General features: G+C 41.0%; 5 protein-coding genes and 1 long non-coding RNA gene across 10 annotated transcripts; 4 read left to right on the forward strand and 2 right to left on the reverse strand.

The window, feature by feature from the left end:
- Positions 1-312: 312 nt before the first annotated feature.
- LOC129372999 (chymotrypsin-like elastase family member 3B) lies at positions 313-14,683 on the forward strand. Of its 3 annotated transcripts, XM_055050680.1 has the most exons (9): positions 313-375; positions 481-569; positions 1,520-1,617; positions 1,733-1,861; positions 2,721-2,857; positions 3,470-3,612; positions 3,705-3,857; positions 8,815-8,893; positions 14,564-14,683. In XM_055050680.1, the coding sequence occupies exons 1-9, from the start codon at positions 333-335 to the stop codon at positions 14,587-14,589; spliced, it is 897 nt and encodes a 298-aa protein (XP_054906655.1). In that variant the 5' UTR covers positions 313-332; the 3' UTR covers positions 14,590-14,683. The 3 variants fall into 3 exon arrangements, with proteins under 3 accessions (XP_054906655.1, XP_054906646.1, XP_054906663.1); XM_055050671.1 differs by lacking the exon at positions 14,564-14,683 and having other exon boundaries at positions 8,815-9,078; XM_055050688.1 differs by lacking the exons at positions 8,815-8,893; positions 14,564-14,683 and adding an exon at positions 3,978-4,114.
- Positions 14,684-14,942: 259 nt separating this feature from the next.
- slc34a2b (solute carrier family 34 member 2b) lies at positions 14,943-20,836 on the forward strand. Of its 2 annotated transcripts, none has more exons than XM_055050659.1 (13): positions 14,943-15,003; positions 16,078-16,125; positions 16,215-16,346; positions 16,433-16,561; positions 16,694-16,837; positions 17,302-17,413; positions 17,495-17,690; positions 17,772-17,867; positions 18,120-18,231; positions 18,674-18,841; positions 19,107-19,223; positions 19,305-19,429; positions 19,863-20,836. In XM_055050659.1, the coding sequence occupies exons 2-13, from the start codon at positions 16,080-16,082 to the stop codon at positions 20,406-20,408; spliced, it is 1,923 nt and encodes a 640-aa protein (XP_054906634.1). In that variant the 5' UTR covers positions 14,943-15,003; positions 16,078-16,079; the 3' UTR covers positions 20,409-20,836. The 2 variants fall into 2 exon arrangements, with proteins under 2 accessions (XP_054906634.1, XP_054906624.1); XM_055050649.1 differs by having other exon boundaries at positions 14,962-15,074.
- A 3,788-nt stretch (positions 20,837-24,624) lies between these two features.
- LOC129376532 (uncharacterized) lies at positions 24,625-26,440 on the reverse strand. 2 transcript variants are annotated; one of them, XR_008607773.1, is made up of 4 exons: positions 26,095-26,440; positions 25,106-25,195; positions 24,866-24,993; positions 24,625-24,772 (listed from the first exon to the last, which is right to left on the reverse strand). It is a non-coding gene; the product is annotated as an uncharacterized LOC129376532 (long non-coding RNA). The 2 variants fall into 2 exon arrangements; XR_008607772.1 differs by lacking the exon at positions 26,095-26,440 and having other exon boundaries at positions 25,106-25,685.
- A 10,045-nt stretch (positions 26,441-36,485) lies between these two features.
- Positions 36,486-54,605, reverse strand: LOC129371841 (protein sel-1 homolog 3-like). Its single transcript, XM_055048673.1, is given in 25 exon segments — positions 36,486-36,773; positions 36,897-36,960; positions 39,350-39,464; positions 40,270-40,391; positions 40,578-40,699; positions 40,805-40,880; positions 41,109-41,190; positions 41,304-41,387; positions 42,869-42,996; positions 43,106-43,282; positions 43,373-43,435; positions 43,575-43,715; positions 43,904-44,026; positions 46,460-46,639; positions 47,465-47,670; positions 47,751-47,897; positions 48,042-48,180; positions 48,276-48,399; positions 48,726-48,775; positions 49,075-49,190; positions 49,374-49,495; positions 50,038-50,137; positions 50,140-50,163; positions 51,164-51,656; positions 54,092-54,605. Coding segments are annotated over 25 exon segments (3,267 nt in total). The 5' UTR covers positions 54,149-54,605; the 3' UTR covers positions 36,486-36,561.
- Positions 54,606-54,906: 301 nt separating this feature from the next.
- Positions 54,907-56,599, forward strand: LOC129371848 (proteasome subunit beta type-11-like). Its single transcript, XM_055048687.1, has one exon. The coding sequence runs from the start codon at positions 54,944-54,946 to the stop codon at positions 56,033-56,035; it is 1,092 nt and encodes a 363-aa protein (XP_054904662.1). The 5' UTR covers positions 54,907-54,943; the 3' UTR covers positions 56,036-56,599.
- A 3,485-nt stretch (positions 56,600-60,084) lies between these two features.
- Positions 60,085-102,008, forward strand: LOC129369563 (cadherin-24). Its single transcript, XM_055045069.1, is given in 15 exon segments — positions 60,085-60,219; positions 65,862-66,607; positions 76,981-77,275; positions 81,383-81,502; positions 81,832-81,906; positions 81,909-81,998; positions 88,570-88,751; positions 90,664-90,920; positions 91,014-91,149; positions 91,283-91,381; positions 93,240-93,454; positions 93,518-93,798; positions 94,000-94,192; positions 94,298-94,697; positions 99,755-102,008. Coding segments are annotated over 14 exon segments (3,747 nt in total). The 5' UTR covers positions 60,085-60,219; positions 65,862-65,986; the 3' UTR covers positions 100,538-102,008.
- Positions 102,009-144,179: the final 42,171 nt, after the last annotated feature.

Genomic DNA, 144,179 nt, shown 5'->3' on the forward strand with positions numbered 1-144,179 from the left:
TCATTGACATTTTCTGGCTTCTGGGAGATGAAATTGAGTGGAGTGGTGTCGTGCAGAAATGTCGGCCCTTTTCATAACTTGCACAGGAAACCAAACTGAAACAACAAACTCAATAGATGTCGGCCGTTCAAAATACCAAGACTCTCTCTGCACACTGACAATGCAGCCACGCTGCTGTCCAAGTTTCTGGCTGGAACGTTGGCGCATCTGTGGAAGTGGGACTTTTTCTCAGCGGGTCGAGATAAGGCCGCTCCACAGGGACAGGACAACAGCGATATAAAAGAAGCAGAGCAGGACAGAGCAGAATTTTTATCATCTCTTACATTGAAAGCATGCTGCGGACTCTAGTCGGCGTCCTGCTGCAGGCGGCGTTTGGTGAGTTTTTCTTTATTTATTCCCTCGCTTTAAAATATAGTTGTCAGGTATTTACCTGATATTAGACTTTATTTGCAGATTGATTTGCTCTGATGCTTTCTGCAGTTTTTGGGTGCGGTTCACCTGCAGTGAAGCCAGACACCAGCAGGGTGGTGAATGGAGTGGATGCTCGTCCCCATAGCTGGCCTTGGCAGGTAAATCATGCGGCAAAAGTATTCACACCCAGGGTCGATTTGCACACATTCAAAACCACGCAGACAAGAAAAAAAATGTATTTGTGATGGACTAAAACAAAGGGTGAAAGTGGGCCTACATGTCCACATGAAATTGAAGGATAATAATACATGGTTGCCATATTAAGTTAAAAAAAAAAAGTGCGGTGTAAAATAAACTCTTTATGCTTCAGCATGTTGGACATTGTGATGCTAATGACTTTTAGAGCAGTTCAGAAACGGTCGCTTCCTGTTTCAATATGGCTGTAGGCCAATGTGCCAAGCGAGACCCGTAAACACATGGATGAGTGAGTCGGTGCAGAAGGACCCCGACGCGACAGGACACCTTCAGAGTGAGTCAGAGCTGAGACTGGCCCCGACCTCCTCATCCAACATCAGTGTCTGACCTCACAAATTTGAAAGAATGACAAAGTTGTGTTTTTACTCACTATATTTGCCAATTTTTCATTGCAAAGTAAGATGAGTTCAGTCAGACTCAAATCTTTTGAAGACTCTAACAGGTTTTCGTCCAGGATTCTCCTGCATTTACATCCACCTGCCCATAAAGGTTGAGTGCCCCCTACAGAGACTTTGCCAAACTGCAAACAGGATTCTGTAGAAGCCAGATTTAGTTGTAAAGAGTTTTATTTATAAAGAATAAAGGGGTGAAATCCAAATATATTCCACACTTTTCTCAATTGAATTTGTAAAGCAATTTGAAAACTATGTGTACTTTCCTGAACACTTCACTGTTACATGCTAAATGATGATGATGCGACATGCGACTTTAAAATGACTACTTTGGCTGAAAGTAGTCACTTTAGCAGCCACTCTCTACTAACATGGAGTACTTTTGCCTGTTCTATTCATGCATCATGAGCATTGCTTTGTCTGCGCTTGCTGGAAGATAAAACAAGCCGTCACTTTCACAGATCTCCCTACAAGTGCAACACGGCTCCCGCTTCCATCACACGTGTGGAGGAACGCTGGTCGCTCCTCGCTGGGTGCTGACTGCTGGACACTGCATCTGGTGACCAACCACTCACAGCACCGTCAACACAACGTCACATAATAATGCCAGACGCTTACAGTGAAATGGTGCTGCCTCATATCGGTGAGCAATGAGCGTGTTCTCTCTTGTGAAGGCCCGGAGATGTGTACCGCGTGGCTTTAGGGGAGCACAACCTGAGCCTACAGGAGGGCACAGAGCAGATCAGAGACATCCTGCGCATCGTTGTCCATCCTGAGTGGGACATCGACCATGTGGCCAACGGGTGGGTGACGCAAAAAGTCTGACCGCTTGAAACAGATTAACGAATCCATCAACGAGATGACACAGATATTATCAAATGAAAATGAAGAGATTGATGCAGTTGATCGAAAAAGCTCAACACTTTGACAACATCAAATAATGCATATTAACTGCGTTACGTATTTTGACCAAGACGCCTCTCTCAGGCAGAGGGCTACCGAACTAAAAAAAGCACGTTTAATGGTCTTGTACCGCGGTCAACAGTGCTGAGTCTGTAGCAGACTCAACAAAGAGAGTAAGGAGAGTTTCACTTGAACAAACACTGCGTTTAGAGCGAACACCTCTAAATGCAGTTCCTCAGTTCCTCAGAGGAACTGCCACTTTCCTCTGCCACTTGTCTTCTTGCTGCCCCTTTCCTGACAGATTACTGTCAAATAAAGACCACTGGTGACGAAGCTATCCTTAAAAACAGGCGTAAAAATAGCAACAGCAAAAAAACACCACAGTCAAGGACATTTGGATAAATCCAGGGTTGTACCAACATAGTGCAGCACAAACAGGGTATAGTTAACATTTCTGAACTCTGTTTGAAACAAAATGACTTTTTTAAACCCTGCTGTGTATGAAACCCCAGAAAACTGAGAATCAATTCGGTTTGTGGCAATAAATGTTTTCTTGACATTTTTTTGAAAACGCGCATTTCGACACTTCAAGCCAACAGAGTTAAACGTGACGACTGATCGTGACTGATCACAACGCCTGAGTGTGATGAATCTGATCACCTTTTCTAATCGACTCACGGCACTAAAAGAAACAAACGCGTCAGAGTGCTTGCCTTCCTGTTGAGACAAATGCTTCATGTCACAATGCTTCTCTCTCAGCAACGACCTCGCCCTGCTGAAGCTGGATAAGAGCCCCATTATGAACGACAGTGTCGGCGTGGCTTGTCTTCCTCAGGCTGGAGAGATCCTGGCCCACGGGACCCAATGTTTCATCTCTGGCTGGGGCAACCTTTACAGTAAAGTCCCCGCTACTTCTCTCTCACAGTGTTTGTCCCCTGGACTGGACTACTTTGAACATACTGTTTGATTTGTATAACTCCAGTCAACAAGTCCCAATGATTAAACCCGATGACTTTGAGGAGGAAGCAGTTCCAGTTATGGTCAGCATTTTCAAACCAAAATTATTTGTGTCCTGGAGTTTGTGGGAGGAGCTAAAGATTTAAAGAGTTTCTTCCAACCTCAAATACTACGAGCTCAGCAACAAAGACAAATGTTCGAAATGTCAATAGAAATATGCAAGAAGCTGCTCTGCAATTATAAAAAAAAGGGGTTTGAGCTTCTTCCTCACAGAGCAGCCATCTTCCACCAGTCAATCACTCAGCTCCTTCAGAATAGCCAGCAGCAATTAGCAAACACCTGGTGGAACTGAGCATCTGCAGAGCTGCTTCTCAGTGAAATGCTCCTAAAAATGTTGGTCGAGGCTTAATGGAGAAACTTTGTTGTGATGATTTAGTGTCATCACAACAAAGGTTTTTCCTTTGTTAGGTTTTAATAACTCCACCTTTATCAGCTGAACGCTGAATGTGTTTACCTGTCAATGTCACTCGATCTTCCCTGTGAATCATCAGCCCACGGCCCCATGCCTGACATACTGCAGCAGGCCTTGCTGCCCGTGGTGGAGCACAGCATCTGCAGCCGCAGCGACTGGTGGGGCCACACGGTGAAGACCACCATGGTGTGTGCAGGAGGTGATGTAATTTCTGCGTGCAACGTGAGTAAACGCCTCTGCAGAATCCACCTGTTTGAGCTCCAGCAGCTACAGCCGGACTCCGCTTGAGGCTCCATGCCGTGTTTGTGTCACAGGGGGACTCTGGGGGCCCTCTGAACTGCCTGGGTCAGGACGGTAGGTGGTACATTCAGGGCGTGACCAGCTTTGTGTCTTCGGCCATGTGCAACGAAGTGCAGAAACCCACCGTCTTCACGCGCACCTCTGCCTTCACCGAGTGGCTCAACGAGGTAAAATCAGCATGCGGCCGCTTGGTCCATCTGTCTGTAGAGATTAAAAAAACAAGAATTAAAAAGTACTGCAGCCGGTATCAGTAATTAGCCAGACACGTTTACCTGTTGTTTCTGCAGGTGATCCAGAATTACTGAGGGTCTTCAGGAGGCCAACCAAAACAAATACGTTCAAGGAATTTGTAGGCGAGCCTGAAAGACTTAGCAAAAACTTCCGAAATACCCAATAAAAATAAAATAAAACTGATTCAACTCTACTGATGCTTTCAGTATGCTCACTCGTCAGCTGCAACGACCTTTCCCTGGCGTCACAAAGCTTAACGCCGTAGTTTTACACCAAACCCTCTCCTGAAATGTCCAGAGCAGGTGACCGCAGCGTCCCAGCCTGCTCTGCCTCTCCACACCCCATGATTCCTTGCTGTGTGATGAAACAAGAGACGAACGACCGAGTGACCGCCGGCGCGGTGGGTGGAGGACTCATGAGTCAGGAGTCTATCAGTCACTGCCAAGGTCAAGCAAATGTCTGGGCAGGTGAGCTCACTATCTGATGCCTTCAGGTAGAAAAAAAAAAAAAAAAGAAGCTGCAGAGCCTCTTCTCAGGCCAGATAAATATCTTCCTTGACCGAGATGAGCTGATTTTGCAACATGAGCTTGTAGATTGAGACAAAGAAAATGTATATTTTAAGGTATTACGAATAACAAACTCACAGGCTTGGTAAGATTGAGGGGACGCTCTTTTCTAACAATAATCAGACACAAGTACTGAAGTACTTTGAGGTCAGCGAAGGCTAAAATGACCGCGATGTCTTTCTGGCGCTGTATTCAAAATCTACAGAACTCAGTCACAGTTCGTCACACTCTTGCCTCTCGCTCCGGTGTATTCGATTCAGATTTCATTTGAGACAACAGGGCATCAGTGAACATGGAAATAAAAGTTTAAAAGAAAAAATTGTGGGGCCTCAATCAGAACCCTGCGGAACCACCCTGTGCTACAATTGCAGCCGCAGGTTTTCCGGCCTACGTTCCAAGCAGGTTTTCGTGTCAGGAGTCTGTACGTTTTGCACGTTCTTCTCTGCTGGAGAGCTTCTGAGATTGTCGAGTTTTGAAATCTCGCTGCAAATATTCAGTTGAGTTTAGGTCTGGACTTTGACTGGGCCGTTAAGTGTGCTTTGAGTGACGCTGTTCGATTGCATCTCTGGATGAAACTCCTGGAAATCAAATCAGACAGAGAAAGCTTTGTGTGCCGATTTCTGAATCCTCTTGCTGAAGGCCATGACCTCACTTCCTCCATTTTTTCTAGATACACGGGGGAGTCCTTTGACTACAGCCACTTCCTGTCTTCTTCTTTTCATTCAGGCTAAATGCCTCTTCACCATCACCCTAATCTGTAGCTGCCTGCACAGATTCTGTCGTAGAACAAAGACAGGACTCGAGATGGGACACTATTGAAGGTCTGTCACATTTTTGTTGTGTGTCTAGTGGTCAGAAGGCCTTAAAGCATTTTCCTGAGCTGTGGTCAGCTGTGGTCAGCCGTCATGTGCAGCCGCAGATCCTCACTGAACTGCCTTTGCTTCAGCCGTTACTCGTCACCACTGCGGGGCGCTTCCTGTTAATCACCTGCTAAGTCAATGGAAACAGCTGCTCCCAGTTAATCGGTGAGGATACAGGAAGGATGATTTGGAATGTTGTAGAACCTTGGATTTTCCCATGAACTCGAACCAGTCTGGAACGGGAAATTCCAGACTCTGATATGAAATATCAGTCAGGTTTTTTGGGGGGTTTTTGCATAGATCATCGGTTCATTGCAGTATCACATTTCCACATACTTTAAATATGCTTTGTAGTTAAGTTAAATTAAAAGATGTCTTTAAATCTGAATTTGCCAGAATCTGCCAGGGGTATGAATAATTCTGGACGTCGCAGTGTGTGTCAGGCTTGGCTTCAAATGAAGCTGCTGAACTGACTTTTTTTTTTTTCTTTTTTTTTTTGCATATACTTCTGTCTCCATCTGCTGGTAGGTGATGGGACTACACAGAAGAAGACGCTGAACAAACACACTGCAAAAAGTGTGTGTTTTTAGAAAATATCACCCACACAGGACGAGTTTTTTTCTGTGTGTATTCGCTTCTGCTGGTTGTGCGGAGGAGCCAGAATGCAAACGCAGGCCGTGAAGTTAAATGTTCCAGCATCTGTTTAAAACTAATGAATGTTTACACAGTTTTTTTTTCCCCTGCAGTGCAGTTGCACAATCTTTGTGCATCTTAATCAAAAAAATCTTTTATCCGAGCCACAAACAGGAGCCTTAAAGTAGCAGAAATACTGGACTCATTATGTTTTTCTCCATATATGTGCATCATATATGATGAATGAAACACTTGGTCGCGCTTATCGAAAATTCCCACCGTCAGCCAGGATCACAGGGCTGCGGCTGAGACTCGGCGCAGGAATGAAGCCTCGACAGGAAGGTTTCAGCAGCTTTCAGACGCCTTAATACGGCTTGGATCTTTTCACATCTGGTCATATTAGCCACAAACTTTAATTTACCATAGAAAGATTTTACTATTTTACTTTTTTTTTTGCCAACAGTAAATCTAAAAATATGGTGTGCATTTAGTCTGATATCCAAAATACAATCCAAAGAAACCGAACTATCTTCAGAGGTACAAATTCAGAGTAGAACACAGTTACTCTGGATAAACGGGCTCTATGACCTTTGTAAAATTATATTTTACAAAATGACAGACAAAGCTGTAAATACAACATATATGTGCATCACAATAGTGTATTAGATTCATTCACTTCTTAGTAATATGATCATTTATTCAGGTGTGTGAAGGTGTGTTTTGTAGGAACCATGTTTTTCTAGGAAGTTTTGGATCAAAACAATTTCAAGATGTTTCAGAAATTAGTTCTTTTATTGGATGCAAATGGAGCCCTGGATTTTCATAGTCAAGTTAGCTTTGCTGATAAAGGTTGAATGCGAGCATATCAGAAGGCCTCATCAGTGGGAGGCAGAAAATGCAATTCGCCATGACAATGGGAGGAAGAGGAAGCTTCAGAGTGCGCATGTTACTTTTTCCTCAAAGACAGCATAAGAAAAAAAAATATCAAAACATCCATCATCTGTTCACCCTTATCCCTAGTTGTTGGTGCCTATCTCCAGCTGTGTTCCAGGCGAGGGGCGGGGTTAATGTGAAGAGCAGCACAAATAATTTGTCCAACTTGTGTCACGTGAGCGGTGACACAAGGAGACGTGGGTGTGGAAAATGGACGTGACGGCCTCAGAGGTTCGAATGGGGAACGTTAGTTAGCCTTCAGCGTCTCACAGTGAAATATGTTGTGCCGACATTTCAAAAGTGTGGCACAGGCGGGAAAATCAACTTTCTGTCGATTTCTGAGGTTTAAACAAGAAAGTCATTGCTGAAACGAACCACAAGAGGTCCTGTTTGCAGTTTGAAAACCAGGCCTGACCGGGAGACAGCAAACATGTGGGATGAAGATATCAAAACTCAACATTAATTATTGCTCTAATAAATCAAATCAAAGCATGGTTACAATGGCCCAGTCAAAGTATAGGCAAAAAACCCCAAAAAGGATCATCTGGGATTGAGTCTGGTGTTTACGGACACTTTCCATTCGATCAGACGGAGTTTGAGCTGTTTTTTTGGAAAGAAGGTCCAAAGTATTAGCTCAGAAAAAAAACACACAGCTGTCGGAGCAGGGCCGGAAAATAAATCAATAACAATAAATATCGTGGTAGAAACACGATCAGTATCTGCAGATACATGTCTGATTGAGTATTCAATAATTCTGCTGAGTTCCGGTCTGGAACCGCACAGCATTCTGGGGGATGTAGGCAGAGTAAAGACCTTAGCCGCTCAAACTCTGAAGAAAAACTAAGCAAAGCTGAGTGGCATCAACTGACTCAGTTTGTCTTTGGTCACCTAGCAACAACCTGTTGGGTTAGCAGCAGCGATTTCATATTTTGCCACCATGACTCATAACTGCTTAAAAATAAACAATAATAACTGCACAACAAGAAAGATCAACTTTCTTTCTGCCACCAATGTGGCAGAGTTTTATACATTTAATTAAAAAAACCCTCAATCAATAATGATCGATTTTGACAGATATGAAACACTTATACCGCGATGCGTTTGAGTCATTTTGTCCGGCCTTACATCAGCACTTGGAAAACTGTGCATCGAAACTTCACAGCTATGCTCCCTTTTGTGAAACCCTAATTAAAAATACAAGGAAGTTTATCTTTCTTATGTGAAATGAATATGAAAAATCGACTTTTTTAAATGCGGGCTGCTTCTCGTCCATCTGAGGGCAGCACAACAGAACTCAGTTCTCTCCGATAAATGACTGTTGAACTTCTGAGTTGGTTCTTCTGGGCCACACGTGTCCAAATATCAGCCCTAAAAGAAGATAAAATGAGAGAATCCCACCGACCTCCTCCCCGCCGTCTGTGGCCATTTCTCTGTCAGTCTGATTGGAACCTCGATGGTTGTTGACTCTCCGCCACCCGCGGAGATTCAGCCGGTTTGGATGAGCTCCATCAGCCAGGGTTTTATGGTTTTACTGCGCGGCCCACGCATGTATAGAAAGCCGTTTGACCCTCGGTGGACTGCGCCAGCATGGCAACGCGGCAAAACAGCTCGGCCTCCCCTGCAGGCAATCATTGACTTATATTCGATAACTGCGGGAAAATAAAACAAGGAACAGAAAATGTCCAGAACTCGTTTGGTGCCGTGTGGGGGAATGGACGCGTGATTACGTGGGTGGGGAGGCGGTGAAGGCAGCATTCCAAAGGTCAAAGGTAAGACTCCACTGATCCTCTCCCATCATATGTGGGTCTTCCCGAAGTCACATGGAGAAAAGCGCTGCCTCCATCCTGATGGGTTAGTCAATAAATAACTGAGGTAATTGTAAAATGTTGCCTCTTTTTCAGATCTTCATGTTCAATTGGTTGGCGACTGACGGGGCTGTCGGTCATCCTCCCGCCACGCTGCTGCGAAGGCTGCGAAAAGGTCAGGGCTGGGTGGCGGAGGGGGAAAAAAAAAGAAAAGCTTTGAAGAGAATCAAAAGGCCCAGTACCAGACGGCTCTACTGTTCATTACTGCACAGAAGCTGCTGCTCTGGGAATCGGTACATACGGGCAGTTATCAGAAAGATAAATAAAGATATTTAATCTATGTTCAGCCAGAGATTGAGTGCTCCACCTTGCAGGTATCTCCTTTATCTGTGCAGCTAATAAAGTCACTTGGAATTGTGACCCATAAAAATCCAGCAATAGTGATAAAGTTTTAAACCACAACAGAACATTTGTTGATCTTTGTAAACAATTATACAATTAAAATTGTATAATTGTGACATAATTGTGAACATTTTTCACTTTTTGTGACATTACAGTCACAAAAAGAACTTCACACACACGCATACATATACATATATATATATATATATAGATATATATATATATATATATATATATATATATATATATATATATATATATATATATATAAAAATCTAATACTTGCATCTGTAGAAGTCACACGGAGTCGTGCTATAAATCTGAAAAGTGTGGCTTGTATTTATTTCTCCCCTTCCGAAAGAAAATCCAACGCACCCGATTTCCTGTTTAATTTAAAACGACGTAAAGTTTCATCACGAGATTTCGCGGTAATATTGCGATCAAGTGAGGATAAGAAGCATCAGTCACATCTTTTTTTTCGGTAACCGTGCGACCGTGACTGTGTGTCACAGTAATTGTAGTCCCACAAAACACAAATACTGCTCTTGAAAAGCTTTCCCATTTGTATTGGGCCTAATCACATTTCCACACTTGTTGCCACTTGTGTTGAACAGAGTACAAATAGTGAAAATACCAATCCGCGCATTACACACAGTTTTGCAGAGGGAATCTCTAAACATTTTATTGTTATTTACCGTGACAACAATAAATCAAAATTCTTATCATGACAAGAAATGCATCACTTTAAACGATCATCGATAAATTAAATGCCCTGCTCTAATTCAATATCAGTTTTACGACATCAGAGAACTTTGGCAAACTAACAGCGTCATGAACGCCAGGAGGCACAGCAGGCAGCTCAGACAGAAAGAGACGTGGACGAGTTTAATGCAGTTCAGTTGGACAACAACATCCCACATCCCAACATCTCACAGAAAACTGTCCAATCCATCATATGAACATAAAGATGCCCACATGTCTGAGTCGTGGTCCCACATATGTGAAGCACCAAGCTGGTGATTTAGATATTATGTCAGGATTATTACCAGATGGTTTACATTTGACACTTTCTGAAAAAACACAATGGAGTTTAATGCTCATGCTATTTAATTTGCCTTAGTGCATTGTCACATAGTCATTGGGTAATTATTAGCATAGAAACTATTGTTATTATTATTGTTGACATGGAATGTGATCACCTTTAGATATCACCTTGCTGAATCTTTTAATTCAAAAAGTGAAGTGTTTATAGTCAGCATCTGAAACCAGAAATATTCTACTAAATAATATTCAGTGAGCACTGCTATATTTAATTCTTACACTGCCTTTTTGAATGTTCAGTATCAACTTTCATGTTTGTTTTTGGTACCAGGAAGATCATTACTAGTGCACCTATATAACAATTCAGGTATTTTGAGCAAACCTCAATAACATTCACTAACATATGAACTGCTGCTAACCTGCTTCACAGGACTTGACTTGTAATTTCCAAGGAAGTCTGGAATTTAAAATTTAAATTGATCAATTTGATTTTATATATATATATATATATATATATATTATATATATATATATATATATATTATATATATATATATATTATATATATATATAATTATTTTTTATGCCTAACATTGTCTGTTGCAGTAAACATTTATCCTATTTGCTCCATCACAGACCAAGCAACAGTTTTCTTCTTCTTTTTTTTTTTTTTGTGCAAAACAGCCAAAGATGAGTGAGATTTTTATAAAACCGTCTCTCTGTCTGCATGCTGAATGTTCCTCTGCTAGAAACCTCGGCCCCAGTCTCCGGCCTTGTGCAGCGTCTCTAACAGGATTGCGTTCAGCTCGGCCCGTTATCCGCTGAACTCCGAGCAGCTCAGCCTCGCGCTCCGGGGTAAAAGGAAGCAAAATACACATATTAGAATTACACACTCATTTTGCTGCCAATGTGACACGAGGTCTAAATAAATAATCCCCAGTGAAGTTTGAGGCTGTGAGAGTGAGAAAAAGTTCAAGGAGTTTGGACAATGTTATTACCTACAGGAGCTAAACGCAGCGTTAGAAAACAAACAAGGAGACATATTTTTAGTCGATGTGTCATGTCTCTACTTCATCTGCTTCTCAGAACACAACTCATGACTTTTTTATTTTTTTCCTTGTCGATGTCTTGTAATCATCCTCATGCGTCGCTGCATAGTTTCTCTTCTTTGGTCTATTAACATCATGGGAGGGTGAACGGGGAGATTTTTATGATTATGTAATAGGTTTTATGAGATCATACAACCTGATTTCATTTATTTTTTATTTTTTTGTTGCAGTTTCATAACGTCTAACCCATACCATAATGTTTCTTCCAGACTCTGCCTCTAGTTGCAGAATGCACTCATCTGATTGGTAGTTCAGGGCAGCATGGTGTAATCATTGATTTCTGGTCGTGAGCTATTGTTTTGAAGCTAAGATTGGGAAGAAAAAAAAAAAAAGCAAAACAATCACATACTGTATTTAAGCCCCAAATCTAGCCAGATTAGTTTATTTTGGAGTTCCATTCAGGCACGTCTGGAGTCGTCTGACTCATGTTTGCAGCTCTCGCACCGTAGAGGAATAATTTTTTATTGAAAACTGATGCACATATGTGAAGCCTGGCGTTGTTGCAAAACAAACCAGTTGCAAGGAAGATCCAATTATGATGCAGTAGCAACGTTATTGCATCATAATAACCACAGCATTTATGTATCATTTGAGAACAATTTTCTGTCCATTTAATACATATATTTATGTATTCATTTTCATTTACCTTATGTCAGATGTTCAGAGGTTTCTTTTTTTTCCCCCCCCTTCAACTCTGTGAACTTGTTTTATTGACGCCACATTAAATTTATCACGATTATTTTACAGCATTTTGGGAGTAGCTGGAACACGACCAGGGTTTAATCATTCACTTTTATACACGGCGTTTATTTCAGATGTAAAACGATATGTTGTTGCAGTACCATCAGCGCAGTATTTCACTATGAGTATAAGACAAATTCAGGGAGCTATAAACATATGTGTGTGTGTGTGTGTGTGTGTGTGTGTGTGTGTGTGTGTGTGTGTGTGTGTGTGTGTGTGTTCTGAAGCAGTGCAGTGAAAAAAGTATTTTTAAACTCACTGAATTCTTCTGTATTTGATGTTTTGTTGCGCTTAATGTTTGAAATTACACAAAAAAAGTTTGATCTTGTCTCTCATTCAGATTTAATTCCAGACTTTGACTATGCCTCTCAACCGTTTCCCTTTTTTTTTTTTTTTTTTTTTTTTTTTTTTTTTTGCCTTTAGTCATTTAGCCTTTGTCTTCCTTTAAAACCCAAGTGGAAATAGACTTTAGGTCACAAACTGATGGACATCCTCCTTTCTGTGTGGTCCTATTCATTTTTCTAAGATATTCATTGAACAGTTACACAACATAAACAAAAAATAAATATCTTCTATATAGACTCAAATTCAGCTGGTGAAACATGTTGATGACAGACGTCATAAAGCTAAAAAAATTAAAACGATGGAAGAAGAAAAGGGGCATAGAAGTCAATTCAACTTCAAAAACACAAGGACTGAGTTGTAAAAAAAGAAACACTTTTCAGAGACTTATGAAATACAATCAAGCTTTTCTTTCAATGTTGTAAAAAAAAAGAAAAAAAAAGGAAAATTAAGTCGTATACTAAAATTGTTCCACCAATTATGGCAGGAGAATCACATTGTGATGTTAGTTTTATGCCAGATGTGACGGGAAGAATTCAGTTTTTATCTGCATAATATCACCCAGAAGCCTTCGGCATCAATATGTTATTTTTAAAACTTTTTTTATTTAGCTAATGTGAAACATTTTCTGCATTCTGCCGGGTCAGCACTGTTTTATTGCACTCAAACTCGCCCACGGATGCAAATTTTTGACTGGTTTCCAGAATGAGTTGTTGATAAGATGTTCCGTCAGCCTCAAATTTATTTATATGGCCCTTTTGAAAACAGGTTAAAAGAAGCTGCGCCAACGTGCTGCGCAAAAAAACGGACATCATAGAATAATTTGATGAAAATAAAAAATAAAAAAACACAAAACAACAGAATAGCTCAATTCATGCTAGCTTAATTTTCGTAGAAGGAAGGTTCGCCACCGTTCCACGTTTGTCATATTCACCATGCTGCGGCTCTTGCACTTTTATTGTGATTATTGCAGCAGCCTTTTTACGATCAGCTGGGGCACCAGCTGGTCATGAGGAGAGAAAAGCCAAACAGTTTCAACCTCAGAACGAACACCTGCCTGCTCACGGCGTGGCGTTAAAATACGATGTTAAAATACTGGACTCGAGTTCATCTCCGACGTTCGCTGAATCAGAGACAGCGTCTCTGCTTGAGGAACCCGTAACTTCAGGATTCCTTCTGCAGAATTTCAAATATGCCGGGGTCAAGGCCTGTTTCTCAGCCAGAATTCAGTCACTGAATACACCGAGGCGGTAGACGGATTGTTTACTTTGGATCCAGATTTAAATATCTCCCTTCGGCAAGCAACAAAGTTTCCTATGGAAAAAGGGACGGCTTCCTTTAGGGCAGAGTTTTTTATTAAAAACCACAATGTTACATATTTGTACAAAGTTCTCTTCCCGTTAGAATTGAAAGGTTATTGCAGTGCATTCTGGGATTAATATTCAAGTCAGGTTTATTTGTGTAGCACATTTCAGCAACCAACAGTTAGGCTTCATTTAAAGGAGCTCAGGGTTTCAGCAGTTTGGCAGTTTTCCGGAAGCTCGTACCAGATTTGCGGCCTTCGTGTTTAGTTCCGGTTCTGATGCAGGACCAGGAGCCCTGAGGGGTTCGAAAGGCCGATGCAACAGCAGAACTTTGATATATTGCGGCGTCAAGCCCTTCAGCGACTTATAAACCAACAGTATTTTAAAGTTTATTCTCTGAGCCACAGGAAGTGTGACAAGGTTTTCTCACGCTGACTTACTTATTTACGGTATTTCTCATCTGTTCTTTCATTTTCTCCAAATCGGGCAATGACATGTTGCTTTTGAGATCATTTAGCCAGCTCCAGGTTTTGTTTTGTTTTTTTAGAAAGCTTCAGCTCCACCGTGGTCTTCATTCTCAGCTATCCAAAACGTGTGGTTAATTATACATCTGATCTAACAGGGAGGCGGATTACACTTTCACACAGAGCAACACTGTTCTGGTCATCTTCAAAAAGAAAAAAGAAACAATCATATGTAATCAGTTTTTTCTTTATCTTCTTCTTCTTGTTGTTGTCACTGTTATTTGTTGATGACTTGTAAGTGTGACGGTGAAATAAACCGAAGAAGTCTTCAAGGCTGCATCCTGAACATGCTTGTTTAGAAATAACAAATGCACAACGAGGAGCAATTGTTCTATGCCACCTTTCTCTCAGCTTTAAGTGTTGAAAATAGTTCCTTTCCCAGCAACCAGAGGGCAGCTTGCTGTGTGACGCCACCTGAGGCTCCAGGCTGAGCATGTGGACGTGCTCCGTGTTGGTGTCTGCAGCCTTATGGAGAGGCAGTGAGGTCTTCCACCGAGGTCATTTTAACCCAAGATGATTCAAAGGAAGCTCCTCGCGTCGGTGAGTAACTATTATTAATCAGATTATTGGCTCCGTTTATCAGCCAGGCCGCGTTCAGTGTGTGCGTGTGTGTGCGTGTGTGTACCGCTGCTCCTCCTGCTGCTGCTGTTTGTACTCTGGCCCAAGGTGCGCAACCTTTGAACCGAGCGCGGAGGGAGGGAGGGAGGAAGAGCGCGCGCAGCAGCAGCTGTGCTCTATAAAAGCGGCGCGGCGCGTGGGAGCAGAGCGTCAGGTAACCCAGGTGAACACGGCGGCTCCAGACGCACGGGCGCTCATCTGCAGGTGAGGAAGACGCCGAGAGGAAACGGGCTGCAGACGGTTAGAGGGGGAAACGACCTTGTTCACGACTAGAGGTTATTTCTTTGACTCTGATGATGATTGTGGTTGTTTTTTGTTTTTTGGGTTTTTAATCAAACATTGAGAGCCTTTTTGTGTCTCATACTCCTGAAACTGTCACGCTTTTTGAACTGATCATAACTGAATCATTCAAAGTTCAGGTTACTGATTTAAAATAGGTCTCATTTTATATATGTGTGTGTGTGTGTGTGTGTGTGTGTGTGTGTGTGTGTGTGTGTGTGTGTGTGTGTGTGTGTGTGTGTGTGTAAATTTCTTTTATTATTTTAAAAAAAAATTGCCAATTAATTGTAGTTAAACGTAATAATTAACCATTAATTATGACGGACATTGCTTGTCACACAGTGTGACAAGCAATGTCCGTCATCCCTGTTAGTGATATATTTAAGTAGAAATTGTGATTTCTTTCCATGACTGATTGTTTTCTTGATTTTTTATGTGAACAGATTGTCCTTCTTTACTCCAGAAAAAAACAAAACTATTTGAAAGAGTTGAATTTATTCAGACAATGGGTTGAGATGAGCACCGGCCCGTTTCCTATGGCACCCAGACGCCATGGGAGACTTTAGTGCAAAGGTCATTTCGCAGATTTCGGGTTTATGCTCAAATTTTCACCGTCCGTAATGGAAACCTGAATCAGAAAGTCAAACATCAACGATCAACAGAACGATTGGAAAAGCAGCACTGGAACATTTTCACCCCACTTATAACTTTACATTTAGACTTTTCCAGATGAAAACTTTAATAACGGACACCTGCCCAACGGTGGTGGTTCACGTGACATCATTAAAAACAACAAAATGGCCTCGTCTGGATTTGTTTCTGTTTTTCACAAAACAGCCACTGCCAGCTCAGCAGGTTTTTCGTGTCTCTCTGTAGCGTCGCATTAACAATCGGTGTGATGACCAAAACCCCTAAAAGTCAGGACGGGCCCGCTTTGCATTTCTTTTGAATCCACCCATCCGACTTCATTCTTTCAACTTCTCGTCATTTCCCCAACAGTCATGGCACCGAGACCACAAGAGGGGAACGACTCGTCCTCCACCATGAGTAGGCGCTTTTTTGTTTTGTTTTGTTTTGGATACTTCTAAAGTCTTTCAAGCTGTCATTGACACCTGCGTTTTCCGATCTTTCATTAGGTGACAGGTCTAAGGGTAAAAATAAGGAAATGCCACCACCTTACGCCACCTTAGACCTGGAGAACGAGGCGTCTCCTGAGGACAATCCCTGGGATCTCCCAGAACTCAAAGACACCGGGATCAAGTGGTCAGGTGAGGCAGCTGGCCATTCTTATCCCAATCCCTTTTTTCTAAAAGCTGACTCTGACTCAGCATTTTTTTTTTATCCTGCCGCACAGAGCTGGATACACGAGGGAAGATAATGAGAGTGCTGACTGCCATTGTGAAGCAGATTCTGCTGCTCGGATTACTCTACCTGTTTATTTGCTCGCTGGATGTTCTCAGCTCTGCTTTCCAGCTAGTCGGAGGTGAAAACCAAATTAGTGCCGTGGGTCACTCTGACTCACTGTTCCGTCTTTGCACATTTATGCTCTGAATTAGACAATAGGGTGCTTTCGTGGTGTGTAACCTATTGAACCTTGAGGTCTGTGTATGTACAGGCAAAGCAGCTGGTGACATCTTCCAGGACAGCACCGTGTTATCCAACCCTGTGGCTGGGCTGGTGATCGGGGTGTTAGTCACAGTCCTGGTGCAAAGCTCCAGCACCTCCTCGTCTATTGTGGTCAGCATGGTGTCTTCTGGATGTAAGTAAGATTCTTTCTGGACACTATGAGGGTCTCACTGAATGATTGTTTTGAGCTAAAATACCTTTTCCAAAAAGTATTCCGAAGATTTTTATTTCCGTATTGAATGTGATATTAGTATTTTTGGAGCAGCCGAGCTCCAAAAGAGTCTGTATGAAAATCTATGGAGAGTTACGGATTAGGATACGAATACGACGTTCCGACCTGAAAGACCCGAAGCTCAACATCAACATGGAAGCATGCTAAAAGTCTATGCCAAAAATACAATAATCAATAATGTAATAACTTACGTGATTGTTAAAAAGTTCAAAAACAGAGGAATTAGTACATGACTGATTGCGAAGTGCCTTGAGACTTGAAAACTCAAGAGACGTTTTCTAATTCTTGATTTAGGCCAAGAGTAAATGCAATCATGACAGCAGGATTATTGAGACCCATCAATTGTCGCTTCTGCTTTTGTTCAGTGCTGGACGTCAAATCTGCAGTACCGATCATCATGGGGGCCAACATTGGCACATCGGTCACCAACACCATCGTGGCTGTGATGCAAGCTGGAGACCGAAATGAGTTCCGCAGGTAAACAGGAAGCAGGGAGGAATAAAATACAAAGGGTAACCTCCAGCAAAGTGTTTAACGCATTGTTTTCTTTGCTTTTAGGGCGTTCGCTGGCGCCACCGTCCACGACTTCTTCAATTGGCTGTCTGTGCTTGTCTTTCTGCCTTTGGAAGCAGCGACGGGCTTCCTCTTCAGACTCACCGACCTCCTGATCAAGTCCTTTAACATTGAGTCTGGAGAGAATGCGCCCGAGTTGCTGAAGGTCATCACGGACCCCCTCACCAGCTCCATCATCCAGGTGACAAAATGAGTCGAGATGGGAGGCTTGGGATTCACTGTTCAAGATTCGGGCAAATGAAACTCTTCCTTGTCCCCTCAGCTGGACAAATCGGTGATCAATGACATCGCAACTGGCTCTGCTGCAGCTAGGAACAAGAGTCTGGTTAAAAGATGGTGCAAGACAGAGAAAAACTTGGTAAGAAATCAGCAATTGCTGCAGCACATAAAGAAAAATCAGTGGCAAAAAATGAAGTCTTGGAATGATGAGAGAGTCTGTTATCCTTCCTCTAAATCACTGATATTGTCCTTCCCAATCTGTGACCACAGTGATTTCATTGTGTGAGGTAATGTTCTTTAAAAGGAATTAATGTTGTTTGCTAAAACAAAAAGATGGCTGTCTGCTGCTGGTTGCTTACTGTGTCCCCTCCCTGTTTTGGACATGTCTCAGACTTTCTGGAATACCACCGTAGAAAGCTGCCCTGCAGGTTACGTCTGCTGGATGGAGGGAAACGAGACCTGGACTGAGATGAACGAGACATTGATCAACAACCTTGAGAGATGTAATGCTTCCCTGAATGTTATTCTTCCCTTCTTTTTGGTGGGGGTGGTTAAGGGACTACAACAAAGCAGTCAGGACAACCTGATCCACTGAAGCTCAGTGAAACGTAAGCGGGCCATTTGGCCAAAAAAAGGCTCCTCTGACGTCTGGACAATGCCAACCTTTGAGACGCTGCAGTACCTCGGTTTATGGCCCGGCTTCAGTATCTATCTTAATGAATAAGTCTTTTCATGCAGCCTTTCTCCAGCTCAAGTCCATTACGTGGATCACTTACTCCAAGTATTCTGCTTGCGCTTAAAGCAAGTCACTTGTTAGGCTTTGTGTGCTTCATTCTTACCGCCTTCTTTTGCACAAGACACACTTCTAGCTGTCTCAAAAGCTTGAAATGTCTCAGAGAGTTACCAGTGAGGTCGCCCATTGTAAATGTTGACACTTATTTGCAGGCAAGCACATCTTCGTCTACGTTGACTTGCCGGACCTCGCCATAGGCCTGATTCTGCTGGCGCTCTCTCTGCTCGTCCTCTGCACCTGCCTCATCCTCATCGTCAAGCTGCTCAACTCTATGCTCAAAGGACAGGTGGCTGTGGTCATCAAGAAAGTGCTCAACACAGGTACAGACGTTAAGCACCACACGTTCCCCTGCTTCGTGAAAGGCCTGTTTGATAGTCAGCACACCTGCATCGTCGTAGTGATGCTTGATGAGCAGCACAGGTACAGTCCTCCTGTTGCTCCTGGCTGGACTCCCGGTCCAACAGTACTGGAGCGTCGCTCAGAGAGCTCAGGCACAAGTTCTGTTTTGCCAAAGTACTTGTGTGTTTTGTGGTAGTCATCGTACGCTACCAGCTCATTCGATCCAGACGTGTTGTTCCGTTCCAGACTTTCCCTTCCCCTTTGGTTGGGTTACTGGCTACATTGCAATTTTGGTGGGAGCCGGGATGACCTTCATCGTTCAGAGCAGCTCCGTCTTCACATCGGCTATAACGCCTCTCGTCGGTAAGTCGCCTCGGATCCACTTAAATTTTTGGGGTTTAATTTGACATCCAAACTTAAACCCTGCCTGTCTTCATTTCCCAGGTATCGGCGTCATTTCCCTTGAGAGAGCTTACCCGCTGACGCTGGGGTCAAACATCGGCACAACAACGACCGCCATTCTGGCCGCAATGGCTAGCACTGGAGACAAGCTAGCCAGCTCTATTCAGGTGTGTTGGTGCTCCAACAACCGAGATGTCATGCTGGTTTATGGTTGATTTTATTTAGACTGGCAAGGCAAATTACCAGAGTGGTCAGTGATCACATCTAAAAATAGGAGAGAATGAATTAATGTGGATAAAGTGTGTCTGAACGTAAGATATTTATTATTTTGAGAAATTACCACAAAATTGAGAGTGAAATGCCTGTGTGAAAACCATCAAAATATTGCAGCAAAAGTAAAGGCGTTTCTACCCATCTATTCTGGATAGCCTCTTTAAAACAACTGAGGGTAACATAGTTGCTTGATTGTGCTTCAAAATGGGACCATGTGCCTGGAAAACGCATAATACTGCCCCTCTAGTCAGCTTCCCATGCTTATTTTGTGCTTAATATTGTTTATTTGTTAATATGTGATTGTAATGTGTGTGTTCTCTTGCCTAGATTGCACTTTGCCACTTCTTCTTCAACGTTATGGGTATCCTCCTGTGGTATCCAATCCCCTTCATGCGGTTGCCCATCACATTAGCCAGAGTCCTGGGGAACAGAACTGCCAAGTACCGCTGGTTTGCAGCTCTCTACCTCGTCCTATGCTTCTTGGTGTTCCCCCTGATCGTGTTTGGACTGTCCATAGCTGGCTGGCAGGTCCTGGTCGGCGTCGGCGTGCCCATCGCGGCCCTCGCCATATTCGCGATTGTCATCAACGTGATGCAGTCACGGTGTCCCTGCTTCTTACCCAAGTTCCTCCGCAACTGGGACTTCCTGCCCCGGCCCCTGCACTCCATGGCGCCGTGGGACAAAGTGGTGACGAGCTCCATGTTCTTCTGCGGCAAACACTGCTGCTGCTGCTGCAAGTGCAGCAGCTGCTGCCGAAAGGACGACGAGGCGGAGAAGATCTCCAGGGCCAGCAGGAAGAGCCTGGCGACGTACGACAACCCCGCCATGTCCCGAGACGAAGACAAGACGTACGAGAGAGCGACTCAGTTCTGATTTCATCGGGGTGGGGGGAGCCGATACTTAATGCAACTGTTTTCTTGTGACACATTTCGTAATTGTTCATTCCTTCTCAGGTTGGGGTAAGGTGTTGATTATCTTGTGACAAACTGTAATAAATGCTGCCTGCCACCATGGAGACTACGGACAAAACTGACACACATGCTCTCATCGGGCCCGCCGTGTCGGGACGTCTGATGTCTAACGTTTCCAAAATCGATGTACATAGCGCCTGTCTTGTATAAGTTGATATATATGTGAATACAAGACTTTTTTTTATTATTATTTGAAATGAGTTTCACATCTGAGCATTTTGGATTCCAATGTAGCATTTTAAATTTCTTATTATTTGCCAATGCTAGCACTCAGTATTTAAAACTGTGTAATATTTGCACATTTAAAAACAAATGGCTATTTTTAAAGTACCACTTTGTCGTCTCTTGAATATGGTTTGTCTGTTATGTTCGTAAATTACAGCTGGCGATCATTTTTTGACATATTTAGCTAACTGGAGGCTCGGACTGAGCTGCTCCAGCAGGGTTCACACGACTGATGAGGATGTCGCACTGCAATAGAAGAGTCGTTTCTGTATTGTGCTCCAATTTCTGCTGCAAATATTTTTGTACACTTGAAATGAGACAAAACCAACTCACCAGTAACTTTTAAGCAAGATTTAGGAGTTTGCTTAGATGAAAAAGTGCCACTTCCAGCAATTATTCCACTTAATATAAGACGTTTCTCCCATGTTGTAAGTGAAAAAATCTGCTAATGAAACAAGTCCTTTTTCATCAATATTAAGGATTTTGTTGTTGTTGTTGTTTACTTAACACAAACTCCTGTATCTCTTGCTGAAGTTAATTGTTAGTTTTGCCTTATTTCATGTGCGCTAAGATATTTGCACTAGAAACTAAAGCAAAACTACTCGGAAAGACTTGGTGTTTTGTCACTGTAGCATTGCTGTGCTGAGCCAAGAACCCCAGTGATGAACGCATTCCTGTGTTTGCAACATTCCTGTGCTCACTGATGTAACAACAGGTTTGCAGAGAGATGAATGTTATTCTGAAACCACTTAATTGCAACGCAGGCAAAGCAACAAAAACAAGCAGCTGATTAGGTAGAATTTGCCCTTATACTACACTAGAGGCCATTTTCACACGTAGAGAAGTCATAAAAATATATATAGGCATGATTCGGGTTTAGATGAGACAAAGGTTATCAAGTTCTTAAAGTGGTAGGACAGATTGTTTTAAAGCTGGGCTTTGGTTGGGAGGCAATAGAAAATGCTCCTCTGTTGGCATATTATATTTTTATGCACACTTATTAGATATTTCAGAGGCTAAAATATTGATAAAGTTGGGGGGAATCTAAAAGTACGACTATGCTTTTCTGAAACAACCGTAACCTTTCACCCCACTTAGGGAAGTTTGGTCAAAGCGGCACAAGAGCAAATGAACCATTAGCCAAATTATAACAAATCCCCTGAAGGCTATGTCAGTCATTTCTATCCATACAAATGGTTGGAAATACTTTGTTCAAATTATTAATGCACAGAGAATATATTGAATGCTGTTTATTTTGGTTCCAAATGAAATATTTCAGTTTTACAACAGCAAACAAACAAACAAACAAAAAAGGTTGGAAATCAGCCTGATCTCTTTACATGTACGAAAATAAAATGCAGCAAAAGTCATGTCACACATTACATATTGACCGCTCATGGTATAGTGACGGAAGCCCACTTTTTTGACTTTTTGATAACACACACATTTCCTTTCCCTTTTTTAAAAAAAAAAAAATAATAACAAGAAAAGAAAAAGCGGAATTGTCCCTTTAAACACGGTTGGAGTGAGCACGGTGACCCGAGGCCCATAATAAACGCTCTACCACCCACACTGCCACACCTGCGCACCTTCTCCTCAGGTATTTCGAACTGAAAGAGATTTGCTGGACTTGTCATACATTGCATTCAGTCTGAAATCACACTCTGTTCTGTTCACGTGAACACAGCACAATCATAATTCATCTCTAGCCATCGGTTTCAGTGCAGTGGAAAACCACAGGTATAGGGGGAGAAGGAGCCGAGTGGCCCCAGTGTGTTGCTGTGCCACAGGAGCCATGTGTCAGATCGCAAACATGGCATCATTCATGCTCATGGCCCATAAACCCATCCTAAACAATTGTCGATTTGTCACTTTTATTGGTTAACAGGGGATCTTTTAATAAGTGTGTAAAATAAAAAGTATAAAAATAAAAATAAAAAAAGCAGCAGGTGAGTTATGAGCTCAGTCGGTCACGGCCTGTGTCCTCATCAGGGTTAAACTCAGCGGTTCTGTGAAGGACTTTTATCATCTGCAGAATTCAACCATAAAACCTACTGGATCATGCACAAAAAAAAAACAAAAAAACAAAAGCGGCTGCAACGACTCAGAGGGTAATATCAGCTGGCAGAATGAATGCAACACAGAAGAGTGGAAAAATGTCAAGTGTAAATATTCAGCAGGACTTTATCAGCTCTCAAAAGCCACTATCAGGTCCAGCGCCGGTGTATCGCCTGTTGAATTTCAGGTGCCCTCCAGTTTCACCTCAGAAATGACCAGAGTAGTTGGCTACAGGGGGCTTTTCTTATGAAGGGGGGAGAGGACCAACAGAACCAAATGGATCAACTGATGGGAATTTTTTTAAAAAAATAATTAATTATAGTTTGTTGGATGTGCAGCCCTTCAAATGTTTCACGGCCTTTTAAGTGAGCCGTATCGCGCAATAAACTGAATTAGGAACGCTCAAGGTCACTGGCGCTATCAGCTCATTAAAACTTGGCAGCATAACTGCTCAGCTGGGGATCATAAAGCGCTTTTAACTCCATAACCACTACAGATCACTGTTTTTGTTTTATTTTATTATTGTTATTATGTGTATTTTATTCTGGTTTTCTCCACTTCTGGTTGCATTTGTTTGGTAACTGCGTTCACTTTTGCACACAGTCTCGTCTTGATTTATGATGTTATCAAACATGCTGAAGCGATTCTCGTAATCTTTTTTACTTTAGAAATTAGTGCGCCTGATGGAAACAAGTACATTTCCATCATTTTACTTGTTAAATTTGTGCAATAAACTTTATGCAAAAGCAGCATTGTGCTGTTTAAAGACATTTCAATGAGATGTTAGAGTTGTTTTTTTCCCCCATCTGTCTGAAATATCGAGCACCATTGCAGTGAACTTTATTAAAATATTGCTGTGCACTGCAGCTCAGCTGGCTGACATCAAGCTCCCATATCTTTCTCTTGCCTACAAAAAAGACAAATTCACCTGTTTTCAGGTTTGTTAAGAGACAAAAAAGTTGACTTTTTGACTATTTAAAGCAAATTCACCACCAAGTATCATCTTTTGAGATTCTCACGAGAAGCGAAGCGTAAAAGATGATGCCGTTCCGCAAACCAACATCTGAGTTCAGTGGCTTTTTAACGTTTTCTCTTAAGATTTCTGATCAAAATAACCATAAATGAATGCCGTAGATAATATTATATCTGCAACAACTGATAGATCTCATTGCCAGCTGCTAGGTGAAATATTAACCGTCGGCACCCTGTGTACACACAGACCGCAGTGATTTGCAAATCCTTTTTCAGACGACGTCTTCCTGTTCAGGTGGAAAACTTTATCGGGTTCTTGCAAATATTCACTCGTTTTGGAATTTGGTGCCTGCAACACGTCCCAAAAAGCAAATAAGGGAATGAAATCACTCTGTTCTTGGCGTGCGGCCACCACAAGACTGTTGCGTTGTCATGTGAAAACACCAAAACAATGTTTTCAATTTTTAAATACCAAGCATAGTGTTTGTTGCTGCAGATTTTGACCTGTTAAAACTGGTTTTAACCGGTTTTTTGGACATGTTTTTATGCATTCATTTGAAAAATGTGGAAGGCACGAATCCTAATTAATCATAATGTTTTTTGTTTTTGTGGAACAAGAAAAAACAAAGCAAACCAATTGTCTACATAGAACTGCTGTTGTGTTGTGTGGAAACATATTAACTCTTTAACTTGTGTTTGAATGTTAATTTTAACTATATGAAAGTGAAATTTCTGTTTCCCATCAAAAACAGATCAACTGTTGTGTGCAGATAACCAGGGCCGTGCAGAGACTAGTAAAGGGGCAGGCGCTCAAAAAAAAAAGGGCACATCAAATCACATTTCAGGACAGAATATTAAAGTCACACAGCTCTCAGAGTTTAATTAACAATGATAGATTATAAAATTGTGAGACATACAATCAAAGAACATCTGCTTGGGTTGCTGTACTTGCAGTGGAGATGAAGACGGTCCATTCAGAAAAGCAGAGCTGCATCAAACTTTAACGTGGAACTGCAGGAAAAAAACAAAAGCAAAAATGTAACTAATGCATGTCACTATGAGAAAAGACTACTCTAATTGTGTTTTAGTGTATTTTGTAAGTACCTATGTACATTTTCTTCAATCTTTCCTCTTCTTTTTTTCTTGTCAGTTTCTCTTTTCTTTTTTCCCTCATTGTCTCATCTTCTCTGTGTTGAGTGAAGTCTTATTTATTTCAGTCTCTTGCCTTTTAACTGTTTAAAAACAAATTTCAAACTTTTAAGCATTTTTTGCTGTTTTTGTTCTCTTTTGTTCATAGCAACAGTTTTCTGCTGGTCATGTCTCGAAGAATGTTAATAACCTCACTGTGAATGATTGGTACAGTTGACCCAGTTGGTCAACAATCCACTCTTTCTTTTTTGTTTCTGACGTCTCTCTTTACGTGGCGTCTTTGAACTGAAAAAAGCAAAACAAAGAATTATGATCAGAACACTATAATAAACCACACTACCAATTCTTTACCCTAGTGTTTAAACCAGTATGTTTTTCAGTCCATAGCATAACAATATTAATTTCAGAGAAAATGAGACCTCTCCTATGGAGTTCAATTTGTTTCACAATTATTCAATTAAAATACTAACCTCAATTAAATAATATAAAATTGTGATCAAGACATTTTGAATTGTAACATTTTTTTCAACAAAAAAAGTTTAACTTAAATTTTTTTTTTAAACTGAAATCACAATTTTTTATCTCATGACTTTAAAAAATTATTTGCAAAACAAACAAACTTATTTGCGCATGTCAGAAATCTTTGCTTGCTATTCAAAGTTTTGCTTGCGATTCTCACATAACGTCTGGGGAGAGCCTAAAATCAAAACCAAAGATTTCTGATGTGTGCAAATAAAAGTTTATGTTTGCCCCTTCATTAATGACATGCTTTATTGGACAGAAACACTTTGATTATTACATACATTATATCTATCATGGTAGTTCAGGATGAGTTATTTTTAATTCTAAATGAATATCCTTGTTGGACTTTTATTTAAATTCTCCTTCAAGATACATTTACCTAACGCTAGAATAAATGCAATATACATCATTCACCAAAGAAAATTAGAAAATCGGACATATATCCATTATGGAGATGATAGGTTTTGGACGGGCGATGTGGCCCTATTGCATAAGTAATACTGAAGAAAGACTACTGTCATTAACAATACAGGGAAGCTATTTAGTTACCTTGCTTTGCTAGCAAAGTCATTAGCGAGCAGCTAGCTCATAGCACAACAACAACAGCCTAATGTCTGATGATAAAAATACTGGATCGATAGATAAGAACAGCTTTTCCTCACCTGTCTGTCTCCTCCCGCTCAGTTTATTCAGAGAAAGGCGGACTTAGAGACTTGTATTCTCTAAGACGCCTGTCTTGTTATATTTCATTTCTGCTTAAACCGCGACTCCGTGCTGAAGGAGAAACGATACAACATTTAACGTTTTCCGTTATCTGACAGTAGCAAGCCGACTCCAGTGTTTTCACCAAAAATAATTTTTTTCAGTTCACCAAAAGCTGTTTTGTAATCTGGAACGTCGCTAGCTTGAGCTCCGCAGTTAGCCGCCTTATCTCACCGCGCGAGAGGCAAGTGCGTCGTGCGTCACGGGCAAAAGGTCAAAGGTAACAATGTGACCGGAGGGCTTATTGTGTTGTTTTTCTTGCAAAGTAATAATAATAATAATAATAATAATAATAATAATAATAATAATATAATAATAATAATAATAATAATAATAATAATAATAATAGTAATATAGTAATAATTGTAGTACATGTGTAAGGAAAAAAAAACCCAAAAGGGCACTTGGGGCCTTGGAGCAAAAGGGGCAGGTGCTCAAGCCCCCAAAGCACCCCCCTCTGCACGCGCCTGTTGACGCCTATAAACTTTGTTGAAATTCTGTCCTTGGTTTGAACAAAATACATAAATAAATAAAAAGATAAATAAATAAATGAAGTACAAACTACAAAAGACATCAAATTTAAATCAGAAGCGTCAGCATTTGGAAGACTGGCTCTGTATTTAATTGGTATCAGACCCCAAAATGTATTTCTTACAGAAAAACTAAATTTAAATAAAACAATTTAAAAGCAGAATCAATTTCAATTGAACTGAAATGTATCCGCTTTAGTTACCTTTTCTAAACAAAAGGAATGGCAAAAATCACAGTCTTCATAATAACCAACAGAATATTATAATCATCCTTGGTTGAACATTGAGGAGCTTCCTCCTTATTTCCACTTTGCTTTGCAGAACTTGGAATTAATATGTGTCAGTAAAGCATTTTGGAATTTAAATCTGAATTGAATTTGAATTCCCTGTTGATGTGCCACCCATTGGGCCCCATTCTGTGGCCGCCCCTGCTGCCATGAGACATTTCCCTCTGAACCACAGGAACCATTTCTTCTTCTTCTTCAACATCACACACAAGCAAGACAAAGAGGACACTCTGTGAATATCTTGTTGTGCGGAAAAGTTTCAGATAAATTTACCCTCCAAAAGTCATCATTCTGTCATATCTGTGACATATATTTTCGGATTTCTCAGCAGAAAAAAGAGGGGTAGGAATGACGCAACGTGACAGTTTTTACGACTCAGCGAACACTTACTGCGTCTCCCTGCCTGTTAATAATAATAATAACAATAGTAATATAGTAATATAGTAATAATTGTAGTACATGTGTAAGGAAAAAAAAAAAAACCAAAAGGGCACTTGGGGCCATGGAGCAAAAGGGGCAGGTGCTCAAGCCCCCAAAGCACCCCCCTCTGCACGAGCCTCCAGATAACACCTTTCTGCAACAACGGACCACACTTATCATTTCTAAAAACAGAAAACTGTGTCCTTTTACTGTAGAAGTAAAAAAAAAAAAAAAAGTCACAATAAATTTCCAACAACAGCAGCTTCGGGTTGCACACATTTGCAGTCTTTTTCTTTTCATTATCATGACATTCTCGGCTCCTGGAGAAGCTGCGCTGCCGCCGCGGCACCGCTCGCTCCATCGGTAAAGAACGGCGTTGGCCGGAGCGTCCAGATACTACCAATACTACCGCCCTCCCAAAACGAGAGAGGGGAGAAATTATTTGCCACCTGATGTCAGTTCCATAAACGATAAACCTGGGCTCCTATAAACCGATGCATGATGGGACAAATGAAGTTGTTTTATGTAAACAGCTGCTGTGGAAAAAAAAAAAAGAAAAATCTGTGTGGAAAAGCTCAAGCTTGAGATCAAGCTGGCAAATGGCAAAGAGCAAATTTCTTGAATTTCTCTGTGTTTTGCAAACGGAGAACACACAGCAACCACAGCACAACAGCTGTACCTACAATGAGTTCTGACTTGGAGCTGCAAGCTCTCGCAATATAAAGGATTCTTTACACAACATGGTCACTCCCTGACCCAGAGCCAATTGAACAGGTTTACTGGCCAGGCATGTAGCCACAGGATGGACAGGATTCCATCTCTTCCTTACTGAAAGGTCACTTAATTATTTAGTTGACAAACATCTTCTTGGTCAAAATATGGGAGTTTCCAAAAATTAGATGCCTTTGGAACAATTTTCCACACCAAAAACATTGTAAGACCTCATACGTTCTCTGAGCTTCTAACATTCAAATTTGTTAGACCTTAGGCCTTATTTCATCTTACTGTTTTTACCTAAACTTTCTGTTGTTATCTGTTCACAAACACTGGTGCTTTATTTTAGTCACTGACAGCCTGCTGGAACCTTTCCAAGCAATACTACCAATACTACCGCCCTCCCAAAACGAGAGAGGGGAGAAATTATTTGCCACCTGATGTCAGTTCCACGCTAACCGGCTCGGCGAAGAGCAGCTGACTTCGCTATTTAGTGCAGAATTAAAGCTCTGTCGTGGGTTTACTGAAGTACCAAGTTGCAGTGGCGAAAACTGGATTTACATCCAAACGAGGCGCTGCTGCTGCAGGCTGATTAGCCTGTATGAATTGTGTTATTATTTCTTTTAAATTTTATTTTTATTATTTTAGTCATTTAACAGTAGTATTGTTCAGTCTGTTAAAACATGCCGGTCAAGGAGTTTCTGAAGGATCAGTTAGACAGGTTTCCTTTTGACCTTTCCAAGCAGAGGTCAAAAAAAAAAAAAAAAACTGGATTTACATCCAAACGAGGCGCTGCTGCTGCAGGCTGATTAGCCTGTTGTCCGACCTCAGGGTCGCGTGCTCCCTGGGTCCTCCTGCCTTTGCTTTATGGCACTGTGAAGTATGAATTGTGTTATTATTTCTTTTAAATTTTATTTTTATTATTTTAGTCATTTAACAGTAGTATTGTTCAGTCTGTTAAAACATGCCGGTCAAGGAGTTTCTGAAGGATCAGTTAGACAGGTTTCCTTTTGACCTCTGCTTGGAAAGGTCAAAAGGAAACCTGTCTAACTGATCCTTCAGTTAGGCTAATCGGACAACAGGCTAATCAGCCTGCAGCAGCAGCGCCTCGTTTGGATGTAAATCCAGTTTTTGTTTTTTTTTTGACCTCTGCTTGGAAAGGTCAAAAGGAAACCTGTCTAACTGATCCTTCAGTTAGGCTAATCGGACAACAGGCTAATCAGCCTGCAGCAGCAGCGCCTCGTTTGGATGTAAATCCAGTTTTTTTTTTTTTTTTGACCTCTGCTTGGAAAGGTCAAAAGGAAACCTGTCTAACTGATCCTTCAGAAACTCCTTGACCGGCATGTTTTAACAGACTGAACAATACTACTGTTAAATGACTAAAATAATAAAAATAAAATTTAAAAGAAATAATAACACAATTCATACAGGCTAATCAGCCTGCAGCAGCAGCGCCTCGTTTGGATGTAAATCCAGTTTTCGCCACTGCAACTTGGTACTTCAGTAAACCCACGACAGAGCTTTAATTCTGCACTAAATAGCGAAGTCAGCTGCTCTTCGCCGAGCCGGTTAGCGTGGAACTGACATCAGGTGGCAAATAATTTCTCCCCTCTCTCGTTTTGGGAGGGCGGTAGTATTGGTAGTATTGCTTGGAAAGGTTCCAGCAGGCTGTCAGTGACTAAAATAAAGCACCAGTGTTTGTGAACAGATAACAACAGAAAGTTTAGGTAAAAACAGTAAGATGAAATAAGGCCTAAGGTCTAACAAATTTGAATGTTAGAAGCTCAGAGAACGTATGAGGTCTTACAATGTTTTTGGTGTGGAAAATTGTTCCAAAGGCATCTAATTTTTGGAAACTCCCATATTTTGACCAAGAAGATGTTTGTCAACTAAATAATTAAGTGACCTTTCAGTAAGGAAGAGATGGAATCCTGTCCATCCTGTGGCTACATGCCTGGCCAGTAAACCTGTTCAATTGGCTCTGGGTCAGGGAGTGACCATGTTGTGTAAAGAATCCTTTATATTGCGAGAGCTTGCAGCTCCAAGTCAGAACTCATTGTAGGTACAGCTGTTGTGCTGTGGTTGCTGTGTGTTCTCCGTTTGCAAAACACAGAGAAATTCAAGAAATTTGCTCTTTGCCATTTGCCAGCTTGATCTCAAGCTTGAGCTTTTCCACACAGATTTTTCTTTTTTTTTTTTCCACAGCAGCTGTTTACATAAAACAACTTCATTTGTCCCATCATGCATCGGTTTATAGGAGCCCAGGTTTATTGTCCATCTGGACGCTCCGGCCAACGCCGTTCTTTACCGATGGAGCGAGCGGTGCCGCGGCGGCAGCGCAGCTTCTCCAGGAGCCGAGAATGTCATGATAATGAAAAGAAAAAGACTGCAAATGTGTGCAACCCGAAGCTGCTGTTGTTGGAAATTTATTGTGACTTTTTTTTTTTTTTACTTCTACAGTAAAAGGACACAGTTTTCTGTTTTTAGAAATGATAAGTGTGGTCCGTTGTTGCAGAAAGGTGTTATCTGGAGGCTCGTGCAGAGGGGGGTGCTTTGGGGGCTTGAGCACCTGCCCCTTTTGCTCCATGGCCCCAAGTGCCCTTTTGGTTTTTTTTTTTTTTCCTTACACATGTACTACAATTATTACTATATTACTATATTACTATTGTTATTATTATTATTAACAGGCAGGGAGACGCAGTAAGTGTTCGCTGAGTCGTAAAAACTGTCACGTTGCGTCATTCCTACTCCTCTTTTTTCTGCTGAGAAATCCGAAAATATATGTCACAGATATGACAGAATGATGACTTTTGGAGGGTAAATTTATCTGAAACTTTTCCGCACAACAAGATATTCACAGAGTGTCCTCTTTGTCTTGCTTGTGTGTGATGTTGAAGAAGAAGAAGAAATGGTTCCTGTGGTTCAGAGGGAAATGTCTCATGGCAGCAGGGGCGGCCACAGAATGGGGCCCAATGGGTGGCATATCAACAGGGAATTCAAATTCAATTCAGATTTAAATTCCAAAATGCTTTACTGACACATATTAATTCCAAGTTCTGCAAAGCAAAGTGGAAATAAGGAGGAAGCTCCTCAATGTTCAACCAAGGATGATTATAATATTCTGTTGGTTATTATGAAGACTGTGATTTTTGCCATTCCTTTTGTTTAGAAAAGGTAACTAAAGCGGATACATTTCAGTTCAATTGAAATTGATTCTGCTTTTAAATTGTTTTATTTAAATTTAGTTTTTCTGTAAGAAATACATTTTGGGGTCTGATACCAATTAAATACAGAGCCAGTCTTCCAAATGCTGACGCTTCTGATTTAAATTTGATGTCTTTTGTAGTTTGTACTTCATTTATTTATTTATCTTTTTATTTATTTATGTATTTTGTTCAAACCAAGGACAGAATTTCAACAAAGTTTATAGGCGTCAACAGGCACGTGCAGAGGGGGGTGCTTTGGGGGCTTGAGCACCTGCCCCTATTGCTCCATGGCCCCAAGTGCCCTTTTGGGTTTTTTTTCCCTTACACATGTACTACAATTATTACTATATTACTATTATTATTATTATTACTATTATTATTATTATTACTTTGCAAGAAAAACAACACAATAAGCCCTCTGGTCACATTGTTACCTTTGACCTTTTGCCCGTGACGCACGACGCACTTGCCTCTCGCGCGGTGAGATAAGGCGGCTAACTGCAGAGCTCAAGCAGCTCTGCTTTTCTGAATGGACCGTCTTCATCTCCACTGCAAGTACAGCAACCCAAGCAGATGTTCTTTGATTGTATGTCTCACAATTTTATAATCTATCATTGTTAATTAAACTCTGAGAGCTGTGTGACTTTAATATTCTGTCCTGAAATGTGATTTGATGTGCCCTTTTTTTTTTTTGAGCGCCTGCCCCTTTACTAGTCTCTGCACGGCCCTGGGCATCAACAAAATACCTTCAAGGTCCACCGTTCTGCCAAATTCACTTTTACGTATGTTTCTGTGCCTCTGTTTGTGTATCTCCTGCTTGCCCAACAGCAAAATAATGAAAATCGATGGACAAATTATTGTGCAACTCCAAGCCCAGTCCAGCACCTCGCCTGGCAACCTGCGACATTGTCAAAAAAAGTTGTGGTTTGCGCAAAACAGTTTTAAAAATCTGCCAAAAAAATCTGTTTCAAGGTAGACCTGAGAAACTACGAAAATAATCTAAAATTTCGAGAGGGAATCTAAAGCACTGATTTTACCACGCTGGTACTGATCTGATAATGATACCGACTTGGTGCCAATATTATCGATATTTCTGGATCGATACGCCCACTTCTAGTATCTACGCAGTTTCCTGCTGCAGTTTTCATGAAGACAGACAGAGATCTGATTTATTTCTGTGGTTCAAACTCAACTAAAGCTTTTAGATTTGCATTGTAAGTCCACTTACAATCCACCTGAAGCATAAAAAAAAAAAAAATCAAAAAATGAACTAATTTCTTAATTTCTTCTAATATGAATCTGATAAAACATATTATTTCTTTTGGCTCAGAGTTATTCCACGCCTGAGTCGACGTTCACCTCCCCAGAGTGATGAATGTAGCACAAGGGAGGGCGGATTCATCCTGAATAACTCCTTTATTCGTGCTTGCGCTAAGTGGTGACAGCTCAGACTGAGCAACCCAGTGTGACCTCTGACCCCTGGGGACCTGCTCACTCTCCCTGAGGAGCAGAAGTCGCTATCTAGCCGATGACCTGAGTCGTCTCATGTAGCTTTTCCACACGCACAGAAAAAAAGCCCTGATGCAGCGTGTGTGGGCGCAGCACAGGAGCACAGAACATTTTATTCGTTATGTTGGCCGGTGACACATTTGTGGAAAGCTCCGCTCTGACCTCGAGTCAGGCTGGGAGTTGTATCATTTCGCGAAGAAAATGTCTTGTTTGGCCGCAGAACACTTGATAACGTTCCCGACTGAAACCAGATCGCTCGCTCACTCGCCCAGTAGCTGCGTTAGAGCGCGAACTTGTTAACAGCTTCCTGTATGTGGCGGCTTGGAGACGCTCCTCCCGCTCTTCTCGGAAACATTTTGGCATCAAAAGAATTCCTCAGGAAAGAATGTTTCCAGAAACAAACCCGTCTTCGGGCGGCTAATTAATACCGCCCGAAGACGGGTTGACCGCTGGACAAAAATCCCTTAACAGTGATTAGATAGCAGCCTGTCTATTCTGGGAGTGCGTTTTCATCTGAATTGCCTTTTATCATGTCATTATCATCCGTGAGTATTCTTCCCAGGTGTTTCCAAAGTCCAGCTGAGGTTGGACAATCTTCTTTGGAACCGGTCTCTCTGCAGGAGTGGTATAATGAGATGGCGATTAAATGATATACAGAGCACTTGCCGGGAAAATTCCTCCCTTTGAACCTTTTCGCAAGTTGTTAAAAGGACGGTATGATGTAAAACTAAGTTTTTTTTAGCTTTATGTCATGTTATAATGGTATTCCCTCACCGAAAACATACATGGGAGTGTTTCTTTGGTCCTGTCACGCATGTTTGAGAAATCCTTTAATCAAAATGCCTGGTTGGATTTAGCCCCGCCTTTGAGACAAAGCTCCTCCTCCCTGCAGCTAACACTTCGGTGCTTCCAGCTCACAGAGCAACCCTCCCCACAACTCTCCCTCCTCAGCTCCTTCAGACTAGCCAGCGGCAATTAGCAAACCATCCGGTGGAATAGAGGAGGCATGTTGTGGTGACTTCCTGTTTCAGAAAGAGCAGAGAACCCATTTCATGGCCTTAAATTGCAAAGTCAAATCTATTTTGAGTCATATCTGATATATACAGCATTTTAATAACTGAAGTTAACATACTTACTTAATTGTGCTATAAACATTGTGCTATTTCTCAATTTCCCTTCTTTTCTTCCCTATTCATTTTTTTTCTTTTTTTGCAAATAATCTTAAAATGTGGCATCCGATCCTGTTCAGCTCACTAGAATCACTTTTGCTGCGACGGCAGCCGCGGGCCACCGCACGTCCACGGAGAAACAAACAACAACAAAGCAGCTAACGTCAAGTTTCTGAAATGGTTTCCCCTAAAACCTCACTTAGATTTTATGGTAATTGTATTCATTGTACTTTCCAGCCTGATGTATGCAAGGCAGAACAAAAAAAACTTAAATGAACAAGAGAACAGGGTCAAACATGGGAGCAAAATTGAAGTAGAAGTAAAAAAGAAACTGTGGATTCTGATATTACTCTGGTTCTATATATATTTATGAGTCTGGATGCATCATTATTTTTGGACTACAGTGCAGTTTTCTGTTACACATCAGTCCGTCTGTGGAAAAAGACACATTCAGGAAGTGAAGAATCACAGCAAGTCCATCAATTTGAACAACTAAAATCTTGGAGTGAGAAGTGCATGCCAAACTGTTAAGATTCGAAAAATTGGCCCTTGGGTATGGAGGACCAAAACTGACAAAATAAGAAATAAAAGCATAAATATATATTTAGTTCTTCCTTGTTCTCACACGAGTTTCCGTCAAGAAATGTATGGGAATATGTTTTCCTTTTCATTTCCCCTAAAATTGCATTTTTGTCAATAAAAGTTGATATTTTGTTCCTTTTCTTCCTCCATATTTGGGCATCCAGACATTATTTAAAAGAAATAAAAAAATGAAACCATAAGTGGATCACCCATAAGTGGATCACCCGTTTTCCAGCTGTGACAAGGAACAGTCGTAGTAAATCTATTTAGCTCAAAAATAATTTCAGGTTTTAATTTAATTTATTCTTTTTTTTTAACCTCTTCTTAGCCAAACTGAGCCTCAAATCTGAACTTCCAGCTGTTGTCGTGGAGCTGTTCACCCTCTTCACCGTTTGATTTGTGTGTCTCTCTTCTGCTGCCACAGAAGCAGAACTCATGAATGTGTCTGTAGTCCTTGTTTCATAACATAAGAGGAATTTTGCAGTTGCTTTTTTTTTTTGTCTTTTAGCTGCACGGCTGACCTCACATCTCAGTCAAACCAAACAAAACACACAGTCAGGTGACTCACGCTTTTAAGACAATGGAGCCACATTTGATCAATTTAAATTACACACAGTCAGCTTCAGGTGAAGCTGCTCAACACTGAGCTGTTTACACGGCTCAGCTCCCCAATTTAGCTACTGACAGCTGCCAGCTACAGACTGCACATCATCACATCCTAGACGCTCAGGCGTGTAAATAACTGTTAGGAGAAGTGACACGCTCCGTCCCTTGTGCCGGCTGCCAGGCACAACAACAAAATTACAGAGTACTTCCCGTCGCATTTTGTTTTACTGACACACAGGATTAACGGATGTGGTTTTGTTTTATCATCCCTGGCAAAAACACCAAGTCTTACCAAGTGGTTTTTGCTGGCTGTATCTGCTGCAAACATCTTGGCTTGAAGTAAGACAAAAAAAAAAAAAAAAAAAACAGCTGACAAGAAGCTTTCCAGGAAGATACAGCAGCTTGTTTTGACACATTAATACCATAATAGCTAGTTTTTTTTTATTCCACTGGTAGATTTTTCTCACTTATAACAGACATTTCTCCCCACGTTTAAGTGAAAAAAAGAGGCAGATTTGAAGAAATTATTGACTCAAAATGAGCTCCATATGTTGCTGAAACGTTTGCAAGTGTACTAAGGCATTTGCGCTTGAAAGCGGACCACTAGATTTTGTCCTTTTGCACCGTTGTCCAAGAAAAAGCCCACAAGATTTGTTTAAAAAAATATATATATATAAGATCACCTGTTGCTATAGTTACCTCCATTTCCAGCCACTTATTACCGATGAGTGCAGCTGGGATCTCCTTATCTTATTGACCCAAAGCACCTGCACAGAGACTGGATCAATAAAGAAAAATGGGAAATTCCAGCGTTGGGGTTTCTGACCAAACATCAGGTATTTGTGCCCCACATGCTCTCGCTGTGTATCCTTGTCTCCTGAGCAGCGTTTATCATCGCTGATAGGACCAGGGGACAAGCCTTAATACGTGACTCATTAGAACAACGCTGGTAAAACATCTCCCCACATTATCATCTCTAAGGTTGAATCTTTTTCTTTTTTTTTTTCCAACTATTGACTTTATATCTGTTTCTGACTTGCATGCCCTACAAGGGAAGGTTCAAACTCCTGCCAGGCATTCACACCATAAAAAAATACAAGCAGCAACACGAATCCAGGGACACTTGACTGATAAGTGGTTTATTTTCCCACCAACATAAAACAGTTGATACTGCTACTGATGAGACATTATGGGCCATCAGATAAAAGCTACTCTTTCATCATGACTCCTATCTTTATAATTATTATCAAAAATGAGTCACACATGAGTAGTTTTCCGAAAAATGATTTTTATTTAATTTTTTAAAAATTAATTAATTTATTTTTTTTTTCTCCTTTGCTGAGGTTATTGAGTCTGATTGGTCTGTCGGAGGAGATGATAAAGCAGCGCGCACCAGAAAGCGGCGAGGCACGCGCCCGACAGAGTCACGGCCAGGTCGGCGGCCGAGCTCAGCCGCCGACGCTGGTTCACGGTCGGCCATGAATTCCCCGCCGCTGTCCCCGGGTCGCCTGCCCGGTCCGGGTCCGCTTGGCTGACAGACAGCCTGCCGCTCCGCTCTGCAGCGCGCACACAGGTAAAAGACACACGACATAGAAAAAAGAAAAGAAGAAGTGAATTAATAGATGGGAAACTGCGCCATCTTGTGGTCGCTGTCAGCAAGTGAGCAAACGGCGACTTACCCAGGCAGCTCTGCAGTGGCACGACGACTATGAAGACAAATATGGAGACGATGGCGGCGTACGCCTGTGGAAAAGACAGATTAATGATTCAAATGTTTCATCTCACACAACACCGCAACATTTCCCACCTAGTTTCCCCAAAAGTTTTGTTCCTGTTGCCGTGAGCTTCCACAGTTCAGTGTGGCATTAGTTTTGATATCATTTTATTCGCTTATTTGTTTAATTTAATCTTGTCCTAATAAGGAGGACAGAGTATTTGAGTCTTTTGTTTTGTTGGTTTTTAAAAAAATGATTTTTAACATTTTAAAGTATTGAGCACCTGGCCACTTTGAATCATTTTATATTTATTTTGTGTTGCTCAAAGTTTTCTGCAACTGTTAATCGAATCGGCCTACTGGTAAAAATAGAGCTGATCGATTGACTGACGAATCTTAATGAATTAGTACACTTGAAAAAAGGGAAAAATAACTTACAAGTTACCTGTCAACAAGATTAGCTTGTTTTTGCGACCATTTCATTATTTCACTTACAGGAAAAATGTCTTATCAGCGAAACAGTCTGCTAATGGAACAGGTACTTTTTTTCATCAATAGAAAGGAATTATTGATTCAAAACAAGCTAATACAGCTTGCTGAAAAGTTACATTGAAAAAACCCCCAAAAACAACAAGTAATCAAATTAAGTTTTTCAGAGAAAATATGTTTAAGTTTAAGTTTTAAGATTAAGTTTTAGTGTTAAACAAACGTAAATAAAATTTGACAAACTTAATACAATTACTTGTAACAAATTAACTCTTTCTAAGTTAGTTTTGTCTTATTTCAAGGGTGCTAAGATATTTGCACAAGAAACTAGACCAAGATTACTTGGTAAGATTTTGTGTTTTTGCAGTGAAACAAAATAAAAATGTGGGATGTATTTCATGTTGGCTTTCGAAATAATTCAGATCTCAAAATTCTCCATCTTGGTGTAGAAATGAAAGTACAAACCTTTATGTGTTTTACTGGGGTTTTATGTGATGGACCAACGCAAAGCGGCCCGTCGGTGTGAAGGGAAAAGAAAATAACACGTTATTTTTTGTTGCTCATTATTTTTTCCCAGATAGCTCAAGCTCAGACAGATTGGATGGCGCGTGTCTGTGAAAAGCAATTTTCAAGTCTTGCTACAGATGGATGTAGTTTGATCTAAACATTTCCACTGCAGGACGGTGGAAGTCTTTGCAGGTTTTTGCAGTCTCGAGTCTCCCTGCATTGTGCGTCACCTTTCCTCCCTCAAGGTGACGCACAATGTTAGGTTGTTACACAAACATAGCATGTAGGCTAAAGATAAGAACCGTGGCTTAATCTGACCAGAACTCCTTCTTTTTACATGTTCGCTGTATCTCCTAGATGGCTTGCGGTAATATAAAAAGTCAGAGAAGACTTGTTGCTGCCTGCAGTGATGCACTGAGAGTAGTTCTGAAAAGACCAAGATGGGTCAGGGCAAGCCAAACGTTTCTGACGGCGGGAGTCCACGCTCTGCAGGCCCTGCTTAGAAATCTGACGTATTAGTTTATATACACTTTAAATGAATCTGAAAATAAATTTTAGAAAATCAGGATGAATTGTTTACACAACACCATTCACAGTAGAGCAGACACTGGTACAGTTGTCTATTATTACATTTTGATTAAGTAACTTTTAGATTGTTTATTCTGTAACAGGGTTGCTGTGTATTGCAGACTTCTGCCCAGGTCCCTGTTGAAAATGAGATCTAGATCTCAACGGGGTTTAAATAAAGGACTTAAATAAAATAACTAAAAGTTTGGTTGTCATTTACTTTGTTCTTTCTCTTAGTTGGACCTTGAGCTGACTATCTCACTGGGCTGTCTGGACAGATAACCAAGCTGGCTATCTAGGTAGCTGTGTAGCTATCTGTCTATCAAGCTAGCTTGACAGCTCTTCTCTTCACGTTTTGGTGAACGAACAGGATGCTCATATCAAGTGGAGTATTTGTGAAAGTGAATGTGTTGGGCTTCTCCTTGGCTCAGACAGTAATTTTGACTGCCATACAAGAAAAAAGAAAAAAAAGAAGAAACGAAACAAGTAGGATTTCTAAATAAGATGTCAGAGAAACCATCTTTACTAATTAAGTGGCTTCTGAAGGCAGTTGGCGGCACATTGTTTTAACTTGAGGAATCAGAACAAACAAGGCTAAACGAAAAAGCACGCCGCAGTTTTCAGACTGTGATTTGAAAACCACATAACGTTTCCTTTTCGCTTCACAACAAAGGTTTAGTCTGTCACACAAATCCCAATAATGTACATTAATGCCAGTAAGAAAATGTGAACAGGGAAAAAAACCTCAAAGCCTGGCTATAATTAAAACCTGAATTATTCTGAGACGCAGTAGGACAAAAGCTTGAGTTGTGCTACTCTTCTATTCCTGCTGCACACAGTGTGGGACGGCCGACTCACCAAAAGGAGCTGCGCTCGGCTCTGAGTCACGCTCCTCCAGGCTCTTCCCATCTGGAGTCCGAGCAGAGCTACAGAACAGGGCGTGACGGCCTCATCGTCCTCAATCGCCGCACATCTGAGCGACGAGACAAAACATCGCGAGCTGCGTTACATCATCAGCTTTAATAAGTACAAATGTACCACACCGCATCAGGGCCACTGTAGATGGGAAAAAAATGGAGTGGATTTACGCCTGAACAACTCAGATGTTTTGAGATCGAGCTCAGAAAGATTCTAGAAAAGACATTAAAATTGAGATTGAAATTAGGACATTTTCTGAGCTTCAAAAGTCAAATATTTGCGAGAAAAACATTTATGAAACTGTTCTAAACTCAGAAAATCTGAGATAAAATTCCTAAATGTATAAAAATCCAGACATTTTTGACTAATGATTTTTTTAGACCTTCAAAAGTCTACAAAAAAAAAAAAAAAAACAAGAAAATTTTGAACATTTTGTGAAAATGTTCAAAACCAAATTTTTTAATTAAAACACTTGGACGTTTCAGATTCCAAAAGTCAACAACACTCTCAAGAAAAAAAATAATTGACTTTTTTTTTTAAATATTCAAAACTCCAAAGTTTAGATTATAAAAAATACTTGAAAATGTTTTTCAAAAGTTTAAAAAATTTTTGTATTTAGAAATGTTTAAAATAATTTTTTTTCTACTTTTAAAATCAGAAATTTATACGGTTTTTTTGGTTTTTTACTTTGAGAAAATATTTGAAACAAACATTTTTATGTTTTTTCCAGAAAATTTCGGTGACTAATAGCAACATTTCAGAATGTTTTTGGCTGAAATGTTCCTCCTCCCCTCCCCATATCTACAATGGCCTCACCACACCGTGGTATTAGATAAGAGCAGGGCAGACACTTCCATTACCTGTTTAAAATCTTCTCCATCACAGCCTCCACTCCGTCCCCGCGTGACGCGTTGAAGAAGTCGAGGACGCTCCGTGGAAGGACGTGCCCCTTTTGGGCCAAAAAGGCTAAATTGAACATTCCCTGCGAGCCGGTGTGGAAAAACAGAACGATAACGGTCGGCTGACGCCTTATTCACTCAGAAAGCCTCCAAATAATAACAGCGTGTGGCGCCGTTTGTTGTTTTTATTGCGCCGGGCCCCAAGCCTGTGGAAGTTTAATTAAGTTTATCATAGGGTGATGAGATTACAGCTCAAGTAAATCTGTCACCTGAGGGCTGCCCGCCAGAGCTGCTCTGCTATACATCGATACAGCCTGCTCAGCCAAGGATAATGAGTTCCTCTGAGCGCCGGCGGAGGAATAGTAGTAGTAGTCTCCTATTTCCAGCAGGGCTATAAAAAAAATTTAAAAAAAGACACATATTTGCTTGTTCAGTGACCAGACTGTCAGAGAAAGAGACTGAGAGGTTGGAGCAAAATGAAACAAGATGAACTCACTGGATGGATGAGGATCAGAGTTTAATATGGAGTGGTTGCGATATCTCCACTGACAGTCATAACCGACGCCCAGCTCCTTTTTGGTCGGGAGAGAGCAGAGCAATAACAAGGGCGTGTTATCAACCGCTAATAATTTCCCTCTGGGATAGTTCTCTTCACTTAGCGTGTGACTGGAATTGTGAGCGATTTGTCCATTAGCCACAATCACAACTCCAATTATGATGCATTAAATGCGGAACTGGACCGGAGTCGGATTAAAAAGGCGGCGGCTGGAGTACCGGAGGAGGCGTGAGTGTGTGCGTACCTCACACAGGTGAGCGGCGTTACTCTGGGCTAAACCCAGGCCGGTTTCGGCGGCCAGGATGTACTTCACAAGCGCTTCCTCCCTGTTGGTGACGCCACACAGCGCAAAGACAGCAGACAAAGAGCGGAGATCAGAGGGAAAGGATTGCATCAACACGAGAGAAATAAAAGTGAAAATATATATATATTTTCCTACCAGGCTCCCTGGAGGTGGGCCTGAAGAGCTTCCCTCATCATGAATCCCAGGTGGCCGTTGTGTTTGCAGACATTTTGCAGTAATCTGTGCAACGAGTTATATGAAAAATATGATTTGAACTCAGCATAAAAGGATTCAAGCAATAAGAAAATGCTTTTTTATTGAGATCGCGCGTCACAGACCAGTGTAGCGTAGCGGACAATTGTGAAGCGGAAGGAAAAGAGTCTTTGCTTTTCAATTTTTTGTTCTTTTGTTTTCAACAAAATGTTGTGTATGTCGTGTAATGTCTATCAGTGTTCCTCTTCTAGAGACTTAAAATGGCTGAATGTTTCTCCAAATAGCTGTTTGTACCATCAGGGTGGTGGGAAACAATATTTAATTTCAGATTTCAGTCGGTGTTTTTTTTTTTTTTTTTTTGTCTAAACGCCAATTGAAATGTCAGATTCATTTAGAAAATCTTGACACGTCAGTCAGATTGCAATGCGAGTGTCTATGAAAAGATTTTCTTTTGGTTTCAGAGCCAAGCAATCACTCGCCCATCGTGGTTCTGGTTCTGTTTGTTTTCGTGTGGACAGAAGATGAGTCTAGACCAATCCACGATGCCACCACCACCATACTTCATTGTGAAGCCTGGGTTTTCAGTTTCTCGTCTGTGTCCCGACTGCAGCCTCAACCTGAATGGATTTTGCTGGACAATCTTAATTTCTGGTGCACCGTTTCCTTTACCAAACGATTTTTTGTCTCCTACTCAGTTTTCTATAAATTTGCCAGGATGCAGAACTCTGTGAGCCACCAGCTTATTTAGTGACAACTTTTCGATTGTGTTGCCTGCTGACTCAGAGTGAGAGACCGTTTAAAGGCTCAGGAAACCTTTGTTGATGGTGTGACATCATAAGTTTCTAATATTTAGCCTTTTCCACAATGTTACCATCTAGAGACACTGAACTTTGAGTTTTCATCAAATTTACAGTAAGTAAAAGCTTGAAGTGTTTCGGCCTACTTTTATTAAATTTATATTAGTGACCAAAATATTAAACATTTCATGATGTACTCGTAAACACAGAGGTAATTCAGTCAAACTACGACTGATATCTATTAGGTGTCGTCTGATTCTTTGCTACACTTCTTTCTTTAGGTCTTTCCGATAACACCAGGCTGAATACTGAAACGTCCCAATTCTCAGATTTTAATTGCTAATAAATTGGTGTGTTTTGGGGGTTTTTGCTTTTACTTCTATTCACCGATATCAGATCATTTGTGTTGGTATATCGGCTATGAAATATGTTGTGATTGTAATATAAAATGCGAAAGGGCTCAGGGAGTAGATCAGTTCAAAAAGCAGCAGCAGCAGCAGCAAACCTGCTCTTTGTACTCATTGGAGTTTGGTTAAACAGAACCTCTGTGTGCCAGACAACAATGCAGTGGCAACAGCTCATATTTTTAGATATGCAAATGCTGCTATGTGACCTTGAATTAGCCAGCGTCACTGACATTGGATGGCACCGAGCTGCAGGCTACGGCCCATGACGGCGCTTTCTTCACCAAGCTAATGAGAAGCCCCTTACGTCACGGCCCTCTCCACGTCCTGAGAAACCCCCCACAGGCTTCCTGTCGAAAGGTACCACGCCGCCTCCACCGATGCGAATGCGTGGCCGAAGCGGGAGGCGTTCAGGAACAGCTCGAACGCGGCGCTCTGTGGATGGAGGTAAAGACACGGATCAGAAAAGAAACAAAACGATTACATCTGGGCTGCGGAACCGATTGCGAGGGTCTGAAAATAAAACAACTAAAAAATTAAAAACCTCATTCCTCCACGGCTTGTCCGGGTTTTCCCCGGTGAGATGATAAATTCCCAGGTTGAACATCCCATCATCACTCCCATTCAGGGCGGCTTGTTCAAAGTATTTTGCCGCATTTCTGTGGTCCTTCAGCACAATCCCATGGTACCAGCCTAAGCCGTTCAGGGCATTAATTGAGCCCTGAAGCGTGGGGGTGGAGGAAACAGACAGCGGTTTTCACAGTGAGCTCCTATATGGAGTAAACACACCGATTGATTGCTGTTCGCTCACCATCGCAGCCGCTTTCTTCAGCAGCTGAAAACCTTGAGTGTAGTTTCTCTTCACTCCCTGGCCCTGAAGGAATCAACATCAATCAGCAAATCAATAAGTGTCAAAACAGAGGCGGCGTGCGCACAGAAACACACATACACGCAGTCAGACACTACTGTGTTCAATTCAGTCGTAAAATAAGGTCCTTATGATTTTGCACGACCTTCATTAGCAGGATGGAGTAGTCGTAGACCGCCTCAGGATCCTTCATTTGCATGGCGCTCCTCTCAAACCACTTCACGGCGCTGGCGATGTCTTTGGAGACTCCGTTTTGTCCCCAGTAAAGCATTGTTCCCAGACGTCTCTAAAGTTAATAGAGTTTTTATTGGTCTGTTCTGGACGCCGACTCCACCACCGACCGCAGAGGAGACATGACACTTTTTATGCACCTTTCCACCGGACAACCACGCAGAACTCATTTGAATGATAACAAATGAATCGAATGCCGTGAATTTGGACTCCTGGGTGGGGTGAGTATGCAGCCAAACATACCTGAGACTCCAGGTCTCCCCTTTCCGCTTGGTACTGTAGATACCGAAAGACGTCACTGGACTCGTCCGTCAGGGAGTTCAGATCGTCTTCGTTGCCTAAATAGATAAAGTGAGGTGTGTATTGCTGCGGGGAAGAGAAACACGGTGATTACGGTGGTTAAACTTGTTAAAGCACAAAGTGGGTTTTTGTTAATAATAACACTTCCCTTGTAAACACTCACAGTCATTAGATATGACACATCTCCCTCGCTGATTGCATCATTATCATTCATTAGGCAAATTTCATATCCAATCAGTGTGAATCAACCGCAGTGTTGAGTTGAGACACACACCTGGTTTAATATCAAGATGTACATCATACAGATTTTAGGCTTTTTCTGAAGCGGTTCAACTTTTCGTTTGGTAAGGTCGAATGGTGAAACAACGTGTTCTTTTCGAAACTAATTCTAGTTTTAAGAAATGGTTGAATTTGTTGTCTAATGATTCATCCCTCAACAAATCCCCAATGAGTTTATCTAAGATTCTGGTTTCCTTTTATACCAAACATTAACTTAGTATGCACCATAAATCTGGAACAAACGTCCAGTTCCTTTCAATCAAGGCTGAAAACCCACCTGTTTATAGAGATGCCTTTGATTAGTAGTAACTGAGAACATTGACACATTTGATGTCAATTGCTTGATGACAGCATTTAACGTCCGTTGCTTGTTTCATGACGTTTTTATGGTATAAAGCACTTTGAACTCCCATGCCGCCGAAACGCGCGACACAATCAAACTCGACTTACTCCAAAAGAACAGCGACATCAGAACCAGCCGATTAAAGACGTGCGAACTAAACCACGAGCCGAAGAGTTCGTGGAAGTGCAGAGCTAAACAGAGACCCAGATGTGTTTTTAGTTGCTTTGAATATTCATGATTTATTCCACAATTAGTTTCGAGCACAAAAATATCTCTCCTCTGAATAATGAGGACGGCGTGGGTGTGGTTTGATCCGACTTGACTGACAGTTCTGCAGTCACAACAAACATCGGTGTAGAGTGGCGTTCTGACTCACATCCCTTTTTAAAATACATCTCTGCATCTTAGAGAGTTGTTGAAAACGTTTCCAAGAATAGATGATTGTTGCACTTTGATCTGATTTTGTCCTTCCGGTCAAACTTTTAAATGCCTCGTTTTTAGTTTTTATTCATCATTATTGCTTTCATGCTCCATCGATTCCCCGTTCAGGATGAAGCACAACAGCCGGGTCCCTCTGGTGTTTTCACACACCTCTCTTCATTAGATGGAGCTTATTGAAATACTGATAGAATAAACAGGAAATCAGAAGGAAGCAGGCTTTTCTCTCGTAGCGGGGCCTCTTATCTTCCGAGTGCTCTTTGGCATTCATCAAGACGGCTTGATTTCTAAATGAAGATTTAGAGCTCATCCGTTCTCCCTTTTCCTGCAGCCTCCTCTCAGTCCAGCTGGCTGGACAAACAAACATGCAATTAATCATATTTTTAGAGTCGGTACGTTTTAGGAAACCGCTGCCAGATGTGACGCAGGTTTTGTCTGCTGGGAAAGAAAAACTCCCTGTTATCGCTTTTGTATCCCCGTTCTAACCGGGAGATGAGAAGCAGATCGATACTCATATCAGTTTGAACGAGAGACGGGAAGTTTGGGTAAAATTTAAACTGCATCGATCACATCTGCTTTGTTCATTAGGTGTCGAAACAAATGGCAATCGCAGTTTCTTACGAGGTGTCACTTTTAAGTTGTGGTTTTCTTAAATTAGAGTGAAACGGACCGGCTGCTGGGTCTGGCTTCAGAAAGAGCTGACAGACTGACAGCAAAATCAATTCCATCTTCTTCCTGAAAAAGGAACAACAGCAATATGCAGAGAAAAGGCTGTGCTGACCCAAACAGGCCGGACTGCTCGGTCTAAATAACAAAATGATGAAATCGGGCATCATTTCTAGTAACGACCACAGGTTGTGATAGTTTTGGGTTTTTCATTTGAGTTTAGTTTTGTTCTGTTGCGACTTTCATTGCGAGTTTTCATTCATTTTTAGAGTCGGATTGATAGTTTTTATTAGTTCCTAATAGTTAAATATTGTTTTGCTCCTATTAGTCGTAGTAGTTACTTTTTCCTACGGTGGAAAAACTCAGAGGTCAAAGTATTGTATTATGATTATGCATACATCCACTGGAAATGATTAATCAACAGATGACACAGTTATCAAAAAATGTATTCAATTACTGTTGAACAACCAGCTGAATTTTATCTCAGCTTTTGCTGTAGCCATTTTGCGGACTAGCATTAGCACTGTAGTCTAAAAGGCTAATAATAAACACAAGAACAAAGAATATTATATATTTATAATCTCAGTATATTTTAGTTAGTTGAATAAACAAACAACGTAATTCCTGTTATACGTTTTCCCCAGTAATCACCGTTTTTCCTTTTTTTGTTCACTAAAACGTTTCAGCTTTTGTCATTTTGTTAGGTTCAGTTTGCCATGACCACCTGTTATCTTAAAATCCTAACGAATTGACAAAGTCGCAGCGATTGTCACCTCATGTTCATGTATTCGCAACCTGTCGGTGCTGCTCTGTGAGCCGACGTTGGAGTAGTAGCCGTAAGCCACGTCCAAATCTTGAGGAAAACCATCGAGTCCGTGGACGTGCTTGAACCCCGCCTGCATCAGGGCGAAGCGGTCGTCACCCGCGGCACCAATCAAACTGTAGGCGTGACCCTGAAACAGATTAGATTGAACTTTAGGTGTAAAATCCACTCGTTCTCAAGTAGGTGTAATACAGAAAGATGAAGCTAAAGCATGCATATCCCTTGAACTCTATTCGCGTTTCGTTGAGTACAAAACTTTAGTGCTTTTTATTTGGATTTACTTCAGGAGAGTAACACAAAATAGAGCAAGACTGTGGAAGGAACATGACACGTGGTGTTTTTTAGGTTGCAAAATATTTATCTCCCTTCATTCTCATACACCTCAATGAAATCAAGTTGACAGACAAAACATTACTTAGTTCAACAGAACGTTTCACCAACTCAAATTTGACAGAAATGTACAAAAGAAAATCTCTTATGTTATATATCGCAATGCCAAACGATTTTAGCATCATACGGGTTGGCAACAGAAGTGAGCCAGTGGCAAAGACAAACATCGTCCAGTCACCAGGCGATAATTGTTGTCTGAGTCCCACGGTGAGAAGAAGTAAGAGTACAGGAAACAAAGGAGGATAGAGAGAATTACAAGAAAACGCCCTAGAAGTCTGTCTCTACACCTGCAGAAAGCGAGAGAGAAAAGACCAGAGAGAAAACCTACACAGAACGTGACTGAACATGCAGACAAACTAGTAACGGTCTAGATCAAAGCCTTATATCGCAAAATGGCCTAGTCTAAGTCCAGACCTGGATCTAAACCTGTGGCAGTTTAAAAAGAAAACGTAAGAATTTAATTTCAATTTAAGAACGTTTTGAAAATGATGCATCGTTCCCTTCTACTTCACCGTAGAGCTCTGCTTTGTGTCCTGTTGGATAAAATGAAGGCCGTGGATTTTACCTTTTCTTGATCGGCAGGGCGACCCAGGCCAGACAGGTAGATGGTGGCCAGCAACAAAGACGCTCTGTGATTCCCAAAGCAGGAGGACGCCTGCAGCAGATCCATCGATTCGGACGGGATCTTTATCTGCTTCCCTTCCACAAGGAAGTCGGCGCCAATCGTTAGCTCGAACAAAACGCTTCCGAGGCGCTTCATACCCAAACGTTCTGCAGGAACAGATTAACGGCGTGACCGGGCGGATGGAAAGGCGTGCGTTTTCTTCACTTGGCATGTAAATCTCTGTCACCTCTCTGGATAATCTCCTCCACTCCTTGCAGGAAACGGAACAGCGTGGCGTGTCTCTGCTGCGTTTCCACGCTCCACGTCTGCATGCACGTTGCCTCTCTGTTGTCAAACTGACCCCAGCGTCCCAGAAGGTCGTTAAAGCAGACAGCTGAAATAAAAGGGAGAAGACGACATTCCCTGTAAGCTGTATGCTTCGAGTGTTGGGGCCTTTAAAATCAGACTCCCACAAGGTGCTTCTCTGTAGATTGGCTGCAACATCACAATTTCAGGACATGTCAAAATAGTGTGTCACCTTCGTTAGTCGGGGACAGAAGGTGACTCTCGGCTACTTGGTGCAGAAAAGCTTTTGCCAACGTTCTCATTTCCTGACACGCCACCTGAGCCCTGTCCAGCTCCTGTGCTGTCGACATGGAGTGAAGTTGATTTCTTATCTGGAACATGAAAAGCAGTGGAAGTCAAAACAGGAGCAGACAGTCGAGGAACGGAACAAACACTTGTTTGCGATTTGCCGAGTGGGAAATGTCACCTCGCCGGTGCCGAGACGATAATACTTGTAAGGCCCAAAGTAGCCAGTGAAGCCAGTCATGTATCTGCTTCCTCCGATCACAAAGTATCCGTCTGTGTCGTCGAAGTGGATACTGCTCCTAAATCTGAAAGATTTTTAAAAGCATTTAAAGCTGTGTGTTCAAACTAAATAATGAGATACCAAGCAGATTTTTCCCTCAATCGGCTGCAATGAGGTTGCACACTCATCTTCCTGAAACGATGGGCAAACTCTTTTTTTTGAAGTAAAAGGGACAAAGATTTTTGTTTTGTTTTGTTTTTTTATAAATCACTTGTGACAAATAATGACTTAGGCTAATATGAAGGTGAGGATATTTACGTTACCTACTGGAATTTTGTGTGACCACATGACAAAACATAAGGGCAAAATTTATGCCCCATCGATTTACATAAACAAACTGGTTTTACTTACACGTATTCAAATCTGTGGCTCTCATCGTCCCACGATACGTTCAGCAGCACCTGGAAGTCCAACTTAACAAGGTAAAAGCTCAGCAAAAAAACAAAAACAAAAAGAAAGCAGAAAAAAAGCTACTGAACTGTGGACAACTTCAAATTGAAAACAGACTACAATTGCCTTGAATCTCCCAGTTGGAAAGAAACCATCGTTCAAGATCTTGCAGCAGGAAACAAAGAGCCCGACCAGCAGACGTGGCTCAGGAGGAAACAGATGATTGTGCTTGCTCAATTTAAGCTTCAATTCCTCCTCCGCCCACCCCAAAACCGCATGTTGGTGCTTTTCTTTTTTTTTTTTTTTTTACCTTGGAGTCCAGTATGTAACAGTCCAATCTAATCCATTTCCACAGGGGCAACATTAAGTGGGTTCGAAATGCTTCATCTTCCCCGGTTGTCAGGCGGGCCTGAATTATGATGTCTCCTGCACAGAAGATATGACAGTCATATATTTCGCCAGAGGAAATCCAAAGCTCTTTATTAATACATAACACAGTCTGTTCCTGAGTCGACCAGAACACACATCATCGCTCGCAATCGTCTCCCCGGCGGCCCGGGTCCAAATCCTCCACGGCAGGATGTGTCTACACAAGCTGCCGTGACCCACCTGTTTCTGAGAGCTGCATCAGCACCGAGTCAAAGAGCTGTTCCTCATCCACGTGATGGAGGATCCCGCAGCGCTTCTTCTGACACGGTTTTAGCAGGTAGATCCACACGGAGAAAGCGGTGCTGGAGACACAAACAACGAGGCATGATGGGACAAATCATTTCTTTACCCAGTCAGGCATGAGGGTTGAATTAAAAAAAAAAAAAAAAAAAAAAAACTCTCTGCTTGACTGCTAAAAACAAAAAACGCCTGACCTTGCTCTTTCTCGCACTGACCGTAAATAAAAAGCTTACATGCTTGGGTGAAGAGGCTTGGCGGAGCTCATAAAGTCATTTAGAAAGATGGTGAATTACAAGTGAAAGCTGCGGCAGGAGCTGAAAGAGAAACAGCCGCTGACCTGCGGCGGTCGACCTGCAGCTCTCAACACACGCCACTGTGTCAGACACACTCAGTCGTCACCTGAAGCCAGCGTCTTCATGGTGTTTAACGTGTCAAATAGACCAAGAGGCTCGCTTTTTCTCTTTTTTAAGCATTTGGCACAATATGTGCAGACGCAGCGAGGGGTGCCGAGGGGAGGTTCTGCTGCCCGCTGTGCAGGTGAGCCTTGAGCAGAACAAGAGTCGGCTGCAAAGAGGTAAATTAGGAGTCGCCGGGCGAAGCCCACCTGGGCTCAGTTACCGCACGGAGACGGACTCTCTCCAGCGCGCCGCTGATGAAAGGCCGGAACCGGCGGACCACCCCGAAGCGCTCCCCGGTGCTGGCCAGGGGAACGTCAGCAGATCGATCTCATCTGTGCAGAAACACAGCGTTTTAAAGACACAGTTAGGAACGCACGGCCAACGCAAACATCATTTGTTCCACTGCAAATTTTCTTCTTTTTTGGGGTCAGACTTGAATGTTTCAAACCATTTTAATTCTAAATGCAGAATAAAGAGATTATAGTATTTATTGAAGAAAAAACTATCCAAATGAACCTCACCCTAATTGAAAATGCCTACTTTGCTGAATCTTGCCGCTTCCTAGTCCGTTTTCACTTGGCTTACCAGCCTGACTGCTGCCAGTAAAATCATTTAAATAAACCCTGTTGACAACATGAAGTGGGTTAAAAGCCCTCAAAATGACACTTCATGCTCAGATATAAAAGCATCCAGTGCAGACATCTCTATGAGCGGATTATTTGGCTTGTTGTTCGGTAAAGATAAAGGTAATTTGATTTATATAGCACATCTTCAGCAACAAGGCAATGCAAATGCTTCAAAAAGGAAATACAAACAAAATAACAAACCAAAGGAAAGAGCAAACAAGAAAAATAATTAATTTTGATCCAAAGTATGTAAGCTATGTGCTCCTGTTCAGGGTTGCTAAGTCTCCTCTGGTATGACATGATTAGACAACTTTCTAGAAGTCTAAAAAAATAGTCTAATAATGTTGATCCAAAGAAGATAAACTAGATCCTCCTATTCAGGGTTGATAGATGAGTATCCTCTGGTCTAATTCTGTTTCCGGGTTGGGAGAACAGGAGTCTAAAACGTTGTTTCTGGATTCTGAGTTTGTTCTAATCCCTGTTCTGGGTTTATAGATAAATATCCTCTGGACTTTCTAAGTGTGCTCAAAATTTGTAAAAGTACTGAGTACTCCTCAGTTTCTAAGTACTAATAAAAACTGTTGACATCTCCTGTGACCTTCAGTAGCTTCAGTGTTGCTCAGAACGATGTTGACCTGCTTGGTACTTGCTTTCCCCATTGTGCCGCTAATGTATGGAGAGAAAACCACAGATTGAGGGTGTGAACCTGTCTCATGTGGACACTGATGGATCGTGTCGTTGGATGTCAGCCAGGCGAGCTGAGCGGGCCGTGACGCACATCCAACGGGGGCCGTCCCCGGCCACGGCACGACCCGCTGCACCTTATGACTTCCCACCACGGAGCCGATGTCGCTGCCTTCTTTCAGATCATCCAACCGAGCTTGAAGCGTCACGTTCTGGGTGTCTGCCGCGCTCTCGTGGGAACGAGATGTGGACGGAGGCAGTCTGAGCAACACCCGTTGGACCCGGAGCGTTTGAGGTGCGCTGCTGATCCATTTTCTCCTGAAGATCACCAGATCCGTCTTCCTTAATGTCGACAGCACGACTTCCACCGCGAGCTGACATGGCCCGGAGCAGCGATACCGCACACGCACCACTGAGCCATCCGCCACTTTGTCAGGGACCGAGTCGAACCCGATGAAACTGTCAGTCGTGGCGTCTTCCCCGTGGGTTGAGACGCCTCGTAGCACAGACATTGTCTGGTGAAGTGAGGAGGGGAAAAAAACATTAAATCAGTGTTGTACAGAGAAAAAAATATGCTGCGTTTAAGTTATTCCACTTAAAAAGAAACTACATACTGGACCATCTGTTGCTGTATTCTGAGTCAAAATGACAGATTTGACTAGATCTGGGACCATTTCCAGACTTCTCTACCTCTAATGATTATTTTAGCAAACGATTATTCTGCCAATAATCGTCAGAATATTGTCTGACGATTAATCGATTTTAATCAATCGATTAATTGGATTAAAATATGGCCACATCTCTCCTCATTTAACCACTTGAGTCTTTTTATACAATATAAGAAGATGAACATTTTATTGCCTCAAATGCAAACTTTTTTTTAGTTTACGCATCATCATTTGTACCAAAGGATGCGGGAAAAAAATAAAATCCTTTCTCCATCAAGCTGTGAAAAGATCGGCCCTTTCTGCTCGACTTGACATCCACAGTGACCTGTTGATTTTTGATTGACACTTGGATAGCAAAAGGTGCTTAATAGGAAGTCTTTTTGTCAGTTTATTTTTTATTTTATCTTTATTGATTCTCAAGGAAGTATCATTTACATGATACATCACGAAATTAACTTCAATATTTGAAATAAGGTGAACAAGAAGACCATTGCATCATAACTGTAAAAACAAAAAGTTCACTTCCCTGACAAAGATTATAATGCCAGGAGCAAAAGAGTGTGAAAGAAGGAACCGAAGGAAAAAATGATAACCATTTTCTAGGTTATCAGTTGTCTTTCTTACTTGCTATTAATAAAACAGTCATCAGATATTTGTTCCTGTTTGAAGCTTCTTGAGGAATTATGCCAAAATACATAAGAAGTTTGATCTCAAAAGACAGCGTATTGATTTCCACATTTTCCCCAACATATAGGAGGATTTCTGAGCAGGTGTGATAAAGAATCTTGCCAGATTATTCCAGGAAATCTGTTTAAAACAGAATTTGAACCAAACGAAGTTATGTTTTTGTCTTGCATGCAAAATGTTTGACTTAATTACTGTCAACTACGTTGTTTTTTTCAAAAATATACTCCCTAAATAATCAATTACAAAATGTAAATGATCAATTAATCAACTTTAAAGGTCGATCTATTTGCTGCAAGTGAACAAAAAACTCTATGAAGACTTTGAACTACAACTTTAACTTTGTGTTGAATATATGCATGGACAGATCAATTGGCTCCCTTGGTAAGCGACTGGAACAAAAAAAATCCTTCAAATAAATTCACGATTTATGTTGAGAAGAGTTTGTTTTTAGCAAACAAGTTGCATAAATAACGCAACCATTAACAGCTAAATATAAATGACTACTTTCTGTCATACATAAATGTGACAAATTGAATTTTTTCAGACTCTCTGAAGAAGTGAAGCAAAGAGTGGCATCTTGTGTTGACCAAGTCTTCATAGCAACCATTTGTTATAATCTTTGTCACTCTAGATTAAGGATCTTTTTAAAGCTGTTTTAGCCTGTCCTTCCCAACATAAACATATTTCTGAACTGGGCCAGGCTCAGGAGACATTACTGAATGTTACCGCATTGTGAACTCACCAGGAGAAATAGGTCATTATTAGGTCTTTTTTAAAAAATATATATATATATTAAAAAAAATATGACCAAATCAATAGAAATCATTAACCAGTCACAAAATCAGTCATTTGTGATTTCTCTGGCATGCTGGATTTCTTCCAGGAGGAAGGATTTTATTTCTTCACCAAACATATGTGCTCAAAAACAGCGTTGCATTTTCATAGAGATGTAATAAAAGATGCATCTCTTTTAGGGCTTTTGATTCATCTTTACCTAGGATGAAAACAGACTTTGAGCAAAAATTAGACACATTTATTCTGCAAAATTAGACACATTTATTCTGCAAAATAAGTTGATCAGATGTCGACCAGTCATCACCTTGATAAAATAATTATTATTTTTAGCCTAATTTGTCTTTGGCAAGAAAATCACCACCTCTGTATTTCCAAAATATGTTTTAGGCACACAAAAAAATGAAGTGACTTTTGACAAAAATGACTTTGGGCATTATTTTAGGAAGTTCAGCTGGGCTCTGACAGCAGCTTCCTGAAGTGTGAAATAACACTGTGGACAGTAAACCAACACATAATGAGATCAAAACAACTTAAAAGCAACGTTAAAAAAATCTTTTTTTAAAGTCACAGAAAACATTTAGATTTAGGAATACCGACACATTTAGGTGGGTGTGACTTATTATCAGTCACTTTCACATGTGTGTTTACTCATGACTGAATGTAACATTATTAAAACGAACAGTTCTGTTAAAGATGCTTTAAAGAATCTAATATGTTTATGAAGAAACTGATCAAATCTAATTTTAGTTTCATATTCAACAGCCGACGTCAGGGAGGTAAAGTGAGACAAAGTTGCTTACCAACAGGAAACAAGCAGTGAAGGCAAATCCAGAATCGCTGGTGTGAAACCGAGTCATGGTGAAAGGGGGTTAGAGCAAAGTGGGACATGAAAACAAATATTTAAACTTTCGGTTCATTGTTTCTCTGATCGGCAAACGAAGCTTCCTCTGGCTATCCGACACCTGCCGGCTGCGTTTCCGACAAACTGCAGCACACACCCTGAAAAATGCGGCACTACCTGATATGCTGGTGTGGCAGGTTCAAGGTTCAGTGTGAATCAGCGCTAAAGAGAAAGTGCCGTGCTGGAAAAGGCTCGTCTGTGCAGCACCGCCACGGAGCTTCGCATTGACATCGTGTGTTATTCTAACAGGGATTTGATCCTTAGGACTGCCGCATCAAAGAGTCGGAGTTAATTTAAAGTGCTCAAGCCGAGGCTTCAACATCACCCCACGCTCTCTTTGGCCCACGCCCACACAAGACTTTGAAGCAATCTGATGTGAAAAACAACCTGATATCACAGCCAAAATTAATTACCCATGGGCTATTGACTTCATGTGTTTCAAAGAGAATGAAACATTGGTAATGATGCGGATGGGTTGTTTGAGTGACCACACAGAAACATGAGCCCGACCTTCTTGTCTATATAAACGATGATTACTGCAAGCATCGCCGCGGGCTTCAGATGTACAGTCTCTATTAGACCGCTGACATTTGACTGAGGGCTTCAAAGCGCTGGCGAGATATTTTAGAAGAGCATTGAGGAATTATTTTCAAGGCATTCAAAACTTTGAAAGTTTTATTCAATGGCTTTGCAGGACTTGTGCAATTTTGGAGATATCTTTCAGGAGAGTGTAGGCGCTGCGAGAAATGTAATGCCAAGTGGGAAAAGGAAATCTTGTAGCTATGCAACTGGTGCGGCCTTGAGCAACAGCACGAGCCTATTCCATTTTTATATTCCAGAAGCGGGTTACCTGGATGAGAGCCCGATACAGTTTGGGCAAATCAGCATAATGCAGAGCTCAGGTGGAATCCCATCTCAAGAAATGCTCCCAATCCAGTCCTCTTTGCCTGAAAGTCTTCCTTTCACTTCCTCTCAAGCTGTGCCGCTTCCCTTCCCCATGGCTCATGGGACCACCACCCTCGCTTTCATGTTCCAGGGCGGCGTCCTGGCTGCGGCAGACACTCGCTCCAGCTGCTCGGGCCTCGTGGCGTGCCCGGCCTCCCAGAAGATCCTGCCCATTCACAGCCACCTGGTGGGCACCACCTCGGGAACCTCGGCCGACTGCGCACTTTGGAAACGGATCCTCTCCAGAGAGCTACGCCTCTACCAGCTTCGCTACGGACGCCGTTTGTCCACGAGGGGTGCCGCCAAGCTGCTTTCGCACATGCTGCACCCTTTCAAGGGAACCGAGCTCTGCGTGGCTGCCACGCTGTGTGGGTGGGACGGAGGAGAGCCGGATGATGGATGTCGTAACCACGAAGGCTCAGAGTCGGATCACGGTGACAGCAAAGAGACTACAAAGGCTCACCTGGAAAAGACTGCGGGTGCCCCTGGTGAAAAGGTCTCTGTTTCCAAGACTCAAAGCTCTTCTTTCACAAAGCAGCAGTGTTCCAGGAGAAAAAAAAGTTTCTCTGGTCCCAGTCTGTTTTATGTATGCAGCGATGGCACTCGCCTGGAGGGATCCCTCTTTTCTGTGGGCTCAGGATCACCCTACGCCTACTCCATCTTAGACCAAGGGGTTCAGTGGAGCCTGACTGTGGAGGAGGCCACATCAATAGCGAGGGAAGCTGTGTACAGGGCCACCCACAGGGACGCATACTCTGGGAACTCCGTGGACGTCTATCATGTCACCTCAAAAGGATGGACTCGTAGGACGCGCGAGGACTTGAAAGAGGAGTATTACAGGGAAAAAGAGAGACGACGACTTGAAAGGGAGAGACGAGGCGGGACTTTGTCAGGGTAAAGACGAGAAGCAAACAAAAGGGAACATCAGTAGAAAAAGAATAGCAAACACCGGGCTGCCTTTTGGAGAAACAAAGCTGTATCTTTGGAGCAAATACTAAATTAATGAACAAGACAGGCATTTGCATCCTCCAGGCTATCTCTCCGAAGATTTGGGCATGCACATCATTCCATTTAATAAAACAGCTAATGTTTTGTTTGCAGTGCTGATAAAAAAGTGCTCTTGCAGCATTGAGCGCTGCTGGCTGACATTTTGATGTAGATGTTAAAGGATTATAAATCATTTCATCTGGGATAATTACCACCTACCTCTTAATGTGCTTTAATCACATAAACAAGAGAGAAAGAAGACAATGAGTAGTGTGAGGACCTCAAGTTGAGGCCCGTGATGTATTGTTGTGTGTGGGGGGGAAGCACATTAACTCCTGCAATAAAAGAGCAGCAGCTGAAAACTGATTTGTGCCTACTGTCGGAACACTTCTGAATTTTCGTTGACGCGTCAATAAATTAATGGATAAATGAGATTTGGCTGAACTTGCCTGTTCGTTTTGTGTGAGCGCCGCGCTCATAAATACAAGTTATTATTATTCAAATGACGACGACTCTGCGGCAAGACGGCGAAAGAAATTGGGTGGTTAATCCTATCGTGAAACTACACCTTCTTGAATTTCTAGTGAAAATAGTTGCCTAGAGGTTCCCACACGGGAGGCGTTTTATGGCACACGGGCAAGCGTTGCATGAATCTGTTTTCCCATGAAGATGCGATGAGCTACTTTATAAGTATTTTTGATTTATTGTGTGTGACAAAAATTTAAGTGGTGAACATATCCATATGTGTGCACTCAGCGTGTCTATACGCTATTAACAGTGTAAAATAAATCACACGCAAGGATGCCTGACGATGTCCTCTCCAACCAACGTCTGATCGACTGCATCTGTGAGAGTGAGAAGGAGAAGCATTATTCACCCATCTGATCTATGATAACCACCATTGGGCGACCAATAATGGAGGGATTATTGAGCACAAGCATTTAAAAAAAAAAAAAAAAAAAGGAATACAGCAACAACATTCACGCTTCTTGAATGTTTCACATTTTGTCACATAACAAGCACAAACTTCAGTTGACTGGGCAACTATTCGTTCTGGATTCGACAAGAATTGGCCATTTTTGAGGAAAAAAAATCCTGAAGAAGTCTTGTTTGCGGTTTTCCAGGGGTTATACAGCAAAAGTGAAAGAAGGTGCTCCGGTCAGGTGGGACCGATATGCCACGTTTTGGCCTGCACACAAAGTAATATGCAGTATGTGGCAGAAAACACACCCTGCTAACTACCCTGACATACAGTTTGGATGAATAACATAGATTGGGAATAACATAGATTTAGATTAATCTAGAGATGACACCTGATTCTGGCAGGGTTACAGACAACCTGCCTGTGAACAGCTAAACCTCAATCCGAATGATAACTTGTGGCAAGAATTGAAATCTGGTGTTCACATCCAGCCAACACTGAAAATGTTACGATTCAGAGAGCTTTAATGCGATCCATATGGCGTAATAGAGCATAACAGAGCAAAATAGGAAAAAGGTCAAGGGGTGTGCATACTTTTGGAAGGCATAGCAACAAAACAGATGGTTCAGTCTTGAAAGCTGTGAGCTGTGGTAGGAAAAGACTCATTTAAAGATTGAAAAGACTTGGGTTTAAAAATCAGATGAACAGGAGAAGTCTCCCAACAAAATCGAAGGGATGAGCGCTGAATATGTTGAGCACAGTCCACTCTCAAACCCTTCACTTCACTTTGTGCCTGCTCTGTACTTGGCATTAATAAACCTCTGCCCACTGCTGGGTACAAGAGATCTGACAAGGGCCCTTAAGGTTATGCCATCTCTTTGTGACTTCCTTTGAGGATCGCTAGTTTCCCAGTCGCCGCAATGACTTAATCAATCTTGACTGGTCAAGACTGCACTTTCTAAAGGTACAGCATTCTTAAGTAGTGTTGCGCCGAGGCCTTTTCAATGGTACCCGAGTTTTTCCTCATGACAAAAACACAAAATATTTCATTATAGATTAAACACAAAGCAACCCAATATGTTGGCAGAGACAAGCTGCAGATGAAATGCAATTGAAAAGCTGATAATTGTCAGTGTGATTGTCACTGTAAAAGCATACAGGTGTGGCTTAACACAGTGCCAAGTAGGAAAGGTATCGGCTATGAATTTAGAGAAGCAACGGTTGCTGCCCATAAACCTGGGAAGGGTTAATAAGGTCATTCTCCTATAATCCCAGTTACAATCTACAGTGAGATTATTCACAGCTGAAAGCCGTGGATGTCCAAGCAAATTCACACCAAGGCCAGGGTGTACAAAGGTGACAACGAAAATGATGAAGATGTTGCGTTTGACTCAGTCGTAGCTTTAAGCCCACTGAAAGGCCGCGGTTGGATTATACTGTAAGGGAGACGTGCAAAAATAGGCTGACACCTTCAATTAACTGAAGCTATGTTGCAACAGAGTGACCCAAAAATTCTCAAACTGAATTGGCCATTAAATTTGAAAGAGGTTGTACTTTATCTCTACTGTGCTAAGATTAACTAAATGAATCATTTAGATGAAATAAATTGGTGTGGGCGCCAAATATTATTGCCACAGGAATATACAGCCAATTGTGCTGAGAATCTTCCCCGTCTGCTCGTGAGTCATGGCGATACTGAAGTGTCCACTCCTAAAATAGGATGCAGCACAAAAGCTTGACAAGAGGGATAATTAGAGTCAACCAGATGACATCTTTTAAGCAAATTCAGAAAGCCGTTTGTCGTACTGCACCCTTAAATGTGGAACTAAGTGCCAATTTTCTGGCGATGCTTGAGAAGGGTAGAAATAGGAGAAGTGCAAAGTTTCAGATCATGATTTTTGTGCCCGGGTTGCGTTGGACTGGATTCTAAGACACAGCAGAACATTAAGGAAAACATACAATAATCAGGCCAAACAGCTCCCGCTCCCATGTTTGTTGCCACTTGTTGTTTGGACTCTTGTAGAAACTCCTTGAAGGTGTCAGGCAGCAAGATGTAAGCAGCAAGTCCCATAACTTGTGAGTCGGCGCCTTGTGAATCGCATTGGTTAACTGAAGATAATCGGTTTGAAATCTGGGAAACCTGGAGAGCAAGTCGGCACCACATCCTCATTGTTGTCTCTAAACCATTCCCGAAATGTATTTTGCTGCAGGAACCACTTTCCTGCTGCAAGGACCAATGGAATTCAGGGCAAACCTTTCCATGAGAGGGCGTACGCAGTAGTGCTTACATCATATGTGTTGAAGCACAGAGAAGGACAGACACGCTGTTTCCCAAACATTTCCTCTGCCAGTTTGCCTTTTTCCCCTCATAGTGTGTCTTCTGGTGCCATGTGTTTGGCAGGTAAAAGCCAAACAAAAAACTTCCATTGCTGCTCGTCCAGTGGTTAGCATGGACAGCCTGACAGGTCTGTCAAAATACAATAGCCACTCTCCATTCTGACACTTTTCGATCAGAACCGGCTTCTTTCCCCGCCTGACAGTAGCTAATCCGGGTCGGGCTCCCTCAAGTCGCATTTGATGGACCCTGACTGCTGCAGAGCAGGACCATCAGGGATGTCCATCACAATTTAGACATTGTCTGACTCACTCAAATCCTTCTGCTGGCGCATTTTCCCTCCATCCTTTACATCAACTTTGAAGACAAGATCTTCACAGGCTGTCTTATACATCTGATCCACAAACAGGTTGCAGCGATGAAGACCTTATAAGAGTTATCAGATAGAAAAAACAAACAATGAAACCCGCAACCAATTAAAACGGGCATTTATGGCTGACGTGAGACTGTTTACCCTGTCTGTGTTACTCAGTGGTCACATCTGTCCAGAATAGAAGGCTTTTAGAGTAACTACGGCTCTTTTTCTGTGGCAGCTACAAACTAATGGAGAGCGAGGAAAGAGAAAGAGAGAGAGAGAGGGAGGGAGGTGGAAACGCACAGCGAGGGAGGAAGCGAGAGGCAGACAGAGCGTGAGGGAGACCGGGCTAAGTGGACAGACTTCACGTTGAGCTCGCATGAACCTCAGCATCCCCCCTCTGGCCCTCCCTCTCCCTCTTCAGCCCCCGCTGGACTCATTTCATCCGCGTTAAACCGCAGGAACTCCGCCGCGGAACACACGGTAAGCTCTCCCGTCCCCTAATGAATCACTTCTTTTCTTCAAAAATAAATCAAATAAATGCTCACAGTGAGGTGGCAAGTTTCCAGCAGGCGCTCGTCTGGTCTGAGGCTCGCTTGTTGTGTCTGCCGGGGCTCCTGCCTGGACCAGGGGGCGGTCCACAAGTGTTCCGCCGTCAGTTTGAACTGGAGCACAGGACGCAGCGTCGGTTTCCACCAGCACGTGCGAACTGTTGCGGTGACACGTCAGTCGGCTGAGAGGACGCGAACTGTCGTGTTTGGTTCCGTGAGCGGAGCGCCAGCGTCCGACAGGCGGCTCGGTTTAGCCGTGCATTGGTTTAGCCGCTGGCAAACCCTTGTGTGTGTGTGTGAGTACGGAAGCGCGCGAGCTTGCCATCCGTGCGCGCGCGCGCCTCTCACCTGCTCACTTTATCACTTTCCTCCAAAAAAGACGCCGCCGCCGCTGCTTCCTCAGTGAGCGAGTGGACGCCGGTCATTGGCCGACAGCTGCGTTTTTAGGACGTCGCGTTCATTATAACAGTTAGCCCGAGTGTGTTTAATCACATTAACTTGCATCAAGTAGGTCGTTTTCCCGGTTTGCTCTAACAAGACAAGGTCGCGCTCCGGGGGCCTGTTCATTGTATCACGATGCTAATAATGGTTCACAAGTGACTGTATGTGTGTGTGTGTGTGTGTGTGTGTGTGTGTGTGTGTGTGTGTGTGTGTGTGTGTGTGTTGTGTGTGTGTGTCAGTCTCAGGGGGCCTTGGTGTGTAACCCAGAGGCTGCAGTGAGGCATTGTGTGCTTTAGGATATTTAATGTCCTTTGTTTTACTGTGCCATGTTTAAAAAAAATAAAACTTTTCCAAATTTTGTTACATTATTTCTACAAACTTTTATGAATTCTGTTGGGATTTTATGTGCTAGATCAACTCAAAATGGCACCTAAATGCAAAGCAATTGGATTCATCAATATGCTTAAACATTTTTCTTCAAATGAGAATCTGAAAAGTGTGGGGTGCAGAAGAAGTATTCGGACCCCCCCTCAATGCTTACAGAACCTCCCATTGTTGCGGTTGCTGGTGCCGGTCGTTTGGATTTTGTCTCTTTCATCCTTTTATATAGACATTTCAAAGTAGTTGAAGAGCAGTCAGATTGGACAGATAGCATCTGCATATGTTTTCAAATCGGACATCTGGACCTTGACTTTTCCATCCTTACATAGGTCTGAAACGATTAATCAGATAATTTAGCTGATTAATCTGCGTATGTGGTCTGTAAAAAAGGCCATCTGATGAAAGAACAACATACTAAGAGCAGTAATTGAGCCCAACCTGAACCAGAATGTGCACATTTTGCATTCAAGATGAAACATTTTTTGCCTGTAAATATGTTTTACCCAGAGCTCCTCAAGTGGCATAGCTTTAGCTTCACTAGCTGCAAAACAAATCTTCTATTAAGAACCTTTAGGTATCCAATTATTAACCAGTTAATTGAAAAACTAATCAACAGATCAGCCTGACACTATATTGATGTTAATTCAGCAGAAAGGCTTGAGCTTTTCATGTGTTGATATAACAATGATTATTATTTTTGGACTGCATATGGATCCTTTGCTATAAACAATCAAGTGTAAACACAGGGAGGCTGTGTTATTTATCTACAGGCTGCAAAATGTTTCTTGTATTTTTTAATTTGTAAAACTGCTTGTCTGCATGTTTCATTGTATTTCCAATATTGTATTTAAAAAGAAGTCTTAAGTGGTCCAATGAAAACTGCAAAATGTGATAATTATTTATCCGATCAATCAACTAATCATCAGGATAATCGATTACCGAAATATTTAACCTCCTCCTTCTAGCAGTTTGTTCTCCTGCAGAAGGAAAGTATGCCCGTAACATAATGCTGCCATCTCCGTGCTTCACTATAAAGACGTTGACTTTCCTCCACACATACTGCTTTGCTTGAAGGACAAAAAGTTACATTTAAGTCTAATACGAGCAGAGCGCCTTACTCTGACGTGCTCCCTGCAGCTTCTTGCAAACTGCAAATGTTTTTCTTCAAGCTATGGAGTTCTTCTTGCCTCTCTCCTCCATGAAATCTAGATTTGAGAATTTTATAAATAGTCGTTGCGTCAGCTCAGTTGGGGGTTCGTTGGGGCACCTCTTGACTTATGACAGGCCTCTTGGATGCTTCTCTGATTGATGCTCTCCTATCCCGGCTGGCTGGTTTAGGTGGACAGCCATGTCCTGGTCGGGTTGCACTTGCGTCATACCCTTTCCACTGCTGGACGGTGGATCGATGTTTGCGCCGTGAGATGTTCAAAGCTCCGCGTTCACTTAGAACAAAGCCTCGCTTTAAAATTCTCCCTGATTTGTCTGCTTCGTTCCTTGTTCTTCAGGTTGTAGTTTCTTTGTACTTGTGTTCACGAACAAAACCTCTGAGGACTTCAGAGAACAGCTAGATTTATTCTGCTCACTCTTGGACTATTTACTAATTAGGCACTTATGAACTCAGTTGATTGAGCTGGATTTTATAAGGGCATCAGACTGAAGGGAAGGTGAAAACACGCAAACAAATGAGTGCACATTACACTTTTTTATAGAGAGAGAGAGAGAGAAAAGGCTTTTATCATTTTCTTCCACCCCAAACATACTCCCTATTACTGTGTTGAATTGATTTATCACATGAGAAACCCAATAAAGTTCATTGAAGTTTGCGGTTCTAATGTTCGGGGATCAAGTGCAGAGCACTGTAGGTATATCATCCTTTTAGGCGTGGAGGCGGTTTTATTTGACAAATAAAGTACTCGACTGAACACTTCGTCAGCACAATGAGTTTGCTGTTGTATCACTTAAGCTGTCTGAGTGTCGAGCCTTGACAATAATGAGGAGACTGATGTGCTGAGTACAGTGTGGCTCTCTTCACCCGTCCGATTTGGATGGACTTAAGAGATTTGCCCGCGTGCACTGAGGAGGGAAGAGTCTGTGGGGATGGATGAGAGGACTGAGGGCATTAAGACGAATGGTAGAGGCTGGGGAAAAAAAAAAAAAAAAGCAGGAGATGTGCAAATGGAGCAGAGCCTGACCCCCTCAACACACTCCTACCCCCATTCCAAAGTACTTTCACCACCACTCACCCCCTTTGCTCCCTCCACAGCTCTCATTTCCCCTTTTTCTCCTGCCCCCATCCCCTTCGTAAAAGGCCTGACATGCACAGGCTATTTTTAATAAAAATGAAATAGCCTTGTTGCAGTGAAGCGACTCAATGCAGAGTGGAAGTGAGACTGAAACAGCGATTTGCAATTTGGAGCTATGTCACCACTCATCATTCCATTCCCAGCCAGCAACAGCAAATCGTCCTCGCGCTTTCATCCTCTTTCCTTGCCTTACACTAGACACACACACACACACACATCTCTAAAGACTTCAAACAACGCTGAATGACACGTACTGCTGGCAACGTGGGCTTTGGAGTAAAGCTGGCAGAGAGGAACGTACGCCGCGAGCTCAGTCCCTGCAAATGCACAATAGCTGGGGAAGACAAAAGTATTTTGGAAGAGCCACTTCTTGGACTTTTCAGCGATTTTCACTTCTATTTTTTTTAAGATGCTGGCAACCAGACGTAGAACATCAGGCATTACATGTGGACGGCTTGTGTAATTGGCGCGCGTAATGAAGTGAGATGTGAAAAAAAAGAAGAAAAATAAAAGAGGGGAAGTGAAAGGTGGGTTTCCTTTAGAGAGAATTCAAAGCAGGAATGGCAGAAATAATTTCTTCATATACCTCACTATCAAATGCCCACTTGTTTCAAGTGGGTCAGTGTCTGGAGAAAAAGAAAAGAGAACGTTTCATTTCCAACGTTTCAATTGGACAAATCAGACTGTGTTATGGATCTCATTATGCTGTAGCTACTATCAAAGGCTGCTGCACTTGTACAGAGACGCTCGGCCTCTAAGAGAATCAAAGCACAGGCTTATCTAGACATGAGAGGAACCACGTCCTATGCCATGTCAGTCTTTGTTGCTGCTGTGTATGGGGAAAGTATCTGTCATGTTATAGTCAACAACAAAAAAACTGAATGAATACAAAAAGCGGACTTTCAGACTACATAAAGTACTGTCCACCCTTAAAAAAATAGAAGGGTGGACAAAATAGAAATGTACTTAAACTGTGGGGTGGAGTTATACGCTTGAAAAAAAAAAAAAACCTGAAAAACTGCAAACTGAAAACAACGGATCCCGTGATTCTCATCACACATAGCGACATCCTCATCACGACCAAAAACCTCGCCGTCCATTTCCACCGCTTTAGCAGCCTGGAATCACATTACTCCAAAGTCAGGAGTGGCGGAAAATGAACTTTTATGAAACGCTTGGTTCAGTTTCACACCTTACCGCCCGAGGTCTGGAAAGACAAGAACTGGACCTGTCTGACAGCATGAAGCATGCTCAAAGAGCTCCACATCGTGCCTGATCTCAAATATTTAATGACACATGATAAACGAACAGCCTGGATTGGGTTACGAAGATATTTCTGACAGCCTTTGAAGTGATTCTGTTTTATGGGTTCGAGTGTCTCCAAAAGCCACAGATTGTGTGCCATTCCCAAGAAATGTAAGAGATTGACCACATGAAGTATTCCCAGAGATGCTTCATCTGTATCAGAATCACTCCTGAACATCGCACCACGTCGAACTGAAAAAACACAAGATGTGACTGAATAATACAATGACTCATATGCTTTAGCTCTGTGGAAATTACAATGCATGCTTCCATCATGTGCACGAAGGTGAAAGCAGATGCCAGGATTATTCTGTTCATGCAGGGAAAACGTAAGGCAGAGTGATGGATGCACATGGGACAAAATGGGGTAGGGAGAGAGAGAAAGTGCAATCATGCATTTTCAGTTGAGTCTAGTTACTGACGCCTTCCACTGCATCAAGCTTCACAGATCAATGGCCCGCACGCATGCAAATGAAACGGAGATCATTAAACTTTTGGGAAATAAGAGCAAGTCATCGATTACATTATTTATGAGCCTAATTAATCTCTGGAGGGGGAACTTCTTCCTCTGTTGGGCATTGCAGCATGCGGGGGGCCGTCTTTGGGGGACGGCATCAATCAATTCCTGTCCAGGCCATTGTGTGTGACAAGGCGCAGTAAAGTACCTGAGCTCCACCTCTTCGCCGGGCCCTTGGGCTCGAAATTAATTGAAAAATTCAAAGTCCTCACACTTATCTCTCTCGCCTGCCGATGAGATCAAGAGCGAGATCCACCTGCGACAGCATGAAGTAGCTCTTCCCCGTTTTCTCTTTTTGTAAGAGTGAGGTGGAGGTGGTGGTGGTGGGGGATACGTTCTTATTGCACCACTCTGTAGAAGAAAAGCACTGCTATTTTTACTGCAGCTGGCAGAGTGCTCAGATGAGCAAACAAAGCTGCTCAACAAACAGCAGAGAAACATTCATGTAGAGATGAATGGAGGGTTAAAATACCAAACACCCCCCACTCTCCTCCCCACACCTCCCTCTGCGCCAGATAATGAGTAAGATGTCAACTTTTATGCGTCTTTTTCCGTGTGTCTGGAAGCGCTCGCGAGCCACATTAATGAACGTGCTCCACGTCGCGCTAATTATGTCTCCTCTCTTAGGTGATCCCGGCCAAGCATGTGCGCCGCATGGAAATGCGCGAGGAAAACATCCGAGATGAAGGCGGCGCGCTCTGAGGAGCGGCGAGGCGCAGACGTCGGGAAGAGGCAGCTGGAGTAAAGCTGTCATGATGCGCGGACGCCTGGCTGCGGTGCCGCGCGTGGCGCTCCTCTTCCTCTTCTTCTGTCGGGGGGAAGGCGGCGGCGTCCCGGAGGCCGCCGGCCTTTCAGAGGGAGACGAGGACATGCGTGCGACGTCAGGCAAAAAGCAACAAGTCTTACCTCGCCTGGGGTCCGCGGACGTCTTGCTTGAGCGAATCAAAGAGCCGGGAAGACACGGCCCCGATGCCGAGGCTGACGTAACACCAGTGCCACTCCTGGCCTTCCAACTCAGTGTCAAACACCCGGCCGACAAAAGGGACACACTGAGCCGCCCTGAAACTTCTGCTACATCCTATGTGTCTAAACTTAGAACAGAAGTCACTGAGTTGGGGAGCAAAAGGAACGTTTTGAGTGACGGGGATGATGGCGGTGTGGTTGATGGTGACTATCTGGGACCAAGTTCAGAGGAAGAGGCGTACTCTGCCAACGGAGTCGGTGAGGTTCAGCCTGGAAGGACTCCGGGTGGCTCTGAACGGGTTGAAGACCCTCAGTGGGGCCAGAGCCCCCGTCGCCGCAGGAGCTGGCTCTGGAACCAGTTCTTTGTGATCGAGGAGTACCGAGGGCCCGAGCCGGTGCTCATTGGGCGGGTAAGCTTTTGTTGTCAACACTCTGCATGCACATGTGGATTTGCTGCATCTATTTGTGTGACATTATGTTTGTAGTTTACACGTCAGGACATGACTCTTTTTTTCTTGTTTTTTTGTTGTTGTTGTTTTGGCAAACACATTTTTGTCATCGATATAACTCGTGATCAGAGTAGTTTAATCAAAGAAAACACAATTGTCCGCTGCGCCTGGTGGAGGCATTTGTATGTTTGCATTATCCATGCTCGGAAAGTGCACAACTTTTCACTCAGTTTCACTCTGTGTTCACTCACAGCGCGTCTTGCACTCAACGTCTCTGCTTTTCCGCTTCGAGGTTTGCCCGATGGACTGTGACATTTCCAACTGGAGTGGAAAGGGGAGATTGTGTCTGTGTACAGTGCTGTGGAAGAAACTGTTTGTCCTCATTGCAAATTTCTTCTGTCTTTCTTTTGTTCCACTTTTATGTTTCAGGTCATTATACACATTCTAATATCAGACAAAATAACCTGAGTACAAATAATGTGACGTTTTCAAATGATGATTTGTTCATGGAAAAAAAAACAATCCATACCAACGTGGTGTCTTGTTGAAAAAGAGGCATACCCTGTCGCCTCTTGTTGATAAACAATGACTTAACTGTGATGAACGTCATCTTTCTCTGGGTGCATTCACATTGAACTCTATTTCGTTTTGTCTAGAAAGTTTGAAAAGGTGTGAATGCGTAATTGAATTCTGATGCTTACTAAAAAAAAGCAAACTTTCATCCGCCACAAACCCAGGTCTCTGTCCAACTACAGGGAGCTCTGAAGGTGTTTCAATGAATATGTAGATGCAAGTAGACTGGGTCCTGCTCCAAAAGCAGGAAGTGGACTATGACACAGGGCATTCTGGGCAAATGCAATAAAAACCAGAGTCTAGGGATAGCAGGAGAAATGGCACATGGTCTTTTACCAAAGGCAAAAGAGAAATCCTACAACAATCTGATGTCACTCCAGTTTTGTTGTGAAGAAAGAAGTTGCTCTCATGTCTTTTGATGTTTTTGTGTCGTTTTCCTTCAGTAGTTCTTGGTGCAGCGCCACAACGGGAGAGGAGGTGAACAGGTTATGTCAAGGGTTTCAATTGTTTGCAATGTGAATGAGAACCACACCAGCTGAAAATGTAGCTAATGTTACAATTTTGGTCCTCAGTCAAACCGAGTCCGACACAGCAGGTGATAAAACAGCCTTAAACAGTTCGGTTTGACCAAGACTCAGAATAAGAATACAGAATAAACCTGTGAAACCAAGAGATCACCTAAATAAAACTTGTCTCACAGCATAAAGGAAGCTAAAATATCACAAAAAGCAACACATCATGCCCAATTGTAAAGAAATTCAAGATTAGATGTGAAGACAAACTCATTGGCACTTTTTAAGATTCAAAAATGGAGAAAACTTGGAACAAACGTAAATCTTCCCAGGAGTGAGCGACCAACCAAAATTACTCCGAGAACTCAATAGAGATTAAGTCACAAAAGAACCCAGAACAACATGTAAAGCACTGCAGACTTCACTTAGCTCAGTTAAGGTCAGAGTTCACGACTCACAACAAACATAAATACTGCTCCTGAAAAACATTCCCATTTGTAATGCACTTCTTTAGGACACCAGTCACATTTCATCTCGTGTGATTTCTGTCACCGATTTGCACCTAGAAACTGTTGATTGTGTCACTGGACCAACTGTGGAGGAAACGGTAAAACAAGTTTTGGAATTTTTAAACTCAAATTAATTGGAATTTATTGTGACAACGATGCATCAAAATGTATATCCTGATAAGAAATTTATCACGATAAGTGATAAGCGATACGATAAATGCCCACTTCTATCTCCAGGTGCCCAAAAACCAAATTTCCCCCAGAACACTGTATGTGATTTCTCCTCTCTTTTATCTTCAGCAATACTGCATTAAAATAAACAGCTAAACTCAACTTGTACATTAGGAAAGAACCCTGAACTGTCACCGAGACGTTGTTAGCCATGCTTGGCTGAAATGGTAAAATTGGTGTGCCAACACGGGTGTCATCTAGACCGGGGCACCCTGGGAGCACATCCCCACCACTCTCCGAAATGGCCCATTTCGTTTCCATTACTTTTTAAAAGCATAATTTGTTAAAAATGCTCTGAAAACTGGCTTGTGAGAAGAAGCGGGGCTTTGAGTAGAAGCACATCTCCCCTGGGTGTGTGAGAGAGGAGGACCTGCATGCTATCTCGGCCGAGCCAAAGTACATGTACCAGGCTACGGGGAATAATAGCAGATGTCAGAGTGTCCAGAAGCACTCATAGGTTACGAAATATTGGTGTTAGAAGACTACAGAGAAAGTTCGGTGTTTACGAAACCCCCCGCAGGAGTGTCTGTCGCCAGAACATTCAGACCTGCAGTTTGAGGACGGAAAACAAGAGAAGCACACAACAGCTAACAAATGCAGCTAATTAAATCTTGATTGCATTACATTCAGTCAAGCGCTCCTGAATTCATTCTTGTTAGTCACCAATATAGGCAGTGCAAGCACAAGGGAGTGTTTTTATAGTGGTAAAAGTTAATGGTAATTTAGTTTTAGAAATACAAGAAAACAGGAGATTCATTAGAATTAGAGGATTTTAAAATATTAATGGATAATAATTGAATCCTCAAGTTTTAAAGGTTTAACAAGCCACAAACTCAATAAAACTAATGCCAGCAAATATAAAAATCTCCTTTTTTATTTTTATATAGAATAAATGTTTCATAGATATTGAAACATGTTTTAAAGCATCGTTCATCTGTGTAGCATCATTCGTCCTATGCTGTATTAACATTGATTGAAAACTCAAGAGAATCACAGCATTTACACAAATATCTTTAATGGAAAAGTGTGACATGAGCTTTTATTTTGAAGAGGAAAAATGAACATGTTTTCAGATTAGCCTGTTACCTGGCGGTAAGAAAGGGGCGTGGTCAGTTAACAGCTTAACATATTGACATAATTGTTGACAGTTTAATACATGAGCGAAAGCAAAACAACTGGATGCATGCCCACTATGTGCAGCTTACCGTTCATCTATTTGTCTTATTCTTAGACTTAGACTTAGACTTGACTTTATTGATCCCTTGGGAAGACTCCCTCAGGAAATTATAGTTACCAGCAGCTCACAGGCAAAAATGTGGCACACAGTAAGCATACACAAAATACAAAAAAATACAAATTAAATACAAAACAAAGAATATAAATACAACACAAAAGGAAATTATAGCAATTTGGTCGATAGATTGACCAGTGATATGGTATTGCACTGTATGGTTTGGCCTGATAAATATGGAGTTCACATTTGTAGAAAAACTACTCCTTCTTCCCTCTGTCCTGTGTCACCTCCGACCCCCCAGTGAGGAGTTGTACAGTCTGAAGGCGTGGGGGACAAAGGAGTTCTTGAATCTATTGGTCCGGCACTTGGGAAGCAGCAGTCTGTCACTGAACAGGCTCCTCTGGCTGCTGATGACGGCGTGTAGAGGGTGGCTGCTATCGTCCATGATGTCCAGCAGTTTGTTCAGTGTCCTCGCCTCTGCCACCGTCACCAGAGAGTCCAGCTTCATGCCGACCACAGAGCCGGCACGCCTGATCAGTTTGTCCAGTCTGGACGTGTCCTTCTTGGATGTGCTGCCTCCCCAGCACACCACGGTGTAGAAGAGGACACTGGCGATCACTGACTGGTAGAACATCCACAGCAGTTTGCTGCAGATGTTGAAGGACCGCAGTCTCCTCAGGAAGTACATCCTGCTCTGCACCTTCCCGTACAGGTGGCTGGTGTGTTTTGACCAATCCAGTTTACTGTCCAGCCACAGCCCGAGGTACTTGTAGGAGCCCACGACCTCAACCTCCGTTCCCTCTAGTACGATGGTCTCGGCTTTGGTCTGGACCTCCCAAAGTCTATAACCAGCTCCTTCGTCTTAGAGGTGTTGAGTTCCAGGTGGTTTGTGTGGCACCAGAGAGCAAAGTCCCTCACCAGACAGCGATATTCCTCCTCTCCGTCGTCCCTGATACATCCGACTATGGCTGTGTCATCAGCATACTTCTGTATGTGACACAGCTCCGAGTTGTAGTGGAAGTCAGAGGAGTACAGGGTGAAGAGAAGAGGGGCCAGCACTGTGCCCTCTTTTTGTGAGTTTGTTCTTTTCAGTGCAGCGTTGTGGTGCAGCAGCTTTGTTAGTTCATTAATTAGTCATGCTATGTGTTTGGTTCGTAAACTTGCTGTTGGCTGTTTAATGGACGTGTTGAGTGTAGTTTTAAAGCAGATTGATGGGTGGCGGTCCAGACGGTTTACGTGCTTTGGAAATATTTCAAAACGAACAAATTAGTCTCACCTATAGAAAGAAGCGAGGGAAAAGTCTCCTTTCAGCCAGCTGTCCAGCAGCGTGTGGCAACAGGTGGGGAAGGGGCGCTAACATTTAATGGCTAATCAGATGTACACTAACTGTCTTTGCTGATTCGAGCCATTTAAACAACTAAAACTGCCATACAATGCTATGTTAGCAGATATTTAGTTTTAAATTCTGTAAGAATTTAATGGTGCTAAATAAAAACAGAGCTAACCCTTTAAGTCTGACCTTTGAATGATTGAAGTTCCTATAATAGTCAACATTTAAATATCTTACCTGAACACAAGAAATCACATAAAACAATTACTGTGGTGAACATTTATTTTGGTGAATTATTTCCTGCAATATTTGACTTATTTTGAGTTTTATTGTTACATTCTTTACAAATTTTAATTTACCAAGTAAAATTCAGTTAGCCTCTTGAGGAAGTAGGCGTGCGAGTGTTGTTCAGAGAGTAAACCGGCCAATAGTGAGTCACCATCCAGTCACTGCCAGATTGACTGGTGTGTCACTATGGTAACTCCAGACCTCCCAGTCCGCACCGCCATCCGCTCAACGGTGAAGCTGGTGTAAACTGAATCATCTGTGACAAAAAGGAACTCCCGTTTAAAGAGCAATGCTGAAAGCACAGCTGATAAGGATGAGTCAGATCATCAGGACAGAAGAAAACAATTTCTGATTGCGCTTGGTTTTAAGAATTTCACTTTGGGGAGATTAGCTGTTCTTGTGGATCATTTCTATCCGAGGGCTGAAAAGACGCAAACTGGGTGTTTATATCCGGCGATAATTATTCCTTTTCTGGGTTTTCTACAACGTTATTGAATTATCACCCCGTTTAAGGCTGTGGTGAATAAATCTGTTTCCAGAACGCCATGATTGAGCCAAACCAAAAACAGTTAAATATAATTTAACATGGGCTTTTAGCCATTTGTGTAAGAGAAGCAGCAGCTCTTACTTTCAGTGGCCGCAGGGTTATTGCTGTCAAACACCGAACTCTAAGACTATGAGAGGTTTTCTATTTAAAAAGCAGCGATTCCCCTTGGTTACAGTCACCGGACATCAACATGATGCCACCGACTTGATTCTTTTTCTCTGATTATTGCGCTGCGAATTACACTAAATCCTTTAAATAGATCTTAGACCTCGGAGGCCTGTATTTTGGTCAGTGGGCCCACGCATCACATCGGTCGCCTCCGGCTCTTAGTGACACAGTGTTGAACTTTAGCTTAGCTTCATGCTAAATGAAACCTCACTATTCACAGAGCTACTGTTCCATATGTGACCAGTTTGATTGACCCTTATGATACAATAAGGGACAAATACAATAAAAGGTATTTGTCCCTCTTGAACTTTTTGACATCAATAAACACAAATTTTAACGTGTTTTACTGAGTTTTATGCTACGGATCAGGGGCCTCCAAATTCTGTAGGAGCCATTTTGCCCTCAGCGCAGCAGAATGAAACTTTAGGGCTGCAAATGTTTTATAAATGTCTACCCATCTATAAAAAATATGTCCTCAAGTTAACAAAAAACATAATTGTATTTCAGTGATGGCATTGTTACTTTGAAAAAGTAACTTTAATCGGATTACTGAAAAAGTAACTTAGATTACTGACTGCTTGATTTGGAAAGTAACTAAGTTACTTTAAAAGTAACTTTTTCAGCAGATGCTAACAAGAACAGCGCTCCACCAGCTGTGAAAATCACATTGATTAATTCTGATTCTGATTCCGAAAAAGAACTTCGTTTTCAGCCCAATGACAAAAACAGACCTTCAAAACATTAACACGTGTTTTGGAGTCATTTGTTTTGGATATCTACTGCAAGTATCCCATCAAAACAAATCTGAAATTCTGCTAAAACCTAATTTATATGTTATATCTTTATTTAGAGACATCCTTTTTGCAAAAGTCACTGTGGAAGGTCCAAAGAACCACTTGTGGCTCCAGAACCGCAGTTTGCAGGCCCCTGTTTCAGAGCAACATGAAGCATGGCTATCGATATGAATCTGAACTCCCCAAAATGAAAGACCGTTCCCCTATGGGGAAACCTGAATGACAGGCAGAGACCAGCTGTGTGTAAAATGACCTGCACACAGTTTTAGGGGTTTCTAAACATCGCCATTTGGAATTGGCTAAATTTATCACGATAAACGATACGATAAACCATCTGATAAAACCCAAACAATGACCATAAACGTGTCCATCCTGTCCACGTTCACTCTATTCCTCTCAGCGTCCTTACTGAAAGTCACATTTTCTAGTTCATCTGAACTGCGGGCCACAAAAAACAGGCAGAGAAGCAAACCCTGTATTATGTCACAGCGAGGGTCTCTCCTCTAATGCGGCTCCTGGCAGCCTGGCGGCGCTCGGAGCTGGCCTCCATCAGCCTCCATCAGCCTCCATCAGCCGCGGCGCTCACAGGGGCCGCCGCCAGAAAACACTTTGGGGCTCCCAGTGAACCACGCGGTGTCGGTGGAGTTTGGATCCTCACCAGGGCTGCATATGCGCCTCGTAAATGTTTAATTTCCCTCTCCGATTGTTATTGATGCGGGGAAGCGTCGGGGCCATCAGCAGCTTGTGCCTTTTGTCTTGTATTTATTTTTTTATATTCATGTAATAAATTGAAAGCGCGAGGTTCTCCCCTTTGAATCTAGCGATTTGTTGGGGGGGTTTTTCACCCAGAAATAGACGGGAGATGTGAGGAGAGTCGTCAGCAGCTCAGATCGCAGGTGCCTCAACCTGGATGAGGAGAGTTTGTCTGCCAGCAGCAGCAGAAACAAACCCAGAGGTGGATGCGGCGCACCGACACCAGTCGACCGGGGAGGGAGGGATGAAGGAGGGTAAGGAGGATACAAAGAAGAAGGGAAAGTGACAGAAGGTATCCTCCTTTCCCCCGCTTTGTTTGGACTGGGATGGATACATTTTCTCCCCGCCGCGAGTGTTTTTTCCATGCTGACTGAAACTCAGCGGGACTGAACCGGCAATTAGACAGTGAGGAGAGGAGGGGAGGGAAGAGGGGATGAGGGTGTGTGTGTGGGGGGCTCCGACAAAAATGTCTCTGGTGGAGAAGAGTGGGATCAAAGCTCGTTTTAAGGAAGAAAGGATGGAGAGGATGTGGGTGCAGGGATGGATAAAGAAAGCAGCGCTTTATCTTGCCGTTTGCTGTGCGCATGTCGCGTTAGGAGTGAATGTAATCCCCGCGCTCAAATCTGCACACGCGCGACGCGCAGTTTGTTTGCCCTCTGAAGTGTGCACGCTCTGCGTTCAGCGAGTACAAGTATTCAGACACGAACCACAAACTTGACGCGTGTCATTAGGATGGTGTGCTGTCATAACCCATTTTGTTTCCGGTTTTATTTCCGTTTTATTCTTTGTTTTTGGTTGTTTTATTTGGGATATTTCAAATATGCAGGAGTGTTCCTTTATTAGTCTTTGAGAGGGGCAGCTTGCATTGTTATCGATGTATCATTTGAAAATGATCTCGAAATGACAATATTATCTTTCACCGCAATAAGTAAGGGGGTAATTTATTGCCCACCAAAATTAGTTATTGTGACTAATAAGGTTTTCAAAAATGTTTCACAATTTTTTTTTTTTTTTTTAAATTGGGGTTACCTTTGTGCACAACCCTTTTTTTGCCCGATGCCCCTAAATAAAGTCCAGGACAGCACAGGACATTCTCAAACAAAATGGGTTTCAAAACTTTTAAAGGTTTTTAGAAGTTGTCAGCGATCAACCTGCCCTCTGCTACCCACATGAGCAAGTCAAAAGATATTGAAATAAATTCATTTTCTCTCGACGTTGTGTTTGATTTGGTAAATACCGGGGCTCTGGTTGACCTTTGGTCATCTCTGGAAACATTTATTAACGTCTTTGAAATGATCGAAGTACAAAGAAAAATGCTAGTTACGGAAACACTTGACACCAAATTTGATTGATTTGTGGAAGATAATTGTGTCCCTAAATTTTATTTTTTTTTAAATCAATCGTATCACAGCAGGTTTTATTTGCACTCTGCCAAATTCCATCAAAGTGAAAAGATATTCTATATTGTTTAATTTTATCTTCTCATCTAACACTGAGACAGCTATTTATTTAGAATCAAAGTTTTATCGGTACCTTCTGCCCCAACTTGACATTTAGGGACATTCGTGTTCTAGATGTGGCCCAAAATGAAGATGAGTTCTACAAAGTATTGACTCAGATGAATAAACTAGAAATGCACGGATTGCGGTTTTCCTGGCCGATCCCCTACTCTTTTTTGTTGTTTTTTTCTGAAATGTTGCAAAATATATATACAAATAAAGTTGCTGAGTCGGCAACAGCGGAGCAACTACTGCTAGCTGCAAATGTGCAGACACGACCCAGCGGGCCGGTCTGTCAGCCAAACCTCTCTCACAGGACAGCAGAAGAGAACAGAGGCGGATTTTTAGACCTTTGCTGATGTAGATGAGATCGGTGGATAACATCATCTTCACACGTATTTATCGGCCGATCACCGAACTCCCAAAATGAAGAAAATCGATGCCGATCATCAGTGTATCCCGAGACTAAACGTAACATAAATGTAAAACATTAGAACAGCTATTTCCCTTCCTCTTTCACCGTTTTGCCTCTACGTTGCGCTGGTCTTTCCTATGAACTGTAAATGACATGTAACATGACCGAACGTGGGAAATGGATGGGAATACTGTTACATTAGACATTACAGCAGTGTCGATGCTAGCACTGTTGCCTTGTGGGGTTTGAATCCCAGTCTGGGGCTTTTTGAATTTCCCCCAATCTAAGCGCGGGTTCTCTCCTGGCTCCGTCCAAAACCAAACAGGTTGATCTATTAGTAGGTTTCCCGTAGGAGTAAGAATTTGTGTGCGTGGTCGTTTGTGGTGCTGATGTACCGAGGGTGTTCTTTGAGTTGACCAATTCCACCCTGGGAGATTTTTGTTTTTTTTCACCAGCACGTCTTGTAGCTGAAAATGTAATAAATAAATAAATAAAAAAAAGAAGAAGAAGGCTTGGATAAATATATGCAAAATTTGCCGCTCACATTTCAAAACAAACTGCGCTGCGGCTCCAACTTAAAGTCAAAGCTTCAGTCGTCTTGAGTATCTGGGGTCGGCAGCAGAGGTTGCGAGTGAGCTTTGTGGATTATCAGCATGTGCAGATTTGCCTCGAGGACGTAGAGACGCGAGAGTCTGTGGTCAGAAGTCTGGATGTGATGAAGGCTGAGTAATCTCTTTCGCCTCCTATTGCTGTATGTTTGGCCTTTTGCCTATCTGTCTATCTCGCTCATATCCTCTCTGCCATTAAATACTGAACCACGATTCTGCACCAGAGAGCAAAATATTAACAAAAAAAACAAACTGGGGAAGAGAAAATAGAGCTGAGAGGAAGAAGGGGGAGACGGGGGAGAGAATAAGAAATGCAAGCAGATGGGCAATCTGTGTGAGCGAGGTAACTTGATGAAAAGAGCAGAGAAACAAGAGAAAGAGGTGGTTTAAAGGGTGGAGGCAGATGGATGTAGATGCAGGACAGGGAAGAGGCAGATGGGTGGAAAGGACTGAAAGATTATACAGACGGATAGTGGCTGGGTTTGCAGGATGTGATTAGAAGTAATATGACATTTGCAGGGCCACTGTCTTCATCAACGTTGCTTTTTTTATTTTTTCCCCCTTTGGATGATAGCGCCAGTGGCGTGTTTGGTCCAGTGAGTTAATTAGCTGCATGCATCAGTACTCGCCCATGGTCCCATATGCATGTTCCACACCTGGTGCTATTTCCTCTCACATTCACAGATTCACATCCTCCCCAACCCCCCACCCTCCATCTCGACACGACTCACCCATTCCGCGACATTCTGGCGTTTCGCGTGCCAGACCGCCGAGGAGCGTTGATGAGTGATACCTGCGTCGAGCGGCCCGTGGCTCGGTGTCGCCCCCAAGGTGCTTCTGGGGATTGTTGTCTGTCTCTGTTTTGTTCTCCAGCTGCACACCGACATGGACAGAGGGGACGGGCGCACCAAGTACATGCTGGAGGGGGAGGGAGTCGGCTCTGTGTTCGTCATCGACGGCAACACGGGCAACATCCACGTCACCAAGGCCCTGGACCGCGAGGAGAAGGACGAGTACCGGCTCACGGCGACGGCCACTGACAGGGAGACGGGCCGGGCCCTGGAGCCCTCCTCCGAGTTCATCATCCGGGTGCAGGACATCAACGACAACCCGCCCATCTTCCCCGACGAGCCCTACATTGCCATGGTGCCGGAGATGGCCAACATAGGTACGCCGCCGGAAGGGGAAGAAAAGTGACTCTAGTGGCGGTTGTTGTCCTGGAGAGTTTAGCCTGGCAGAAGATTGAGACCGACTCTGAAATGCGTTATCACTTTTAGTCACTTCTGCCCAAATCAGTAGTGCGTGACAGTATGAGACAGTTAAGCTATGAAATCGATCTTCTCCATCTCTCCTCCATAAGCTAGTTTAGCGAGCTGCAAAAATGCACCAGTCCAAAACAACCAATCAGAGGCAGGAGGAGAGTCTTATCACTGTCAATCATGCTCATATACATGCTCTTAAATCTGCTAATGAGGAGAAACGGCTCACCGTTACAAGAAAACTGCTCATCTGCTGTCATTGATGGCTATGCTAACCAGCTTTAGCATTGACAGCAGCTCCTCAACTGATGGGGAGAAGCTGCAGAGTAGCAGAGCTCAAGGGGGCGGGTGTGAGCAGCACTACATAAGAAGATTGACAGCGCTGAGACCCTCCACCTGGCTCTGATTGGTTGTTTCTGCCCTAGTTGTGTATTTCTGTAGTTAGCACAGGAAGAAGGTACAGAAGCTTCTCTGCTACCATTCTGCAAAGTCTGAGTTTCAACAAATATGTAAAAAAAAAAAAAAAACCTATTCGAATAAAACTTTCATTCTGTAGCTGTAAGTGATTGATGGGATCATCTGTTCTGACCTAATTGTTTTTCTTTAAAACACAAAAGCTTGGAAACAACAAATAAGTTGTTGGTGGTTTGTTTTAGCCAGTTTGCTGCAACAAGTGGGGCAGGGGCAAATGCTGCACTACTCACTGACCCTGACAGTGAGTAGTGCAGTAGTGTAAGGGTCAGTGTCTTTTTATTAAAATGACTTTGATGATATGACATAACATTTGATCTGTTTTGAAACTGGATCTAAAGCCTAAGGATGCTTTGGTGTCAGTATTTGATCAGTAGAGATTACATGTGCTTCTGCTGCACCAGATGCTAAAATTCACCCACGCTAGCTTGCTATTATGCAGCAGGCACAAACCTGAGATAAACCTTGCAGTGATGTAAGGATCTTCTTTTCCTGCACATTTGCTCGTGCTCGTCGAAGTTTCAGTTGTGGTAAACATTTAGATCTTTGCTCTGACTCTCTGGATCTCAAGTGCGTCGCTGTTTTCTTGTAGATATGTTCTGGCTAACTAAAATCTTCCTGAATTTTAATTTCCAATTACATTTATTTCATAGGAATATTTATGCCTACTGGCAATTGTGACACTTTTGGTTTTGCTGCTCCAGTATGAGGATTTTCACCCCAAAGAGTTTTCTTATTTTCCAGCTGCAATAAAAGGTTTATTCCTTTTAAGACGAGCAATAGATTTTTATTTATTTATTTATTTATTTTTATTTTATCAGTGGTGCCAATTAGTCTGCAGGGTGCTGCATCTGATCACGGACTCTGCATTATAATTTGTCACACATTTCATCTGAGGAGCATAAGATTATCTAACAGCCTGTCCAACAGTGGCTCGCACATTTCAGCCAGGATGAAGCAGTGGACTCAAAATCAAACCAGTTGTCGATTTTCGGATAGCACTTAAACTTTTCTGTGCAAAACTCGAACATCAACTTTCACTTCAAAGACATTTTATTCTGGTCTCTTAAGCCGATTTTAATTACAGGTCTGCTGTTACTTGCTGAGTTTTCTCAAAGCCTTTACATTTTGGCTGCTGTTTCTTTCACCGTATCCCTGACATCGGCAGCATGTTGTCGCACGATAGACCGGGAAGATGCAAGTTTCAGGGTAAGATTTTCTACAAAGTCTGTGGACATGTGAAACTTGACGTCCTGGTTAATCTTTCTCCTTCTTTTGTTGTAATTTGTCCTTTAATCAGCTCCTGTCTCAAATGTGAGCTCTCTACAGAACTTTCAGCCGCGGTTTTCTTCTTTTTCGTCACCTTTCTCTGTTTCAGTTTGAGCCAGACGACAGAGCAGCGCATGAACTGAATAAAATGTCGGTCCCTCTAAAACTCGCAGAAGAGCTTTTTGTAAGGGGAAGTGACGCAGAGTGGAATCGCTGGGTTTGATACGGGAGATCTTCACTTCATGCCAAGTTGTTCTGAAAACCATTTGCTCTGGCTGATGAGCTCCATCAGGGGGATTTTCAGGCCTCAAAAACTGTTCCCTGCAGAATTGCTGCATCCTGCTACCTCCGCTAAAAAAAAGAAGAAGAAGAAAAAACGATTCCCAGGCAGACTGACTTATAATACCACCAAGGGGGAAGCTTTGAAATGAAACTCTGTCTCAAATATGAAAAGCTGAACCCCTGGCGACCTCAATGCAACTTCTGTAATTCTGAATCTGATCGGAGAGGTTGTTTGGGAAAAGCGAGGTTCAAACAAACTCCAAGTCTGCGCGGCAGTCCGGGTCAACCTCTCAGGTCCAGAACGGCTGATAGTTCAGATAACTCTCAGAAAAGCTCAGGTTACGTTTGTAAAAAGTGTCAGAACTGACTCATTGATTCATCATGGCTACTGCTGGAAGAATAAAGTGACGATGCCGGTGCTAGCTAGCCGGTCATCTTCAGTTTGTTACCACGGTGATATATTTAGTTTCCTGCATGGAGCAAAAAAAAAACAAGCAAACAAAAAAGTTTAGGCTCAACTTTCCTAGCGTGTTCAGTGTGAGACTAGCGTGTGATGTCATCAACCGAAGCAAGATTAGTCTCTTTTTTTTTCTTCAGAGAACCTTTTAATGAGAGATTTTATCAAATCTGCCAGTGGAAATCTCTATGACAGCATCATAGTGTGTAGTATTCAGGAATGTGAAGCTGGTGATTGAATATCATATTCCTGGTTGCCAACTAAAAGCAGATTATTTCACTTATAACAATACATGGGAAAATGTCTTGTTATAAATAATTAAAAAAACTGTTTATGCAAGTAGGTATTGAGGAATTACGTACTTAAAACAAACAAATATTTTCTGAAAAGTTACTTGTATGTTGGTTTTGTCTCATTTGAAGAGCAAAACCAGGACAAAATTACTTTGTAAGATTTTGTGTTTTTCTTTTGCAGTGAAATAGTTTCTTTGTGACAGACTGTCGATAACAAAGATCTCATTTAAAATAGCACCAGCTAATCCCCTGAGGCTTTTTTATTTATTCATTTTTTTCCTTTTTATGCCACAGTGTCCCTTCAATGTTAAGTGGCCTTTAAGGCAACACGATGGGGTCAAAGAGAGTGAAGGAAAGCTGTCGAAGTTTGAAGAAAAGCTTTAGAAAATGTTCAGAAAGCCCAGAGGGAACCGCTGATCATCACCGCTCCGCCAGTAAATAACAAGAAAATCTGGTTCTGCTGAGGCTGAATGTAAAGAAATTGGCTTCAGATTGCCGTAAAGCACAATGTAGAATCACATTTTCACTTGTGAAGAAGTTTTATTCGTATTAATTAGTGTTCCTTTATGTGTCATATAAATGTAATGTTTTTTGAATCATAGTCAAGGTGTTTTTCTGTGCAGCTGGAAACGGTGTACAAACTAATGAAACACAATGTGTCTACTGAAGTAAGTTTCCAGGTTTCTGAACTTCCCCACAGTTATTGGGAACTCGCTGTTTTTCCCGTGGCCTTCTCTGCATGGAGATAGAGTGTGTAGTTTTCACCTCCCATAGACATTACAGTGAATGAGCATACAAGGTTCCATATGTTTTCCTTTGTTTCTTTTGTTTGGTCTTCGAAGATTGAGTCTCCGCCTCGGTAGTAAAGAGATGAATAAAGTAACTGTGCAACTCTGGGTTCCTCAGAGCGGATCCTAATTTGTGCCTAATGCAGTGTATTTCTTGCTCTCCGTCTGCAGATGTATTAAAGATTGTTTTTGCTCCCTGACTTTTGTCTGGACCTCAGTCTCTGAATTGTGCACTTCACACACTTGACGTATTTTTTTTCCACACTTGGGCTGAACACAGCGCTCCAAGCATGAGATCAAGGATGACATTCAGAACATTTTGTGAGCAGCAGAGAGGCAGGAGGAATTGCATTATCCCGTTTGGCCTGACAGATTTAACTACTGAACATTAAACATCAGGTCCAAATATTTTGGACCTAATCATAATCTCATTCTAATGTCTTTTGTGTTTCACAGGCACTTCCATAACCCGGGTCACAGCCACAGACGCCGACGACCCGACGTACGGAAACAGCGCCCGGCTGGTCTACGGGATTTTGCAGGGCCAGGACCTGTTCTCCGTGGATCCTCAGACAGGTTTGTTCACCGTCGGCAGCAATTAGTGGCGTTTCATAGTCGGCTTCTTCAGCTGATGGGAACACTTTCCATAGTTAATCCTCTTCATATGGTTACGTTTTATCCGTTCCCACCATATGTTCAGCAGAAAACTCGATTTCTCTCTCTCTCTCTCTGAGTCAGTTTAGGGAAAGAACGGTGGCCTGGAGTCGTATGTTTGGAAATCTCGTTTTAAAATGTATGACTCGCCTTGACGCTAACGCGAGGAGACGGGGGCGTCATGTGAAATCTGGAGCTGTTGTGATTCTTCTTCTTCTTTTTTTTGTTGTCCCTGCTTCCCTCTCCACCAGGCATCCTGCGGACCGCCGTACCTGACATGGACAGGGAGACGCAGGACGAATATCTGGTGGTCCTCCAGGCCAAGGACATGGCGGACATCTGGGTGGGCTGACGGGGACCACCACCGTCACCGTGAAGCTGAGCGACGTCAACGACAACCCGCCCCACTTCAGACGCAGTGAGCGGATCCGCCTCGTCAGCCGCAGCGGCTTCCGATCGTAGACGTAGTGAGGATCACGAGATGATAAAGCGTCCTGCGATGACAGAGAGTTCGGATAGTTTTCGCCTCGTTTGGGTTCGGGTTGAGAGCTGAGCGTTTCTTACCGAGTCGTCGTTTTGGAAACTCGCTCTCACATAGCATGAGCTGCAGAGGAAGCGAGGTCGCTAAAGCATCAACAGCCCTCTGTCAGATTACAGCCACGAACATAAACATACTTTAATGGGGTTTTATGTGATCGGGCAGCAAGAAAAAAAAAGAAAAAAACATTTTCAACATTTTGAATTTGAGCTGAAAAGTGTGGCATTCACTTGTTTTCAGCCCCGCTGAGAAACGCTGTTAAAGTGGATGACGGAGCCTCTGTGCACAGCAGTTTTTAAGTCTTTGCTGCAAATTCTCTTTCAGATTGAGATCTGGGCTTTGACTAGGCCATTCCAGCACATAATTGTGCTTTGACATGAACCATTCCATTGTTGTTTTGGTTGTGTGTTTTAGAGCTGTTATTCTTCTGGAAAATGAAACTGGCCCACAGCTTCATGGGGTTTGTTGCAGGTTTTCTCCCATGATTTTCTCCAAATAAAACAGTTAAAGGGATCTTTCACTCTGACCTCTTACAATCTGGTGCGTCATTTGTTGGTTTGGAAGCTCAGCTTCAAGACTATTCCTTCAGTTTTATGCTGTTTGTGGACCGGAGTTCTCCGTTAACTCTTTGGGGTCCTTAAAGGGGCAGAATTACAACCGTAAAAACCGCTGTTTTTAGACAGAGGCCAATTTCAACCCATGTTTGCTGTGTCTCCTATTTATCTTAAGGCTGTCTGTCGTCTGTCCGGTTCTGTTGTTTGTCCCTGATCAGGAGCGCCGGTTCCGGTCGGTTCTCGTCTGCTCTTCCCTCGTTCTGATGAAGAATTGAACTCTGATCTTTAAATCTCAGCGCGTTCGCTGCTCTAGTCTGCTGCACGAGTTTCTCTTTGACATTCCCGCCTTAACTTTTTGGTTGTCCTGATGCTTTTTTTTTTTTTCTGTCAACACAAATATTTGCTCCTCGTCTCTGTTCATCGCATTAAATCCCAATAATACACAGAGACATTTGGGGTTACAACATGACGAAATGCGGGGAAAGGTTATGTGCGAGTACCATTTTATTATTTTTTTATTTTATTTTGCAAGGCACTCCACGTAAGCGTCCCATATTGGTCCCCAACGTTTACACGGACTGCGTCTTGATGCAGAAGAGTGAAAGATCATGTCCCCTTTTCTTTTCCCCATCAAAGCTTTTTCCCGGTTCCCCGCTATTAATATTTCATCTTATAGTTCAGTGCTTTCTGCTTCAATAGACAGCAAAATCACTGCAGAATGTGTCCAACACTTTCAGCAAAACCCTGCATTTCTTTATATACTACCTCTTCCCTGTGTGCGTTTCCGCCCCCGTCTCTACTCACTGCCATTCATCTTAATGTTTAAAGCCCCCCACACCACTGCCTCTTTTTTTCTTATGTTGATATATTGTGCTGCAACACAGGCATTTTATGAAAGCAATATTATAACTCCCGACAGCACCAGCATGTTATTTATTTACTGATATCTGATGATATAAACCCCCTTCACTGCAGGGCGTTATTTTCACTTTGACAATAACGCCACAGTTTTAGCAAACGGCTCATTTGGCATGCTCTTTGAAAGCGAAGGGCGTGTTTTTATTTACTTATTTATTTTTTACAATGTGTGTGTTTATGAGGAGGAGGCACCAATTTGATTAAGGGGAAGTTTTTCCTCAGGATTTGATTTTTATTTTTTTTTGCTGCTGTGCTGCATCAAAACAAGCAGCGCTCGTTACGAGATGCCAGGTAAACGCCGCCGCCGGTCGCTGGCTGTCTCAGTGAAACAGTGGCAGTAGAACAGGCCGCGGCTCCGTTAGGAAAGCTTCAGCGTTTGTGCCAAATACTGGAAAAGCTACGTTTAGGTTGACGCGCAGTGGGGGTGAAAAACCCCCAAAAAAACAGTTTATCCATTAAAAATGTTTCTATCTTTGTATTGGAGTCTCTCAACTCTACCTCAAAGAAGATTTTTCTCTCAAATTATATATTTTTTGCATTCTAGGAAAAAATCCACAGAAAGTTGTTTTGTGTCTTTTTATCATGGAAGCACGTCACTCAAGTATTTTGTATCTACTTATAAGATTAGTCTAAATTCTGTTTCACATTTCAGAAAAAGAAATTCAAAGAAAAAACCATGATCATACATGCAGGCCAGAAGTTGGATGATGCCTCAAACTTGGACAGTAAAAAGTATCGGTATCGGTATTGGCGATACTGGGCTTGTATTTAACAAATTTAGTTTCATACTTTTTTCCTTTGGTAAATGTTAATCTTTATTTGAAAATGTAACGTTTTGACATTCAGCGGTATTAACCGTCATTGTTTGATGCTCTTCCTTTATGAAGTTAATTTAATGTCAACATCAATTGATGATAATGAGCTTTAACTATAAATTCTTCATGAAGAATTTAACCTTTTTTTATACCCACATACTGTCAGTCGCGGAAATATAAACATGCAGCTGTTTGACACTTAAGACTTTGAGCTTCAGTTGAAATACATCTCCATGTTAACACAGAGTGATCAGCATCATCCTCATGTCTGTGATTCTTAGGCGGCTCAGTTTCCATTTCCTGACCGGAACTAAAGAAACGACGCTGAATGTTTGAGAATAATTGGTCTGAAACCAGAAGTTTTTCAGCGTTTGAGGACGGACATCCAAGAGCAGCTCCGGGCTTTTTAAGAGACGGAGATCGGAAATAATTTCAGTGATAGTCAAACGGCATGGCTGAAATGTTTGAGTTCAGATGGAGTAGTACTGGGGAGAAACCAGAAACCTGCATAAATTATAGAACGCAGCTTTTAAAGAGCTCTGCAAAGTATTTAAACCCTTGAAATCCATCACATTACAATTTCAATGAGTTTCACTGGGATTGTAAGCGATGGCCTAACACATAGTAGATCGTAATTATGAAGGGAATTTGTTTATTGTTATACAAATGGGAATTCTGGCCCCGTGTGTCAGTAATCTGTTCAGCCGCTTTGTGCTGGAAGACGCTTTTGGTGAATTTTGGCGACTTTAACGTTGCATACCAAAACAGCAAACGAGCTCAATGGAGATTATCTGAGAACATCCGCTTTAAGACTCCGGGATGGACATGTCTGAACTTTGACTTGGCCGTTTCCAGCGCAGGATGTACTGTGAGCGAACTCACTCCACTGCTAATCTGAATGTTTAGGGTCGTTGTTTCCCAAAACAAAAACGGCAATCAAAAAAAAAATAAATAAATAAAAAACGTTTTTGGTTTTTTTACGTTTTTGCTACGTCCTGCCAACACGACTTGTGGTTAATTGCAAATGAGTTTCCTATTACTTTCTTTCGACAGTGGCTTTCCTCTTCTCTCTCCTTCATGAAGTCCAGATTTGTGAAACGTATCAACAGACATGTCGCACACCTGTAATCTCACCTGAGCCGGCGATCTCTGCACCTCCTCCAGAGTCACAATGGGCCTCTTGGCTGCTTTTATAACTAACGCTCCTCCTGCTCCTGCTTTAAACCTCCACCCACTTGAGGCCAGCTACAAAAGACAATAACAAAAAAGTAATAATATAATTTTTTTCTCAAAATTTTAACCAAATAATTCTAACACTATTTATGTCCAAATACAAATAATTATGTTGTTAGGAAATAATCACATAACTGTTTCTTCCTTGTTAAAGGATTTGTAAACCTGCATGTTATCCACACTGAAAGCTCGTTCAAAATGTATTTGGCAGATTTGAGTAGTAAGTTGCATAAGCAATTCTGATTTTGAGGGAAAAAAAGTCAGAAATCGGGATTTAAGTTCATTCATAACATTGTGATGTTGGTGCTGGACTGGATGTCATTCAGAGGAGTCGAACTCAAACGCATGCCGCACTTTTTAGTTTATTCATTCGTAAATTTTGAGAACCACCTTTTCATTTTCAATCTGTTGCATAAAATCCTAATAAAATTTAGAGTTTGTGGTTGCTTTGTTAAAAACTTTCAGGAACATAAATGTAAACAGTTCAAGTAGGAAAGCAAAATAAAACAATCATGGAGTTTTTCTCCCTTTTTTAAATGAAATATAGACGATTGTTTTAATAAATGAAAAAGTCCTGTTTTCAGGAACAATTTGTTCTGGGCAAGTGAAATTTACTTGTACAGCACATTTCGGCAACAGATACCAATAAACAATACAATTTGAAAAATGTCATCAGAATTATGAAGCAAATATTCATCAGATGCATTGATCCATGTTCCAGTTATTATGAATCAAATGCTAACCAGCTGAGGTTTTGAGCTTTTAACTTAAAGAAACTTAAAAATGTAAAGTTTTCTGAAAGTTTGCTCCAGATCTGTGGTGCATAGAAGCTGAATGCTGCTTCTCCGTGTTTGGTTCCGGTTCTCTTTGTGCGAACGTTACCCCAAAAGCGGCATTCGTCGTCTATGCACCTCAAATCTGGAATGAACTTCCAGAAAACTGTAAAACAGCCGAAACGCTGACTTCCTTTAAATCTCGACTAAAAACCCACGTGTTTACAGTTGTATTCGAAACGTAATCAATTACAAATTTCATGATGGAACTTGACTTACTGTTATGTTTCGATGGTTGATTCTGTTGCGTGGCTTTGCGTTTTTGTGTTTGTTTGGCAAAGCAACTTTGAAATGCCTTGCTGCTGAAATGTGCCATACAAATAAAATTTGATTTATCGAGTGGTAGCCTGCAGAGTTAGTCTCATGCGTCTCTGCACACAATAACATATCGAGGATACAAGTTTTTCGCTTTAGGACACAATTAACAGGGTTTTTTGTTGTTTTTTTTTATTCAGCCGTGCCGCGCACCGGCCCTGTGAAACTGTGAGAAACCAACATCTGATGATATCGCAGCGAAAAGACGAGGAGGCTCAGAGCAGCACAGGAGGAGTGTTTTTCTTTTTATTATCGATAAATGACATCTCACTCCCCTTTATCACAAAGCTGTTATTCGCTTAAACTTCACTTCTGTTTTTTATTGAATACCTCTCTGCAGTTGTTACAAATTAAAGGAATATATTAGGGTTTCTATCCCATAAAACGCTTAGGACACCAATCAACAGGGTTGAGGCAGCTTAGCTGGGTTTTATTGTCCAGACTCGTGGCCATCAAACTGCTCAAGGTCATTCTGGTGGCGTTCAGCACAAACCTGAAATCTATCATTGCGTTTAGCTTCAGGGCTGCGGCTAACAATTCTGTTGGTAGTCGATCAATCGAAACTAATGACGATCCTCATAATTAAAAACATCATGCACATTCTGCAGATGTCCCATTTAACCACTTAAGCTTCTTTTGTGCAATATAAGAAATACATTTAAAATATTTAGATGATAATTTCCTTTTTAAATAAGAAAATAAATATTTTTAAGCCTAAAATGCAGCAACTTAGCATTTATTTAGTAAATGGTTTATTATTTGTAGGTAAATGTACTTCAAATATCTGAAAAGTTTGGCTTTACATCAAATATGCTATAATAAATGGCATTTAAGATTAGATTATTAGCTAATAGCTGGATGTCAAATGGCGATTAATAGATTTGTTTATCCAGATTTCTGAACCAGGTGAAGCTAAAACTGACACTTTATATCTGGGCAGAATATATTTGTATAGAGAAGTTTTCTTTTAATCTTAAATGCAGAAGTCACATAATTTTTTGCAAAGTTTTGTCTTAATTAATGCTCCGAATATATTGGTCTTTTAGCTGCTGGTCTTTGTCTGAGTCTGCATGTTTCAGTAAACGATTAATTGTCGACTAAATTAGCTGACGATTATTTCAGTAGCCGATTCGTCACGGTTAATCTGATTAATCGAGTTTCATTTTAATTCCATGTCAATTAATTCTGTTTTCTGCAGAACAACGTCTACAGTTGACCAACAGCGTCTGTTAGAAATTAAAAACATTAATTTGGAGACTTAGAAGCTTCATACATTTTGAAAAATCTACTGCAAGAGCCAAAAACACTTTATTAATACACAAAGTCGTTTCATTATTTTGGTTAAAGTGAATACTTTCTAAAAAAAAATTTTACTACTGCCTCATAAACATGTTTACTCCCCTTCTCTCCAACCACAGCAGCTCTGTATAATTCATTTTTCCCAGCAGAAACAAGTTTACCTACATTAGCATGGCTTCAAGACGAAATACTGTTCCCCGAATGATTTACTGCGATCGTCGCACCGACCGATCGCTCCTGCAGCACAAGCAGACCCGTGATATACTGCGAGAGCCATGATACAGAGCGAACAATGCTCCAAACTTCATCATGAAATCTGCGCAGGGGGAGCAGCTGCATGCATCAGCGTAATGCCAGCTTTGTTTCGAGTCCAAACGGAGCCAGACAGCGTCCTCATGAGCATTCAGTGCCAGATCTCAAACTGCTCCATTCATTGTGGCCTCCTCCCTCCCCTCCCACCCCACCCCCCCGCTCTCCGCTGAAGGTGCGTGGTCGTTCTCTGTGTCGGAGCTGGCTGCACCAGGTGTGGAGGTGGGCCGTCTCACTGCCACCGACCCCGACCTGGGAGAAAACGCGCAGCTGGAGTTCACCATCCTGGACGCGGAGGAGGCGGAGATTTTCAACGTCACCGGCAGAGCCAGAGAGGCCGTCATCGTGCTGAACAAGGTGAGCGGCTTTGGGTCATTCACTGTGGTACCATGTTGTCGACCAACACAAACTATAAATATGGAGACAGTCATACATGGAATGTAGAAATGTGTCACACACACTTCATTAAGCCCCCAAATTTAGCAGCTTTTTACAAAGATAAACTAAAAAGTTAGAAAATAAAACCCAGTAAAAAATTCCTTATTACAGATTTTTTAAAAATACTAGTTCAACTGGCAAATTATTTGACTTATGATAAAATAAAAAAAACTTTTCCATGTCTTAAGTCAAGTGACACCAAAATTAAGAAATTATTCACTTAGAACAAATCTTCACATCTTGCTGAGACGCTGAGTCTTATTTCCAGTGCGCCGAGTTATCTGCAAAAGTTCTTAGTGAGGTTTTGTGTTTCTGCAGTGAGCAAATGAAAACAGCATGCCAGACACGGCAGTCCACCTAAACTGACAAGCAAGCAAGAGGCCCCATAGTGACTCTGGAGGAGCCGAGATACACAGCTCAGGAGGGAATCTGTTAGTCACCCGCTCTGCAAATCTGCTCTTTTATGAAACAATTGTCGCAAAGTAGCCGTGACAAAAAGATGAGTCCATTTGTGAGCCTGCATGCAAAACGTTGTGTTTAGTAGAAAAGACTAAAAATGACAGAGGGTCTTGCTTTACAATGCTTTCTAGGTAGGTAGGTAGTTTGTCTAGCTAACTACACTGCAAAAACACTAAATACTTTTGCCTGGTTTCTAGTGCAAATATCTTATTACACTTGAAATAAGACAAAAAGTATCTTACAAGTAACTTTTCAGGAAGATGTAGGAGCTGGTTTTCAGTATTTCACTTGAAACTTGGGAAAAATGTCTTGTTATAAGTGAAATAGTCTGACAGAGAAGCAAGTACTTTTTAATCAACATCAAGGAATCATTTAGTTAAAACAAGCTTCTACATATTGCTGAAAAGTCACGTGTTGGTTAGTTTTGCTTTATTTCAAGTGTACTAAGGTGTGTGCACTGGACTCTAGACCAAAATTGCTTAACAAGGTTTTGTGCTTCTGCAGTGCAGCGAGTTTTTTTACGTGCATCATGGCTGAGTGTAAATTTATTGGCAGTTAGCTGGGCGATGTTCATCTTAACCACTGACTCCTTTCTGTTCCCAACCTGTACAATTCATTTATTTGCTTTTTTTTTTGTGTGTGTGTGTGTGTTTTTCTGTTGTGCTACAAGTCTTAAAAATGTTTTAAAATTCTCATATTCTTTGTGACAAGACTTTAAAACTGAGGTTGAAGCCTGAGCTCATTCACAAAGAAGAAATGTCCTGAATTTCTCTCTGCAGACGTGCGAAGCTGATGGAGACGCACACCAAAAAGCTCCCAAAACGGTGGTGAAGATGGCTCAATAAAGTATTGACCCAGAGGAGCTTTGGACATATTTTTAAAGCGTGGAATAGTTTCTTTACCCACCACTTTGTGTTAGTTCACACACAAAATCCCAATAAGACGCACGGACATTTGTGGTTGTAAAAGATGAAGCTGGAAAAAGTTGGAGGGGTTTGAATAGTTTTTCAAATCATTGCATCAGCAACACTTTAAACATCTTCTGCGGAAAGTGTGAGCCCACCAGTGTCCTGAAGGGAGTGATAAATGAGAAATCATGAACTAGACATCAGCTGGTCAGAGGCTCATTGGAAGTGAGGTCCTGTTAAAAGAGCAGGATTTTGACTTTTAGGGCTTTTGACAATATTCGGTGAGATTATATAAGAAGGATTGAAGGAGAAGGTGAGGCTCGTCCTTAATTAGTCGGGGGAAATCAGCCGAGCTGCATAAGAAAGAATGAATGGAGGAAATGAATGATGAAGTCTTCAGCTGGATCAAAACCAGAGCAAAAAATAACTCAGTTACGGTTTTTTTCTCTCTTTTCTTTTTGCAGCTTCTGGATTACGAAATGCGTAATTCGTATACTTTTTCCGTGGAAGTGGCGAACCCGGTCGTTGACCCCCGGTTCATACGGAAAGGGCCCTTCAAGGACCAGGCGACGGTCCGGGTGATGATCCTCAACGCTGATGAGCCGCCGCGGTTCTCCCAGGCCGTCTACCACCTGGACGTGTCTGAGAACTGTCCCCCCGTCTGTGCCGTCGGCCGCGTCCACGCCGTGGACCCGGACACGGGACAGAGCAGCAACATCAGGTGGCCGACTCACCGTCGCTTACACACACATACACACACTCATTAGCTTCTTTACGCCTGCGATTCCTGACTGTTCCTCGTCCCGTATCCTAGGTACTCCATCGATCCGCAGTCGGACCCCGAGGCTTTGTTCCGCATCGCCTCCGACAAGGGCTTCATCAGCGCTGTGGTGGAGTTGGACCGTGAGCAGGAGCAGTGGCACAATATCTCAGTCATCGCCACACAGAGGGTATGATGGACCGCGCTGCCGCGGGGCGCCTGGAGCGCAAACGGTGGATTTTTCTGTAATAACTTGAACATTAGCGTTCATTTCCCCCCACTCCTCTTGTCTCCCTTCCAGACAACCCGAATCTTGTGTCGAGGCTGTGGTTGCCATAGAGACACTGGACCAGAATGACAATGCGCCGGAGTTGGACAGGCAGTACGCAACATCAGTATGTGACTCCAGCGCCCCGGGTCAGGTCTGTTCTTGTTCAGCCTCGGCCTGATGAAACATTTTACCCACTCAGTCTCTGCAGCCACTGTACTTCCTAATGTTTTGGGTTTTTTCACCCCTATAACTACACAATTAAAGCCTCCGCATCTTTATAAATGATACCAATAAGAAGAGCTAAACGTTTATCTGGCGCTGCAGTTTCTGAAACTGAACTAACTCGAGTGCAACATGCAGCCACTGCTGGACTCTGCTGATGCAATTAGATACTTTAAAGCGGAGGCAGAAATGTTGGGTTTGCATCAGCAGTGCTGAAGAAAAAGCTTTCTGTGGAGATGAGAAAAAGGGGATTGTCAGCTCCTGGAATGGCTTTTACTGCGAAGAAGTCAAACGCGTGAGCAGTCAAACAATGTGATTATGGGATCATTTCGCAGTTTGTCCACATTGCTTTGTTTTTTTGGTTTTCATTTTCTCACTCTGCTTGATTTTATCGTTATTGAGTGTGGCAGACCAACACCAGGAGCGGCATATTTGTGGAGTGAAATAGAAATCAAGCAGACTTTGACTAAGAGTAGCATTACTTCAGTAGTTTTACTGACTCGTTGTGCGATCCATTAGTAGCCGAAACTCAACATTTTGACCTCCCAGTTTGAAGAAGTCAACTGGAACGCTCAAGGAAGTCACACTCCCCACTCAGAACAGTGGGAGGAACTCTGACTAGTCCCAGTTACGATTTGCAAGACTTGTTGTTTCAATATGGCCGCTCCTCAAATCAACAGTAGCAAGGTGTGATGGAAACATTCTCCAGTCTGACTGAGCTACTGTGAGAAGAAGAATGTCGGTGTGAAGTTGGATGAGACAAACTCTTCTCCTGTAACTGCTGCAGAATTTGGTGCTGCAAAGTGCTGAGTTGGAGATGAATGAAAACACATAAAAGGTGACCTATTGTGCTTCCTTTAACAGGTTACAAATTTGTATTGGCTATGCAAAACATGTTTCTTAAATTTTTTGCAGAAAACCAGTCGTAGGTAATGAGATTCGATTCTGCCTGTTCCTTTCCCAATGATCTTTCTTTGGGCCTCCTGTCACTTTAAATCCAAATAAGCTGCTGCTGGCCACGGCCCCTCAACTCAACATTTACACTCGCACATGAAAATGGCTGCAAAACAAATGCGCAATTATGCATCTTTGAAAAGCAGAAGCGGAGCCTCCTGCACAAACAGTTGAATGGAGCAAGTGGTTTCTAAACGACAAGCCAACAACCAAACACTGGTCTCTTCCAGCAGCCATTGCACACAGCGCATTCAGCCGTACACTCTCACTGGAAAAAAGAAAATTGAGCTTCAGCTTCAAAAAATTTTGTTAATTTGTCACATGTAATGAAATTAAGTTTGTCAAGCTTACTTTATTTACGTTTGCTTAACATGGCAACTTAATAAACTTAATTTATTTACTTGGGTAAACTTAATTTGGTTACTTATAACAAATGGACTTTTCTTTTTCCTGCTGGCTCACCTATTTTCTTTTTTCAGTGCAGCTGACCAAAGATGCTGGAGCTTGTTGCCCTAGGTAGCGGGGCTGGGCTCCCCTGGGGTTGCTAGGTGACAGCAGTGCCTGTCTATTCCAAATTTGTATGAAACATCCAGACACCAAGAAACATGAACGTATTTTTTTATGTCCTTGGGTTGTTGTAGAAGCAGTAGAAACCCAAATGAAAGTACAAATGCGTGTAAATGTTTAATTTTGCATCCCAGGGCCACTTGAATGCTTGTAACTTGTAACAAGACATGCAGAAGTTCAACTTCACGGCACAAGAACAACAGATTATTCTCCGCCTGACTGTTAAACGACTTGTTAAAACGATCCTCCGGCTCTTTGCTCCACAGGTCGTCCCAGGTCCTCCGAGCGGTCGAGGGATCAGGGAGGACAGGACTCTCCGGTCCACTTCAGCATCCCTCCTGAGTCCAGCTCCGCCCTCAACCTCTCCATCAGAGAATCTGGAGGTTACCTCCCCCGCTTCTCCCTACAGCCGCTATTTCACATTTCAGGCAGAAATTGGACACCCGTCGATTAGCGACAAGAGAGCGCCCTGTGCTTTGCTGTGCAGTGACATGCTTGATGTGTTGTCACATCATCAGGTGTGACAGCCAGCCTGGTGCTGCAGTCGGCCTTGGAGCCGCTCCCTGGCTTCTCTGCGTCTCCCGCTCGCCCTCGACGTGCCGGTGGTGCTGCGTGACGGGGCCTCGGGGACCAACACCGGCACCGTCACAGTCACCATTTGCCCGTGTCTGCAAGGCGGCATGCAGACGGAGAGCCGGGGCAGGCAGCGGGACCCGCGGTGGGAGAGGCATGTGGTCTGCCTGCCCGCGCCGTCCGCCTCGCCGTCGCTCATCTTCAGCTTGGTCACGCTGCTCGCCATGCTGGCCTGTGTCACCACTCTGCTGGGTGAGTTCTGGGGGTGGAGAGGATTTGGTGCGACATTTCTGCTGGGGAAAAAAAAAAAAAAACTCCCAAGTATGTTTTTTTTTTTTCTTTTTTATTCTTTTGAGCGACTTGTATTTGGAAAAGACGCTGAGCGGTTGTGTCAGGCTTGCTTCTGGAACATCAGTGGAGTATGTGGGCATGTGTCTGTTCTTTGCCCTTTAGTGGTGTGTGCTCTCTCGCTGTCATTGCGCCATCAGAAGCGAGACTCCCACTCGCCCTTTGAGGAGGATGATGTCAGGGAAAACATCATATCCTACGACGACGAGGGGGGAGGGGAAGCGGACACGGCCGCCTTTGACATCGCGGCGCTGCAGAGCATGCACAGGATCCAGCACATGCACAACAGCGGGAACATGTGAGTCGCTCGCGCCGCGCCGTGGCTCCCGGCTGTTTGCGTGCGTGCTTGTTTTTCGATGGCTGTGATCTCTCTCTCTCTTTCTCTCTCTCCGTCGACACGCAGATGGTACACCCAGCAGAATCCGCCCAGAGCCAGGTTGTACAGCTGGAGCCGTCACCTGCGCCCGGCTCTGGGCCCCCAGCAGCGGCCCGGCTCGGCCCCGCTCTACGGGCGCCTCTGCTACGGCGTCCACACGCTTCCCGTTCCCAGAGACTACCCGCTCGGGCCGCTGGAGGAGGGCCTCCAGCTGGGCCAGGTGACCCAGGGTGTCGGGGCGGGTCACGGCGCCAATCGTCTCCTCGTCCCCGGCCAGAGAACCTTTGAGCATCTGCTGCGCTCGTCTGAGATGAGCCTCGGCGGCTTCCAAGTGGAGCATATGCTGGCAAAGAGCGCGGCCGCAAAGGGGAACGAGAGTGGCGGGGCAAATGCGGCTGGCGCCAAAGGGAAGGAGGAGCAGGCCAAGGTCAGAAAACGCTGCGGAGCAAAGCAGTTACTCACAGCTCGCTGTTTATGTTTTTTTTTTTTTGTGTGTTTTTTTGTTATGTTTTTGTCTTTGAACAAGTTCTAACATCATTAGGCCTGTGAGAGAAGAAAAGCAAGTATAAAAGTCATTAAAAGGTCAGCTTTCCTTACAGTATCAAACATTTAAAGGGATAGTTCAGGATTTTTGAAGTGAGATTCTGTCTAAAAGGTTCAAAGTGTACTGAGATAGATGCTCAGTACAGTTTGCACTGAGAATCTACTGAGCTATAAAACTGCTGTATAAACATAACTTAAGAGGAATTTGACTTCAAAATTTAACACCTTGAAATTGGGCCTCTGTCTCATTAAGAAGCTCCTGCTCTTTCTGAACCTTTAACAACGTTTTTAGGAGAGTTGCTCTGAGAAGTAGATGGTATCTGCGCTTGGCAGATGCCAGTCCAGATGTTGCTAGTTGCCTCTGGCTAGTCTGTAGGAGCCGAGCGGAGGGCAGCTCTGTGAGGTAGAAGCTCTGATGCTTGGAAACTGAAGCTCAGAGTAAGAGCTTTGTCCTCGAAGGCGGTGTGAGGTTCCATCCAGAATGGTTGCCGCAGGAGATTAAAGTATTTCTGAAACATGCATGAAATAATCAATATAACACAGCAGGTATGTTTTTGATAAGGAAATGACATTATAACATGACAAAAAGTTGAAAAAAGTCAATTTTGCCAAACATCTCCGCTTTAACAACCTTTATTCAAACGTTTTTCTCAGTAGGTTTTTCACCTACGCACGGTCTCCCACTGCCATTCCCCACATAAATAAAAATCAGCTTCCCTGTAAATAACTATAAACTGCAACAACCTTCCTGACACTCAAGGTAGTTTACGACAGTAAACGTCTGTCCCCCCTCTGAGACAAACTCATCTGGATTAATACTGAATGAAAAGTTAACCTGATGCAGCTACAACATTACGTGCTCATAAGACAGAACCTGCCTTAAAACTCATGAGCTGCATCAGTTTAAAATGCAATACTTTATCATCAAATCAATACACTTCTTTTATGTCAGGTGTATAATTTGGCCCACAGTTATTGGAAAAGATAACTGCAGCTTTAAATGATTGTATTTTACTGCAATGAATATATATCTACATATAAATCTTAAGTGTATGTATTCAGTAAGTAGAAAAATTAATTTTAAGAAATTGTTCAATTTTAGTGTTGCACCTTTGATTTATTAAATGTAATTTACGATGTTTTTTTTTAATGCTTTACGTTTTAGGTTGATTAGTTTCTATGGCTTTCTAACTAGAAACCTGTATTTATATACCACAGTGAAGATGAGTGGTAAAAATGTACAAAGCCAAGTTGCCAAGACTGGCTTTTTGGTCCAAATGTGGCCCATATCAGAACACCAGATCAGGGCCACTTAAATACAGCTGGGTACATGTCTGCTGTTTGTTTGTATGTGTTTTGGTCTTTAGCATTTAGTCTGGGGCACATTGACCCACCTTTCTCACTCCCGATACCGATAGCTGAGATTTCGTATCGGCTGATACCGATCCGATGCAGAACAACAGTTCTGAGTTTACTTAAAACGATACTTTTCTTTTTTTTACAACACAGACATAAATGTGCTTAATTAGAAATGTGTCAGATAACTCTGCACTAGTACAATACACTTAAATACACCAATAGCTTTGCAAGTTTGGTCAAACATGTAAAAATAAATTACATTTGTTCAGTCAGAGCAATTAAGAATGGAACAGCCAGTGTAAAATAATGTTCAGAGCCCTTATCTGCCCTTATGGATCAGACACATTGTCACCAATACCCAATCTGGGATGTTTTGGCTCTGATATCTGTATCAGAGCCAATCTTGCCAATATTAATATTGGATCGTGTATCACTAATTCAGTCCAAATTTGATGTTATTGAAGTATAAAATTTGACCAGATCAAATATAAACAGTGAATGAGTCACTGATGGAGCTGGTCGTCATTTTTACATGCAAAGATGTCTGATCCCAAGAAAAAAAAATCTGAGTTGATAAATAAAAATTTAAGTTTTTAAATCCTGCGATGTCTTGTGCCTGTTTTTTTTTTCCTCTCAAAATCCCTGGGAGTTTTATTGCAATGCATGACATCAGAGACTCTTTGGGACTATTTAGATAAAAATATGGTTGACTCTGTCAGCCAAATGAAAATGGTTTTCACTGGGTCCGTCAACAGAAAAGTGATCCTAAAGATTATAGCCCAAATCGATACAGAAATGGTTCACCAGAGGCAAAGCCCTCTTTCTTTCATGGCCACCTAAATCATTTGGAAAACCAGAGGGGTGAGATGAAGAAAAGAACATTTAAGATTGGAGTCTGAACTCTGGTCGATTTAGAGAAGTAAAAGTTCAGATAAAGGCTCACGTCGGGACCTAGTTCTCGTTCTGTTGACGAGAGAAACATGGGCAAAGTGTGGGCTCACATAAATATTCCAGGAATGCATTTTTCTCCCATTTGCAATAAATCACAAGATAAGACAAAAATTATTTTAAGGCCTTTCTTTTACATCCTCAACAGGAGTTCCCATGAATGTAATGAGCGCCGCATAAAGACGGCTTTAGACTGATTAAAATTTATGGAGCCCAGGCGTGGCGGAGCTTCGCGTTAATGCAGCAGCCCGTCTTTCAGGCGTATTTGCATGTCGGCGCTGCCGTAATCAATCATTTGCATATAGGAGCATTGTTTATTGCTTGATGTGGCAATAAAAACAACAGCCGGGGCAGAAGCACTTCACCAGCCGTTAAACCGAGGCTGTCATTGGAGGAAGTGAGAAAATAAAGCAGGTTTTATTAGGTGGCCTCAGCTGTGAAATCACAGACAGACGAACGGAGAAAAGAGGCTTGTGGCAGCAGTATATAAAAAATAAAGCATTAAAAAAAATCACTAGATCTTCAATATTGTCATTCTTATGTGTGGCTTCAACTATTTATAGTGCATTCCAAATAAAATCTACATAGATAAAAACAAAAAACAGAATAAATAACCTGATGAGACTTTTGCACCAACTCAATTACTTAAAGTATAGTTTGTGCATACTCTAGTGTGTGTATGTTATAATAAAAAAAATAATAAAAATGATACCCTTAATAAGAAATGCAGAGTCTGTGAAATTAGCTGTTTCATATTATGGTAAATTTTTGTCGCTGTAGTACATATTTTTCATTTTAACTTTCGCATCTCAAGCTCGAGTGCTCTAAAAAATGTGCGCGCACGATCGGGCATGTGTATCAGACGGGCGACGTCGTCACCACACATTCGTCTCTGTCAAACAGAAAATGCCGGATGATGAGGTTGGTGCACCGGGGAAGTCATAATCGCATACGAGGTGTGGGGGGGGGAAAAATTACGAAAGTGAAGGGAAGGAAAAAACAAACACCTCGGCCAAAAAGATGTTGGTCCAATCAGAACATGAGGGGATCGGATTAGATGTGCGTCTTAATGAGTTCAAAGGTTCTCGACAGTCACCAAGTGAAACGGTTTATTGATAAAAGCAACAAAATGGAGCTGGAAGATGTTAAGGAAAATCTAGAAACAAGAGAAGTTACACTGCAAGGTCAGCAGAGTCTGGAAGTATTTTCACCTGGTAGCTGATGACAACAGGACGTGTCTGTCTCTGTCCTTTTGCATGGAGTACTGCATTGCTGGGTCTTGTTTCTATCATCCTGTTCCTGACAGTGCTCCATATATCCTCTGTGGGGTTCAGGTCGGCTTATATTGCTGGTATATCAACCCCAGTAATGTTCTCGCCGTTAAAGCGGCTGTTGGGAAGTGTTGGCTGCTGCCAAATCCTGCTTGAAGATGAAATCAGCGTCTCTGAAAGCTTGACAGCAAAGGAAAGCAGCAGATCACAGGGCTCCACAGATCATTACTGACAACCCGGGTTCTGTGGTTCTGCGCTCTTTCTTGGCATTCTGCGACCTGGAAGTCCAAATTCAATGTGGAATTCACTTTCCTCTGAAACAGGTCCTCTTGTTTTTCTCCTTAGCCCAGGTGAAGAACATCTTATGTCGTCTCTGGTTAAAAACGCAGCTGCAGCTGAGGTGGCGATGACTGCGGCTTTGGAATCTCCCAAAAAACTTTTCAAAGGGTTTTCCTTCACAATTCTGCGTACAATTCTTTACGTATGTTGTCTTTCCACTTAAATGTCAGACTAGCAGGACCTGGACAAATGATCAGGAAGCCCAGATGGTGATCAAGAGCAGCATGTAGAGGATGTAATATATGTGAATGGAAATGGTTATGGGGACATACTGCTGATCTGACATTTGTCCTTTTATGTATTTTTCTGTTTTTATGTATTTATTTATGGTCATTGTCCTTTTGGATGAGCTTTTAATGTATTGCAGTTTTGCTCCTGCTTCCAAGATAAATGTCCTCCTATCGGAGACTAATCAAATGATCTTATTTTCATAAAGTAGAGCTGAAGCGATTAATCAGATAAGTTATGATGAGTCGTGATTAATCGATTATTGGAATATAAAAAAGTTCAAGTCATATTTTAAAATACTGTACCGATCCTACAGTGAAATGAATTGTTGTTGCAACTCATCAATTCAGATTCTTCAGAGATGTTGTAGGTGGAGATGGGAAAATGTCTCGTGTAGCAGTCTGTGTTACAGTGAATTTGAAGAACCCTCTGACTGGAGACGCTCTGAAAAAGAGGATGGTCAGGGTTGTCCATAATTTTCTTGCCCTGATGTAAAACTCTTTGAATCGTCATCTCCAGGGGTTGGAGTAGTTCCTGGAACATAATCGGTTATTGTCCAGCATAATCGATTATGCTGGACTCTAAAATGAATAACTTTTTCTTCATTTTTACAATTAATTGCCACAACAATCAATAGAATAATCAATTTCTAAAATAGTCCTTATCCGTTATCTTCACTTCCTGTGTATTCAACTGGCTGAACTGAGTCAGTCGATTGACATGTTAGTTTATTGAGATGCTTTGAAGTATTTTTGGCTTCCTCTGACTCGCCTCATCGCTGCCTTTCCTTCTCCAGCCGAACCCGACGGGCCCGGAGTCGACAGCCGCCAACGTCCCGGCAGACCTGACCTACGAGTCGTCGTGCCAGAGCCACACCAGCTTCTCATCGAACCAGCAGGATGGCCGACCGGGGTCATCCCAGACCCAGGTCAGCACCGGCGCCACCAGCACCACGGCGGACGACATCGACACCGACTCCTCCATCCCCTCCATGTCGGAGCAGAACTACTCCACTAGTAGCCAGATGAGCAGCGTGAACTCCCCCCTATGTCAAGGCAGACTCCTACAGCATAGTGGGCTCGCTGAACCCGGGCGGGATGGGGGTGTGCATCAATGGGACCGGCGCCGGCGGCGGGTTGCAGCTGCTCAACATGGCAACGCTGAAGGCCAGAGACGCGCCCCTGCAGACTTTCGGCGACGGAAAAGCCCCAGCGTCCGAAGCCCCGAACCCTCAGCCGCTCCGGATGGAAGAACTCCTCACATCCGCTTGGACCGGGTCACCTCGGACCTGTCGCAGCCGCCCTACGACTCGCTGCAGACTTACGAGTTCGAGGGCCGCGACTCCAGGGCCGAGTCGCTGAGCTCGCTGGAGAGCGACGGCGACAAGGAGGGCGAGCGGGCAGCGGGGGGAGGCCTGGACGAGCTCAACCAGAAGTTCCAGAGGCTGGTGGAAATCATCCGCGAGAGGCAGAAGGAGAAGAAGAAGACGACGACACAGAGCGGCGAGGCGGCGGAGACCACAGAGACTCAGAGACAGGGCGAGGACACAGAGAAACAGCTGCAGAGATGGGATTTCTAGATCCCTGGAAGAGACGAGCGTGAGCGAAGAGGAAAATCTTTGATAATGACGGAGTTTAAACACACACAAACACGGGGGAAAAAACATTCCTCTGACACAAATGAGCTTTCCATTTTCTCCCTGACGTCAAGAATCAAGGCAAACCGGAGCGCAGATCTGTGATCAGTGTGTAGCTTTCACTTTCACCGGGTTTAGAAACGGGAACCCGTCACTTTTCACACCAAACATTAATAATGCAAACAGGGCTTTAAAAGTTAGAGATATAAATAATGTTTGTTTTTATATATTATATATATATATATATACAAAGCACCAAAAATTGTTGGAGAATATGTTCTATCAAAGAGTGAATAGTTATTTAAGTCAGTATGTGGCGTTTTTTGGCTCCAAAACTGGAGACGCCACATGACTAAAATGACCAAAAATATTTATATCCCTTAAATCTTTTCACCTTACAGCAGGGCTGGATAATAAATCCATAACAAAATCACGGTAGACACATGATCAATATCAATCGATAAAACATCTGATAGAATATTCAATATATAGAATATTCACTGAAGCAGAGGAAAGGTTTCGTCCATCGTCGTATCGTCCAGCTCGATCAGCAACAAACTTCGGTGTGTTTCACTGAGATTTTGCGTGATAGGTAGACAGTAACAATTTGTCCCAGAAGTCATTGCGGTAAACAACAATATTGTTGTTCGACTTTTTTTCATGCAATATTGTGGTAATGGCATAATAACGCTGAAAGATCAAGAAACATTTAATTTCTAACCGCCATTTAATTGTACGATGTCAAAATAAATAAATCCGAAACAACAAATAAAACGGCTAAAGATGGATGAGAAGCGATCTGGTAAAACGATCCGCTTTGGCTTAAAACGCTTATGTAGTAGGAAAGGGACCCTGGAAATTATCCTGAACGCATCAGGGTGCAGACAGTCGGGGTCAGAGTTCATGGGGAGATACAGGAAGCTGAAAAAGAGTTGAAGCAGTAGAGGTTCACCCTCCCGATTTCACACCCTCACAGTGAAATCGTTTAGCTCTTTTGCCATGATGGCTCAAAGTCAAAACCTCAATCCAAGAATCTCCGGCAAGAAAATTGCTGCGTAAAGACACAGCGTTTAAGCTATTTTGAAGAGAACGGGAGAAAATGTCTCTAGACGTGCAAAGCTGGTAGATTTATGAGGTATTAACTCACCATGGACGGACACTGAACTGCATTATTTGCAGAGGAATGTGAAACGAGTGTGCGCTGAAAAAAAAATCACACTGAAGCTTGTGGTTGGAAGGTGACAAAAATGTAAAAAAGTTTAAGGGACGGATACTTTTGTAAGGCACAGCAAGTCCCCTCTGACGACATACATTAACTATGCTCAAAATAATAACTGTCCAAACAAAACCTGTTCACTTTGAACATCAACAATCAATAGGCTGAGTCTATCAGTGACGCCTGTGTTTTTGCTAAAGGAAACAAAAAAATAGGTAATTAGCATCCATATGCAGATAAACATTAAGCTCAGCTGTGGATGTTTGTTGACCGGACAGAGGTTTTTGGGCCCTATTTTTGTCGGACACAAGAAGCGGTAACGAAGCGAAACATGGAGAACCTGCACTAGATGATGTTCACCCACACAAGAATTATTATATCCCCCCCGTATTGTGTGTCTGCAAGCTTCCTCACCTTCTTGTAAAGAGATTTATGCAACACAGAGCGCAGAGACATTGTTCTTGTGACGGCCCCAAGACGCAGAAAGAACAAAAAAAAAAAACCTCTTCATTTGCTCCGAGAATACTCAGATGTTATTCAACCCTTTGACAGGGCCTCATTTTTAAAGCAATTTTTAAAACGCATTCATTATTGAGGAAGGTGCCGGAATAAGTTATTAGAAATAATGACATTATTTTTCAATATGTGATAAAAAATGAATTTGGCTCCCCGCAATTGTTCCCACTCTTCATCCGCTGTGGGAATTCATCTCTTAATCATCTGTCGGTCTAATGGGATTGGAAGCTTTCAGACTCGTTTTGAAGGCACATATTTTTTATTTTTTCCCCCATGTATTTGCTTCCTTAAGTTTTTGTTGATGTTTTTTTAAAGAAGAATGCAGAGACAAGGAAGAGGGCCAACAATGCCACAGTCACCACCACGCAGCTCATTGTCAGAACGCCGTGAGCATCTTTAGACATAATGCTGCGGTCTGCGGATGGAAATGACCAGCCATATCACGACAGAAACCCATTTAATGTGGAACTGGGCTGCTTTTATACAAATACCCCAGCAGTTGTCAGTCGAGAGTAAATGCCAAAAACTGAATTTCAACTGTGTTTTAGAAAAGAAAAAAAAAATGTCTTATTTATGTTTAAAAGGGAGAAAAGTCCTAGATATCAAAGCAAGTCTGTGTCGGTTCAGTCATAGGTCGAGAGAACAACGCTGCCACCTACAGGCAACAGGTAGAATACCTTGTTAATCCTTCAGGAGGAAGGGACGCCATGATGGATTTGACCTAAATATTCCTGGCATTCGGCGCTTACGCTGGAGAACCTGAGGAACTGGGCTAAAATACAGAGGTAGGAAGGCCTGACAGCTTTTTTTTCTCATTGAAAAACAAACCACAAAAAATAAATAAATAAATAAAATCAAGTACGTATGAATTTTTGTCACTTCAGCTCATAAAACTTCATTTTGCTCTAACGAAACAGTTGTGGTTGTGATTTCTTGCGCAGCCTTCGGCGACAGTCAGAGATGTGTTCAACAATAAAACGTGTGGTGAAAATGAAACCTGTTGGGAGGTTTAGTGGATAAATGCATTTATTCATAGTTTGCTGCTCCAGTTGGTTGCTTTTGGTGCCATCCGTTCCATTTGACCCAGAAGGAGGATTCTGGATATCTTGGACTCTTCACATGTCTAAACAACATGATTATCGCTGCTCCGGGCTCCAACCACATTGTGAACTAAAGTTTGTAGAAATAGGTGGGGAGGGGGAGACCTTGATGTGAACCATGTGAATGTTTTGAAACCAAAAAAAAAAAATTCACGCAACGAGTCTTCACTCCATTAACGAAACAACCACATGTATTGTTAGTTTTACGCACAATTAAATAAAGTTTCAGATTTAATCTGCGGGATTTTTTATTTTATTTTTTAAACTTCTGCCCTTTTAAAGTCCACAAGGAAAAAAAAAACCCTGCTGATTCACTGTTCCATGTTTTTTTTTGGGACAATAACATCACAGGAGGAACAAGCAATTTTAGAAATGTTTCTACGGAGTTGGAGGTGGACTCAAAAATATGAAACTCTTCCTTAAAGGATTTTCTGCAGTGAGTTCTGAGAAGGTATCAGTAATAGTTTGCTTATCTGTAGAAGAAACGTGACCCTGCAGGGAGCTTGAAGAAAAGCAAATAAATTCTCAAAAGGAAGGAAACTTGACATATTTGGCAGATAGACTCTCCTATCAAGCTCACAGTTGAAAGGGAACTTTTATTTATACAAATGTTTGCTGAGCCTCACTTTAAATTTGTCATTTATACTTGTTTTTTAAGGTGCATCGATCATTTGGAGTCAAAAACGCCGGGTTTAGATTTGGAAAAATGGGGATGTTTGGTTAGACGCTTCAGCTGCTCTTCTTCGACACAGCCCGGTTTGCGCCTTTGCTTCAGTTTGGACATTTCTTTTAAATTATTCCTTTCAAAGCTGCAGATTGAGTTCTTGGAGTGACAGATTGTGGGCTCCACACAGCAGTTAGCAGACGGTTTTCTGAGTTATATGCCACTTTACTTCCCCACCCCTACAGCTATCTTCCCAATCAGGCTCTCTCAAGCAGTTCTTGATTCGGAATTTAATTTGGATGAACAACCAGGCAGAATTAGTCACCGCCGTCCTCGGAGCGACCGGAGGGAAGTCCTCTTTCGAATAAAACGGTGGAGCTTCGAGGATGTGATGCTTCACATTGGCAGAGAAACAGCGGTGCATCGATGCATATGCAGAGTGATTTAAACCAACAGCATCTTTTTTTAATATATATATAAAAAAGAATAATAATAATGTCATTCTGTTTACTTTTTCAGATTCACTTTATTTTGCTCACTTTTCCAGTCATTCATAAATAAGGTCACAAAGCAATTGCTTTGTGAGGGCTAATGTTAGCATGTGGGCTATCACTACCGTTTAGAGCGATTAGCATGCTGACACTACCAGTAGGTCGAGGGTCATCACCAGAATGTTGACAAACACTGACATACTCCATTTAGCATGTAAAACTTAGATTTTATGTGAAAATGACGTTAATGTTAGCATAACAACTGTCAGCAGCATGTTGACTTACATGGTAGTTACAAAACATAGCTACATAGTTACAAATGTTAGCATTTCATGCTAACAAATGAAATGTTAGCATTTTATGCTAACAAATGAAATGTTAGCATGAGGGCTATCACTACCGTTTAGAGTGATTAGCATGCTGACACTACCAGTAGGTCGAGGGTCATCACCAGCATGTTGACAAACACTGACATGCTCCATTTAGCATGTAAAACTTAGGTTTTATGTGAAAATTACGTTAATGTTAGCATAACAACTGTCAGCAGCATGTTGACTTACATGGTAGTTATAAAACATAGCTAACAAATGAAATGTTAGCATGAGGGCTATCACTAGCATGTTGAGTGACTCGTGAGTGGCATTTTGAGGCTCCCATTTGGTTGAGTTATCGTTAGCATGTTCGCTAACATAAAATTAGTTTGTAAGTTAAAATTGGCACAAAAAAAGATTTATGGGGCATAGTGTTTTTCAACTACATTGCCATGGTAACTCAAAATGGCAATAGAAGTTTTTTTATTCTTTATTTACTTTATTTCAAACAAATAACATACATAGAGGGTCTTTAACACAAAGACATGTCACAATCTAAAAAAAGTAATAATAAACGGACATCGATTGTTGGTTCAGAATGAAAAAAATAAAAGTTAATGAAATATACACATATATTGGTCAATTAAAACAATGTGTAATTTTTCTACTATTAGCAAAAAGTGTCAAAAATATATTCAAATACATGCAATACAAGGCTCCATTATAGCAGAAGAAAAATAAAATTAACAAATATGACAGAGGGATCTGCTTATGAGATAGTTAAATTCCTGAAGAAGAGTCAATGTTTTTACACGTTTCATATCATTAAAGTTACGTTTTTCAACAGAGGCAACATACGTTTTTAAATCGGTTTCTTTAAAAATTTTGAAAGAGGGCTTTTTTTTCTTCACTCCATCATATGGACATAATTTTTTTTATAAATTTTTTTAGAGAGATTAAATCATTTTAATTGTTGCTGTTTTGTTTGTTTATTTTATATATTTAAATGCCTTCCAGCGTTGCTTATTTTCCATCTTTTTAATTTCTAATACATGAGAACCAGGACGGTTCCGCCGTTTAGATCCTGTTTAAAATAATCTCTTTAGATCATGAATCTTTCTGTAGCTAAATCTCGATATTTGCTGGACTTCATCGAGCACTCGGTTCTACGGTTTCACGGGTGAATCGTCCGCACGCGCAGTGTGACGTCACGCCGATTTATTGCCCGTTCGCTCGAGAAGTCAGAGCCGAAAGTTCAAAGCTCGTAGATCTTCCAAGGAAGATTGAGGGATTCTTCACGAAATTCTCTCGCAAGCATTCGACAAAGGTCGCTCCAACGCCACAACAGCAGAAAATGTCTTCCACTGAAAAGATGGCAACACTGGACAGCCAGATGGGAAGAGACAAAGTCTGCAGGAGATTCTGGCATTCAGCCACCTGAAGTGAGAGAGAAAACTCCCCCCATACCGTCCCCTGAGAGCCTTTGTTCATCCACAGATCCCGTCAACCGAAGATCTGCAGGAAGTAGAATCAGAACTGGAGCCAAGGTTTGATGAAACTTCTCCGGTGGAGCGCTTCATTCCTCCAGGTGACTTATCTAGTGTTGCAGAGCCAGAAAACTGTCCCTCCAAAGATATGCAGGAACAGGTGTTAGAACCAAAGTGATCATTTGGGCTGGACCCTTCAGTAAATATCTGATTTTACCTTGCACAATAGAATCGACTTATAACCTCAAAATACAAATGGTTTCAGTGTTAAATTAAGCTAAAGTCAAGTCACTTGACTTGAACAACTTCTGAAGCTTTGTCAATAATGCTGTCTTACCTCAAGCAGGGAAGCTCTAATGGTGACATCTTCAATCTTGCCTTCGGTGTCAGTTGTTGATCCTGTGAGGTGCTGGTATCTCCATGGATGATCGACGTGGTAATTTGCTTTAGGTGTTGGTCAACTCTAATCGCGTGACATGAGTTAATGGAAAAATCAAAAACAGCGAAAAGAAAATGGGGTTAAATAAAGAAAGGCAATATATACGAAGAAAGAACAGTTTTTGACATTTGGCCACAAATTCATCCATATTTAAAATTGTTTTTTGGGTAAAAATATGTTTTCTTACTTTTTTGTGTCAGCTGGGTTCCCTTATGTTTCTCCACTTCAGTGGTGGAGGAGCCATGGACATTCTGACCATCCTCTTCTTTAGACAGTCTGGGAAAAACAGAGTACCTTCAGTCAGAGGCTTCTTCTAATTTGCTGTAAAACACGCTAAGATCTTTCCTGACAAAAAGCCATCACCATCCACAATAACTCTTTGAAGAATCTGAATTGATGACTTACAACAACATTTAATTTCCCTTCGTGATCAATACACGAAACCGAAACTGACATAGTTAAGAACAGTGGCGGAGCCAGAGGGGTGGCCGGGGTGGCACTTGCCACCCCCAATAGAGCCCTTGCCACCCCTAGTGCCACCCCACTGGAAATGGTAATTTTAAAATATAATACTTATGAGATCGGCAAAGATTGGCCAGGAAAACTGTCATTTCCGACTGTCCCTGAAGGCAGCCCGATACCCGACGCTGTTCATTGGTTAAACTGACATGTGGGTCCTGCTTGATCCAAAACACATTCGTGGCTTTTTAGTAACACCTTGAGGAGTTTTGCAGGTATTTACATTTTACAGCTCAGCGGTAACCGCTGTTTACCTTCCTAATGAGAGGCGGCACTTGTCATACATTTCTAAAAAGAAAAAATGGTTGTGCACCGCTGCGTAATGCCTGGTTTATTATATTAGCCATGCTAGTGCTGGTAGATCGTGTTTTAGACAGATTCTTTTAACATATGTTTTAGTGCACATGCTGCCCTGTAATGTTTTATATCTCCCAGCTCTTGCTTGAAATGTGTGTGGTAATAATATGTGAAAAACCATTAAGTTTTATAATGACTGAAATGTAAGTAGGCTATGTCATATGAAAGCTTTGAATTATAAGCTCACTAGTTATATTAATTAAATTGGAACGAAAGGAAACAAATATTTTTTCCTTTCGTTCCATGGAACGGTCCGTTTGTATATGGACCCCTCTGATAAAGCCTTGCTCACCCTTTGGCCACCCCTTGAAAAAAAGTCTAGCTCCGCCACTGATCTAATCATGCTCAATAAATTTAAATATGAAAGAAAATGTGGTATATTAAAGCGGAACTTTTGAATCGTTCACAGTTTCTTTAGTACAGCTCCAGTGAAACACGGGGAACATTTCTGAATGTATTTGTTATTTAATAAATCACCTTAAGAAAACGAAATTGGTAGAAAGAATATTTTATTTATAATAATAATAATAATAATAATTTTTTTGGGTGCGGGAGAATATTTATGTAGCATCCCGTTTCACACTCCATTCCAGTAGATGGCGGTAATTCACATCAATAAGTTGCTTGCCAACCGCCATGAAAAAAGAAGAAGAAGAAGGCGGGGAAGATGAAAACAGAGCACGCGGGCTCGCTTTAGCTTTTCCTTTGTTAGACGGTTGTTTGAAGAAGAGTTTGAGGTTCAACTCATTTTTCCGTGTTTTCAGTGAAAATGTCTTCAGTTCAGCCAGAGAGAGTTTATCAAGCAGCAGGAAACTCCTGCTGAAGAAACATTCACAGAGTGGAAAGAAATCAACGTTAAGATGGAAGAAGAGATGGACGATCAGCGCAGACTGATGGATTTTACCCGGATACCCAAGATCATCTTGCACCGGATAGGTACGAAACAGCTTCACGGTTACTGGTTAGTCAAGTTAAAGAGAGTTTTTACAGATAATAATCGTTGTGTTCGGATACTATTTAAAGAATCGGCTCAAATTAAGTAAAATAGAAAATACCTGGATAAATGTAACCGGTGCCTGCTAAAGTGTGGCTCCTGTTTGGACCCAGCGCTCTGATGCTAACAATTAACATCAGTGCTAAGCTAAGCTGAATTATAGTCAATAGTCTGTGGAAAGTCACATGCATGTTGACTAACATGGATTTGCTCCGTTCAGTTTGTTAAAATTAGTGTATAATCTAAAATGAGCCAAAATGCTAATGTTAGCCTAAATGCTGCTAGTAGCATGTGGGGTGGTCACATGTGGTCTTACATTGACTTCCTGCATTCAGGGTCCTAAACATGGCTAATAAGTAATAAAAATAGCTACAAGCTTATTTCAGGGAAAAGTCTGATGCTTGTGCAGCAAAGCAGAGCCCTAACCTGAGAGGAAAAGATCATGCAGGCTAATATTATTGCACTGTCTCTGAGTCGGTTTCTCTTCGCAATATTTATTAACCTATTTGTATGATTTGATCTGTAAATTGCCATTCATATTATTTCTCAGTCTCTATCACTGAGGGATGAAGAGACTGATGTCTGGTTCTTTAGGTTCTGACGGGTCTGCGGTTCCTCTCCTGACCCACTGTGCACCCTGAATATCACCGACACAGTTTTTTAATTCCCCTATCAAACTTCTCTGTGATTGTTTAGCCTAGAATGTGCATCTTCCAATGTTATGTTATTTGATGTTGTTACAGGTCAGTTTTCTAAACTATAAAGAAATCACTGTTAGGGATGCACCAATATAAAAAATTGGATTGATATTGATATCTGATAGTAACACTGGTGTTATACCAGATTTATCAATTTTTATATAAATTTTTAATCCGATTACTCGATTAATCATAAGAATAATTAATAGATTACTCAGTTACTGAAATATTTGTTTACAGCAACGCTACTATCCATCCAGTTATTACTAGAAAATATTTTATTGACTTTCTCTTGTATCTTGTCACATATGCTGAGCTGACAGCGCCTCTTAATGCTCATTTGTACTCAATGCATGTCAGCTATTCTGACAGAATAACGGCTCAAATTTAAGTTAAAGAAGGTCAGTGTTAGACCCGCCCAAAGCCCCGCCCTCCACTTTCATTGGGGAATTATTTTATTTTGACATGACAGGAACTGCAACCAGGTGATAATAATGATCACAACAATCAAAAGCATATTTAGCAACTTTCTTGTCTGGCTGCTAAGTTTCCATTTTCATAATGTAAACATAGTAAATGATTTATTAACTAAATTGTGTCTTAAATAAACTCGTTAAATAATTTTATCATTGTACATTTTCACCTTTCATATTTAATCTTCCAAATTGTCCAATATTCATGTCAAATATTTTCAATTGGTTCATTTTGCCATTATTTTCTGCATGTGTGTGGTTAACAACAATCACCCACTGCTACCAATTCTGCTGTGAATCCCAGGAAAGTAAAGGCTGAGATTTAGTTGTGCTTTTGAACGTTTGTGTTGAGTGTGTGAGCGGAGCAATGTCTGACAATATCAGCGGGTGAGATTAAAAATTACTTTATGGTTTCCCTTTAGGCATTTTATGTCACTCTTTAATGTGATATATATCTGGTGACATATAATGGGTGCACTTCCCCTGCGCCCATTACAGGCACACTGCCCGCATCACCACCAGCGTTGGTCCACAATCTCCCAGTCGAATTGCGACACCGTGTGTGTCGTCAGGGTACACGTCCAAAAGTCAGGTGACCTGAACATCTGACTCCTCCTCCATGTAGGCGTCTTCTTCCTCTCTCTACATGGAGGAAGAAGATTTTATGTAATATTTGTCAGGAAGCTACTAGATTAAGCTATTGCCATCTTATTTGCTCACCTGGAGATCCTTAATATCATATTTTGACTCAAGTCTAGTTCCAGTCTGGTCATTAGAATGGAGCTATGACCAGAATGAAACAAGTTCTGGTCATAGTTCCATTCTAGAACATCCAATGTTCTAGAACATACAACGTTAACTTTAGTTGAGTTAATGTTCATTTTTGTCAGATTGTAATTTTAGAATAACCTAAGAAAATCCTGTTTTGATACATGAAGGCATCAAAGTGGATTTCTTGTTTGATTGACATTTAAAAAACTTTTTTTTTTTTGTCTATTTCCCAGATCTTCCACAATGTTGTGTGTGTGAAGAAGAGGAGGTTCTCAATGACACAAAACCACAGAGGAACCAACTCATCTCTCATGGCTCTGCAGAAACTGAGAACCAGGATCAGGAAGGAAGCAATTCTGAAGACCCAGGAAAAAAGAGAAAGGAAGAACAGAAACCAAAGGAGAGATATGGAAAAACCAAACAGCAGAAAGACAGAACTGATGCTGAAAAACAAAAACCACAGAAGAAAATTCACAGAGGGCAAAAAATATATTCTTGTAAAATTTGTGATAAAACCTTTTCTCGAAACAGTAACTTGAAGACACACATGAGAACTCACACAGGAGTAAAACCTTTCACTTGTTCAACCTGTGGGAAGAGTTTCAGTGACCGAGAGACTTTAACTCAGCATATGATAATTCACACAGGTGAGAAGCCTTTCAGTTGTGGGACCTGTGGAAAGAGTTACAGACAAAAACAAAATTTAACTAGGCATATGAGAATTCACACAGGTGAGAGGCCTTTCACTTGTTCAACCTGCGGAAAGAGTTTCAGTGACAGAGGGAATTTAACTCAGCATATGAGAATTCACACAGGTGAGAAGCCTTTCTCATGTGGGACCTGTGGAAAGAGTTACAGACAAAAACAAAATTTAACTAGGCATATCAGAATTCACACAGGTGAGAAGCCTTTCACTTGTTCAACCTGTGGAAAGAGTTTCAGTGACCGAGAGACTTTAACTCAGCATATGAGAATTCACACAGGTGAGAAGCCTTTCAGTTGTGGGACCTGTGGAAAGAGTTACAGACAAAAACCGAATTTCATTAGGCATATGAGAATTCACACAGGTGAGAAGCCTTTCACTTGTGGGACTTGTGGAAAGAGTTTCAGTGAAGGAAGGACTTTAACTAAACATATGAGAATTCACACAGGTGAGAGGCCTTTCACTTGTTCAACCTGCAGAAAGAGTTTCAGTGACAGAGGGACTTTAACTAAGCATATGAGAATTCACACAGGTGAGAAGCCTTTCTGGTGTGAGACCTGTGGAAAGAGTTACAGACAAAAAACGAATTTAACTGCGCATATGAGAATTCACACAGGTGAGAGGCCTTTCACTTGTTCAACCTGTGGAAAGAGTTTCAGTGACCGATGGATTTTAACTAAACATATGAGAATTCACACAGGTGAGAAGCCTTTCTGGTGTGAGACCTGTGGAAAGAGTTTCAGTGACAGAAAGACTTTAACTCAGCATATGAGAATTCACACAGGTGAGAAGCCTTTCAGTTGTGGGACCTGTGGAAAGAGTTTCAGACGAAAACTGATTTTAACTCAGCATGTGAGAATTCACACAGGTGAGAAGCCTTTCACTTGTGGGACCTGTGGAAAGAGTTTCAGACAAAAACTGACTTTAACTAGGCATATGAGAATTCATACAGGTGAGAAGCCTTTTTCATGTGGGACCTGTGGAAAGAGTTTCAGGGTGAAAGAACATTTACTTAAACACATAAAGATTCATATGGGTGTGAAACAGTGACGTGCGGTGAGGCTTTACAATGTATAAATACAGACACCATGTATGTTATTGGTTACGCACAGAAATTTTGCTCATGCATACAACGCTGGAGGGCAGAAAGACCGTTCTTTTACACGTCATCCATAGCTGTAGTGACTAGGTGAAACTTAGAAATGTAGGTATTGTTTCATGTTATGATCCACAGCAAAGGGAGAAACCTAAACCACTTTCTCACTCTGCATCACCCAAGCTACACGCAGACTTGTTGCAATAGCAACTGATAACAATCTCATGTTTTAGGATTTAACATAAAAATAAAGAATTTTGGTCACAGAACAGAACATTGAGTTTTTTGCAGTAGTTTGTTTTAGTCATAGTGTTTTATTAATAAATCATTGCTGTGGTAGATTAGCTAACATTTCTACTTTACTGAATTCTTTAGACATACAGTCTGTGGCCCACAAAATGCACATTTCATTAAAAAAAAAACTAAACAAAAAACATGTTTTTTCCCCATCTTACCTTTACTTGTAAATTAAATCCATACCAATTCTGCACAAAAATATCCATTCATCCAAAGCCAAGTCGATGCTCTGAATGTCTTGTACTAAGATAGACTTGAGGTCCATTTTTGTCTACCAGCTTTGTTTTTCTAAAATCAGTTTTTTGTTTTATTTCTCAGTCACATTTGTACTTAAGGTTCCCATCAGTGTCCCATTAGATACTGAAGTTAAAGAGGGGAATGTCTTCAGGAAGGTTTAATTTCTGTGGATTTCAGGTGTCTTGCAGTTCTGTGTCATGTAGAGTTATTGAGTTCAGCTTTTACATTGTTGACTTTTACATGTATGACTTGAAATAAAGTATTTTACATTTTAAAGCAGTGTATTATTCTTTTTTCCCATAAATTGCTGGGTTTCAAATGATGGAGCACCGATGCCTTACCATGGAGGTGGGGGTCAGAAAGTAAATGCAGCATATTTAGGCATTTTGACTTAAACATCAAAATGTCTTAAGTCTGTGCCATGTGTGGTTGTTCCAACCATTCTAATAGAGAGAAAGAAAAACGTTATCTTTGTGTTTTGAAGGTAGTCGGTCAGAAGGAAGTAAATTTAGAAAAAACTCACCTAACAAAGAGAAAAGTGGATCAACAATCTACAGCCAAAACCAGGAGGTGCAGGAAGTAATAATGCCGGAGTTTGCAGAGCCACTTTTCTAACATCGTTTAAATTGTATTTTCAGATATTTTATTGGATGGTAACTTAGGAAGACAAGCATTCATATGCAGGCACATGCAGAGGGGGTCTGGAGAGGACTTGAGCCCTGCCCCTTTTACCCTTGATGCCCCCAGAGCCCTTTTGAGTTTATTTTTGTTTTCAACTTTAGTCTTTTGTGTCAGGAGGCCTTCTTGTGCCTCTAAATATATATAAATCAAATTAATGACATGTGAGAAGTTAACTGTTTATATATGAAGGTTTTCCTGATTTACTATTTGTTTCAAACAGGTTTTATTTCAGTCTCTGTTTATGTAAATCGATTCTGTCAGTCTTTGACTAAACAGAAAAATAGAAAAAGACCATCATTATGATACTTTATCATCTAATATTATATAAAAGTTTCAATTTTTCTTTCTGAAATTCAATCCACATCGTCAAACCATTTTGTAAGGAGAAAATTTATTTAAAACCATGTCGAAGAAATGCATCCATTTCTCCAAATCATTAAAATAAAATATGTACAAAGAATAAAAACACAATAAAGACTCCAAAATTTCAGAAGTCTAAATCTCAAAGCATTCAACACATAGTTAGACGATCTCTCCCTCAGTCTCATTCAATAAAATGGAAATATAAAATTGGCAGAATAAAATTTTTAAGAATTTCAGCTAAATATCCAGATTAAAATGCTTTGTAAGCAAAACCTGCTACATTTAAGAATTTAAGTCGGTTGCAATTACTCCACTTCCAAACAGCAACTTACTGAGAATCTTGAGGTTCACATTGTGCCATCAAACCTGTGCGAGTTCTCATGTGAACAGTTACATTGTTTTGAGTGAACCTTTTTCTACTGAATCTACAAAATAAAAGCTTCCAACCCACGTGAATCTTCATGTGATGACTTAAACTGGATCTATACACAAAACATTTTCCTCGCTTTTCACTAAGGGTGCAGACATGACATGGTGAGCTGGTCTAATAGTCAAACCTCACAGTGGAGAACAGAACAGTGGCTGAGGTCAATAACGTTGAGGAATCAGATCAGCTTCACATGCATGTATCTGCTGGTCACCAATGTCCCAAAATTAAGGAAATCAACATTTATTAATCAGCCAGCTGATAAATTAATGCAAGCTACTTCTCACCAGTGTGTATTCTGTTGTGAGATGTTAAGTGCTGTTTGTGAGTGAAACTTTTTCCACAGATCACACATGAGAAAGGCTTCTCACCTGTGTGAGTTCTCCTATGACGATTTAAACTTTTTTTATAAGGGAAACTTTTCCCACAAATCCCACATGAGAAAGGCTTCTCACTTGTGTGAGTTCTCATGTGATTTAGTAAATCAGACCTAAAAGCAAAACTTTTCCCACAGGTAGCACATGAGAAAGGCTTCTCCCCTGTGTGAGTTCTCATGTGAGAATTTAAACTTCTTTTATAAGAGAAACATTTCCCACAAGTTCCACATAAGAACGGCTTCTCACCTGTATGAGTCATCATGTGAGCAGTTAAGCTGGTTTTATGAGTGAAACTTTTTCCACAAATCTCGCATGAGAAAGGCTTCTCACCAGTGTGAATTCTCACGTGAAGTTTTAAACTTTTTTTATAAGTGAAACATTTTCCACAGGACCCACATGAGAAAGACGTCTCACCTGTGTGAATTCTGTTGTGAGAAGTTAAGTTGTGTTTATGAGTGAAACTTTTTCCACAAATCTCACATGAGAAAGACTTCTCACCTGTGTGAATTCTGTTATGAGAAGTTAAGTTGTGTTTTTGAGAGAAACTTTTTCCACAAATCCCACATGAGAAAGGCTTCTCACCTGTGTGAGATCTCATGTGTTGAACTAAATGAGATTTATTCAAACAATTTCTTCCACAAGTGCCACAAGTGATAACCTTCTCACCCCTGTGAAATCTCATGTGAACAGTTAAACTTTGCTTTTGAGTGAAACATTTTCCACAAGTCTCACATGAGAAAGGTTTCTCACCCGTGTGAACTCTGATGTGATTAACTAACTGAGATTTTCTCCGGAAACTTTTCCCACAGGTATCACAAGGAAAATGTTTCTCACCTGTATGAATCTCAATATGAGCAAGTAAATAAGAATTAGACAAAAAACTTTTCCCACAGATTGTGCAGGTGTAAGGTTTCTCACCTGAGTGAATTCTCTTGTGTCTGTTTAAATTGCTGTTTAGATGGAAACGTTTTCCACAGGCTGGACAAGTGAACGGTTTTTCACCTGTATGAATTCTCATGTGACCAATTAAACGACTCTTTTGAGGGTAAAGTTTTCCACAGGTCGAACATCTGAAAGGTTTCTTAGCCGTGTGAGTTTCTTGTGATTCAGCAAGGAATTATTTGAGAAAAGGTTTTATCACAAATTTTACAAGAACATAGATTTTGGTTTGGTTGAGCTTTCATGTGCGTTTCTTGTTCTGAAGTCTCTGTTGAGTTTTTCTGCTGTTTGTTCAAAATGTCATCAGTTTCCTGTTTCATCACAAGATGCTCTTCATCCTGACTGATGCAAAGTTGCTCCTCTTCCTCTTGGAACTGTTGAGGTTCTGGTTCCTCTTGATCCAGTTTCATCTGCAGAGGTTCTGGTTCCTCTTGTTCCCGTTTCATCTGCAGAGGTTCTGGTTCCTCTTGTTCCAGTTTCATCTGCAGAGGTTCTGGTTCCTCTTGTTCCAGTTTCATCTGCAGAGGTTCTGGATCCTCTTGTTCCCGTTTCATCTGCAGAGGTTCTGGTTCCTCTTGATCCAGTTTCATCTGCAGAGGTTCTGGTTCCTCTTGTTCCAGTTTCATCTGCAGAGGTTCTGGATCCTCTTGTTCACGTTTCACCTGCAGAGGTTCTGGTTCCTCTTGATCCAGTTTCATCTGCAGAGGTTCTGGTTCCTCTTGTTTCCAGTTTCATCTGCAGAGGCTCTGGATCCTCTTGTTCCCGTTTCATCTGCAGAGGTTCTGGTTCCTTTTGTTCCCGTTTCATCTGCAGAGGTTCTGGTTCCTCTTTTTCCAGTTTTATCTGCAGAGGTTCTGGATGATCTTGGTCTCTCTCTGGGTTTCTGAGCTCATTTTGATCCTCCTCCTCTTTGCACACACTGCATTGTGGGAATCTGGAAAAAAAAAGTCAAAATGTGAGGTCACACAATGAATCATTCACTTTAATTAAAAACTAAAATGAAAATATTCTTCATCGGGGGTCGTGCTGTAGTAGCGCAACCCACGTTTGGATGCCTTCAATCCTCCAAGTAGCCGTCACGGGTTTGATTCCTGGACCCGACGATATTTGCCGCTTGTCTTTCCTTACCAGATTCCTGTCAGCCTTCTTTGTATCTGTGTATTGTTTCACTATAAATGGTTCACTATTTAGCGGCACTGAAGTGAAAGTGCTGAGCAAACCTTATCAAGGGGAAAGTGAGAGAAAACGGAGGGAGATGAGGCGCCGGACGGTTGGGGGCAGGGCGGCCCAAATCGCCCAGCTCAATATCTGACTGGCTGCAGATTAAAAATTAAAAAGAAAAACAGAAGAGCTCTGAAATCCACCGTGAGAGTCAGATGTGAGGATTAAGGCATAAACTGGTTGAGAAAAAGCAGCAGGATAAAGCAGAGCAGAATTTAAACATGGAAGAGACGCAGCCGGATCCGGTTTGAGACCAGAAGAACGAGGTGCGCCGCCTCACTGACTGATATTGGAAATCAATGTGAGACTTTAAACCAATCAGCAGGAGCAGATAAGTCATCCTGTTCAGGTCGATATTTATTACACCGATCCACTGAAACATGTAGATACACATTAGTGGTGTTTTACATCATTTCCTGATGTTTTGAAGCTGATTTTTTAGACTCCACTGGTGTGAATAGGTTTACATGGACAACATGTAAACAACAATAACTCTTTAAAAAACTTGAATTCATATGAGCTTCAACATTTAATTTCAATTTGGGGTCAAAAGAGTATTTTTGAATTTGACTGATATTTTATCAGATGTTTTTGAGATTGATTGATGTATTTTGTTATCATCAGGAGAATGGTCAAAGGCAGAAGAGATAGATTACGATAAAAAAAAAACTCTAAAAGATCTGAATAATTCATCAATAAAATACATCAATCAATCTCAAAAACATCTGATAAGATATTAAACATTTGGAATATCTACTGAACTCTGATCCTGAAATCTGGAATCAACTCCCTCTCTCATGGCAACTAAACAACAATATATATTGCAATAGACACTTGATCAGCATCAGTAAACAAAACATTAGATCCACACCTCAGGATGGGTTTAGAGGAATCAATAAACCTAACAGTCATGCTTTTGGACTTTGGGAGGAAGCCGGAGTACCTGGAGAGAACCCACACAAGCAAGGGGAGAACATGCAATATTCTTGCTAAAAGACTCGGCATGAAGCCCCGGAGGTCAGCCGGAGAGTATCTGATGACCTGGCGACGAAGGAGATTAGAATCTGATGGTCTGGGAACTCGAGGCCTCAAGTTCCCATGGCACCGCAGTCCTGCGGGCCCAAGCTCTCCTGCCAGCATCTTCTGCCATCAGCCCCTAAGTGTCAAGCTCCCTTGACACTGCAGTCCTTTCTAATTAGAATTCAACCCAGTACTTCGCAGTACCTACTCGGTATGTGTGCACAATAGAATTGGAGATCCCTCCGATCAGACGTGCGATTACTGACCGCTGCTCCTGTGGCTGGTCTGAAACCGACTGGCTGTCTTCGTGGGTTTCCTCTTCAGGTGGCTGCCGGTTCTGTTGTTCTACTCTGTCCCTCGTCTTTTTGGTCTGGTTTTCCTCTTCCGAGACATTTCCGCGACTTCTCAGCTTCAGGTCGGTGTTTTCCTGTTCATAGGCGGTGTTTATATTCTCCAAGGTGATGGTTTTCTGCTCCAGGGCCAAGCTTTTCAGCTGCAGGGCGGTGCTCATTTTCACCAAGGCAGCGCTTCTTTTCTCCAGAGCGAAGCTTTTCAGCTTCAGACTGGTGTTTTCCTTCTCCAGTGAGCTTTTAACCAACTCCAAAGCGATGTTTTTCTGCCCAGGGTGGTGTTTTTCTTGCTTGAAGGTGGTATTTATTTGTGCCAAGGCAGTGGTTTTCTGCTCCAGGGCACGTTTTTGCTGCTCCAAGGTATTGCTTTTCTGCTCCAGAGCGGTGCTTTTCTGCTGCAGAGCGGTGCTTTTCTGCTCCAGAGCGGTGTTTACCGTCTGCAGGGAAGTGTTTGCCTGCTCCAGCGCGGTACTTTCTTGCACCAGAGCGGTCTTTTCCTTCTCCATAGCGGTGTTCTTTAGCTCCAAGGCGATGCTTTTTTTCTCCAGAGTGCTCTTCTTTTTCTCCAAGGCAGAGTTTTTCTCTTCCAAAGCTCTCTTTTGAATCTCTAAGGCTGCATTTTTCTGACCCATTGCAATATATTTTCTCTCCAGAGCGTCCTTCTTCTTCTCCAAGACAATGTTTTGTGTCTCTAACGCTGTGTTTCTCTCCTCCAAGGCAGTCTTTTCGATCTGTAAGGCAGTATAATTCTCCTCCAAGGTGGCCTGTTTCTTCTCTAGATCGACGATATCTTCCTTTAAAGTTTTATTTGCCTCCAACTGTTTTTTCAAGTCTTCGTCTTTCTGCCGAAGGAGAGCGTCTACTTCAAGCGCAGCTTTTTTCACGTTGAGAACTTGGATGTTCAGCTCCTCATTCGCTTTCAGCAGAGACTTTCGCTCAATGGACATCATGCTGACTTGTTTCAAAATGTCATTGAGCTGCTGCGTCTGTCTCGCTATGATCCGTTGCAATTCCTTGTCTTTGCAATCGGTAGACTTATTTATCTTACTGCTCTTATTCATTTTTAACTCTTTCTCTCAAATTCGAAAATCGATCAGAAAATGTACCAACACGCGAATAATACAATCCTTGTGCTTTCTCTCCAACTGCTGCAATAGCTATGACCGTAGATTCAGAAGTGATGCATCGTCTCTCCTCAAAGGGTGCATCACTCTTTGTGACATCAGATTCTGTGATGTCACAAACTGATGTCACCACCCCAGAAGGACAACAAGAAAACTGCTGAAGTTTGAATAAAAACAAACTTTACGACTGAATGCAGCTCGGCTCGCTGATGCGATTCTGGAACGAACCGAACGTTATATGGCGTCAAAGTGAGGACGGTTGAGAGCGGTTACCCAGACAAGGCAAGAGTAAAAAGAAACAGTAATTCATTGCAGGAAATACAGCCGTAAGAGATGGAGAAAAGTAAAAAACCAAGAGTTTAGACTGAAAAATAGAGAAAACAGGCGCAGTGAAAGAAAATCCCAGATGAGGAGCCAGTAAGATGGTTTTTTAAACTGGACTCCAGCCGAGTACGAACAATCCGTTTGTATATTGGCTCTTTAACTTTAACAATAAGAAATTGGTAAAAACTTTAACTTTTGGTATAATATAGTAAAAAGTACATATTTTATTTTACCAATGTATATATATTTATTTAACTTTCTAGAGTTTAAAATCAACACCTTCAATATCTGTAATTATTCTTGATTTGATTTAATTATAACGTTTGAATTAACATCTGTATGTATGTTCATGTTATTTGTTTGAAATAAAGTAAAAAAAAACACTGGTTACCTAGCAACGAGATCCGTTGAGCAACTGACAGTCGCAGTTTAAAGTTTCACCACCTTTCCTCATAACTTGTTAAAAATAAAAAACAACGGCGCAGAGTGAAAACTGGATGAAAGAGGAAAGGATTCCCATATTTAAACATAGCAATTAAAGCAATGCACTAGTGGTAAACAACGCTCCATCATGAACACAGACCAAGGAGCAACAAGCAGAAATAACCAAACACTGTGACAGTTCTCACTTTTTCTCCTGCTGCATGAAGCCAGGCAGCACAGAACTATCACAGAGCAATGAGCATGCTCTGTGTGCTCTGGTTTTATTGATTCACCAATTAAATTAATATCAATGTATACAATCAATTAAAATAATGACAGCTACTGCAGCTGTTTCGTACCTATCCGGTGCAAGATGATCTTGGGCATCCGGGTAAAATCCATCAGTCTGCGCTGATCGTCCATCTCTTCCTCCATCTTAACGTTGATTTCTTCCCACTCTGTGAATGTTTCTTCAGCAGGAGTTTCCTGCTGCTTGATAAACTCTCTCTGAGGCTGAACTGAAGACATTTTTACTGAAAACACGGAAATATTTAACTAAACTACAAAACAGTCTTCAAGAGGAAAAGTAAAGCCAGACATTTGCTCTGATTTTATTTTTCACGTGTTTCTCTGTTGCCGTGCTGAAGAAACTGGAAGTGATTATTAGTTTGGCTTTAAATTTTCTGCTGAGTCTCTTCTTTTAAAGTCCTGGAGGGCTGATGCCCTGAAACCTTTAGCTGAGCCTCTGCTGCACCACCTGAATAGAGTAATTATGTCATTAAGGCTCTGCAGATCTGATCCACACAAGGAGGAGCTAATTATGGTGATTTCATTGCAGTGTTTTGTACCTGTGGCTCATCTAAACACGTCAGGTCACCTTGAGGACTGGAGTTTGACACCTGTGGTTTAGTTACAATAGATCAGTCTGGAGAAAACACTGATGATGTTTTGTTGTTCTTGCAATAACTAATAAAATCCTGATTCTGTGAAAGTCAAATATAAATTTTCTATTTTTATAAAGATATTTTTAGATAAGTATGAAGTTAACCAGGAAGCTTTTTTGTTCTGGTGGTTTAAATATAAAGCCTTTTATTAATATTTAGGTAGATTTATTTAACCTTCCTAATTTTACTTTAATAAATTGCTGCACTTTTAGCTGCTGTTCAATCTGCCAGGTTTCTGCAACCTGGATCTCTCTGGTGACTCAAGAGGCTCTTTGGCTCATTTATTATATCAAATTATAAAATATTGATCTGTCGTTTTGTTTCATTCTTTTTTAAGTGTCGTCATGAAACCGATCACATTGGCCCTTGTGGTAAATTTGGCCTCTAAACCAAACTCCTTATTGGTATCAATATTTTCAGTAATACTCTTTAAAATACCAGAATATTCACATGACTGTTATACTTTTGTCAGTCTGAGAGACACTGAATATTGAATGAGGTGTTATGATCAGTTACTCAGTAATTCACCAAAAACTTCAAAAGAAAATACACAGGAAGAACATTGTTCCAGCAGGAATATTAAATAAATAGAATGATAAACCCTGACCTTTACTATTATATAAGATCAAAATATAGTTTATGTTTCATGACTCCTTCACTTCTAACTCACCAGTTTAAGTATTGAAGGTTGTTTAAAATGATTGATTGTACTTGCTTTGAATTTTAAAGTTTTGATTATTTAGGTTCATTCTTTGTTAAATTATGGCTCATTTTGTTTTAGCTCTTATTTGTATAAATATAGAACTCAGTCTGTTAAGTGTTGAATGAAAAGAATATCGACTTTATTAGAATGTATGCAACGTTGAGGAAGAGATGATCTCTGTGGACTGCTACTGTTTATGTATATGAAGGTTTTCCTGATTTACTTTTTGTCTTAAACAGGTTTTATTCCAGCCTCTATAATTATGTAAATCTAGTCTTTCACACAATTTTCTACTAAACAGGAAAAAAGAAAAAGATCAGCATTATAATAGTTTATTTTCTAAAATTATACAAATAGTTTCAATCTGAAATTCAATTCATATCATCAATACATTTTCTAAGCAGGAAAATTATTAAAACCATGTCAAAGAAATGCATCCATTTCTACAACTATACCTTGACATTTTATTCAAAATGTCAAGGTATTTTATTTCAAATCACTGAAATAAAATAAATAAGTACAAAGAATAAAAACACAATAAAGTTTCCAACATTTTAGAAGTCTAAATCTCAAAGCATTTAAAGTCATCGTTTCTTTAGAGACAATCTCTCCCACAGTCTGATTAAATAAAATAGAAATATAAAACTGCCAGAATAAAATCCAAGTCAGTTGCAATTACTCCACTTCCAAAACAGCAACTTACTGAGAATCTTGAGGTTCACATTGTGCCATCAAACCTGTGCGAGTTCTCATGTGAACAGTTACATTTGTTCTGAGTGAACCTTTTTCTACTGAATCTACAAAATAAAAGCTTCCAACCCACGTGAATCTTCATGTAATGACTTAAACTGGATCTATACACAAAACATTTTCCTCGCTTTTCACTAAGGGTGCAGACATGACATGGTGAGCTGGTCTAATAGTCAAACCTCACAGCAGAGAACAGAACAGTGGCTGAGGTCAATAACATTGAGGAATCAGATCAGCTTCACATGCATGTATCTGCTGATCACCAATGTCCCAAAATTAAGAAAATCAACATTTATTAATCAGCCAGCTGATAAATTAATGCAAGCTACTTCTCACAAGTGTGTATTCTGTTGTGAGATGTTAAGTGCCGTTTTTGAGTGAAACTTTTCCCACAAATCCCACATGAGAAAGGCTTCTCACTTGTGTGAGTTCTCATGTGATTTAGTAAATGAGACCTAAAAGCAAAACTTTTCCCACATGCCACATGAGAAAGGTTTCTCCCCTGTGTGAGTTTTCATGTGATAATTTAAACTTATTTTATAAGGGAAACATTTCCCACAAGTTCCACATAAGAACGGCTTCTCACCTGTATGAGTTACCATGTGAGCAGTTAAGCTGGTTTTATGAGTGAAACTTTTTCCACAAATCTCACATGAGAAAGGCTTCTCACCAGTGTGAATTCTCACGTGAAGTTTTAAACTATGTTTATAAGTGAAACATTTTCCACAGGCCCCACATGAGAAAGACTTCTCACCTGTGTGAGATCTCATGTGTTGAACTAATTGAGATTTATTCAAACAATTTCTTCCACAAGTGCCACAAGTGATAACCTTCTCACCCGTGTGAAATCTCATGTGAACAGTTAAACTTTGCTTTTGAGTGAAACTTTTTCCACAGGTCTCACATGAGAAAGGTTTCTCACCGGTGTGAACTCTGATGTGATTAACTAACTGAGATTTCCTCTGAAAACATTTTCCACAAGTTTCACAAGAGAAAGGTTTCTCACCTGTATGAATCGTCATATGAGCAAGTAACTGACATTTAGACACAAAAGTTTTTCCACAGATTGTGCATGTGTAAGATTTCTCACCAAAGAAAATTCTCTTGTGTTTGTTTAAAGAGTCGTTTAGATGAAAACGTTTTCCACAAGCTGCACAAGTGAACGGTTTTTCACCTGTATGAATTCTCATGTGATCAATTAAACGACTCTTGTGAGGGTAAAGTTTTCCACAGGTGGAACATTTGAAAAGTTTCTTAGCCGTGTGACTTTTCATGTGATTCATCAAGGTATTATTTCTAGAAAAGGTTTTATCACAAATTTGACAGGCATAGAGATTTTGGTCTGGTTGAGCTTTCATGTGCGTTTCTTGTTCTGAAGTCTCTGTTGAGTTTTTCTGCTGTTTGTTCAAAATGTCATCAGTTTCCTGTTTCATCACAAGATGCTCTTCATCCTGACTGATGCAAAGTTGCTCCTCTTCCTCTTTGATCTGCAGAGGTTCTGGTTCCTCTTGTTCCAGTTTCATCTGCAGAGGTTCTGGTTCCTCTTGTTCCAGTTTTCTGCAGAGTTCTGGTTCCTCTTGTTCCAGTTTCATCTGCAGAGGTTCTGGTTCCTCTTGTTCCAGTTTTATCTGCAGAGGTTCTGGATGATCTTGATCTGAATTGAAGTTTCTCTCTATGTTTCTGAGCTCATTTAGATCCTCCTCCTCTTTGCACACACTGCATTGTGGGAGATCTGGACAAAAAAAGTCAAAATGTGAGGTCACACAATGAACCCTTCAGTTTAAAAAAACTAAAATGAAAATATTCTTCATCAGGGGGCGTGCTGTAGTAGCGCAACCTTCAATCCTCCACACGGACGTCCTGGGTTTGATTCCCAGACCTGACGATCTTTGCCGCATGTCTTTCCTTTCTACATTCCTGTCAGCCTTCTTTCATATAAGGGACACTAGAGCCCACAGAAACCCCCAGGAGGGGAAAATGTAAATATATCCATCAGCAAACATTACAAAATGAAATCTCTTCCATCGTCTTTCAGAGAGATTGTTATTTACCTTATTTAGAATAAACAATGTCTGCATGTGGTTAATAAATTTACCGGCAATTAAACTTTAGTGCCGTCAAATGTGCCAACATTTGGAAATATGCAGTCTGGCTAGCTGACGTTAACTCCCTTCAAGATTAGCTTCTCGCCAACAGGGACGTTACACCATATTCTGTGACCACTGCACATTGTGACTGTAGGAGGCGCTGTTGCAGGTTTACATCATACTTTGCTATTCTTATAGACACAGAATATGATGGCGCTTATAAAATAATGGTCCCACACTGTAACTTACAGTAAAGTACTAAATATTTAAACTGAACCGTCTCTATTAACTCTGCTTGCTAAGTCAATATCTGACCATTAGTATTATGACATTTCTTTTTAGTTAAATGAAACGGCCCTTTAAATAGCTTTACATAGTGTTATAGTCAAGACCACCTAAGCAGAGACCAAGACCAGCCACCACATGACAATAAAATGTGAAATATTAGCAAAAGTGCTAATCAAATTGGTCTGAAAGATCCACAACCAATATTATCAATTCAAACTCTTTGTTCTACTTTGCTCTGTGCTACAATCCCTGGAAATCTCATGCCATACCTCAAAGAAAACAACCTGGGCGGTTGCCCATATTTCTCATGTCAGAAGCCACCATTGTCTGCACTATTAAACATAGCAATTAAAGCAATGCACTAGTGGTAAACAACGCTCCATCATGAACACAGACCAAGGAGCAACAAGCAGAAATAACCAAACACTGTGACAGTTCTCACTTTTTCTCCTGCTGCATGAAGCCAGGCAGCACAGAACTATCACAGAGCAATGAGCATGCTCTGTGTGCTCTGGTTTTATTGATTCACCAATTAAATTAATATCAATGTATACAATCAATTAAAATAATGACAGCTACTGCAGCTGTTTCGTACCTATCCGGTGCAAGATGATCTTGGGCATCCGGGTAAAATCCATCAGTCTGCGCTGATCGTCCATCTCTTCCTCCATCTTAACGTTGATTTCTTTCCACTCTGTGAATGTTTCTTCAGCAGGAGTTTCCTGCTGCTTGATAAACTCTCTCTGAGGCTGAACTGAAGACATTTTTACTGAAAACACGGAAATATTTAACTAAACTACAAAACAGTCTTCAAGAGGAAAAGTAAAGCCAGACATTTGCTCTGTTTTTATTTTTCACGTGTTTCACTGTTGCCGTGCTGTAGAAACTGGAAGTGATTATTAGTTTGGCTTTAAATTTTCTGCTGAGTCTCTTCTTTTAAAGTCCTGGAGGGCTGATGCCCTGAAACCTTTAGCTGAGCCTCTGCTGCACCACCTGAATAGAGTAATTATGTCATTAAGGCTCTGCAGATCTGATCCACACAAGGAGGAGCTAATTATGGTGATTTCATTGCAGTGTTTTGTACCTGTGGCTCATCTAAACACGTCAGGTCATCTTGAGGACTGGAGTTTGACACCTGTGGTTTAGTTACAATAGATCAGTCTGGAGAAAACACTGATGATGTTTTGTTGTTCTTGCAATAACTAATAAAATCCTGATTCTGTGAAAGTCACATATAAATTTTCTATTTTTATAAAGATATTTTTAGATAAGTATGAAGTTAACCAGCTTTTATTGTTCTGGTGGTTTAAATATAAAGCCTTTTATTAATATTTAGAGGTAGATTTATTTAACCTTCCTAATTTTACTTTAATAAATTGCTGCACTTTTAGCTGCTGTTCAATCTGCCAGGTTTCTGCAACCTGGATCTCTCTGGTGACTCAAGAGGCTCTTTGGCTCATTTATTATATCAAATTATAAAATATTGATCTGTCGTTTTGTTTCATTCTTTTTTAAGTGTCGTCATGAAACCGATCACATTGGCCCTTGTGGTAAATTTGGCCTCTAAACCAAACTCCTTATTGGTATCAATATTTTCAGTAATACTCTTTAAAATACCAGAATATTCACATGACTGTTATACTTTTGTCAGTCTGAGGAGACACTGAATATTGGATGAGGTGTTATGATCAGTTACTCAGTAATTCACCAAATACTTCAAAAGAAAATACACAGGAAGAACATTGTTCCAGCAGGAATATTAAATAAATAGAATGATAAATCCTGACCTTTATTATTATATAACATCAAAATATAGTTTATGTTCCATGACTCCTTCACTTCTAACTCACCAGTTTAAGTATTGAAGGTTGTTTAAAATGATTGATTGTACTTGCTTTGAATTTTAAAGTTTTGATTATTTAGGTTCATTCTTTGTTAAATTATGGCTCATTTTGTTTTAGCTCTTATTTGTATAAATATAGAACTCAGTCTGTTAAGTGTTGAATGAAAAGAATATCGACTTTATTAGAATGTATGCAACGTTGAGGAAGAGATGATCTCTGTGGACTGCTGCTGTTTATGTATATGAAGGTTTTCCTGATTTACTTTTTGCTTTAAACAGTTTTTATTCCAGCCTCTATAATTATGTAAATCTAGTCTTTCACACAGTTTTCTACTAAACAGGAAAAAAGAAAAAGATCAGCATTACAATAGTTTATTTTCTAAAATTATATAAATAGTTTCAATCTGAAATTCAATTCATATCACCAATACATTTTCTAAGCAGGAAAATTATTAAAACCATGTCAAAGAAATGCATCCATTTCTACAAATCATTGAAATAAAATAATAAGTACAAAGAATAAAAACACAATAAAGTTTCCAACATTTTAGAAGTCTAAATCTCAAAGCATTTAAAGTCATCGTTTCTTTAGAGACAATCTCTCCCTCAGTCTGATTAAATAAAATAGAAATATAAAACTGCCAGAATAAAATCCAAGCCAGTTGCAATTACTCCACTTCCAAACAGCAACTTACTGAGAATCTTGAGGTTCACATTGTGCCATCAAACCTGTGCGAGTTCTCATGTGAACAGTTACATTTGTTTTGAGTGAACCTTTTTCTACTGAATCTACAAAATAAAAGCTCCCAACCCGTGTGAATCTTCATGTGATGATTTGAACTGGATCTATACACAAAACATTTTCCTCGCTTTTCACTAAGGGTGCAGACATGACATGGTGAGCTGGTCTAATAGTCAAACCTCACAGCAGAGAACAGAACAGTGGCTGAGGTCAATAACATTGAGGAATCAGATCAGCTTCACATGCATGTATCTGCTGATCACCAATGTCCCAAAATTAAGAAAATCAACATTTATTAATCAGCCAGCTGATAAATTAATGCAAGCTACTTCTCACCAGTGTGTATTCTGTTGTGAGATGTTAAATGCTGTTTTTGAGTGAAACGTTTTCCACAGATCACACATGAGAAAGGCTTCTCACCTGTGTGAGATCTCCTGTGACGATTTAAACTTTTTTATAAAGGAAACTTTTCCCACAAATCACACATGAGAAAGGCTTCTCACTTGTGTGAGTTCTCATGTGATTTAGTAAATCAGACCTAAAAGCAAAACTTTTCCACATGCCCCACATGAGAAAGGTTTTTCCCCTGTGTGAGTTCTCATGTGATAATTTAAACTTTTTTATAAGGGAAACATTTCCCAAGTTCCACATAAGAACGGCTTCTCACCTGTATGAGTCATCATGTGAGCAGTTAAGCTGGTTTTATGAGTGAAACTTTTTCCACAAATCTCGCATGAGAAAGGCTTCTCACCAGTGTGAATTCTCACGAATTTTTAAACATTTTTTGTAAGTGAAACATTTTCCACAGGCCCCACATGAGAAAGACTTCTCACCTGTGTGAGATCTCATGTGTTGAACTAAATGAGATTTATTCAAAACAATTTCTTCACAAGTGCCACAAGTGATAACCTTCTCACCCGTGTGAAATCTCATGTGAACAGTTAAACTTTGCTTTTGAGTGAAACCTTTTCCACAGGTCTCACATGAGAAAGGTTTCTCACCGGTGTGAACTCTGATGTGATTAACTAACTGAGATTTCCTCTGAAAACATTTTCCACAAGTTTCACAAGAGAAAGGTTTCTCATCTGTATGAATCGTCATATGAGCAAGTAACTGACATTTAGACACAAAATTTTTTCCACAGATTGTGCATGTGTAAGATTTCTCACCAAAGAAAATTCTCTTGTGTCTGTTTAAAGAGTCGTTTAGATGGAAACGTTTTCCACAAGCTGCACAAGTGAACGGTTTTTCACCTGTATGAATTCTCATGTGATCAATTAAACGACTCTTGTGAGGGTAAAGTTTTCCACAGGTGGAACATTTGAAAAGTTTCTTAGCCGTGTGACTTTTCATGTGATTCATCAAGGTATTATTTCTAGAAAAGGTTTTATCACAAATTTGACAGGCATAGAGATTTTGGTCTGGTTGAGCTTTCATGTGCGTTTCTTGTTCTGAAGTCTCTGTTGAGTTTTCTGCTGTTTGTTCAAAATGTCATCAGTTTCCTGTTTCATCACAAGATGCTCTTCATCCTGACTGATGCAAAGTTGCTCCTCTTCCTCTTTGATCTGCAGAGGTTCTGGTTCCTCTTGTTCCAATTTTATCTGCAGAGGTTCTGGTTCCTCTTGTTCCAGTTTTATCTGCAGAGGGTCTGGTTCCTCTTGTTCCAGTTTTATCTGCAGAGGTTCTGGTTCCTCTTGTTCCAGTTTCATCTGCAGAGGTTCTGGTTCCTCTTGTTCCAGTTTCATCTGCAGAGGTTCTGGTTCCTCTTGTTCCAGTTTCGTCTGCAGAGGTTCTGGTTCCTCTTGTTCCCGTTTCATCTGCAGAGGTTCTGGTTCCTCTTGTTCCAGTTTTATCTGCAGAGGTTCTGGATGATCTTGATCTGAAGTGAAGTTTCTCTCTGGGTTTCTGAGCTCATTTAGATCCTCCTCCTCCTCTTTGCACACACTGCTTTGTGGGAGATCTGGACAAAAAAAGTCAAAATGTGAGGTCACACAATGAACCCTTCAGTTTAACAACAACTAAAATGAAAATATTCTTCATCAGGGGGCGTGCTGTAGTAGCGCAACCTTCAATCCTCCACACGGACGTCCTGGGTTTGATTCCCAGACCTGACGATCTTTGCCGCATGTCTTTCCTTTCTACATTCCTGTCAGCCTTCTTTCATATAAGGGACACTAGAGCCCACAGAAACCCCCAGGAGGGGAAAATGTAAATATATCCATCAGCAAACATTACAAAATGAAATCTCTTCCATCGTCTTTCAGAGAGATTGTTATTTACCTTATTTAGAATAAACAATGTCTGCATGTGGTTAATAAATTTACCGGCAATTAAACTTTAGTGCCGTCAAATGTGCCAACATTTGGAAATATGCAGTCTGGCTAGCTGACGTTAACTCCCCTTCAAGAATAGCTTCTCGCCAACAGGGACGTTACACCATATTCTGTGACCACTGCACATTGTGACTGTAGGAGGCGCTGTTGCAGGTTTACATCATACTTTGCTATTCTTATAGACACAGAATATGATGGCGCTTATCAAATAATGGTCCCACACTGTAACTTACAGTAAAGTACTAAATATTTAAACTGAACCGTCTCTGTTAACTCTGCTTGCTAAGTCAATATCTGACCATTAGTATTATGACATTTCTTTTTAGTTAAATGAAACGGCCCTTTAAATAGCTTTACATAGTGTTATAGTCAAGACCACCTAAGCAGAGACCAAGACCAGCCACCACATGACAATAAAATGTGAATATTAGCAAAAGTGCTAATCAAATTGGTCTGAAAGATCCACAACCAATATTATCAATTCAAACTCTTTGTTCTACTTTGCTCTGTGCTACAATCCATGGAAATCTCATGGCATCCCCTCAAAGATAACCTGGGCGGTTGCCCATATTTCTCATGTCAGAAGCCACCATTGTCTGCACTATTAAACATAGCAATTAAAGCAATGCACTAGTGGTAAACAACGCTCCATCATGAAACACAGACCAAGGAGCAACAAGCAGAAATAACCAAACACTGTGACAGTTCTCACTTTTTCTCCTGCTGCATGAAGCCAGGCAGCACAGAACTATCACAGAGCAATGAGCATGCTCTGTGTGCTCTGGTTTTATTGATTCACCAATTAAATTAATATCAATGTATACAATCAATTAAAATAATGACAGCTACTGCAGCTGTTTCGTACCTATCCGGTGCAAGATGATCTTGGGCATCCGGGTAAAATCCATCAGTCTGCGCTGATCGTCCATCTCTTCCTCCATCTTAACGTTGATTTCTTTCCACTCTGTGAATGTTTCTTCAGCAGGAGTTTCCTGCTGCTTGATAAACTCTCTCTGAGGCTGAACTGAAGACATTTTTACTGAAAACACAGAAATATTTAACTAAACTACAAAGCAGTCTTCAAGAGGAAAAGTAAAGCCAGACATTTGCTCTGTTTTTATTTTTCACGTGTTTCACTGTTGCTGTGCTGAAGAAACTGGAAGTGATTATTAGTTTGGCTTTAAATTTTCTGCTGAGTCTTTCTTTTAAAGTCCTGGAGGGCTGATGCCCTGAAACCTTTAGCTGAGCCTCTGCTGCACCACCTGAATAGAGTAATTATGTCATTAAGGCTCTGCAGATCTGATCCACACAAGGAGGAGGTAATTATGGTGATTTCATTGCAGTGTTTTGTACCTGTGGCTCATCTAAACACGTCAGATCACCTTGAGGACTGGAGTTTGACACCTGTGGTTTAGTTACAATAGATCAGTCTGGGAGAAAACACTGATGATGTTTTGTTGTTCTTGCAATAACTAATAAAATCCTGATTCTGTGAAAGTCACATATATATTTTCTATTTTTATAAAGATATTTTTAGATAAGTATGAAGTTAACCAGGATGCTTTTATTGTTCTGGTGGTTTAAATATAAAGCCTTTATTAATATTTAGAGGTAGATTTATTTAACCTTCCTAATTTTACTTTAATAAATTGCTGCACTTTTAGCTGCTGTTCAATCTGCCAGGTTTCTGCAACCTGGATCTCTCTGGTGACTCAAGAGGCTCTTTGGCTCATTTATTATATCAAATTATAAAATATTGATCTGTCGATTTGTGTCATTCTTTTTTAAGTGTCGTCATGAAACCGATCACATTGGCCCTTGTTGTAAATTTGGCCTCTAAACCAAACTCCTTATTGGTATCAATATTTTCAGTAATACTCTTTAAAATACCAGAATATTCACATAACTGTTATACTTTTGTCAGTCTGAGGAGACACTGAATATTGGATGAGGTGTTATGATCAGTTACTCAGTAATTCACCAAATACTTCAAAAGAAAATACACAGGAAGAACATTGTTCCAACAGGAATATTAAATAAATAGAATGATAAACCCTGACCTTTACTATTATACAAGATCAAAATATAGTTTACGTTCCATGACTACTTCACTTCTAACTCACCAGTTTAAGTATTGAAGGTTGTTTAAAATGATTGATTGTACTTGCTTTGAATTTTAAAGTTTTGATTATTTAGGTTCATTCTTTGTTAAATTATGGCTCATTTTGTTTTAGCTCTTATTTGTAAAAATATAGAACTCAGTCTGTTAAGTGTTGAATGAAAAGAATATCGACTTTATTAGAATGTATGCAACGTTGAGGAAGAGATGATCTCTGTGGACTGCAGTGTTTATGTATATGAAGGTTTTCCTGATTTACTTTTTGTTTTTAACAGGTTTTATTCCAGCCTCATAATTATGTAAATCTAGTCTTTCACACAGTTTTCTACTAAACAGGAAAAAAGAAAAAGATCAGCATTATAATAGTTTATTTTCTAAAATTATACAAATAGTTTCAATCTGAAATTCAATTCATATCATCAATACATTTCTAAGCAGGAAAATTATTAAAACCATGTCAAAGAAATGCATCCATTTCTACAAATCATTGAAATAAAATAAATAAGTACAAAGAAAAAACACAATAAAGTTTCCAACATTTTAGAAGTCTAAATCTCAAAGCATTTAAAGTCATCGTTTCTTTAGAGACATCTCTCCCTCAGTCTGATTAAATAAAATAGAAATATAAAACTGCCAGAATAAAATCCAAGCCAGTTGCAATTACTCCACTTCCAAACAGCAACTTACTGAGAATCTTGAGGTTCACATTGTGCCATCAAACCTGTGCGAGTTCTCATGTGAACAGTTACATTTGATTTGAGTGAACCTTTTTCTACTGAATCTACAAAATAAAGCTTCCAACCCGTGAATCTTCATGTAATGACTTAAAACTGGATCTATACACAAAACATTTTCCTCGCTTTTCACTAAGGGTGCAGACATGACATGGTGAGCTGGTCTAATAGTCAAACCTCACAGCAGAGAACAGAACAGTGGCTGAGGTCAATAACATTGAGGAATCAGATCAGCTTCACATGCATGTATCTGCTGATCACCAATGTCCCAAAATTAAGAAATCAACATTTATTAATCAGCCAGCTGATAAATTAATGCAAGCTACTTCTCACCAGTGTGTATTCTGTTGTGAGATGTTAAGTGCTGTTTTTGAGTGAAACGTTTTCCACAGATCACACATGAGAAAGGCTTCTCACCTGTGTGAGATCTCCTGTGACGATTTAAACTTTTTTTATAAGGGAAACTTTTCCCACAAATCACACATGAGAAAGGCTTCTCCCCTGTGTGAGTTCTCATGTGAGAATTTAAACTTCTTTTATGAGAGAAACATTTCCCACAAGTTCCACATAAGAACGGCTTCTCACCTGTATGTGTCATCATGTGAGCAGTTAAGCTGGCTTTATGAGTGAAACTTTTTCCACAAATCTCACATGAGAAAGGCTTCTCACCAGTGTGAATTCTCACGTGAATTTTTAAACATTTTTTGTAAGTGAAACATTTTCCACAGGCCCCACATGAGAAAGACTTCTCACCTGTGTGAGATCTCATGTGTTGAAACTAAATGAGATTTATTTAAACAATTTCTTCCACAAGTGCCACAAGTGATAACCTTCTCACCCATGTGAAATCTCATGTGAACAGTTAAACTTTGCTTTTGAGTGAAACTTTTCCACAGGTCTCACATGAGAAAGGTTTCTCACCGGTGTGAACTCTGATGTGATTAACTAACTGAGATTTCCTCTGAAAACATTTTCCACAAGTTTCACAAGAGAAAGGTTTCTACCTGTATGAATCGTCATATGAGCAAGTAAACTGACATTTAGACACAAAATCTTTTCCACAGATTGTGCATGTGTAAGATTTCTCACCAAAGAAAATTCTCTTGTGTCTGTTTAAAGAGTCGTTTAGATGGAAACGTTTTCCACAAGCTGCACAAGTGAACGGTTTTTCACCTGTATGAATTCTCATGTGATCAATTAAACGACTCTTGTGAGGGTAAAGTTTTCCACAGGTGGAACATTTGAAGTTTCTTAGCCCTGTGACTTTTCATGTGATTCATCAAGGTATTATTTCTAGAAAAGGTTTTATCACAAATTGACAGGCATAGAGATTTTGGTCTGGTTGAGCTTTCATGTGCGTTTCTTGTTCTGAAGTCTCTGTTGAGTTTTTCTGCTGTTTGTTCAAAATGTCATCAGTTTCCTGTTTCATCACAAGATGCTCTTCATCCTGACTGATGCAAAGTTGCTCCTCTTCCTCTTTGATCTGCAGAGGTTCTGGTTCCTCTTGTTCCAGTTTATCTGCAGAGGTGCTGGTTCCTCTTGTTCCAGTTTCATCTGCAGAGGTTTTGGTTCCTCTTGTTCCAGTTTCATCTGCAGAGGTTCTGGTTCCTCTTGTTCCAGTTTCATCTGCAGAGGTTCTGGTTCCTCTTGTTCCAGTTTTATCTGCAGAGGTTCTGGTTCCTCTTGTTCCAGTTTCATCTGCAGAGGTTTTGGTTCCTCTTGTTCCAGTTTCATCTGCAGAGGTTCTGGTTCCTCTTGTTCCAGTTTCATCTGCAGAGGTTTTGGTTCCTCTTGTTCCAGTTTCATCTGCAGAGGTTCTGGTTCCTCTTGTTCCAGTTTCATCTGCAGAGGTTCTGGTTCCTCTTGTTCCAGTTTTATCTGCAGAGGTTCTGGTTCCTCTTGTTCCAGTTTCATCTGCAGAGGTTCTGGTTCCTCTTGTTCCAGTTTCATCTGCAGAGGTTCTGGTTCCTCTTGTTCCAGTTTTTATCTGCAGAGGTTCTGGTTCCTCTTGTTCCAGTTTCATCTGCAGAGGTTCTGGTTCCTCTTGTTCCAGTTTCATCTGCAGAGGTTCTGGTTCCTCTTGTTCCAGTTTTATCTGCAGAGGTTCTGGATGATCTTGATCTGAAGTGAAGTGTCTCTCTGGGTTTCTGAGCTCATTTAGATCTCCTCCTCTTTGCACACACTGCATTGTGGGAGATCTGGACAAAAAAAGTCAAAATGTGAGGTCACACAATGAACCCTTCAGTTTAACAAAAACTAAAATGAAAATATTCTTCATCAGGGGGCGTGCTGTAGTAGCGCAACCTTCAATCCTCCACACGGACGTCATGGTTGATTCCCAGACCTGACGATATTTGCCGCATGTCTTTCCTTTCTACATTCCTGTCAGCCTTCTTTCATATAAGGGACACTAGAGCCCACAGAAACCCCCAGGAGGGGAAAATGTAAATATATCCATCAGCAAACATTACAAAATGAAATCTCTTCCATCGTCTTTCAGAGAGATTGTTATTTACCTTATTTGGAATAAACAATGTCTGCATGTGGTTAATAAATTTACCGGCAATTAAACTTTAGTGCCGTCAAATGTGCCAACATTTGGAAATATGCAGTCTGGCTAGCTGACGTTAACTCCCCTTCAAGATTAGCTTCTCGCCAACAGGGACGTTACACCATTCTGTGACCACTGCACATGTGACTGTAGGAGGCGCTGTTGCAGGTTTACATCATACTTTTGCTATTCTTATAGACACAGAATATGATGGCGCTTATCAAATAATGGTCCCACACTGTAACTTACAGTAAAGTACTAAATATTTAAACTGAACCGTCTCTATTAACTCTGCTTGCTAAGTCAATATCTGACCATTAGTATTATAACATTTCTTTTTAGTTAAATGAAACGGCCCTTTAAATAGCTTTACATAGTGTTATAGTCAAGACCACCTAAGCAGAGACCAAGACCAGCCACCACATGACAATAAAATGTGAAATATTAGCAAAAGTGCTAATCAAATTGGTCTGAAAGATCCACAACCAATATTATCAATTCAAACTCTTTGTTCTACTTTGCTCTGTGCTACAATCCATGGAAATCTCATGCCATACCTCAAAGATAACACCCTGGGCGGTTGCCCATATTTCTCATGTCAGAAGCCACCATTGTCTGCACTATTAAACATAGCAATTAAAGCAATGCACTAGTGGTAAACAACGCTCCATCATGAACACAGACCAAGGAGCAACAAGCAGAAATAACCAAACACTGTGACAGTTCTCACTTTTTCTCCTGCTGCATGAAGCCAGGCAGCACAGAACTATCACAGAGCAATGAGCATGCTCTGTGTGCTCTGGTTTTATTGATTCACCAATTAAATTAATATCATGTATACAATCAATTAAAATAATGACAGCTACTGCAGCTGTTTCGTACCTATCCGGTGCAAGATGATCTTGGGCATCCGGGTAAATCCATCAGTCTGCGCTGATCGTCCATCTCTTCCTCCATCTTAACGTTGATTTCTTTCCACTCTGTGAATGTTTCTTCAGCAGGAGTTTCCTGCTGCTTGATAAACTCTCTCTGAGGGCTGAACTGAAGACATTTTTACTGAAAACACGGAAATATTTAACTAAACTACAAAACAGTCTTCAAGAGGAAAAGTAAAGCCAGACATTTGCTCTGTTTTTATTTTTCACGTGTTTCTCTGTTGCCGTGCTGTAGAAACTGGAAGTGATTATTAGTTTGGCTTTAAATTTTCTGCTGAGTCTCTTCTTTTAAAGTCCTGGAGGGCTGATGCCCTGAAACCTTTAGCTGAGCCTCTGCTGCACCACCTGAATAGAGTAATTATGTCATTAAGGCTCTGCAGATCTGATCCACACAAGGAGGAGCTAATTAGGGTGATTTCATTGCAGTGTTTTGTACCTGTGGCTCATCTAAACACGTCAGGTCACCTTGAGGACTGGAGTTTGACACCTGTGGTTTAGTTACAATAGATCAGTCTGGAGAAAACACTGATGATGTTTTGTTGTTCTTGCAATAACTAATAAAATCTGATTCTGTGAAAGTCACATATAAATTTTCTATTTTTATAAAGATATTTTAGATAAGTATGAAGTTAACCAGGTTGCTTTTATTGTTCTGGTGGTTTAAATATAAGCCTTTTATTAATATTTAGAGGTAGATTTATTTAACCTTCCTAATTTTACTTTAATAAATTGCTGCACTTTTAGCTGCTGTTCAATCTGCCAGGTTTCTGCAACCTGGATCTCTCTGGTGACTCAAGAGGCTCTTTGGCTCATTTATTATGTCAAATTATAAAATATTGATCTGTCGTTTTGTTTCATTCTTTTTAAGTGTCGTCATGAAACCGATCACATTGGCCCTTGTGGTAAATTTGGCCTCTAAACCAAACTCCTTATTGGTACAATATTTCAGTAATACTCTTTAAAATACCAGAATATTCACATAACTGTTATACTTTTGTCAGTCTGAGGAGACACTGAATATTGGATGAGGTGTATGATCAGTTACTCAGTAATTCACTAATACTTCAAAAGAAAATACACAGGAAGAACATTGTTCCAACAGGAATATTAAATAAATAGAATGATAAACCCTGACCTTTACTATTATATAAGATCAAAATATAGTTTATTCCATGACTCCTTCACTTCTAACTCACCAGTTTAAGTATTGAAGGTTGTTTAAAATGATTGATTGTACTTGCTTTGAATTTTAAAGTTTTGATTATTTAGGTTCATTTGTTAAATTATGGCTCATTTTGTTTTAGCTCTTATTTGTATAAATATAGAACTCAGTCTGTTAAGTGTTGAATGAAAAGAATATCGACTTTATTAGAATGTATGCAACGTTGAGGAAGAGATGATCTCTGTGGACTGCTGCTGTTTATGTATATGAAGGTTTTCCTGATTTACTTTTTGTTTTTAACAGGTTTTATTCCAGCCTCTATAATTATGTAAATCTAGACTTTCACACAGTTTTCTACTAAACAGGAAAAAAGAAAAAGATCAGCATTATAATAGTTTATTTTCTAAAATTATATAAATAGTTTCAATCTGAAATTCAATTCATATCATCAATACATTTTCTAAGCAGGAAAATTATTAAAACCATGTCAAAGAAATGCATCCATTTCTACAAATCATTGAAATAAAATAAATAAGTACAAAGAATAAAAACACAATAAAGTTTCCAACATTTTAGAAGTCTAAATCTCAAAGCATTAAAGTCATTGTTTCTTTAGAGACAATCTCTCCTTCAGTCTGATTAAATAAAATAGAAATAGAAAACTGCCAGAATAAAATCCAAGCCAGTTGCAATTACTCCACTTCCAAACAGCAACTTACTGAGAATCTTGAGGTTCACATGTGCCATCAAAACCTGTGCGAGTTCTCATGTGAACAGTTACATTTGTTTTGAGTGAACCTTTTTCTACTGAATCTACAAAATAAAAGCTTCCAACCACGTGAATCTTCATGTGATGACTTAAACTGGATCTATACAAAAACATTTCCTCGCTTTTCACTAAGGGTGCAGACATGACATGGTGAGCTGGTCTAATAGTCAAACCTCACAGCAGAGAACAGACAGTGGCTGAGGTCAATAACATTGAGGAGTCAGATCAGCTTCATATGGATGTATCTGCTGATCACCAATGTCCCAAATTAAGAAAATCAACATTTATTAATCAGCCAGCTGATAAATTAATGCAAGCTACTTCTCACCAGTGTGTATTCTGTTGTGAGATGTTAAGTGCTGTTTTTGAGTGAAACGTTTTACACAGATCACACATGAGAAAGGCTTCTCAACTGTGTGAGATCTCCTGTGACGATTTAAACTTATTTTATAAAGGAAACTTTTCCCACAAGTTCCACATAAGAACGGCTTCTCACCTGTATGAGTTACCATGTGAGCAGTTAAGCTGATTTTATGAGTGAAAACTTTTTCCACAAATCTCGCATGAGAAAGGCTTCTCACCAGTGTGAATTCTCATGTGAAGTTTTAAACTTTTTTTATAAGTGAAACATTTTCCACAGGCCCCACATGAGAAAGACTTCTCACCTGTGTGAGATCTCATGTGTTGAACTAAATGAGATTTATTCAAACAATTTCTTCCAAGTGCCACAAGTGATAACCTTCTCACCCGTGTGAAATCTCATGTGAACAGTTAAACTTTGCTTTTGAGTGAAACTTTTTCCACAGGTCTCAGATGAGAAAGGTTCTCACCTGTATGAATCGTCATATGAGCAAGTAACTGACATTTAGACACAAAATTTTTTCCACAGATTGTGCATGTGTAAGATTTCGCCAAAGAAAATTCTCTTGTGTCTGTTTAAAGAGTCATTTAGATGGAAACATTTTCCACAAGCTGCACAAGTGAACGGTTTTCACCTGTATGAATTCTCATGTGATCAATTAAATGACTCTTGTGAGGGTAACGTTTTCCACAGGTGGAACATTTGAAAAGTTTCTTAGCCGTGTGACTTTTCATGTGATTCATCAAGGTATTATTTCTAGAAAAGGTTTTATCACAAATTTGACAGGCATAGAGATTTTGGTCTGGTTGAGCTTTCATGTGCGTTCTTGTTCTGAAGTCTCTGTTGAGTTTTTGCTGTTTGTTCAAAATGTCATCAGTTTCCTGTTTCACAAGATGCTCTTCATCCTGACTGATGCAAAGTTGCTCCTCTTCCTCTTTGATCTGCAGAGGTTCTGGTTCCTCTTGTTCCCGTTTCATCTGCAGAGGTTCTGTTCCTCTTGTTCCAGTTTTATCTGCAGAGGTTCTGGTTCCTCTTGTTCCAGTTTTATCTGCAGAGGTTCTGGTTCCTCTTGTTCCCGTTTCATCTGCAGAGGTTCTGGATCCTCTTGTTCCCATTTCATCTGCAGAGGTTCTGGTTCCTCTTGTTCCAGTTTTATCTGCAGAGGTTCTGGATGATCTTGATCTGAAGTGAAGTTTATCTCTGGGTTTCTGAGCTCATTTAGATCCTCCTCCTCTTTGCACACACTGCATTGTGGGAGATCTGAACAAAAAAAAATTCAAAATGTGAGGTCACACAATGAACCCTTCAGTTTAACAAAAACTAAAATGAAAATATTCTTCATCAGGGGGCGTGCTGTAGTAGCGCAACCTTCAATCCTCCACACGGACGTCCTGGGTTTGATTCCCAGACCTGACGATATTTGCCGCATGTCTTTCCTTTCTACATTCCTGTCAGCTTCTTCATATAAGGGACACTAGAGCCCACAGAAACCCCCAGGAGGGGAAAATGTAAATATCCATCAGCAAACATTACAAAATGAAATCTCTTCCATCGTCTTTCAGAGAGATTGTTATTTACCTTATTTAGAATAAACAATGTCTGCATGTGGTTAATAAATTTACCGGCAATTAAACTTAGTGCCGTCAAATGTGCCAACATTTGGAAATATGCAGTCTGGCTAGCTGACGTTAACTCCCCTTCAAGATTAGCTTCTCGCCAACAGGGACGTTACACCATATTCTGTGACCACTGCACATTGTGACTGTAGGAGGCGCTGTTGCAGGTTACATCATACTTTGCTATTCTTATAGACACAGAATATGATGGCGCTTATCAAATAATGGTCCCACACGTAACTTACAGTAAAGTACTAAATATTTCAACTGACCGTCTCTGTTAACTCTGCTTGCTAAGTCAATATCTGACCATTAGTATTATGACATTTCTTTTTAGTTAAATGAAACGGCCTTTAAATAGCTTTACATAGTGTTATAGTCAAGACCACCTAAGCAGAGACCAAGACCAGCCACCACATGACAATAAAATGTGAAATATTAGCAAAAGTGCTAATCAAATTGGTCTGAAAGATCCACAACCAATATTATCAATTCAAAACTCTTTGTTCTACTTTGCTCTGTGCTACAATCCATGGAAATCTCATGCCATACCTCAAAGAAAACAACACCTGGGCGGTTGCCCATATTTCTCATGTCAGAAGCCACCATTGTCTGCACTATTAAACATAGCAATTAAAGCAATGCACTAGTGGTAAACAACGCTCCATCATGAACACAGACCAAGGAGCAACAAGCAGAAATAACCAAACACTGTGACAGTTCTCACTTTTCTCCTGCTGCATGAAGCCAGGCAGCACAGAACTATCACAGAGCAATGAGCATGTTCTGTGTGCTCTGGTTTTATTGATTCACCAATTAAATTAATATCAATGTATACAACCAATTAAAATAATGACAGCTACTGCAGCAGTTTCGTACCTATCCGGTGCAAGATGATCTTGGGCATCCGGGTAAAATCCATCAGTCTGCGCTGATCGTCCATCTCTTCCCCATCTTAACGTTGATTTCTTTCCACTCTGTGAATGTTTCTTCAGCAGGAGTTTCCTGCTGCTTGATAAACTCTCTGAGGCTGAACTGAAGACATTTTTACTGAAAACACGGAAATATTTAACTAAACTACAAAACAGTCTTCAAGAGGAAAAGTAAAGCCAGACATTGCTCTGTTTTTATTTTTCACGTGTTTTCTGTTGCCGTGCTGTAGAAACTGGAAGTGATTATTAGTTTGGCTTTAAATTTCTTGAGTCTCTTCTTTTAAAGTCCTGGAGGGCTGATGCCCTGAAACCTTTAGCTGAGCTCTGCTGCACCACCTGAATAGAGTTAATTATGTCATTAAGGCTCTGCAGATCTGATCCCACAAGGAGAGCTAATTATGGTGATTTCATTGCAGTGTTTTGTACCTGTGGCTCATCTAAACACGTCAGGTCATCTTGAGGACTGGAGTTTGACACCTGTGGTTTAGTTACAATAGATCAGTCTGGAGAAAACACTGATGATGTTTTGTTGTTCTGCAAAACTAATAAATCCTGAATTTTGTGAAAGTCACATATATATTTTCTATTTTTATAAAGATATTTTTAGATAAGTATGAAGTTAACCAGGATGCTTTTATTGTTCTGGTGGTTTAAATATAAAGCCTTTTATTAATATTTAGAGGTAGATTTATTTAACCTTCCTAATTTTACTTTAATAAATTGCTGCACTTTTAGCTGCTGTTCAATCTGCCAGGTTTCTGCAACCTGGATCTCTCTGGTGACTCAAGAGGCTCTTTGGCTCATTTATTATATCAAATTATAAAATATTGATCTGTCGTTTTGTTTCATTCTTTTTTAAGTGTCGTCATGAAACCGATCACATTGGCCCTTGTGGTAAATTTGGCCTCTAAACCAAACTCCTTATTGGTATCAATATTTTCAGTAATACTCTTTAAAATACCAGAATATTCACATGACTGTTATACTTTTGTCAGTCTGAGGAGACACTGAATATTGGATGAGGTGTTATGATGAGTTACTCAGTAATTCACCAAATACTTCAAAAGAAAATACACAGGAAGAACATTGTTCCAGCAGGAATATTAAATAAATAGAATGATAAACCCTGACCTTTACTATTATATAAGATCAAAATATAGTTTATGTTCATGACTCCTTCACTTCTAACTCACCAGTTTAAGTATTGAAGGTTGTTTAAAATGATTGATTGTACTTGCTTTGAATTTTAAAGTTTTGATTATTTAGGTTCATTCTTTGTTAAATTATGGCTCATTTTGTTTTAGCTCTTATTTGTATAAATATAGAACTCAGTCTGTTAAGTGTTGAATGAAAAGAATATCGACTTTATTAGAATGTATGCAACGTTGAGGAAGAGATGATCTCTGTGGACTGCTGCTGTTTATGTATATGAAGGTTTTCCTGATTTACTTTTTGTCTTAAACAGGTTTTATTCCAGCCTCTATAATTATGTAAATCTAGTCTTTCACACAATTTTCTACTAAACAGGAAAAAAGAAAAAGATCAGCATTATAATAGTTTATTTTCTAAAATTATACAAATAGTTTCAATCTGAAATTCAATTCATATCATCAATACATTTTAAGCAGGAAAATTATTAAAACCATGTCAAAGAAATGCATCCATTTCTACAAATCATTGAAATAAAATAAATAAGTACAAAGAATAAAAACACAATAAAGTTTCCAACATTTTAGAAGTCTAAATCTCAAAGCATTTAAAGTCATCGTTTCTTTAGAGACAATCTCTCCCTCAGTCTGATTAAATAAAATAGAAATATAAAACTGCCAGAATAAAATCCAAGTCAGTTGCAATTACTCCACTTCCAAACAGCAACTTACTGAGAATCTTGAGGTCACATTGTGCCATCAAACCTGTGCGAGTTCTCATGTGAACAGTTACATTTGTTTTGAGTGAACCTTTTTCTACTGAATCTACAAAATAAAAGCTTCCAACCCTTGTGAATCTTCATGTGATGACTTAAACTGGATCTATACACAAAACATTTTCCTCGCTTTTCACTAAGGGTGCAGACATGACATTGTGAGCTGGTCTAATAGTCAAACCTCACAGCAGAGAAAGAACAGTGGCTGAGGTCAATAACATTGAGGAATCAGATCAGCTTCACATGCATGTATCTGCTGATCACCAATGTCCCAAAATTAAGAAAATCAACATTTATTAATCAGCCAGCTGATAAATTAGTGCAAGCTACTTCTCACCAGTGTGTATTCTGTTGTGAGATGTTAAGTGCTGTTTTTGAGTGAAACGTTTTACACAGATCACACATGAGAAAGGCTTCTCAACTGTGTGAGATCTCCTGTGACGATTTAAACTTATTTTATAAGGGAAACATTTCCCACAAGTTCCACATAAGAACGGCTTCTCACCTGTATGAGTTACCATGTGAGCAGTTAAGCTGGTTTTATGAGTGAAACTTTTTCCACAAATCTCACATGAGAAAGGCTTCTCACCAGTGTGAATTCTCACGTGAAGTTTTAAATTATGTTTATAAGTGAAACATTTTCCACAGGCCCCACATGAGAAAGACTTCTCACCTGTGTGAGATCTCATGTGTTGAACTAAATGAGATTTATTCAAACAATTTCTTCCACAAGTGCCACAAGTGATAACTTTCTCACCCGTGTGAAATCTCATGTGAACAGTTAAACTTTGCTTTTGAGTGAAACTTTTTCCACAGGTCTCACATGAGAAAGGTTTCTCACCGGTGTGAACTCTGATGTGATTAACTAACTGAGATTTCCTCTGAAAACATTTTCCACAAGTTTCACAAGAGAAAGGTTTCTCACCTGTATGAATCGTCATATGAGCAAGTAACTGACATTTAGACACAAAATTTTTTCCACAGATTGTGCATGTGTAAGATTTCTCACCAAAGAAAATTCTCTTGTGTCTGTTTAAATTGCTGTTTAGATGGAAACGTTTTCCACAAGCTGCACAAGTGAACGGTTTTTCACCTGTATGAATTCTCATGTGATCAATTAAACGACTCTTGTGAGGGTAAAGTTTTCCACAGGTGGAACATTTGAAAAGTTTCT

The sequence above is a fragment of the Poeciliopsis prolifica genome, unplaced genomic scaffold (assembly GCF_027474105.1).
Source record: "Poeciliopsis prolifica strain line A6 unplaced genomic scaffold, Auburn_PproV2 SCAFFOLD002, whole genome shotgun sequence".
Taxonomy (NCBI): domain Eukaryota; kingdom Metazoa; phylum Chordata; class Actinopteri; order Cyprinodontiformes; family Poeciliidae; genus Poeciliopsis; species Poeciliopsis prolifica.

Bases quoted from the DNA above. Each gene is read 5' to 3' on its own strand.
- LOC129372999 (XM_055050671.1), top strand. From the start codon at position 333: ATGCTGCGGACTCTAGTCGGCGTCCTGCTGCAGGCGGCGTTTG. The intron at 1,618-1,732 runs GTGACCAACCAC...TCTCTTGTGAAG, and splicing joins ACTGCTGGACACTGCATCTG to GCCCGGAGATGTGTACCGCG. The intron at 3,613-3,704 runs GTGAGTAAACGC...TTTGTGTCACAG, and splicing joins ATGTAATTTCTGCGTGCAAC to GGGGACTCTGGGGGCCCTCT.
- slc34a2b (XM_055050659.1), top strand. From the start codon at position 16,080: ATGGCACCGAGACCACAAGAGGGGAACGACTCGTCCTCCACCATGA. The intron at 16,562-16,693 runs GTGAAAACCAAA...GTGTATGTACAG, and splicing joins TGCTTTCCAGCTAGTCGGAG to GCAAAGCAGCTGGTGACATC. The intron at 18,232-18,673 runs GTAATGCTTCCC...ACTTATTTGCAG, and splicing joins GATCAACAACCTTGAGAGAT to GCAAGCACATCTTCGTCTAC.
- LOC129371848 (XM_055048687.1), top strand. From the start codon at position 54,944: ATGCCAAGTGGGAAAAGGAAATCTTGTAGCTATGCAACTGGTGCGGCC.